This window comes from Balaenoptera musculus, chromosome 14 (genome assembly GCF_009873245.2).
Source record: "Balaenoptera musculus isolate JJ_BM4_2016_0621 chromosome 14, mBalMus1.pri.v3, whole genome shotgun sequence".
Classification (NCBI taxonomy): domain Eukaryota; kingdom Metazoa; phylum Chordata; class Mammalia; order Artiodactyla; family Balaenopteridae; genus Balaenoptera; species Balaenoptera musculus.
The window spans coordinates 26,408,622-26,530,517 of NC_045798.1; the positions used below are offsets into that span (position 1 = coordinate 26,408,622).

General features: G+C 51.6%; 3 protein-coding genes and 1 pseudogene across 7 annotated transcripts; 2 read left to right on the top strand and 2 right to left on the bottom strand.

The window, feature by feature from the left end:
- LOC118880311 overlaps positions 1-11,323 on the bottom strand; it is a 14,380-nt pseudogene extending 3,057 nt beyond the window's left edge.
- Positions 11,324-18,265: 6,942 nt separating this feature from the next.
- Positions 18,266-18,790, bottom strand: LOC118880312 (immunoglobulin iota chain-like). Its single transcript, XM_036823933.1, has 2 exons — positions 18,745-18,790; positions 18,266-18,660 (listed from the first exon to the last, which is right to left on the bottom strand). The coding sequence occupies exons 1-2, from the start codon at positions 18,788-18,790 to the stop codon at positions 18,266-18,268; spliced, it is 441 nt and encodes a 146-aa protein (XP_036679828.1).
- Positions 18,791-77,237: 58,447 nt separating this feature from the next.
- Positions 77,238-96,705, top strand: TOP3B (DNA topoisomerase III beta). Of its 5 annotated transcripts, none has more exons than XM_036823667.1 (18): positions 77,238-77,324; positions 81,330-81,507; positions 82,590-82,721; positions 83,772-83,878; positions 84,412-84,486; positions 85,615-85,811; positions 86,200-86,356; positions 87,088-87,201; positions 88,601-88,691; positions 89,395-89,549; positions 89,654-89,759; positions 90,430-90,576; positions 90,658-90,831; positions 92,260-92,388; positions 92,606-92,755; positions 93,105-93,205; positions 93,724-93,925; positions 94,567-96,703. In XM_036823667.1, exons 2-18 carry the CDS (start codon positions 81,438-81,440, stop codon positions 95,043-95,045), a joined length of 2,586 nt encoding a protein of 861 aa, XP_036679562.1. In that variant the 5' UTR covers positions 77,238-77,324; positions 81,330-81,437; the 3' UTR covers positions 95,046-96,703. The 5 variants fall into 5 exon arrangements, with proteins under 5 accessions (XP_036679562.1, XP_036679563.1, XP_036679564.1 ...); XM_036823668.1 differs by having other exon boundaries at positions 77,250-77,310; XM_036823669.1 differs by lacking the exon at positions 77,238-77,324 and adding an exon at positions 78,028-78,160.
- A 905-nt stretch (positions 96,706-97,610) lies between these two features.
- PPM1F (protein phosphatase, Mg2+/Mn2+ dependent 1F) lies at positions 97,611-121,207 on the top strand. Its single transcript, XM_036823735.1, has 8 exons — positions 97,611-97,689; positions 102,500-102,742; positions 107,719-107,840; positions 111,425-111,627; positions 112,151-112,339; positions 114,373-114,516; positions 116,464-116,557; positions 117,715-121,207. Exons 2-8 carry the CDS (start codon positions 102,501-102,503, stop codon positions 118,020-118,022), a joined length of 1,302 nt encoding a protein of 433 aa, XP_036679630.1. The 5' UTR covers positions 97,611-97,689; position 102,500; the 3' UTR covers positions 118,023-121,207.
- Positions 121,208-121,896: the final 689 nt, after the last annotated feature.

Here is a 121,896-nt window from a genome sequence, read left to right on the forward strand (position 1 = left end):
TTTGAAAGAAGACAATACTAACCAAAGTGATCTACAGATCCAATGCAGTCCCTATCAAAATCTCAGTGGGTGGTCATTGTTACAGAGATGGAAAAGCTGATCCTAAAATTCACATGGAATTGCAAAGGACTCCACTAGGCAAAACAATCTTGAAAAAGAACAGGGAATTCCCTGGTGGTCCAGTGGTTAGGGCTCCACGCTTCCACTGCAGGGGATACCCTGTTCAGGGAACTAAGATCCTGCAAGCCCTGCGATGTGGGAAAGAAAGAAAGAGAGAGAGAGAGAGAGAGAGAGAGAGAAAGAGAGAGGGAGGAAGGAAGGAAGAAAGGAAGAATCTCCTCAGCAAATGGTGTTGGGATAACTGGACATCCACATGCAAAAGAATGAAGTTGGACCCCGACCTCATACCATACACAAAAACTCAAAATTGATTGAAGACCTAAGTGTAAAAGCTAAAACTATCTCTTAGAATAAAACATAGGTGTAGATCTTCATGACCTTGGATTAGGCAGCAGATTCTTAGATATGACACTAAAAGTACAAGCAATAAATGAAAGAATAGATAAGTTGGACTTCATCAAAATTCAAAACTTTTGTGCCTCCAAATACCTTATCAAGAAAGTGAAAAGACAACTCACAGAATGGAAGAAATAATTTGAAAATCATATATCTGATAAGGCCCTAGTATCCAGAATATATAAAGAAATCTTATGACTCAACAAAGCAACAAAAAGACAACTGATTTAAAAGGTGGGCAAAGGACTTGAAGAGACATTTCCCTAAAGAAGATATAAAAATGACTGACAAGCACTTGAAAAGACCCTCAACATCATTAATAATTATAGAAATGCAAATCAAAACTACAATGAGATACCACTTCACAGCCAGTGGGATGGATATAAAAATAACAATAATAAAAAAAGGAAATAACAAGTGTTGGTGAGGATATGGAGAACTGTATCCCTTGTGCATTGCTGTTAGGATTGTAAAATGGTGCAGCCACTGTGGAAAACAGTTTGGCCAGCCTCAAAAGTTAAACGTAAAGCTACCATGTGACCCAGCAATTCCACTGTTAGGCACTTACCCAAAAGAATTGAAGACAGATACTCAGAAAAACACTTGACATGAATGTACATAACAGCACTATTTACAATAACCCAAAGGTGGAAATAACACATTAACTAATGAACAGATAAACAAAATGCGGTATATCCATAAAATGGAATATTGGGACTTCCCTGGTGGTGCAGTGGTTAAGAATCCGCCTGCCAATGCAGGGGACACGGATTCAAGCCCTGGTCCAGGAAGATCCCACATGCCTTGGAGCAACTAAGCCCATGCGCCACAACTACTGAGCCTGCGCTCCAGAGCCCGTGCTCTGCAACAAGAGAAGCCACCGCAATGAGAAGCCCGCGCAACCCAGTGAAGAGTAGCCCCCACTCCTTGCAACTAAAGAAAGCCGGCACGCAGCAACAAAGACCCAACGCAGCCAAAAATAAATAAATAAATAAATAAATAAATAAATAAACAAAAAAAGGAATATTATTTGGCCTTAAAAAGAATGACATACTGACTCCTGCTACAACATGGATGAACCTTGAAAACATGATGCTAGGTGAAATAAGCCAGACACTAGGGTCTTATATTGTATGATTTCATTTATATGAAATATCCAGAATAGGCAAATTCATAGAGACAGAAAGCAGATTACTGGTTGCCAGGGGCTGGTGAATTGGGGGAATGCAGAGGGACTGTTTTGGGGTTTCCTTTTGGCGTGATCAATAGACTCAGGAAAAAGATAGTGGTGATGGTCACAAAACATAGTGAACGCACTAAATGTCACCAAATTGTGTTTTAAAATAGTTAAAATAGTGAATTTTGGGAATTCCCTGGCGGTCAACTCATTAGGACTTGGTGTTTTCACTGCTGGGACCCGGGTTTGATCCCTGGTCGGGGAACTAAGGTCCCACATGCTACTCGGCCAAAAATAAAAAAAGTGAATTTTATGTTAAAAGAATTTTATCTCAATTTCTTAAAACACTGACAATACCGAGTGCTGGGGAGAATACAGAGCAACTGTAACTCATACACATTGCTTGTGGGAATGTAAAAAGTTTTAGCCACTCTGGAAAGCTGTTTGGTAGTTTTTTATAAATATACACTTACCCTCTGATCAATCAAATCCTACTCCTAAGTATTTAACCAAGGAATGAAAACTCATGTTCAAACAAAGACTTGTATGCAAATGTATATACTGGCTTTATTTATCATTGCCAAAAACTGGAAACAACCCAAATGTTCCTCAATTGGTGAATAGTTAATAAACTCTGATACGTTCATAGATGGAATCCTACTTAGCAATAGAAAGGAACAAACTATAGATAAAGGGGATAATTGGATAATTGCAAAGGTGTTATACTGAACTAAAGAAGCCAAACTCATACGGTTACGTACTTGGAATATATTGAGCAATAAAAAGGAACGAAGTATGTACAACCAACAGTCTGGATGAACAGCCAGAAAACTATGCTGAGTAAAGAAAGTCGCTTCCAGGGCATATATCCAGAGAAAACCATAATTCGAAAAGACACATGCACCCCAATGTTCATTGCAGCACTATTTACAGTAGCCAGGACATGGAAGCAACCTAAATGTCCATCACAGAGGAATGGATAAAGAAGATGTGGTACATACATACAATGGAACATTACTCAGCCATAAAAAAGAATGAAATAATGCCATTTGCAGCAACAGGGATGGACCTAGAGATTGTCATACTGAGTGAAATAAGTCAGAGAAAGACAAATACCATATGATATCGCTTATATGTGGAATCTAAAAAAATGGTACAAATGAACCTATTTACAAAATAGAAATAGAGTCACAGATGTAGAGAACAAACACGGTTACCAGGGGGCAAAGGGGGGGAGGGATAAATTGGGAGATTGGGATTGACATATACACACTACTAAATATAAAATAAATAACTAATAATAACTTACTGTATAGCACAGGGAACTCTCCTCAATACTCTGTAATGGTCTATAAGGGAAAAGAATCTAAAAAAGGGTGGACCTATGTGTATCTATAAGTCATTCACTTTGCTGTCCACCTGAAATTAACAACACTGTAAATCAATTATACTCCAATAAAAATTTTTTAAAAAAAGAAAAAGAAAGAAAGTCGGTCCCAAAAGGGTACATACAGTATGATTCCATTTATAGAACAATCTTGAAAGGACAAAATTAGAAAAGAAGACCAAATTAGTAGTTGCCAGAGTTAGCAGGGGCTTGGGAGGGAGAGAAGTGGGCGTGGCTAGAAAGGAATCTTTGTGGCGATGGAAATGTTCTGTACCTTGACTGTGTCCATGTCAATATCCTGGTTGTGATTTTTTATTTTACAAGACATTACTGTTGGGAGAAACTAGGTGAAGGGTAGATGGGATCCCTCTGTATTATGTCTTACAGCTGCATGTGAACCTACAATTATCCCAAAATAAAAAGTTTAATTTAAAAAAAGATTACATAGGGGCTTCCCTGGTGGCGCAGTGGTTGAGAATCTGCCTGCCGATGCAGGGGACACGGGTTCGAGCCCTGGTCTGGGAAGATCCCACATGCCACGGAGCAACTAGGCCCGTGAGCCACAACTACTGAGCCTGCGCGTCTGGAGCCTGTGCTCCTCAACAAGTGAGGCCACGATAGTGAGAGGCCCGCGCACCGTGATGAAGAGTGGCCCCCACTTGCCGCAATTAGAGAAAGCCCTCGCACAGAAACGAAGACCCAACACAGCCAAAAATAAATAACTAAATAAATAATAATAAAATTAAAAAAAAAAAAAGATTACATACTGCATGATGCTGTTTATATCTCGAAAAGGCAAAACTATAGGATCAGAAAGAGATCAGTGGTTTCCATGGTTGGGGCAGAAAAAGGGATTGACTACACAGAGGGCGCAGGGAAATTTTGGTGGGGGGTGGAAATGTTCTGTATCTTGATTGTTGTGAGGGTCACACAACTCTATAGTTTTATTAAAATTTCTACAACTGCTAATACAGAAAGGATGAATTTTACTCTGTAAATCGAAATAAAACAAAAGCAGTGTGCTAGTATGCCATATTGCAGCCTGTTATACAAATCTTTATTATGTCATTACAGTTGTCAAAAAAATCATATCAAATGACTGTGTAATACTCCCTACCATGAATGTACCATAGTTTATTTTACCTTCCCTTGTCATTGGACATTTAGGTTGTTTCTACTTCTTCCCCAGGAACACACTTATAGTATTTAGCTGAAGTTCTGATTATACCATCAAGATAAATTTCTAGAGGTGGAATTACTTGATTAAAAGGAATGTATGTTTTTATGAATCTTGGTATGTTATTCCAGAAATTGTTTGTTCCAGAAATTCAGCCTCCCACTGACAGTCCATGACTGTGCCCGTTCCTCCCCGTCAGCACTCTGATAACATCACTTTAAATTCACTTGGCAATTTCATAGGTGATCTTGGTACCTGGTTACTGTGGACCTCCTCTCCATCCCCAAGGCACAGACTTTGGCCAAAGCCCCTTCTCCATGTCCCTTCTCCATTCTCTAATCTGCCCTCACACTGGTCTCTGATCTGGAGCCATTTTTCCAAAACACAAACCTGACTCTGACAGTGCCCCACTTAAATCCCTTAATGACTCCTCATGGACCCCAGGATAAAGGACCGGGTTACAAGACCTCCATGGTCTGCACCCCGCTCTCCCTGGCTCTGGAAGCTCCCTGCGGGTCAGTGCACCTCAACTCTCCTCCTCAGCACCCCTTGCTCCCTTTGCCTGGAGCCCCCCCATCACAGGTCAGCGCCCTGGATCTGTAAGACCAGCTCGGGCATCCCCCCCGCCACATCTTACTTCTCCTAAAATAGTCCATGGGTCTGACCTATGCCTGGACATGACCCCCTTGGTTCAGGCCCACCCTGAGACCCTGAGTGGCCTGTCGGGTGAGTGGACGTCCTCGGGGGAGACCAACTTCTTGCAGACGATCCCTTCTCTTGGACCATTTTGTTAAAATACAGGACACAGCATTCTCTTAACCGTCCAGCAAAAAAGCCAAGCTCTCTGTCCACTCTGCCCATGACAACGCCCCCCTCCCTGAGGCCTCTCTAGTTCTGATTTCCCGCCCCCTCCCACCCACCCAACTCCAGTCACATTTCCTTGCAAACATCTCCCAGGACCCCCCAGATGAAGTCTATCCTCCAGGGACAGGTCCTCCACGTCTGGGCCTGGCCGCCCCTCTAGCCTCTTCTCAGACCCACGTGCCGCAGCCCTGTGGACCCCTGAGCGCTTCCTGAGGGTTCTGTGCCTGTGCTGCCTTGCCCAGGTGGACCCCTTGACCTGAACTCCAACCCCAGTGGGGCCCCCTCTGTCCTGAAGGCATCACGCTGCATGTGGTGGTTGTCGCCGGGCCTCTCTTCCCTGGACCTTGAGCTGGGGCCTGACCCGATGGAGGTCCGTCTCTCCTCGTGTTCTCCTGGATCCTGCCCTGGCTGTGCAGTCCCCATCGGATGCTGCAGTGCCGGCCCCGACCTGACACTCACAGACACCCACCCACCTCCACGGCTGTGCTGCTGGTGCCGCAGACTCCACTCCTCCCGTCCCAGACCTTCACCACCGCAGCCCCAGCATCACTGGGGCAGGTGTCAGGCTGCAAGGCCCTCCTCCAACTAGGACCCTTCACTTTGCAGAGGGGGAAACTGAGGCTCAGAGAGGCGGACTTGTCAGCCGGGTCTGTTTAGGGGATAGGGATGGGGACAGCTGGAGGCTTGGGCGTTGGAGTCAGAACCAGCTGTGTGACCTTGGGCAGTTGCCTCGCCTCTCTGGGCCTCTATCCCTGTAAATTGGGGGTGACAGTGGGACCTGCCTTGTGGGGCCACTGAGAGGGAGGTTCTGCCCCTAAATGGTCAGTGCCCATGATGAATGTGCTGCTGTGTCACTGATCATCACAAATGGTCCCAGATGCTCAGCAGTTTGTCCAGGGACCTCCCACCACAAGCAGAGAGGAGGGGGCCGGGGTCACACAGCAGCGGCAGGGGCAGACTGCAGCCCCCACGGACCCTCGCCCAGGCCTTTCTCATGGAGGCGCCTGCACCCTGGTGGGCTTGGGCTCCCAGGGACCAGTCACAGGAGGTGGTCCTTGGCTGGGGGACCCGGGGTCACCAGGAAAGGTCCCCTCACCACACAGCCTCAGCCAGAGCTTGCGCCCTGGTGCTCCAGAGTCTGCCCAGCCAGGGGAAGGGCGAGGAGGTGGCTCACCAGCTAAGAGGAGCCCCAGGGATCCCAGGATGACAGCAGCCACTGCCCCCTCCTGTCCCTGCCTCCCTGTTCCTGCTCTACCCCGAGGACCAGTGCGAGGTGGGTGAGGCACTAGTCTTGGGTACAAAATGTAAGGGGTGCCAAAAAACTCAGTAATTCAGATAAATATTTTAATACAATATAAAAAATAAAAATTAATGCAAACAAATCCACACTGGACAAAATGTCAACCCTTCAAATAAAACCACCGTCTGCCCAGGCCCCTCCTCTCCAGCTGATGCTCCCTTCTCGCCCCTCTCCCCTCACCCGCTCTCTGTCCCCACTCCCAGTTCTGCCTGCAGGGACCCTCATATCCCCCCATGATTCCCTCGGCCCCTTACCTGTGCCACAGGCTCCAAGGGCTGCTTCCTCCCGGGGTTTCCTTGTGGGGGGCCGTGCTCCGCGGTGTTGGCGTCGGGGGCAGCAGTCCATGGGCGCCCACGGCCAGGCCCAGCACTATTAGAAGCCAGTTGTGCCTGGGGACACAGCTCTGACCCCTGGGGGCCTCACAGCCCAACTGGCCTGTCCTGGGCCTCATGTGCCCTCAGGTCAAAGGCACCTCTGGCCGACCCGCTGGCGTGGGCTCCCTGGAGGGGTGTTGGCAGGTGCCCCCGGCTCCCCTCTCTGGCGGTAGCCGTCCCAGTGCGTCCTGGCCCACATGGCCCTGGCCTCTGCCTGGGTCTTCTCTGTCCCTGCCCCCAGCACCCGGCCCCCTCCAGGGCCCATGGCCGTTACTCCTGGGGGCCTCTCCCAAGAGGGGCACCCGCCAACTGCTCTGCTGTGGTCAGGATCCAGGGCTCAACCGCCTCACACTGCAGCCCCTGCCGGCCCCACCTCTGGGACCCTGGGTGGGACACATCTGCTCCTGCCCTAGTTCCCAAGGGCGCCTGTGTAGCATCTCCCTGGGGCCTGGAGGGGCCGAGGAAGGCGGCTGAGTGCCAGCGGAACAGGAACGGCCGAGGCCTGAGTTTAGCGGGGTGAGGCTGGGGCTTCTCTTCCGACCAGCCTTGGGCGGGGGTGGTGAGAGGGGAGGAAACAGGTGCAGGTTTAGCAAGAAGCCAGTTTCAAGTCAGGGAATTGTGATTTCATTATAAAATGGTGGGTTTAATGAGATGTGTTCAGCACCTCATGGTCTCACTCCCCCCGCCCCGTCGTGTCACACACACACACACACACACACGCTCATAGAGTTTATCCAGAGGTCACCACCACGAGCAGAGTGTCTGGTGCACAGCGGGGACTTCTGTGAGGCCCCCGTTTCCCTCTCCCCTCCAGGGGAGCCTGCCTGCTTCCCCAACATCTGGATGCATCATCGCCCAGGGACCCTGTGCTTTGGGGTGGGGTGGGCGGTGGGCAGAAAAGAGGCACTGAGCCCACCTTGGGTAGCGAGGGCCTGGCTCTGTGCTGGTGCTGCCAGCAGTGATGCCTCAGGAATGCTATACATAACATAAAATTTACCATTTTAGCCACTGTTAAGTGTACAATTCAGTGGCATTAAGTCCCTTCACATGGTTGTGCAACCATCACCACCATCCACATCCAGAACTTTCACATCTTCCCAAACTGACACTCTGTCCCCATTAAACATGATCTTCCCATCCGCCTCCCCAGCCGCAGGGAATCACCATTCTGCTTTTTTTTTTTTTTTGCCATCCTGCGCAGCCTGCGAGATCTTAGTTCCCCGACTGGGGATCGAACCCGAGCCCCCTGCAGTGGAAGCAGAGTCTTAACCACTGGACCGCCAGGGAATTCCCCACCACCATTCTGCTTTCTGTCTCTATGATTTTGACCCCTCTAGGGACTTCATATAAGTGGAATCAGACGGGATTTGTACTTTCAAAGTGCTTTTTAAACTGGGAAGTGCTCCACGCTCAACACAGATGGAGGATGACAGTAATCATGACATTTCTTATTATCATCACTGGGAGCTGGCCCATCTGGTGTGGCTTGGGAAAACCATCGGCCATCGAAAAACAAACGAATCCCTGATGCTATTCAACTGCCACTTTTCAAATTTTGCGTTGCAACTCCCAGAGGTTGTGGAACCAATTCAGTCAGATGCAGCCAGAGTCCCGCAACAGTGAGGTCATCCAGAGCAGACAGAGAACAGACAGCGTCCGCGTGGGAGGAGGGCAGCTGGTTCGTGGGGACCTGCCTCAGTTACCCGAAAACATAGATACACTCTGGATAGTGATGGGAAATGCATTTCTTACTGGGGCTTTTGATAGAAAAACCTTTGGAAAACGCAGTCCTGGTCCCGTTGTTTGTAGGAGATGGAGCTCCTTGTCAAATCTGCCCTTGCACGTCCAGTTTGTGTTTGAACTTGAGTTCAAGTTCAAACTGGATGGAGTTCGTGTTTGAAACCACTCTTTGCTTCAGGTCCTGATGGTTTGTCCATCTCTGTGAGGCTCTCCCCAGGGGCCCCCAGAGTGAATTTCATAGATGCCACGTGCCCTAGTGGAGTTGGGCCATCCCAGACATCCTGTTGGCATCTGTCCTACCGCGGTCATGGGATGCTGTAGCGGACAGACTGACTTCCTCATATCACAGGGAGTTCAAGAAGGCCACCGTGAGGTCAGACTCCGTGGACCGATGTGACTTTGCTTAGATCCTCATGTCCCACACACACTGACCGGGCATCCCCGAGGCCAGGTACTGCATCCCAAGACCTCATGGTCCTCGGGAAGATGGGCCAGCACTGAACGGTAACTGGGTGCAGGTGCCCTGACACGTGACGTGGGGTATAGGGGAGCCCCTGGGAGGCCCTGATCCAGTCCAGCTTCTCCCCATTGTGGTGCTTGGCCCACTCCAGCCTCATACCTGGGTTCCTTGTACCTTGGGGCCTGGGGTGGGGTTCCTGCCAGGGTCCAGGCTGAAGCTGTTCCCTCACAGCACCCCTATGTGGGTGTGACACTCACCCACTGCCCGGGGCCCAGAAGCTGTGGTTCCCCCGAGGACAGCCCCAGGTCTTGGGGAGAAGAAGGGGCTGTCCCTGAATTCAGTGACCCCAGCTACTCCCCATAACCTGCCCTGCACCTGCTGTTGCTACAGACCACATATTCCTGTGGTGGCCATGGTCGGAAATCCGGGTCTGGCTGGTCCCTGGAGACCCTCGGGGGATGGGCAGGGCCTTCCCAGCTGGTGCAGCTGCAGCTCTGGCCACCCGGGCCTGTCCCCACACCCTCCCTGGACCGAGAATGGCCGAGGGCTGGATTCAGGCTGAGCCAGAGACGTCTGGGTCCAGCTCTCCTGCTCAGCAGACCCCGTGCTCAGGGTCCCTGGCTCCTCTGTGCCCCGCCCCCACCCATCTCCGCTGGAGCGGAGGGGTGTGTCATGTCCCGTCACTTCTGCCCTGCTCCCGTGTCAGAGGGCGCCCCCTGCCTCCTGCTGGTCAGCCCCCTGCCCATTCTCCATCCCACAGGCCCCAGAGGCTCCTCCTGTGGCCACCAGGACTCCTCTCTCCCAAGTCGTCTCCAGAGCAGACACGTGGGTCCATCTTCTCCAAGTCCCAGGTGTGAACGTTCTAGAAAATTCCAGGTTCTTGGGATCACTAGATCTGCTGTATGACTCCCAAGCCCTTCTCTGGGGGTGGTCTCCACTATTGTGGAAGGTTAAAAACATTCTCCAAAGCCCAGAGGTCTGGAGGTTTCATTCGACGTGAGAGTGACGCTGTAGTCACCCTTGTTTATTTAAGGCCAGTGTGAGAGTTAATTTTATGTGTCAACTTGGCTGGGCCACAGTGCCCAGATATTTGGTCAAACATTATTCTGGATGTTTCTGTGAGGGTTTATTTGGATGAAATTGACATTGAAATCAGTGGATTAACATGCAATTGATGCTTTGAGTAAAGCAGATTACCCTCCCTAATATGGGTGGGCCTCATCCAATCAGCTGAAGGCCTGAGTAGAACAAAGACTGACCTCCCCAGAGCTAGAAGGAATTTTGCAGCAGACGGATTCACTGCCCCTTTTCCCTGGGTCTCCAGCCTGCCGGTCCATCCTGCAGATTTTGGACTCACACCTCCACAGCCACGTGAGCAATTCCTTAAAATAAATCTCTCTCTATTTATAGACACACACATCCTGCTGGTTCTGTTTCTCTAGAGAACCCTGGCTCACACAGCTCATCCCATGGATGGTCATTATGATTCCTGTTTCCCAGACGAGGACACTGAAAGTTAGGGCCTTGTTTAGGTGCAGTGACGTGACTTTGGGTTGAGAAGGAGTAGAGCCTTCTTGGTCCAGGGTGGAGGCGGCAGGGGAGGGGTGGGCGTGGACTAGGAGCACCAGGCTGGGGTGGGCAGTTTCGTGCCTTGAGTCCCCGTCTGTCACGTCACCATGAGTCACGGCTCCCACTGCCATGGTAGATGGCACTGTAATAGCCTCGTCCTCGGCCCAGGCCCCGCTGATGATCAGGATGGCTGTGTTCCCTGAATGGAGCCAGAGAATTGGTCAGGGATCCCTGAGGGCCGGTTGCTATTGTCATAGACGAACAGCACAGGGGCCTGGCCCGGCTTCTGCTGGTACCAAGATGCATGTTTATGCATGATGTTACCTCCTGAGCAGGTGATCCTGACCTTGTTCCGGGGGCTATTGACACTGAGGGCGGCTGGGTCAGTTCATAGGAGGCCGTGGAGCCTGTAAGAGAGGAGGAGAGGGGACTTCCCTGGTAGTCCAGCGGCTAAGACTCTGTGCTCCCAATGCAGGGGGCCCGAGTTTGATCCCTGGTCAGGGAACTAGATTTCACAGGCCGCAACTAAGGAGCCCACGTGCTGCAACTAAGACCCGGCGTGTCTTAGTTAAATAAATAAATAAATATTTTTTAAAAAGAGAGAGAGCGAGGAGGGGAGAGGGGACTTGAAGATGAAGGCCCATTCCCAGGGGCTCCTACCCTCAGGCTGATCCTGCAGTGGCTGCGGTTGGCGGGGGGGACGGTGCACAGCACCTGTGCAGAGAGTGAGGAGGGGAGCAGGAGAGGGGTCCAGGCCATGGTGGAGACGCCCTGAGCTCTGCCTTCTGCGCCTGGAGATGGGCAGGGCCTCCCAGACCCTCTCATTGTGGCTCATGCAAACCTGACCCCTCCTGTCTTTGCTGTGGGCTCCCTGTGCATCTGAGGCGCTGGTCCCAGTTAGGGGCGCGGCCATCTCGCTGGGCTCCCCACACCCCGCAGGGCTTCTCCCTCTGCCCTCCTGCCTCAGGGAAGGCTGGCTCTGCCTTTGGGTCTGAGATGTAGTCAGGGCCCCAGAACTGGCCCCATACGTGCCTCCTGCCGTGGGCGCCCCCTTCAGGCGGCTCAGAGCAGAAACAGGAGCAGAGCCCCCTCCTTCCGGTTGCTCTCCGATGCCGGCAGCACTGCAGCCCTGGTCACACCTCCCTGGGAACATTCATCCCTTTTATGGAGGGTCGTTTGCATTTCAGCCATCTCTCAGGCCTGGGTCTACACAGATTCACAAGAAACAAACCAGTCCCACTCGTCCAGTGGTCCTTGCGGCAGGCGGTTTTGACGGACGAAGAGGTGCTGCTGGCAGCGCCATATCCCTGTCTGTTTCCCTGGGCGGCAAAGCTCAGAGTGAGGGGTGGTCCGTGGAATTGAGGAAACCAAGGCCGCAGCAATAGCCCCTCCAGGGAGAGGCCTCCAGTTTCCGTCGGGTGAGGGCTGAGAAAGTGGAGCGTGAGGGGTGTGGTGCGGGGGCTCTTCCCAGGAGGGGAAAGTAGACGCGGGGGCGGGGGCTGCCAGGAGGGCAGCTGCAATCCGGGAGTCAGGGCTGCGAAGCCACAGCTGGAGGGTGGTCGAAATGCCCAAACATCCGGGTCTGAGTGGGAGGGAAGGGCCCGCGCTTCTGAGCCAGAAGGAGCCAGAGGTCAACCGTGGGAGGTGAGCGTGCTCTGTGCGTACAGGCACATCTGTTACGTTGCTTCTGGTTTCCAGGTGCTCCTGAGAAGCATCTCCAGAGCATCACCTGCTTGACCACATGGGTGGTTTGAGTGAGAGTGCCTTAGTGAGGTTGAACCAGATGACAAGGGCGCAGGAAGTGCTCTGAGACTTTCACGTGCGTGGAACCGCCAGGGATCTTGTGAAAATGCGGGTTCAGACTCAGCAGGTCTGGGGTGACCGGGACACGTGGCATTTTTTACAAGCTCCCAGGTGATGCTGCCGCTGCCAGCCTGTGGACCCACATGGCGTAACGGGGTGTAAAGGGCACTCTGCACTGCCCCCTGGTGGCCGTGGTACGCCGTGGTACGCGGTGTCTGCACTTGTCCAGTGGGTGATGGAGGCCATCGGTGGTCACCGCGGCCGGAGGGGCGATTCCCAGGGACAGCTCTGACGTCCGCTGAACTGAAGCTGAGGTTGAACTGGATTGTCGGAGGGTAGAACCTCGGGAAGCCGCGTTTCTGGGTCAAGGACGTACTGATGAGATGCAGGAAATGAGAGGAGGGTTCGGGTTTGAGGGGCTTTTGCAGACTCCCCAGGTGGACGGCAGTCACTGGGGAGGGAGGGAGAGGAGCGGTCGTGGTCGGCCTGTGAGGACGACCACCCTCCCAGCACCACCTCCCTCAGCTGCAGTCCAAATAGTCCCGCGGAGGAGAAGCCTGCTCACAACTACCGGCCTGCTGCACCATTATGCCTTGAGGGCATGGAACAGAGCTTTAAATTTTTTATTTTTATTTCTTTAATTTTGAGAGAGTGGTGTAAGGTGGGTACTGTTATCCTGAACTTATCCTTAATTTTTCTTCTTTTGGGTGAGTAAACTATTCGGGATCCTGGCTTAGTAACTACCAGTATCACATGGAGGATTTCAAAATTTTCACATTCTTGTGCTCTTTCTCCATTTAGGGTGTTATAATAATTGTCCTTTTAAGGAAGATGTGGTGTGTGTGTGTGTGTGTGTATATATACATATACACACAAGAGACTATTACTCAGCCATAAAAAAAGAATGAAATAATGCCATTTGCAGCAACATGGATGGACCAAGGCATCATCATACTAAGTGAAGTCAGACAGAGGAAGATAAATATCATATGATATCACTTACATGTGGAATCTAAAAAAAACCGATACAGGTGGGCTTGTATACAAAACAGAAACAGACTCAGGAGCAGAAACTTCAAGAGCAGACTTATGTTTATCAAGGGAGAAACGTTGGGGGGAGTGATAAATTGAGAGTTTGGTATTGACGTATACACACTGCTGTTTGTAAAATAGATGATCCACGGGAACCTACTGTATAGCACAGGGAAATCTACTCAGTATTCTCAGTAGCAATAACCTAAATGGGAAAAGAATCTGAAAAAGAATGGATATATGTATATGTATAACTGAATCATTTGGCTGTACACCTGAAACTGACACAACACTGTAAATCAATTATACTCCAATATAAAATAAAAATTAAATTAATAAAAAATGAATGGGAAAATTTTTTAAAAAGAAAACAACAACAACAATAATAAAGATCCACACGCCAAAAAAAAAAAAAAAAATCATCAGCCTTTAGAGAATTAGCTGGAGTGAAGGTATCTTGGCACAAATTTTTTAAAGACAAAAGTAAATGGACTGTTTTTGACACATTGTCATGTTCCTGGTTAGACACCAATTTGAATGGGCTTGTGCTACCCAAAGACAGAACAACTTACCATAATTGCAATGGATTTAAACACCTCAAATATCTTATACCCACCTCAAGTATCTTATACCCACGAACCTGGAAGATGCTGGCACACTGACTTGTGATTTCTATGACTGGTAAATAAAGGGGAAAAAGATCAGACATTTATCCTGCCTTTACTATGTGAACAGTCCCTTGGGTGCCTAAATCATTGAGGAGGGGACGTTTTCTTCGGAGTTTTGCTAGAATGAAAATATCCTCGTTTTACATCCCGTCGTGAATGAATGGATTTGGGCATTGGGCGTGCATCACAAAATTTTTGTGATGCAACTTAGAACAAGACGCAAGGGCCCTCCATGCCCTAAAGGGCCTCTCAGTGTTAATCCCACCCCCCTCTTTATGTGGGGCCACCTGCCCCAGCTCATCTTGCCAATCGCATCACAACCACACCGGCCTCTGTGTGCACGGAGAGCCCTTGCATTCTGACTCTGTCTGACTGGCACGTTCCATCCCCCAAGACCCCTGGGCCGTCCTCAGATCCTCTCCTCTGAGGATCTGGAGGTCTAACTCAGGTCAGAATGTTCGGGCCTCTGGTCTTCAGTACCACTGGTGACATGTCCAAGCCTGCTGGGTTCTGTGTTTCTGGGTCAGACTTGGGAGCAGCGTCCAGCATTTCTGTGCACAGACCACAGCTCTCAGCATCCCTGCGCCCCTGTTCTGTATCACAGTCAGGAGCCCTGTTGTGATACTTGGGGGTGGGGGAGCTCTTTGTGTACCAGGCAGCAAATCCCAACAATCTGGGAACCCCACCCTCTCCAACATCTCTAGCCTCCATTAACAATTCAGAAAGTTTCCCAAATGTTCCCTTCCCTGCATTGACCTTTTTCAATCTTTTCCTTCCACATCACTCCTGGTTACTGGATATAATCACCGGATTTGCAAGTTTTCCCTTCTTAGGGAATCACAGTGACCCCAGCTGTCTAATGGGGTCCCAGAATGGTGAGGTCTTTGGGACCCAAGAATTCATTCAGTCGTGCATTCGTTTATACATCCATTTACTCAACTCCATTATCAATGTATATCAGACCCAGAAAATGAGATGAAGAGGTCCTTCCCACTGAGAATTTATGGATTAGTAGAGGAGAGAGACTTGCAAACTAAATTCAGAGCTGCGCAGCAGGCGCTAAATATAGTTAGGAAAACACGATGTTTGCACATCACAGGAAGTTAATAACTGCATAAAGAGGTCACGGAAGTCTTGCCCAAGGAGTGACAGTGGAGATAACAGCAGACCCCAGAGTTGGTGCAGCCAGTTGGAGGACACGGCAAAGGGAGAGGAAGTCCACTGGCAAGTAGATGGCTTGGGCAGAGGTTTGGAGGCAACCGAGAGCATCAGCAGAAACAGATGGTGAGGGCGGCGCACAAGAAATGAGACTTGGGACAGAATCTGGGCCAGTCTCCAAAGGCTGTGTCACAACATGGAGTCTGAATTTTACCTCTTCAACCTGTACTGTCCTGTCGCAGCCAAGGCAGCTGTGGACCACTTGGAATGTGGCCGGTCCAAATTGAGATGAGCCCCGAGTATAAAATACACAGTGGGTTTTTTTTGTTTGTTTGTTTGTCTGTTTGTTTTTAATTCTTGGGTTGAAAAGCATTCACCTCAAGATAATTCTCTCTTATTTATTTATTTATTTATTTTTGGCTGCGTTGGATCTTCGTTGTTGCGCCCGGGCTTTCTCTAGTTGCGTTGAGTGGGGGCCACTCTTCGTTGCAGTGCGCGGGCTTCTCATTGCAGTGACTTCTCTTGTGAAGCACGGGCTCTAGGCGCGCGGGCTTCAGTTAGTTGTGGCACGCGGGCTCAGTAGTTGTGGCTTGCGGGCTCTAGAGCGCAGGCTCAGCAGTCGTGGCTCACGGGCTTAGCTTCTCCGTGGCATGTGGTATCTTCCCAGACAGGGCTCTAACCCGTGTCCCCTGCTTTGGCAGGAGGATTCTTAACCACTGCGCCACCAAGGAAGTCCCTACACACTGGGTTTTGAAGATTTAGTATGAAAAAAGAGTTAACCATCTCATAACCAATTGTACATTGATTGCATGTTTAAATGATAATATTTGAAATGCATTGGTTTAAATAAAATATGCTATTAAACATCATTTCATCTGTTTCTTTTTATCTTTTAAAAAAATATGTAGCCACCAGAAAATTGGAAACGGCAGATATGGCTTGCATCCATACCTTTGAGGGTGGGAGACAATCAAGGCTAGAGCGGAGGAGTGCAGGCAAGGATCTAGGAGTAATAAAAATGAGGAGTGGAGGGTCCAGGCTGCAGCAGGATGATGGGCAGGAGGCCAGATGATGGCCGGGTAAGAAATGACTCAGACTAAAGGAAAGGTTTAGACAAGGGGGAGGCCAGGCCTGGTGACTGATGAGGAAACGATACCACTACTTTGTTGAGCACGCGCTACAGTCAAGTGCAGGTTAAGCACTTTATAGAAATTAATTGGTGCTATTATTGTCCTCTTTACAAACAACACTGGAAATGTTGACCTAGAATCCAAATGACCCTTCCGAGGCTGACCAGAGCTAAGACTCACGCTCTGCCTGGCCCGAGACCCGGGTCCAAGGTCCCATCCTCCAGGAGTATGGTGGGGCAGTGTTGCTGGGATGATGGAGGAGCTGACCTGATTCCCTGCTCTCTGGGTTTTTTGTCGTGGCTTGGAATCCCAGAATCACAAAGGATGAAAGCAAGAGAAGAGCATGTTACAAGCGGGTGACAGAGTTCTTTGGGGACCACCTCGATGGCCTTTGGAAACCTGGGCCTGGAGGCCCCTGCCAGGAGGCAAAGGCTTCATGCAGGAAGAACTCAGTGCATTTCAGAGAGTGGAAGCCCAAAGGGTGCTGAGAACTGGCCGGAGCTGAGACCACTGTTTTACAGGCGACTCAGGCCACACATGGACGGGCTGATATTGACATGAATGTACACTTCGGGGTCTTTTCAGCCATGATAAATGGACATTCTCAGCCAAGTTTGGATCACAGGGGAGATGGTTTACCTGGCACCTCTCTGAGTGGGAGGCATGTCCACACGTGGTGTGGACGTGGGTGTACAGGGTCCCTCTCTGCAGGGCACACACTGACTCACAACCCAGGGGCTCAGGGTGCAGATGTGGGCCAGGGTAGCAGGAACCCACCGTTCCCTCTTTACCCAACAAGCTCATCGGCAAGGCCACACACACCCCTTGTATCTCTCCTGCCCCAGGTCTTCCAAGGGTCCAGAGGGTTAGTATCCTGGAGTCCTCAGGCAGGAGGAGTTGAGGGTGACCTTGATCACCCCACCGAGTGTGGTTTGGCTGAAACCTAGAAGCAGGAACTGGGTGTTTCTCTGGAGCAGAGGTCAGCAAAGTATGGCCTGAGTGCCACATCCAGCCCAGCTCTGTCTGTTTCTGTAAATAAAGTGTAATAGGAAACAGCCATGCCCGCGTGTTCACGTATTGTCTGTGGCTGCTTTTGCGCCATAAGGACAGAAATGAGTAGTTGCCACAAAGATCATATGGCCCAGAAAGCCAAAAATATTTACTACATGGCTCTTTACAGAAAATATTTGCCAGCCCTGCCGCTTTCCTGCACAGAAGAGGAAATGCATTTCTCTCTCCTAGACCAGTGTTTCTCAGGTGGGGTGGTTTTGCCACCTTGGGGGCCTTTGGTGATGCCTGGAGACATTTTTGGTTGTCATAACGAGGGGCAGGAGGGTGTTTGGTGGGTAGAGGCCAGGGATGCTGCTCGGCATCCTGCAGTGCACAGGACAGCCCCCCTACAACAAAGAGCCATCTGGCCCAGCGGAGGACCTAGATCACCCCTATCACTGGGCACGGCTCTCCTCCCCAGAGGCCCAATGAAGGCATTTTCTAAGCTGCTTACCCCGTGCACAATCAGGTGACAATAGGGGGTCCTGTTCCTGGCAGGGGCATCCCCCAAGATGCTATGGCAGCCCCCTGCCTCCCAGGACCCACAAGACCAGGGGCTCCGGCCAAGCAGACCGTGACTGGCCAGGTCTCCTGGGACCTTCACCCTGGTTGGGTCTTGGGTGCGCCCCACTCATTCTGACTGTTTGCAGAACATCTGGGGCCTCCCTGGAACAAATTCAGACCACCCAGCAAAACAACTTCCCAAGACACAAGCAGATTTAATTCCCGAATCCAGCCTCCAAAGGGGTTTCCAGGAGCTTCTCCTTGCCTGGGGCAGCCCAAGGCCCCACCCTCCTCGCCACACCACCCTCCCCTCGGGGATGTGTGCCCTTCTGCCTTTAGTTCAAGGTAAGTGTGTCCTAGGGTGCCTGGGAGACTGGAGCAGCAGGCTTCCTTTCTTCCCTCCTCTCTCTCTCCGTCTCCGGCTCCTGCTCCATGCCCTGGACCCCCACAGCGCAGAAATACACAGCCTCATCCTCCGGCTGAAGATCAGAGATGCTCAAATACCCCGTGTTCTTAGCCAGGTCTTTGGAGCCAGAGAAGCGAAGGGGGACCTTGGGGCCCTGGTTCTTGTCCGAGTGGGAGAAATATCTCAGCAGGAACCTTGGGGGGTGGCCGGACCTCTGCTGGTACCAGTAGATGCTGTGAACACCGACATCATGGTCGCTGCTCAGCGTGCAGGCCAGGCGGATCGTGGTTCCAAGGAACGAGGACACGGATGGTGGCTGATTCAGCACCGGCTGAGGGCCACAAGCTGGGGACACAGAAGCACATGGGCATCCAGGGCAAAGCAGGGTGAGGGAAGGGGCCGGGGGCCTTGAGCTCTGGGGGTTCTCACCTGTGCAGTGGGCCAGGAGTGCCAGCAGGACGTGGGTCCAGGACATGGTGCAGCCGAGCAGAGCTCTGCCTCCAGTGTGCACTGGGGCCCCGGGCCCTCGCGGGGCTGCACCAGCACCCGCCTCCGCCCTCCCAGGGGTGGAGCCGTTGCACGCCCAGTTCCCGGTGGCCATTCCAGACTTCTTGGGTTTGTGTTGTCGGTTAGGGGGACGGTCCCGTGGTGGCCTTTGCGGCTCCTGCCTTGGCCCCATGGAAGCGTTTAGGGAGGAAGCACCTGCTTGGAGCTCACGGGCCAGTGCCCAGGAGGCCAGGCTCAAGTCCCTGAGGGGGTGACCTCAACATCCCCCTGAAGAAGATGAGCCCCACAGAATAAGGTTCTTGTGCACATTTATGTGCCTGGTGAACCGGGAAGAGAGGACAGGTACTCAGGGTGGAAAACACCTGCTGGGCGCTGCAGAAAGTGTAAGGGGCCCTGGGGTGAGGGGGCCACTCTGTCCACTCCCATGTCCCTAGCACGCCCTCCACCCAAACCCAGCCTCTTTCCTCCTGGAGTAAAGCTGGAGTGACTAGCAGCTTCCTTGAAGGGAGCATCTAGGGGGCCCCCATCTGGGGTCCAGGGCAGGTGGGGGTGGAGGTAGAGTAGCCTTACCCACTTCAGCCCTGCCCTGGCCCTCTGCCCCCTCCTCCTCATGATGGTCTCCCCAGGGATCGGGGGAGGAGGCATAAGTGAGCTCAGTGGTCCTGGGGGCCCACCCCTTGGCCAGACCTGCACCTGCATCCTCAGGTCCATAAATAAGATGCTGTGTGGGGACCAGGGGTTTGTATAGAAAAGAACTGGCTGCTCTTTGTCCCTGGCTCCTGGAAGGGAGTCTCTCTAAATCCTTGGAATTTCCCGAGTGATAGGAGTGTCTTCGTTATTCATGGGGGCCCCTGAGTTTATGCTAATGGGTGATTCAGGATGGGGGCTGACCATGAAGAAAGCCCCACCATGTGATTCAAAGATTAGGGCTTTAGGCCATGGGATACGAGCACAACCCCCAGGGCGGGGAGGGGGGGCCCAAGGCTGAGTCCAAGCACAGAGCCAGTGGTCCCAGCAATCGTCCTGAGTAATGAAACCCCAGTGGAAACTGTGGGCACAGAGGTTCAGGGAAGCCTCCCAGGCTGGTGCATTGTGGGTGTGCAGGAGGGCAAGGCATCCTGAGGACACAGCAGCCCCACAACTGGGACTCCCACCGCCCCTCATGCATCTCTTCATTCGACTGCTCCTGGTTTGAAGCCTTTACAACAAAACTGGAATCATAAGGATGGAGCTTTCTTGAGTTCTGTGTTTCTACCAAGTCATTCATCCTGAGGGGGTTTGGGGACCCGCCCCAAATCTGTGGCCAATTGGTCAGAAATACAGGTGGCCTGGGACTATCTGAGCTTGCAATCTGAAATGAGCAGTGTTATTTTTTGGGGAGAGAGGGCTGTGCCCTTAACTTGTGACAGTTAACCTAACTCCATGTAGCTGATGTCAGAATTGCATTGCAAAGGGCACTCAGCATCGTCTGCTCCCCGTTCTCCAGCTCACTAAGCAGGCACTTTGGCCCAGTTATGGACTGGATTGTGTTCCCCCAAATCCATATGTTGAAGCCCTAACCCCCAATGTGACTCTATTTAAAAGTAGAGCCTTTAAGGGAGTAACTAAGGTTAAATGAAGTCATAAGGGTTGAGCCCTAATCCTATACGACTGGTGTCCTTATAAGAAGAGAAAGAGACACCAGAGCTCGCTCTGTCTATCTGTCTGTCTGTCTACCTATTATCTAGCTACCTAACTATCCATCTATCATCTATTAATCTATCTGTATCTCTCATCTATCTAATTTTTATTTTTATTTGTTATTTTTTAATCTTACTTTATTTTTTTTTAATATTTATTTATTTATTTGGCTGCCCCGGTTTTAGTTGCTGCATGTGGGATCCAGTTCCCTGATCAGGGATCAAACCAGGGCCCCCTGCATTGGGAGCGCGGATTCCTAACCACTGGACCACCAGGGAATTCCCATATCTATCCATCTATCTATCTATCTCTGCACATACACAAAAAGGCCACGTATGTGAGGACACAGCAAGAAGGCAGTCATCTGCCTTCAAGCCAGGAAGAGTGGTCTCACCAGAAACCCACCCTAAAGGCACCTTGATCTTGGACCTCTCGCCTCCAGACTGTGAGAAATAAATTTCTGTTGTGTTAAGCCCCCAGTCAGTGCCATTTTGTTACGGAAGCCCCAACAGGCTAACACAGGCCCAACATTCTTTCCTATAACTCCACTCCTATATTTCTCCAGAGGCACTTAGGAGGCATCCATATGCACCTGGAAACAGAGGAAGCCCACAAACAGAAACAAAGACATTGAGGGAAACAAGGTTTTCTCTGCATAAAGGGGCGTGAGCCCAAAATCCTGGGGGAAATCATTGTTTCCGCATCTGTTCAACAAATATCCACCCTGCTCCTGCCCTGCCAGGCACCGCAGATGCCATGGCAGATGTGAGGGCAAGATCCTTGTCCTCACAGGGCCTACACTCTCTTGGAGAGTCAGGCTGGTGGACCTGCTGGAGAGGCAACGGCCCTGAAGGTGGCACTGTACTGCAGTCCCCGAGCCTGGGCCCGCGATGTCCCCCCTCATCCTGTAAACCCCTGCCCTTCTCCGGCCGCCATCTTGGCAGACTGCTGACAGATGCTCCACGTCCCCCAGAATCCTAACTGTTGAGGGAGAAGGAGTTGATTTCTAGCGTTCCCCAGAGATAAGGATTGAAAGGAAATGTTAACTGGGCTCAAGGAAGAGGTGAGACTGCATCTTACTTCTCATCAGCCAGCGGATCAGCCAGCATCTTGCAGGAAACAGGACATATCTGTTGGAGGGTGTTAAGGGTTGAATTGTGTTCCCCCAAAATTCATGTAGAAGTTCTAACCCCCCCAGTACCCCAGAGTGTGACCTTCCTGTGAGATAGGATCTTCACTGAGGTAATTAAGTTAAAGTGAGGTCATTAGGGTGGGCCCTAATGCAACAAGACTGGAGTCCTTACAAGAAGGGGAAATTTGTGACTTCCCCAGCAGTCCAGTGGTTGGGACTCCGCGCTTTCACTGCCTAGGGCATGGGGGTTTTTTTGTTTTGGTTTGGTTTGGTTTTTATTTCATTTATTTATTTTTGGCTGCGTTGGGTCCTCGCCACTGTGCCTGGGCTCTCTCTAGTTGCAGTGAGCAGGGGCCACTCTTAGTTGTGGTGCGCGGGCTACTCATTGTGGTGTCTTCTCTTGTTGCGGAGCACGGGCTCTAGGCATGCAGGCTTCAGTAGCTGTGGCACGTGGGCTCAGTAGTTGTGGCACACGGGCTTAGTTGCTCCGAGGCACGTGGGATCTTTCTGGACCAGGGCTCGAACCTGTGTCCCCTGCATTGGCAGGTGGATTCTTAACCACTGTGCAACTAGGGAAGCCCAAGGGCCTGGGTTTGATCCCTGGCCGGGGAACTGAGATCCCACAAGTCGCACGGCTTGGCCAAAAACATAAATAAATAAAAAATAAAAAGAAGGGGAAACGTGGGCACAGAGACAGACACTCAGAGTGGGAGACCATCTGAAGTGACAGAGAGAGAAGACAGAGATCCCTTGAACAGATCCATGCCTCACGGCCCTCAGAAGGAACCAACCCTGCCCACACCTTGATCCTGGACTTCCAGCCTCCAGAGCTTTGAGACAATAAATTTCTATTGTTTAAGCCGCCTCGTCTGTGACAACTTGTTGCTGCAGCCCTAGCAAACGAATCCAGAGACTGTTCCAAGATGGCCCCACAAGGCCCCTTGTCACACGGGCTTGTCCTCTCACCAGAAGCTGGAGTCTATGTTTCCTCCCCTTGGCTCTGCACTGGCCTGTGACTATGGCTGAAGTGACCCATGCGAACTGGGTGGCCCTGAGCAGCTGGGTGCACACTGGGGCTCCTGTCTCACAAACACAGGATGGAGCAAACATGCCTCTGGCTCCCATGAGCCTCTGCATGGCCTCAAGCTGCCCCACGTCCAATCTCCTGGTCCTCTCAGAACTAGCCTCCTTCCTTTGGTGCTAATTTTAATGTCACCTCCTCTGTAGTCTTACCTGACTGCCCCAGATAAGCAGGCTCACCCCATCTTGCTCTCCTACACACTATTTTCATTTTTGTCAAAGCGTTTATCCAGGTTTATCTGTGTGCATCACTCTTCTCCTGACCACAATCTGTGCGAGGACAGGGACCGTTTCTCTGTATTCATCACTGAATGTACAACCCTTAGGTAATACAGTTCCCCTATAGATTCACTATTGTGTAACAACGTGAATGAATGAATGAATGAATGGTGCTTCTCTCGTGGGGGTGACGGCCCACACAGCAGCTGGTGGGCACACAGGGGGTGGGCAGCAAGTGGCGCCCATGAGCAGCCCATGCTCTTCAGCCTCTCGCTCTGGGTGACCAGCTGGAAATTCTAACACAGCCAATTGGGTTCCTGAGCCCCACTGAATGCATGTCGCCCACGTTGAGGCCCCAGTCCATTGAGAGGGGACCAGACTCACGACACCTGCCCTGCCTCTAACTAGAACCACTAAAAATCTACCTTCTGCCCCTGCTGAAATCACACAGGACTATACCATCAACCAAACAACATCAAACATCTTCCTAAGAGCAGAAGTGACCCACAGCTGAGCCCCAAGAGTCTCAGGGTGGAGGAAGTGGGGTTAGAAGGGCAGAGGGGTTCCCCCATCCGACATGGGGGGGCAGGGAAGGGACGGGAGGAATGTTCTCTTAATGTAAAATCATGGGGGGGCATGCTTTGTTTCACTTTTTTTTTGGAAAAAGTACCAACTACTGTGCAAAGACCAGGTTGAGAGGAAACAGCAGGGGAAGGATTTTACAGTAAATGGATCGACATTTGCATGGATCTACATTTGTAAGCAGTCATTTTCCATCGTAAAATAAATAAAATGAGGTAGTTTCTCATTTCAAATCAGTGAACAATGAATTATCAAAGTAAAAATAGGTCAGTGCTTCCTTTTTAAGATTTTTCCACTTTGCATTTTAAACAATCATCATCAGAGATATTTTTGTTTGTTGTATGTTCACACTGTAGATGAATAAACAAATTTCAGTAAGTTTCTGGTGGTTAGTTTAGTTTTGGGGCTTTTTTGGTATTTTGTTTCTGCATTGAGCCATATTTGCTCATTTACAGCTTCCCCTAACCTGTGTGGGCATTTGGGTGTGTGACTCTCAGCACAGGGTGACCTTATTTGCTTTTTAACATGGTCATTCCGATATTTTGATGGTACCAAGAAGAAAAACTTTTGAGTATTTATCTTTTTTAAAACAATTACTTTTCTTCTTGAATGAATGAAATAATCAATCCCTCAAACATTTGAACTAAGCCCCCAAATCCAATCAGGCTTAGCTGTGGGCAAAGAATATGAAAGTGCTGAAACTTTCTCTTCTTTTTAACAATTTACTTAATCAGATTAATCTAATTAGGGCATTTAACAGAGCTCTGGAAGGGAGAGATTCCCTCACTCCCTCAGGAGGGATGGAGGTCCAGACACACCAGAACTCCAGGCTTGTGTGATGCCTGACCAGCTGAAGGTGGGATACCCCAAGTTTACTTAACGTTCTGTTTTCCATAAGGAATTGAGTTGGCCAAATTCCTTGTGCCCAAGATGCCATTTTCCCAGTATTTAGTTACCAGTGGGGATTCAAGGATCTCCCTCTCTCTGAAGTCATTACTAAGAGTCAGATCAACTCTTCCTGTCTACCGACAATTGAGGGAGCAGAATTCTGAGCTGAGGAACAAATCTCAGAGGCTGGAGACTGAAGGAGCCTGTGGCCATCCTGAGGCGCTGGCTGGACCCCACCTCCACCCCTATTCATCCAGATGTTTGCCAATCATCAGGTCCTGGAAGCCGAGGAATGGGTGAGGGAGATTGGTAGATACTGGGGGATTTCTCTAACCCCTTTATAACATAGGATTTACAAACTCAGAAGACGCTTAGAGCATTCAGGTGAGTCTGGGGCAGAAATTCTGCTCTGCACACTGATGTGGTTGGGCCCCTGGGGCTCCGCAGCCTGGGGAAGGATCCATATTGTTGGCCCCCCTATCCTGGGAAGCCCAGGGCACAGTTACAGGGTGCAATGCCCCAGGGGCCAGAGGAGCGGGAGATAACAGAATCACTTGGTTGCACAGAGAGAGCGGGGAGCAGGTTTCTGCCCCACTTGCCCGCGGCCCTGGAGCTCTGTTGGTGCGCTGAGGCTGTGGTCACGTGTGCCACAGTAATAAGTAGCCTCGTCCTCGGGCTGGAGACTGGAGATGGTCAAGGAGGCCGTGCTGTTGGACCTGGAGCCTTAGAAGTGGAGATGGACTCCCGCGGGCCGACTGCTATCTGCGAAGACCACCAGCGTGGGGTCCCCGCCCAGCACCTGCTGGAGCCACCTGGCATAGTTCCTGCCAAGGTTGTTGCCCCCAGAGCACTGGATGGTGACCGTCTGTCCCAGAGCCCCCGAAACCGAGGCCGGCCGGGTCAGCACTGACTGCGACCAGGACCATGGAAGGAGAGAAACAGAAAGCAGTCACCCTGAGCTGAGAGCCGGCACTGAACCCAGGAGGAAGGCAGGAGAGGAGCCCAGGTGCCCTGCCAGGCTGTGACCTGAGACCCCATCAGCCGGTCACCTGGGAAAAGGGTGAGGAGGGTGAGGGGGAGCAGAGTGGTCCAGGCCATGGTGGAGGGGCCCACAGAACTCCAGTCCTCTGACCACAGCGGAGGCTGGGTTCCCGGGTCCCTCTAATACCTGCTGACACCTTCGTGGGGGCAGAGATGCAGGAGGATGCTGCTTTCTGATTGGCCCCCTGCCAGCCCGGGGCCCTGCTCTGGGCATTGACTGCACAGGGTTGGGGAGGGCTGGCCTCCTGGAGCCGCCTCTCTGGGGTGGAGGGGCACCTGGTCCCATCGGGACCCCAGGGGTCCTGGCAGAGCACGGCTGTGGTCAGTCACACCCGAGTGAAAGCCCTGTTGGCGCAACTACCTTAGAGTCCCCTTGGGGGTTCCCGGTTGGGAGGTCCCCACCAGCTGTCCCTTTCGGACAGCTCCATGGCGCCCCCTGCCGGCTGCAGATGCGCGAGCCCCAGCACAGGGCTGAACTTGGGGGCGATAAAATATATATCGTTATTACAACTGACCTCTAAAATTCATCAGTTCCTTCACTTGTGAATACAGGCAAAACACCTCCACAGTATTGGCCATACCTGTTTGTCACCAACAGAAATAGCAGCTCTTTTCAGATCACCAACCTCCAAATACAGTTTACACTTATCACTGCATCCAAATTCTGGTAGCTATTAGATCAAACCTGCTGCTACTCTATCATAGATTTGTTAATTCTACCATCATGATGAGTGTGCTTCAGGACAATTGGATTTGTTTGTAATGCTGTGCATTTGTCAGTGTTCTCCAGACAAAGACATCCAGGACACACCTGCAGGCAAGCGAGGGTGGATTTCTGGATTCACTGCACTGTGGGAGCCGTGGGGTGTCTCTGTAGGAGGGTGTTAGGAAAGAATTATTAGGGGATTTGGACTTGTGTTAGGGAATTTCCGGGAAGGTACAAGGAAGCGAGGCTTTGCTGGTGGTTGGATGCTGTCAGGAAGCCGGGTGATCCTATCACTGGGTACTGTCCTCATTCTAACCCCAGAGGCGGGAGCCCAGAGGCGGGCCGAAGCTGTAGCTGGGAGAAAAGTAGCACTCTCTCACAAGAGCCAGCATGAGGGGATGTTTGGTCATTTAGTGGTTTGAACAATGCTCATGTTTTCCTGTGTTCGTATACGACTGTGGAGTGGTCTTATTTTGTCTTGATCCAGCAGGGTCCCAGACTGGCCTTGTCTGAGGCTGGCTTTCTGTGAAATTATGCATGTTCAGAGGAGCTGTAGGGGCCAGGCCAGCTCCCGGCAACCCAAGACCTGGCTGCTAGGACCAGGCAGGCTCCCAGCTGTCAAACGCCATCTTCCCTCTCTCACATACATATCTTAAGAAAATGATAGTGGTTTTATGAGTTTTTTTTTTTAAACATGCATCAGTCTAATTGTTCTGCAGTGCCCAAACTATTCCTCACTTTCTTTTGCTTTACAGCATGTGTGGAGATCTCTGTGTTTACAACTGCATATTACTCCATCACCTGCATGGCACATTTTGCTTATTAATTCCTGACTGTCTTGGTTTCCAAACTTGGTTGCACATTAGAATCACCTGGATGCCTGGGTCTCCCCCATATCTATGAAACCATAACATCGGGGGCAGGGGGTCAGAGCCAGGAATCAGTGCTTTTTTAAAGATTCCAGGTGGTTCCAATATGCTGCCAAGTTTGGAAACCCCTGCTCTTTGCAATAGTTCTGGAAATCTTGCTGCTGGTTAGAATCCCCTGTGGGGCTCTTTCTGTTGTCCAAGAAGTGGAACATTGTTCTGTGCTCTATTTCTTTATCTGGGTGTTAGTCACGCAAGAGGGTTTGCCTTGTGAAAACTCATCAAGCTGTATGCTTGTGGTTTGTGCACTTCTCTGTACATTAAACCTTCTCTGTCCCCTCTGAAGATGTCAGCACAACACACGTTACACCTGAAGACTATTTTTTTTGAATTTTATTTTATTTATTTTTTTATATAGCAGGTTCTTATTAGTTACCATTTTATACATATTAGTGTATATATGTCAATCCCAATCTCCCAATTCATCACACCACCACCCCCACCCTCCCTTTCCCCCCTTGGTGTCCATACGTTTGTTCTCTACATCTGTGTCTCTATTTCTGCCCTGCAAACCCGTTCATCTGGACCATTTTTCTAGGTTCCACATATATACACCTGAAGACTTCTGACACTGGATTTTCTTCAGTATAGGGGAGGGGATTGGAGTTCTGGGCAAGAGCCATGGTCAGAGGAGGGTGCAGTTAGCCTCATGCTGCAAATTCGGAGGTCACCACAGGCTGCTTCCTGCAGCCCATGGAAGTTTCATCACTTCTGCAGAGACTAGGAGGATGGTACTCAGAAAGGGTCCCTCCGTATCTTCACCCAAGATGTTTCTTGCACCTTAAAGTTTAAACATTTACTATTTCTGTGGCCTGACATGCTACAGTTGGTGCTCTGTTGAGCTCAGTGGGAAAAGGGATGTTAACTTTGAAACAGAGTGATTCAGGATCTCTGAGGCCAGCAAGAAACCAGAATGAAACCCAGAGTTGCCTGGGCACATATCTGCAAAAGATAAAAACTCTAATTTCAAGAGACACATGCACCCCAATGTTCATAGAAGCACTATTTACAATATCCAAGACATGGAAGCAACCTAAATGTTCATCGACAGATGAAGGGATAAATAAGATGTGATATACACACACACACAAATATTACTCAGCCATAAAAAAGAATGAAACAGAGGCACAAGAGACAGGGGTCCCTGCCACAGCTGCCAGTGCAGGAGGGGGGGGCCTGGTCCTGAGACCCAGATCCGATGACTAGCCTGATCCTAGACCCTGAGAGGAGGGAGGAACATTCCTGAAACCTCACAGATGTGTGAATGGGGTGGCGGTACCCCACTACCTTTTCACCCTTGCTCAGGATAGGGGAGGGGTTTACATGTCAATGGGCTCCCTGATCCTTGACTGCAGTCCTGCCTCAGGCCCAGGCCTGGGAACCCTGGAACCCAAGGCCCACAGCCACCTTGATGCCTGCGCTGCTAAGGCCACCGCTGGGGGAGAGCGGGTAAAAGGAAAGCCCCGCCCACGTTCCCGTGGCGAGGCGCGCCCCGCCCTGCCGCCTACGTGATCTCCCCTGAGAGCAGCAGGCCCCGCCCATCTGCCGCGTGCGAGGCGAGAGGCTTCTCTCATCCACGTGAATCACTGAGCTCTTCGCGTCCCGCCTCCTACGGGAAGCATGGAGAGGCGTGCAGTCGCGCGGGCCTCAGGCCTTGGGCTGCTCCGGTATGGGCCTGTCCTCCTTCCCCGAGGTTTCTTCCCTCAGCTGCCTCGCCGGGTTTGGGGGCGTCCAGGCCTGAGGGCTGGCGCGGCCGACGCCTCAGAGCGTGGCCCCGGCTTCCCGTGCTCCCGGTCGGCTCTGACTGGGGCCCCGAGAGGTTCTGAAAGGAAAGCTGGAAGCGCGGCGTGGGGGAGTGAGGATTCCAGGGGGTGAGACCTCGTCGAGCTCAGGCACGGGCCGTCGTTACGCCCTCGCGCGCCCACCCTCCTCAGGCCGCGGACGGTGCTGGGGACGCCGACGGCGGGGCTGCAGCGAAGGCTGGAGGAGACGCAGGCAGGCTCTCCGGGGCAGCCGGGGAGCGCGGGCTGGGGCCGGAACCCCGAGCAGCAGGTCCGAATGCGATGGACTCCCCCCGCCCGCCCGGGCCCCGAATAATCTGAAATCCGCGTTCTCCGTCGGGCTCCTCCGAGGCGCCCTTCCTTGAACGCCCTGCCGAGGCTCCTCGCCTTCCTCGCGCTCCCCCAGTTTCCCTCCAGGCCTCTGACTGGACTCATCCCGGCAGCGCTGGCAGCGCGCGGTGGCTGTGCTCAGGGTGGGGGTGGGGTGGGGGAGGCTCAGTCTTGGCGCCCCGAAGATGCTGCCAGGCCTGGCCAGGGGGTGCCCATCCGGGGGGCGTGGGGGGCTGCGGTATGAGGGTGCTCCGTGAAGGGGCCCAGACACTGAGATTGGGGGATGAATTTGCTGATTTGGGGCATCCTTCAGAGGTAGAATGTTTAACATCCTGTCAGGGACCTAAACAAGTTTAAGTGAACTTGCTACAAGGATGGCTTCTGGAAGTGTGCAAAGAGCAACAGCCAGTGCTAAGTGAGGTGGAAACTCCAGGATTGTTGGGACAGGTGGCAGCGGAAGGGGAAGGGGCTCAGGGGAGGTGGCAGGCTGGCATAGATGCACTTTCTGCGAAACAGAAAATCCAACCAAATGGTTATGCTGCACGGGAAGCCCCAGCAAACACACCAGTTACCAAGGCCCTCGGAATATGCCGATGACGGGCAGCAGCCTCACTTGACAGCTCGGTGGTGGTGCTCCTCTGTAGGCCAGGGCTGACAGACGCAAAGAGCAGCTGTTACAGGATTAGACTCACTAATAAAAATGGGGATGATAGGACCCTGAAGCAGTTGGGGTCAGGTGATGGCATTTCACATCAGAAGCTGGGTGGACTCAATTACTGTAATGAGCCGTATGGTTGGAGTGGCAGCCAAGGCACCTGACCCACAAAGGGTTATGGACATGGTTTAAAGAACACAGCGTCCTGCGCATCAGAACGAAGAGTAGGCCCCACTCACGGCAACTAGAGAAAGCCCCCGCGCAGCAACGAAGACCCAACGCAGCCAAAAAAAAAAAAAAAAAAGAACAGTGTCCTTAAGTGCAAGATATCAATAGAAGGGTCGCCACCAAGGGTAATACTCTTACTATCAAAAGAAATCAAGGATGGATGATTGGGAGGCTGAGGGCAGTCAGCCCAACAAAAAGGCATACTCCCTTGCCAAGTTTCTAGATCTGAGTCAGTTTTCAGGCCTGAAACCCTTTGGTTGAAGAAGGGGACTCTAATAATTTCCTCAAAGGAATCTACATACATTTATTCAGCGTATTAGTTACCTGTTTCTGTACAACAAATTACCCCAAAACTCAGCAGTGTAATTTGCTATTATCTCGTACAGTTTCCGAAAGTCAAGAATTTGGTTGCAGCTTAGCTGGATGGTGCTGGCTCACAGTCTCTCATAAGGATGAAGTCAAGATGTCATCTGGGGCTGGAGTGTAGGCTTCCAAGGTAGCTTACCCTCATGCCTGGCAAGTTTTTGACAAGAAGCCTCAGTTGTTTGCCACATGGACCTTTCCGTAGGGCTGCTTGAGAGTCTCCATGACACCAAAGCAAATGATCCAAGAGAGAACAAAGTGGAAGTCACAGTATCTTTTATGACCTAACTTTGGAAGTCACACCCTGTAATTTCCACCATATCCTATTGGTTAGCACAGGCCTGCCTTATTCAGTGTGGCAGGGGACTTCACAAGAGCATGAATACCAGGAGGCAAGAGTCATTGCAGCCAATTTGGAGGCTGGCTACCAGACTCAGCTAAGTGTAAATAAGGGGAATTGGAATATACAAGCAATTTGAGGATTGGACCAGCGAAAGGGGAATATACAAACAATTTGAGTATTGCTGGACATAGTGTCAGAGTTGACGCTGATATCTGGAGATCCAAAACATCATTGTGGCCCACTGTTAGAATGGAGAGCCAGGTAATAAATAGAATCCTGGCCAAGATCAGCTCACAATGGGTATACTGTGTCATTACCCAGTTTGCAAATGTGTAATTGGAATAGAACATTTGGAAGTTGATGCTATACTCACATTGGGTCTTTCATCTGTGGGGTAAGAACTATTGTGATGGGGAAGGCCAAATGGAGGCCTCTGTAATTGTTCCCACTCCTGGTCAAGATAGTAAATAAAAAGCAGTACCACATCCTAAGAGGCATGATGGAAAATTGTGCCACTCTTAGGATGTAAAGGACTCATGGGTGGTGGTCCTTGTCATAGTTCCATATAATTCACCAATCTGTCCCTGCAGAAACCAGATTCATCCTGGAGGTTGGCTGAGACTTCTATAAACTTACCCAACTAGAAGCCCCAGTTGAGCTGCTGTGCCAGATGTGCTCCCTTTCCTTGAGCCGATTAGTGGCGCCTCAGGTATATGGGATGCAGACATTCATTGGTGAATGTGTTCTGTTCTATCCCTATCAGATACCATTTGCATTCACATGGAACAGACGACAGTATGCATTTAATTTTGCCCCAGGATTATACCCGTCCACGCTCTGTCATAGTCCAAAGACAGCTGGACCATCTGTCATCTGGGCATCCACAGAATGTGGCATTGATTCACTTTGATGACATGCTAATCGAGTTAGATTAGCAAGAAATGGCTGGCGTGTTGGAGGTCTTGGTAAGAAACATGCACTGCAGAGTAGGAGCTGATCCATATGAGGAGTCAAGCACCTGCCATATGAGAACAATTTTGAATGCCCCCAGGGGTTGAGGGCATGCTAGGTCATATCATCCAAAATGAAAGATGAACGATCACATCTTGCACCTCCTGTGGCGAAGAAGGAAGCATGATGCCTGATAGAACACTACAGGTTTTGGAGACTGCACATTCCACGTCTGAGAACACTCCTCTGGCCAATATATGGGGTGACACAAAAGACCACCACCTTTGAGTGCAACCCAGAGTAGGAAAGTTCTCTGCAGAGTAGCAGAGTCCAGACTGCCATGAATGCAGCCCTGCGCTTGAGCCATGAGACTCAGCAGAACATAGGAGATTGGAGGTGTCAGTGGTAGGAAAATGTGCCATGTAGAATCTGTGGCAAGCTCCAGCAGGAGAGTCACAGTGCCGGCTTCCAGGGGTCTGGGGCAAGGCTTTGTGGTCTGCAGTGGTGAATTATATGTGTTTTGTAAAACAACTCCTGCAGTGCTGCTGGGCCCTGGTGGAGGACCGTGGGACATGAGGTGACCGCATGTCCAGAACTGCCTGTCATGAGGTAAGCTTTGTCAAACCCACCAAGTCATAAAGTTGGTTAGGCCCGGCAACAGAAGAGTGCCAGCTGAATGCTTTATCCTCTTTGTGTCAGGCACCCAGTTGACAAGGAAAGGAGCCCCTGCATCATGAGGAGATAAGGCTGCTTTTAAACCAGGGGGTGGAGAGGAATATGTTTGACTCCCAAGTGATCCTTTTGGTGCCTCTATCAAGGCACCAGTATTCCCTTGCCCAGTTGTGACAGTCAAAAGACAAGTGCAGCCAGAGAAGGCATAGTGAAGAGGGGCTCAGACCCCTCAGACCACCTTGCAAGCTACCAAGGACGACAGAGGTGGCAGCTCATTGTGAGGAGAAACAAGACCAGCTGCAGCGGCCAAGACTTTAATTGATCTCACTAGCTTTCCTCCTCTGTCTCCCCCAGGATTAGAGGCCACTGGAATCCCAGGAGAGCCCCTTTCCAAACAGGTGATGTGCATTCAGCCGTGTACCTGGTGGGAGTAGGCCAACTGTAAATCCTGGTTTTCACGGACAAGAAAAGGAGCATCTGAGATCATTGGCTGCTCACAGGAACCAGAGGCCTCAGCTCCTTACATCCTGCTGGATGGAGATTCATGGTCCTTGGGCTGAAAATCCCAGTGGGGAGGAGAAGCTGCCTTGGAATCTAGGAGGAGGCCCTGAGGAAATCCGGGTGACAGGTGAAACATGGGCTACTTACAACACCCACCTCAACTAGAGTGGGATAGGTGAGGATGCCTCAGGTACTGAGCAGGGAGATGCTTCAGGCTTCAGTGGGAGAAGCTGGAGGTGTGAATGGCTCCTCATAAGAAAGGCATCTGGGGGGAAGGAGCTTGTCTAGGCCAACAGGCTTTGGGAGGGGAGGGGGAAGGATGTTGTCTCACGGGGAGTGTGCTGAGCGCTTACTGTACTCTGTCCTGGGAACCTCTTCTCTGGCCCCTATGATCCCTCATGGAGAGTTTGGTAGTTGAGTGATGGAGGCATGGCGCTCTGCCCTCAGAGGAGGGGCAAGGGCAGAGATGCCCCTGAGGGTCCCAGGCATGTGGCTTCCTGTGGGCTATTCCTTCAGAGAAATGGGACGTTTCAGAAGAAGCGCAGAGAGGAGGATTCAAACTTGTCATAGCCACCTCTTTGGCAAGGGCTCTAGCTGCTTCAGAGGATCTCTGCCTTCAGAACAATTGGTGGATTGTGACAGGGGCCTGGTGCTTCCCTCTCCTGCCCTGTCTGCTCCGCAGGCTGCCCCCAGGCCTGAGCCTCCCTCGGCAGGTGCCCCTTCTCAGGCATACAGACGTGGGAAATGCTCCAATAGAGAAGATTCCGTCGGCTCAGAACCTAGTGTTTTGGTTGTTAAAATGATCATTTGCCAAGCCTGCCCTAGCGCACCCCCTGTGTACCCCATGGAAGAGCAGCCTGCTATGGGGTGAGAGCTTAGGGCTGCTCCAGGGAGCAGCAGAGCAGAGTCAAGGCAGGAAGTGGAGGAAGGTTGGGCCCACGGTGTGACTTGCTGGCCGTGCTGGTGGCAGAAGTAAATGCATGTGCTGTAGAGACTCCCCGAGTGCCCCAGTGCTGGCCAGGTCTCTGGTTCCTGCCCAGGGCTGTACTTAGGTGTCTCACACCTGAGGCCTTTGCAGGTCTTGCACTTGATTTTTTACTGACTTCGCCACCCCTGTAGGCTTAGGTTTTGGCTTCTGTGGTCTGCGTACTAGTTCCTCTAATTCACCTTTTTCCAGAATGCAAAACTTTGCTTTTTCTGGAGGAGTGGGGATATCTAATTCATCCTCTGTTGGCTTCCTGGTTTTAGATCTTCCTTTACTTCGTTTGGGTTTTCAGGTGGCAGCTCAGAGCACGGATGCCCACTTGTCCAGTGTAATCAGAAGTTCACTGACAGGTGCTCTAACGTGCACTCTCCTTTCATTCCTGGAAGAAACCCTTTGTGATCCTGCTACTTTAAAAAACACTGTTCCACTTGGTAATATTTTACTCAGGACTTTTAAGAATCTATACTTACATATGGGATTGTACTATAATTTTCCTTTCTCTTGTCTTTTTCCGACATTTTGTGTCAAAATTTTACTAGCCCTGTAAGAAGAGTTTTATATCTTGTTGATGTTTTTGAAAGTTTTCTCATCTCTGAACTGCACTGAAGCCTGGTGGAATGTGAGTTAGCAATTCACTCCATATAATGGGACAGAGGAGAGGTGAGAACATGTGGAAAGCTGTGGTCACTATTTTAGAAGCCCTGCTTGCCAGAGAAGGCAGACAAAACTTCAGGATCTGACCTCTTACCACTGGCCTACAGTAAGAGACTGGGTGTTCAGTCGTGTTCCTTAAAGTCACCTTGGAGGTGGTGGTGATCCTGGGGAAAGCTCAAGAAATTAAGTTTGGAACAACTTATACTTTCTGAAGCCCAATGAGGGACAGAGATAAAACCCTAATTATTCTCATTTCAGCCAGCTGCTGTGAGGGCCAGGGAACCCTGGGCTGACACCAGCAGAGAAAGGGCTGGAGATTTATGACTAGAAATTGCAGGATGGAAGGAGGGGTCGGGGACAACCTGGGGTTCCTGCTGTGGTGGGTGATTGAGGCCTGGGTTGTTCTGGCCCAAAAGAAGGAGGCTCAGTGCTGTGAAAACCCATGCAGGGCCTTCCCTTCCCTGCTCCAGGTCCGTGGAGATGAGCAGACAGGACCCTCTCAGCCTCTTGGCTCTTGCATCACAGAGCCTGCTGAGTAACAGAGACTCGGCAGTACATGCCCTGGAGGAGCTTCCTGTGGGCCTCTTCCCAACACTGTCCACTGAAGCCTTTGATGGGGGCCACACGAAGACCGTGACAGCAATGGTGCAGGCCTGGCCCTTCCCCTGCCTCCGTCTGGGATCGTTAAGGGATCAGTCAGTAACTCAGGACCTGTTGGAAGCTGTCCTAGATGGGCTGGAACTGGGTCCTGCCAACATTGCTTGCCCCAGGTGACTGCACAGGTCGGGTGCTGGTAAGGGCACCATGAGTTGAGGAAGAGGGAGCTGGGATCAGTGATGTGGGGTCCAAGGATGTGCCAGAATCTCCTGCTGGTGCAGCATCAGTCACTGGGAGTCCTTGAGGCCATCATTCAGAGTACCTGGCGTGTTTCAGAGCTGATCATGCTGTGAGGTGGTTGAGAGTGTGGTTAGGTTCCTGGGTGTCTAAGAGGCGGGGACTGAGCAGGATCTGGGGGTGCATGAGGATGGTGGACCCACTTAGAAGGCATGGCTGACTGCTCCTGGCATGGAGGCCCCTTCCTCTGCCGCTGCCCATACCAGCCCTGCTGTGCTGTCTTGAAAGTCACAGTCTCAGCTCGCCGCCTCATTCCCCACAGGAGATTGAAGCTAAAGGTGCCGGATTTTACCCATGACTTTGAGCACTCCAACTGAGAGGAATGCTCGGAGACCTTGCCTGCGCCCTCTGTCATCACACAAATGCTGTAAGAGCCAGAGGCGGACCAGCTCACACCCAGCTCCAGACAACAGCCTGCGCGTGACTGAGACCCTGTGGAGATACACACAGACTTTTTCTTAGGTCGCATGTTTGGTTTCTTCCACCTGTCTGGGTTCCCCTCATACATACTGCAGAGAGTCAAGAAGAGCCATGGCTGTCTGCGCCTCTGCCGCCAGACACTTGTCATTAACCAGGTGCCATTCCACAGCCTCGTGGAGATCCTGGGGATGCTGGAGCTGGAGGCCATCCGAGAGGTGAGGCTCCATCACAGGAGCAGGTTCTGCCTCCAGTCAGACCTAATCCAGTTCTTCACCCAGATCGGGCAGATGAGCAACCTGGGCAACCTCATCATGAGCCCCATCCCCTGGGAGTTCCCTCCTTACTGCTTCTCCCTGCTCAGCCCGCTGGGCCACCTCCAGAAGCTCCACCTCATCTTTGGTTGTCTCTCAGACCAGCTACAGAAGATGCCCAGGTGAGTGTGTGGAGAGTCCCTGTGAAGGTACAAAGGTCATGGTGCCTGGACACTTACTCCTCTGAGTGTTTCTGTCAGAGCAGAGGCAAGCCTGGACTGCCCCTTCCACAAGTTCCTGCAGAGGCACCGAGGGACAGACCCCAAGGCCAGCGTCCTGGGCCAGCTAGTGGCTGTTGGCTGTTGTAGAAGAGAAAGATATATGTCTGCAATTGGCATCTCTCCACACATTCATTTGTTCATTCATTCATTCAAGCACTTGGTCCATGACATACATAGACCTAAGAATGGATATAAAACCCTGAGAAGAATCCCACTACTGGGCATATACCCTGAGAAAACCATAATTCAAAAAGAGTCATGTACCACAGTGTTCATTGCAGCTCTGTTTACAATAGCCAGGACATGGAAGCAACCTAAGTGTCTATCGACAGATGAATGGATAAAGAAGATGTGGTGCATATATACAATGGAATATTACTCAGCCATAAAAAGAAATGAAATTGAGTTATTTGTAGTGAGGTGGATGGACCTAGAGTCTGTCATACAGAGTGAAGTAAGTCAGAAAGAGAAAAATAAATACCGTATGATAACACATATATATGGAATCTAAAAAAAAAAATTGGTTCTGAAGAACCTAGGGGCAGGACAGGAATATAAACTATGAACTTTCTCATTTTTTATATGTTAATATTAACATATATACATGTATATGTATATATATATGAACTTTAAGTAGAATTGAATTGTGACTCAAGACAATTAATTCTTTTTTTTGTTGTTTGTTTGTTTGTTTTTTTATACTGCAGGTTCTTATTAGGCATCAATTTTATACACATCAGTGTATACATGTCAATCCCAATCGCCCAATTCAGCACACCACCATCCCCACCCCACCGCAGTTTTCCCCCCTTGGTGTCCATATGTCCATTCTCTACATCTGTGTCTCAACTTCTGCCCTGCAAACCGGCTCATCTGTACCATTTTTCTAGGTTCCACATACATGCGTTAATATACGATATTTGTTTTTCTCTTTCTGACTTACTTCACTCTGTATGACAGTCTCTAGATCCATCCACGTCTCAACAAATGACTCAATTTCGTTCCTTTTTATGGCTGAGTAATATTCCATTGTATATATGTACCACAACTTCTTTATCCATTCGTCTGTTGATGGGCATTTAGGTTGCTTCCATGACCTGGCTATTGTAAATAGTGCTGCAATGAACATTCGGGTGCATGTGTCTTTTTGAATTATGTTTTTCTCTGGGTATATGCCCAGTAGTGGGATTGCTGGGTCATATGGTAATTCTATTTTTAGTTTTGTAAGGAATCTCCATATTGTTCTCCATAGTGGCTATATCAATTTACATTCCCACCAACAGTGCAAGAGGGTTCCCTTTTCTCCACACCCTCTCCAGCATTTGTTGTTTGTAGATTTTCTGATGATGCCCATTCTAACTGGTGTGAGGTGATACCTCATTGTAGTTTTGATTTACATTTCTCTAATAATTAGTGATGCTGAGCATCTTTTCATGTGCTTCGTGGCCGTCTGTATGTCTTCTTTGGAGAAATGTCTATTTAGGTCTTCTGCCCATTTTTGGATTGAGGTGTTTGTTTCTTTAATATTGAGCTGAATGAGCTGTTTATATATTTTGGAGATTAATCCTTTGTCCGTTGATTCGTTTGCAAATATTTTCTCCCATTCTGAGGGTTGTCTTTTTGTCTTGTTTATGGTTTCCTTTGCTGTGCAAAAGCTTTGAAGTTTCATTAGGTCCCATTTGTTTATTTTTGTTTTTATTTCCATTACTCTAGGAGGTGGATCAAAAAAGATCTTGCTGTGATTTATGTCAAAGAGTGTTCTTCCTATGTTTTCCTGTAAGAGTTTTATAGTGTCCAGTCTTACATTTAGGTCTCTAATCCATTTTGAGTTTATTTTTGTGTATGGTGTTAGGGAGTATTCTAATTTCATTCTTTTACATGTAGGTGTCCAGTTTTCCCAGCACCACTTATTGAAGAGACTGTCTTTTCTCCATTGTATATCTTTGCCTCCTTTGTCATAGATTAGTTGACCATAGGTGTGTGGGTTTATCTCTGGGCTTTCTATCTTGTTCCATTGATCTATGTTTCTGTTTTTGTGCCAGTACCATATTGTCTTGATTACTGTAGTTTTGTAGTATAGTCTGAAGTCAGGGAGTCTGATTCCTCCAGCTCCGTTTTTTTCCCTCAAGACTGCTTTGGCTATTCGGGGTCTTTTGTGTCTCCATACAAATTTTAAGATGATTAGTTCTAGTTCCGTAAAAAATGCCATTGGTAATTTGATAGGGATTGCATTGAATCTGTAGATTGCTTTGGGTAGTATAGTCATTTTCACAATGTTGATTCTTCCAATCCAAGAACATGGTATATCTCTCCATCTGTTGGTATCATCTTTAATTTCTTTCATCAGTGTCTTATAGTTTTCTGCATACAGGTCTTTTGTCTCCCTAGGTAGGTTTAATTCCTAGGTATTTTATTCTTTTTGTTGCAATGGTAAATGGGAGTGTTTCCATAATTTCTCTTTCAGATTTTTCATCATTAGTGTATAGGAATGCAAGAGATTTCTGTGCATTAATTTTGTATCCTGCAACTTTACCATATTCATTAATTAGCTCTAGCAGTTTTCTGGTGGCAGTTTCAGGATTCTCTATGTATAGTATCATGTCATCCGCAAACAGTGACAGTTTTACTTCTTCTTTTCCAATTTGTATTCCTTTTATTTCTTTTTCTTCTCTGATTGCCGTGGCTAGGACTTCCAGAACTATGTTGAATAATAGTGGTGAGAGTGGACATCCTTGTCTTGTTCCTGATCTTAGAGGAAATGCTTTCAGTTTTTCACCATTGAGAATGATGTTTGCTGTGGGTTTGTCATATATGGCCTTTATTATGTTGAGGTAGGTTCCCTCTATGCCCACTTTTTGGAGAGTTTTTATCATAAATGGGTGTTGAATTTTGTCAAAAGCTTTTTCTGCATCTATGGAGATGATCATATGGTTTTTCTTCTTCAATTTGTTAATATGGTGTATCACATTGATTGATTTGCATATATTGAAGAATCCTTGCATCCCTGGGATAAATCCCACTTGATCGTGGTGTATGATCCTTTTAATGTGTTGTTGGATTCTGTTTGCTAGTATTTTGTTGAGGATTTTTGCATCTATATTCATCAGTGATATTGGTCTATAATTTTCTTTTTTTGTAGTGTCTTTGTCTGGTTTTGGTATCAGGGTGATGGTGGCCTCATAGAATGAGTTTGGGAGTGTTCCTTCCTCTGCAATTTTTTGGAAGAGTTTGAGAAGGATAAGTGTTAGCTCTTCTCTAAATGTTTGCTAGAATTCACCTGTGAAGCCATCTGGTCCTGGACTTTTGTTTGTTGGAAGATTTTTAATCACAGTTTCAATTTCATTACTTGTGATTGGTCTGTTCATATTTTCTGTTTCTCCCTGGTTCAGTCTTAGAAGGTTATACCTTTCTAAGAATTTGTCCATTTCTTCCAGGTTGTCCATTTTATTGGCATAAAGTTGCTTGTAGTAGTCTCTTAGGATGCTTTGTATTTCTGCAGTGTCTGTTGTAACTTCTCCTTTTTCATTTCTGATTTTATTGATTTGAGTCCTCTCCCTCTTTTTCTTGATGAGTCTGGCTAATGGCTTATCAATTTTGTTTATCTTCTCAAAGCACCAGCTTTTAGTTTTATTGATCTTTGCTATTGTTTTCTTTGTTTCTATTTCACTTATTTCTGCTCTGATCTTTATGATTTCTTTCCTTCTGCTAACTTTGGGTTTTGTTTGTTCTTCTTTCTCTAGTTTCTTTAGGTGTAAGGTTAGATTGTTTACTTGAGATTTTTCTTGTTTCTTTAGGTAGGCTTGTATAGCTATAAACTTCCCTCTTAGAACTGCTTTTGCTGCATCCCATAGGTTTTGGGTCGTCGTGTTTTCATTGTCATTTGTCTCTAGGTATTTTTTGATTTCCTCTTTGATTTCTTCAGTGATCTCTTGGTTATTTAGTAACATATTGTTCAGCCTCCATGTGTTTGTCTTTTTTACGTTTTTTTCCCTGTAATTAATTTCTAATCTCATAGCATTGTGGTCAGAAAAGATGCTTGATATGATTTCAATTTTCTTAAATTTACTGATGCTTGATTTGTGACCCAAGATGTGATCTATCCTGGAGAATGTTCCGTGTGCACTTGAGAAGAACGTGTAATCTGCTGTTTTTGGATGGAATGTCCTATAAATATCAATTAAATCTATCTGGTCTATTGTGTCATTTAAAGCTTCTGTTTCCTTATTTATTTTCATTTTGGATGATCTGTCCATTGGTGTAAGTGAGGTGTTAAAGTCCCCCACTATTATTGTGTTACTGTCAATTTCCTCTTTTACAGCTGTTAGCAGTTGCCTTATGTATTGAGGTGCTCCTGTGTTGGGTGCATATATATTTATAATTGTTATATCTTCTTCTTGGATTGATCCCTTGATCATTATGTAGTGTCCTTCTTTGTCTCTTGTAACATTCTTTTTTTTAAAGACTATTTTATCTGATATGAGTATAGCTATTCCAGCTTTCTTTTGATTTCCATTTGCATGGAATATCTTTTTCCATCCCCTCACTTTCAGTCTGTATGTGTCCCTAGGTCTAAAGTGGGTCTCTTGTAAACAGCATATATATGGGTCTTGTTTTTGTATCCATTCAGCAAGCCTGTGTCTTTTGGCTGGAGCATTTAATCCATTCACGTTGAAGGTAATTATCGATATGTATGTTCCTATGACCATTTTCTTAATTGTTTTGGGTTTGTTTTTGTAGGTCCTTTTCTTCTCTTGTGTTTCCCACTTAGAGAAGTTCCTTTAGCATTTGTTGTAGAGCTGGTTTGGTTGTGCTGAATTCTCTTAGCTTTTGCTTGTCTGTAAAGCTTTTGATTTCTCCATCAAATCTGAATGAGATCCTTGCCGGGTAGAGTAATCTTGGTTGTAGGTTCTTCCCTTTCATCACTTTAAGTATATCATGCCACTCCCTTCTGGCTTGTAGAGTTTCTGCTGAGAAATCAGCTGTTAACCTTATGGGAGTTCTCTTGTATGTTATTTGTCGTTTTTCCCTTGCTGCTTTCAATAATTTTTCTGTGTCTTTAATTTTTGCCACTTTGATTACTATGTGTCTCGGCGTGTTTCTCCTTGGGTTTATCCTGTATGGGACTCTCTGCGCTTCCTGGACTTGGGTGGCTATTTCCTTTCCCATGTTAGAGAAGTTTTTGACTATAATCTCTTCAAATATTTTCTCTGGTCCTTTCTCTCTCTCTTCTCCTTCTGGGACCCCTATAATGCGAATGTTGTTGCGTTTAATGTTGTCCCAGAGGTCTCTTAGGCTGTCTTCATTTCTTTTCATTCTTTTTTCTTTAGTCTGTTCCGCAGCAGTGAATTCCAGCATTCTGTCTTCCAGGTCACTTATCCGTTCTTCTGCCTCAGTTATTCTGCTATTGATTCCTTCTAGTGTAGTTTTCATTTCAGTTATTGTATTGGTCATCTCTGTTTGTTTGTTCTTTAATTCTTCTAGGTCTTTGTTAATCATTTCTTGCATCTTCTCAATCTTTGCCTCCATTCTTATTCCGAGGTCCTGGATCATCTTCACTATCATTATTCTGAATTCTTTTTCTGGAAGGTTGCCTATCTCCACTTCATTTAGTTGTTTTTCTGGGGTTTTTTCTTGTTCCTTCATCTGGTATATAGCCCTCTGCCTTTTCATCTTGTCTATCTTTCTGTAACTGTGGTTTTTGGTCCACAGGCTGCAGGATTGTAGTTTTTCTTGCTTCTGCTGTCTGTCCTCCGGTGGTTGAGGCTATCTAAGAGGCTTGATGGGAGGCTCTGGTGGTGGGTAGAGCTGACTGTTGCTGTGGCGGTCAGAGCTCCGTAAAACTTTAATCCACTTGACTGTTGATGGGTGGGGCTGGGTTCCCTCCCTGTTGGTTGTTTTGCCTGAGGCAACCCAACACTGGAGCCTACCTGGGCTCTTTGGTGGGGTTAATGGCAGACTCTGGGAGGGCTCACGCCAAGGAGCCCTTCCCAGAACCTCCGCTGCCAGTGTCCTTGTCCCCACGGTGAAACAGAGCCACCCCCTGCCTCTGCAGGAGACCCCCCAACACCAGCAGGTAGGTCTGGTTCAGTCTCCCCCAGGGTCACTGCTCCTTCCCCTGGGTCCCGATGCGCACACTACTTTGTGTGTGCCCTCCAAGAGTGGGGTCTCTGTTTCCCCCAGTCCTGTTGAAGTCCTGCAATCAATTCCCACTAGGCTTCAAAGTCTGATTCTCTAGGAATTCCTCCTCCCGTTGCCGGACCCCCAGGTTGGGAAGCCTGACGTGGGGCTCAGAAGCTTCACTCCAGTGGGTGGACTTCTGTGGTATAAGTGTTCGCCAGTCTGTGAGTCACCCACCCAGCAGTTATGGGATTTGATTTTACTCTGATTGCGCCCCTCCTACTGTCTCACTGTGGCTTCTCCTCTGTCCTTGGATGTGGGGTATCCTCCTTGGTGAAGTCCAGTGTCTTCCTGTCGATGATTGGCCAGCAGCCAGTTGTGATTCTGGTGCTCTCGCAAGAGGGAGTGAGAGCACGTCCTTCTACACCGCCATCTTGGTTAATCCCCAAGACAATTAATTCTTTAAGGCTTAAATCACCATTTTTGGGTCCAAAAATAAAACTAAACTTTTGTTTTGACTAGTCAAAAAAAAAACCCTGAGAAGAGTCACACAGGCGCTCATGTTCCAGGAGCTTATAGGAGCTTTCACAGAGAAGGGTGAATAAGGGTGTGAAGTTGTGTGGGTGGTATGTGAGGGAGGTAGGTGCCCCCACGCCATCTAAGCCCAGCTGATTTGGTCAGTGATGCCTCAGTTATGTCTCACAGACCTTTCTGTGGCATTCCCTGGAAGAGGGAGCTGTTCTGGGACCTGGTCTTTGCGTGAAAAGAAACGCGGGGAACCACCTTCCCAAACCTTACACCCAGAAAAAACCTAGCCCTTACCATGGAAGGAGCCATTTCTGAATTTCATTAATTCCTACAACAACTCATGCAGCATGAGTGATGCTTGTGTTTACACAGTTTGTTTGGAAGCCTGAGGCTAAGAGGTCAGTGTGCCTGACACCATGCTCTAAACATGGGAGAGGTCCTGATGGAAATGGGGAAATGGTTGTCTCTGAGCTCTGTTCTTCACCAGTGCAGAAGACTGGCACTCAACACTGGCATCTAGACTGAGGTAGGGGCAGTGCAGATTTCTCAGGCCAGGTTTCTGGAGAGAGCTGGGGCTCATTCATGAAATCAACAGGCACTGGTCAAAAATCTATACTGTGCAAGTGTTCTAATGCTGGGGATAAAAAGACAACCTCTCCCAGCACTAGTCCCTCTGGTCTGTTTACCAAATTTCCCTTTCATTTGCTTCACTGTTCCCACTTTGAACAACAAGCAATGGGGTGAGTTTCTTAAAATAGTCGTTTATAAAGTGGGATCATTGAAATGATAATCAAGGGCATAGAGAAGTAAGGTGCTCCACACAGAGTTTTCATTCGCTTGTTTGTTTAACAAATAGTGATGTCCTGCTTGGTACAAAAACTGGTCTCACTGGGGCATACAAAGGTAAACATTCATGATGTCTGCTTTCAAAGACTTAACTTTGAAAGAGGGATGGGGACCACGAAACAAGTTAACAAACCAATCAGAAAGCTGATTTCAAAGGACTCCATGAGAACAACAGAATACCAACATGATGGGAGTTACTGGAGTTGGAGGTGGTTGGCTGTGAGGTAATAGGAAATATATATAGTCATCCCTCAGTATCTGATGGGAATTGGTTCCAGGACCCCCCAGCTCAAATACCAAAATCCGTGGATGCTCAAGTCCTTTATGTAAAATGGCAGAGTATTTGCATATAACCTCTGCACATCCTCCTGTATACTTTAAATCATCTCTAGATTACTGTTAATAATGTAAATGCCATGTAAATAGTTGTTATACTGTATTTAGGGAATAACAGCAAGAAAAGTCTGTATATGTTCAGTATAGATGCAGCCATCCAATGGTTGCATTTGTCGGCAACAACATAACATTTTCTTTGTTTCAACACTTACAGATTGCTTTCATTTAATGACCTGAAAGAGAAATACATAGATTAAAACACAGAATATTTAAAATACAAGAACATATAGAAAATAAACAAGAAATGTAAATTCATTCTTTCTCTCACCCACGGTGTTAACACTCACCAAAACCCTGGTTCTTCTCTCTTGATATCCTTCATATGATGATGATGATGATGATGGTACGACTACCTGATGACTGTTATATGATGATGATCCTCAGATGATGATGATGATAATGACCCTCAGATGATGAGGAGGGAGGAGGAGGATGACAATGATGATGATTGCTATGTGGTGCCTACAGTGCCCATGTGGTGAGGCAATGAAATGTGTGGCACTGTAGGTAAGCAGTGAGGATGTCTCACCGCTAACTTGGACCTTTTCACAGGACATCAGAGGATCATCTGTGTCAGAAGAACCAGATTTCAATTGCAGACATTGATGCTCCGGTGGAGGTTCAATAATACTAATGTCAGGATCTGTGGAGTCTGAGGGCTGAGGATCTGCAAGCAAAGGTGGAGGCTTCACAGTTGCAGATGCTTTAGTTAGAAGCATTGTTATAGGAAGTTGTTTATTCTTTTTCTTTGCATCATCAAACAAATCTTACAGTGGTTATAGGCATGTTGCTATCCCTTGAAAGACACGGAGACTTCATTCCATCGAAGGACACTGCTCGAGGATCATATTCACTTGTGCCCGTTGGAAAAACTGCAGCAAAATTTTCAAGTGTCCAAGGTGATGGCTCTGCCTCCTCTAATCTTCTGCATCATCATCATCTATATGGGATTTTAGCAGATCTTCGTGTTCCTTGTTTGTAAGGGTTTCTCTGTGCTCTTCCACATGTTCCTCAACATTGTCCTTGATCATGTCAGAGAAGCCTCCCCTACCAACTTCCCTTGCACCATTCAAGATATGCTTGACTTCTGTATCAGTAATGGGGAATCCCCTGAGATGGTTGACTTACCTTTCTCCATCATGGATCGCAACATGCATTGGCTGTCTTGGCCTTCATGACATCTGCAGCCTCTGCAGTAAGCACAGTTGTGGAGCTCTTCCATAAATCCATGATGCTGCAGGACTTCCCTGGTGGTCCAGTGGGTAAGACTCTGCTCCCAATGCAGGGGCCTGGGTTCAATCCCTGGTCGGGGAACTAGATCCTGAATGCATGCTGCAGCTAAGAAGCCCGCATGCCACAAGGGAGATCCCGTGTGCCGCAACTAAGACCCGGCGCAGCCTAAATAAATAAATACTAAAAAAAAAAAAATCCATGGTACTGCAGTCTGAGTTTGCGTCAAGGGCAGCACAAATCCTGCCAGACATGAGGTGGGTGTAAGTCACCTTAATGCGCTTGATGAGGCCTTGATCAAGTGGCTGCAGCAGTGACACAGTGTTACTAGTTGGGAATGTCACTTCTGCATTCTCTTCGGTGAAGCAGAGAGATTAGGGATGACCAGGGGAGCATCGTCAATCACGAGGAAGACCTTGTAGGGCAGCCTCTTCTCTTCGAGGTATTTCTTCACTTCAGGAATGAAGCACTGGTGGAACCATTCCAAGAATAGGATGGCCATCACCCAAGCCTTCTTGTGTTGCCAGAACACGGGCAGGCAATTTTTGTTTTTGTTCTTAAGGGCCTGGGGATTGTTTGCTCAGTAGTGAGGTCTGGCTTGATCATGTGACCTGCTGCCTTGCCACACAGCACCAGAGTAAGGCAGTCTTTCCAGACCTTGAACCATGGGGCTGCTCGGCACTCTTATGGCTGTGGGTACGATTGGACATCTTCTTCCAGAACAAGCCCATTTCATCACAATTGAAGACTTGCTCTGGAAGGTAGCCTTTCTCTTCTACAAGTTTCTGGAGTTCTTCTGGGAAGGATGAGGCCGCCTCATGAGGCTGTAGCACTTTACACAGCCAGCTAGCCAGCCAGCCCGCCCTACTAGCTTCAGACTCCTTCCTCTCACTCTGCTCAGGCCCCTCACAGCAGCACTCAAGGAAGCTGAGTGCTTTTCCATGCATCGTTTTGCCATCAACAGGGACATGCTTCTGTGACATGGCTTCTAGCTATACACTAAATGCTTTCTCAGTCCTTGCAAGCACTTTATCACGAACCAGTGAGACTGTTTTTGCTATTGTAGAGGCAGCACTAACACTTCCACGGATTTCAGCTTCCTTCTGCTTTACCATGAGAACGCTCGGTTTGTTCTTATTGACCTCACAGCCCACTTTGACAAGCGCTTGACATGCCACTTCTCAAAAGATCTAAGATTTTCATTTTCTCATTGAGACATGGCACTTTACGCTCCCCCTTAACCTTTGAGGGACTGCTGTGGCCACTTAATTGCTTTTTAGAAGCCTTTTTTTTTTTTCCACAGAAACAAAGGGTGCACACAGCACAAGTAGTGAACAAATCAGACAATGAGGTGAACAACTCTCAGAAAAGGAGAGACTGAGGATCTGTGAAACAGTGGGAGGCTACAGCAGGCTGTGCCTAACGTCTCTTCATTTGTGTGGATTCAGCATAGTGCTCAGTGCACAAATTCAAGTTTGTCTTTTTGGAACTTTCTGGAATTTTTTCCCCGAATATTTTCAATCCAAGGTTGATTGAATCCACGAATGCAGAACCCACAGATACGGAGGGCCAACTTTATTGGTCTGTGCCCCCAGTTCCTGGCACAGAACTCCTAAAACCCTTGTAATTTCCTACGTGGTAAGAACCCAATGAACATCCTTTGTTCTAATGAGGCAGCTCTAGGTGACTCCTGGATGGAGGCTGGTCACCAGAAAGTCCAAGCCATGATTGGAAGCTTGGAATTTTCAGCCCCACCCTTCATCCTCCAGAGAGGGGAGAGGGGCTAGAAACAGAGTTAATAATTGATTATGCCAACATAAGGAAGCCTCCATAATATCCCAATAGTAGAGGGTTCGGAGAGCTTCCGGGTGAACACATCCACATACTGGGCGGGTGAGGCACCCCAACTCCACGGGGACAGAAGATCTCGAGCTCGGGACCCTCCCAGACCTCGCCCCGTGTATCTCTTCATCTGGCTGTTTATCTGTGTTCTTTATCATATCCTTCAGTGAACTGGTACAGTAAGAAAGTGTTTCCCTGAGTTCTGTAAGCTGCTTTAGCAAATAAATCAAACCTGAGGAGGGGGGTGTGGGAACCTCTGGTTTGTAGCCAAATGAGACAAGTTGTGGATAACCTGGACACCCACTACTTGCTATTGGCATTTGAAGTAGCATGGGGGTAGTCTCTTGAGGGACCGAGCCCCAACCTGTGGGATCTGACACTCCCCACGTAGACAGTGTTAGAATTGAATTAACTTGTATGTCACCCAGATGGTGTCAGAAACTTGCTTCTCCATGTGGGGAAAAATCCCCACACATCTGGTGACCAGAAGTGTCAAAAGTGAAGTGTTTTGCATGAGTAGTAAAGGAGACACAGGACAAAGACTAACAGTACTGTTTTTTTTCCTTTACAGTGGCTACTCTAGTCAAGGGGGAGAGGGGATGGTCAGGAAATCAAGGGTTCTCTGTGAATGTTACCAATGACTGACAGGTGAGTGTTGAGAAGCAGCCAGACATGAGAGGCCTCCCAGGCAGAGAAATGAGACATACAGTGAGAAGGAATGAGGGAGACGGAGGTGAAGGATGTGTCAAACCCTTCGGTGGTGAAAATGGAGAATCATTTTGCATGGAGTGGCCCTTTGCATAGAGTTACCTGGAGGAAAAGCACCTGGGATAGAACAAAGGTGATTAAGATGAAGGACAAGGTAATTAAGTAGAATTGTTCTAATTACTTTTTTATGTTGTTGTTGTTGTTGTTTTTTGGCTTCACCCTGTGGCTTGTGGGATCTTAGTTCCCCAACCAGGGATCAAACCCGTGCCCCCTGCAGTGGAAGCTCAGAGTCCTAACCACTGGACTGCCATGGAAATTCTGCTAATTACTATTTAAAATTGAAGTATAGTGGATTTACAATGTTGTATTAGTTTTGTTCTAATTATTTTTGCTTCATAATAAATTCTGATACTTAAATGCATGTCTCTTTCCCACCCTGCCTCCTATCCTGCACTACTTCCCGAGAACTACCTTTGCTGTTCTGGACCCATTACACTCACTTCCACTATATCTAATAATCTGTAGATACTCTTGTGTTTTCTCTATCATCTATAATAACAGCAGTTTTATTTACTCATTTCTAATCCTATGTCTCTTAATTTTCATTCCTTATCACCCAGGCTAGGATCTCTAGTACAGTGTTGACTAGAACAGGTAAGAATGGGTGTCCTTGTCTCGTTCCTGATCTTGTAAGATATGCCTCCAACATATGCCCATTTAGACTGATGCTTCTTTATTCAGGATGATGTTTCAGTTTGTACCACATCTACTGTTTTGTTTTGTTTTTTCCTAGATAGTCTCTAAATGTTTAGTAGAATTCCCCTATGAAACTATCTGGACTTAGTGCTTCCTGCAGGATAGCTCCTGATAACTTTCTCTATTCCTTCTATAGAAATTAATCTAAGTGTACATGCCAATTTTCAACTGCACAGAGGGTCTGTACACCTAACCCCCACGTTGTTCAACGGTTACCTGTATTAACCTACTGCTTTCTGGCCCAGTAAATAGTCAGCATTTGCTGCCCTATTGGTATATAATGCAGGACTAAGGAGGTCAGTTTCTTACATCAGGAGCCCATGGGCGGCTTATGGCCATCATAGGTGGTCCAGAAACTCCAGGAGGCATGAGAGGAGGTTGCCAAAGCCTCTACAGTGAAGGAGTCTCTGAAAGCTCTAATAGGATTGCCTGTTGATTTCAATTTAGAGGGTTCTAGAGCCTTTTATTGGAGGGGTCCCCATTCAGTGTAGGCTTATTGCAGGTAACAGCATCAGTCCCAAAAGGACTAAGAGATCTTGTACCTGTGTGAACATTGTGGATGCTAAGAAGGTCAACGGCTCTTTCTTGACAGTGTCAGGGATGGAGCAGCCCTCAGTTTACCAAATAATCTTCAGGATTTTAACTGAGGTGGTGCGGCTTTGCATTATGTGTGGGACAGTGGCCCATCCTCCTTCTGTGAGCCCTTTTGTGTCATATCTCCTTAATGAGTGTGTCAAATGAATCTCCCTAGAGGAGGATATCATCAATATAGTGTCATATCTGTGCTTCTGGAGAAAGTTCTGCCAGAACATCCTGTAGCCAATGACCCAGAAGCCATGGCTCAGGATGCAGGCGAGTGTGGCTAGTTGTTGGCAGGGATGTGGAGAGGGAGGGTAGACATGGTCACTGGGCTCGGCCAGGCTGCACCTGCTCTAGGATCTGAGCTGGAGGGGCTCACTCATGCTAGGGTGCAGCTGCCAGGTCTCTGAGGACTGTCCCTACCCACACGGTGAGAGAGAAGCAAAGGAAGCCGAGCAGGCTGTGGGGCTGGGCTACCCAGGGCCTTTCTTCCCCTTCACTGACCCACGCAGGAGGGGCTGCTCCTATAAACTTGTCCCCACCCAGCGCCTTCTCCAGCCCCTCCCTGAGCACTGCTTCAGGCCTGAGCTGAGGGCCTGTGGGGAGGGCTGTGTATGCCATTAATTATTTAAGAAAAATTTTAAGAGCACAAATAAATGACCACTTATGACACCACTACCAAAGGAAATTCTGTGCTTCAGTGGATTTTCGTCCACTAATTTTCCTGAACCCATTATGTACCACTGATTGTAAATTATTTCTCGAACATAAAAATAACATGGTCTCCTATAGGGCAAAGAAATGGGTGAAGACCAGAGGAGACCCTATCAGCTCCAGTTAGCTAAGGGGGTGGGGGTGGGTGAAAACACCAGAAAAACCACCGTCAGTTACTCCCCATTCCAATAAACAGTTATCCGGGTCTGATGGTCACCTTTCGCTTCTCAGGAGAAGTAACATTATGGGGAGACTCTCAGATGTAACTACGCGGCTGTGTGGGTTGGGAGGTAGAAGGATAGGAAAGCAGCTTCCCCAAGATCAGCCTCCACATTCTCAGCTCAGCACAAGCCAGGCTGAAGGCAACTGCCCTGTTCTATACCCGAATACACCTGGTTCAGAGTGTGGATTGGGCATAGTTTGTCTGAAGGCAATGAAACTCCAGCAGTTCCCTACCTCTTCTGTCCTCTAACGGGCAAGCTAGTGACAATGTTGAACTTTAACTGAGTCTGTGCTCCCAGAAAACAGCCATGGTTAGGAAATCCTTTTGTTTTCTGAAAACCTGTGTTCTAGGAAACAGCTTACCTCAAAGAATTACCCTTCTCCATATGACTATGATAAGACTCACTGTGCACTCTCTCATGACTCCCTTGTTTACTGTTCCGAGGCCCTAATCCAATATGACTAGTGTCTTTATAAGAAGAGGAGATTAGGACACAGAGGAAACCCATGTGAGGACACAGTAAGAAGTTGGCCACCTAAAGCCAAAAGAGACGTCTCAGAAGTAACCAACCCTGATCTTAGACTTCTAGCCTCCAGAATCGTGAGAAAACAAATTTCTGTTTTTTGAGCCACCTAGTCTGTGGTATTTTGTATTATGTATGGCAGCCCTAGAAAACTAATGCAAACGCCTTCCAAAAAATGAATGAATTAACTAGATAATTTAAATTCATGCCAGGCAAGTTTTACTAAGTACAGCTTTCTGATTCTCCAATACTCACTTTAGGAAAGTTGTAAAATTCAAATGATCACATGCTTACAAAAATGTGAAAGATGAAAAGACGCAAAATACGAATAATCATAATGACTAGGACTTACTGTGGTCTTACTCCACACCAGGCATTAAGGTAGAGCTCTCCGTGAAATTTTTGTTTACTCCTCCTAACAACTTCATGATCAACGTACTACTGCACCCATTTTATAAATGAGAGTAGGTAATTTAGTCAGATAACTTAGGGAGTGAGGTTTCAACCCAGGCCACCTGACTCCATGCAGAATCCCCACTCATAGCCACTGTGTTTCTCTGTCATTCTTGGGAAATCTCAGGTGTTTAGCTCGCGCTGCCAGTACCTGAAGCAAGACAAGGGAAAGTTTCCCTCACGAAGCAAGAGCATATATCCCTTTCCCTCTTTCTCCAGTGCAGCATTAGGAATTTAAGTTCTCAAAACCACTGCTGAATGAGGCTGAATTGGCAATAAACAACTTTAGGATGTGTTGTGATCTGAACACGGGTTGGAAAAGAATTTCCAGACACAAGGCAGAATGTAAGGAAGATAGGATTTATTAGAGGGAAGGGTCACTGCCAGAACAGCAGGCCTACTTCCTAGTAGTCTGGGAGAGTCGAGCCTGAACATGTGCTATTGATCAGTTTTTATAGCCAGAAAACAAAGGAATGTTCCGAGGTGAAAATTTCGTTTACTGATTGGTTGAGGCACATATACCTTCCTTCTATAGGGTGGGAGTGGGACAGGGCAGATACCTTTCCTTATTTGGGACAGGTCCTGTTGCCCAGGTGGGCATCGCCCAGATAGGCTCAGGAATTTCATAACCATCACAACATGGTGGGGAGGGCAATTGATTAAGAGTCCGGTAGGGGGTGTAACACTGAAACTTTTTCAGGCAGGGTCGTCCTTTGCCCTTGAAGCACCACTGTCCTTGGAGCACCACAGGATGGTCTTTTATCCAGGTGCCACCAGGCTCCTCCCTAGGGGAACTCCCTAAAGCTCAATCAACCACTTAAAGTAGAGCATGCGTTCGTGCCACATCTCCTATGGAAAGCTGGCCTCTGTTACCATATGGGGTAGCTGTCGTTTGCCAATTCCATATTGTCCATATCCTAAGGTTATTAATCTAACTCATACATTATCAGTACATGATCAGGAAGGGTAATTTAAACTCTTTAACAGGACTTTACAGGGCTATACAAGATCTGGTCCTGCTTTCCTCTTTACTCCATTCCATTCCCTCAACAGCATCTCAGTTCAAACGAGGCTAACTTCAGTTCCCCGCACCTGCCCTGTGCCAGCTTGTAGCTGAGCCTTCTCACATTCTGTTCCACTTGCCTGAAATGTTCATTTTCTCTCACTTTCCTCCCATTGTCTCTTCTTCCGGGAATCCTTTCATGAACCTAAAGGCCCTAAATTATGGTGACAATCCACCTTTCAGTGTTCTTTTGCCCTTTTTAAGGCATTGTGAGTCACCTTATTTATACTTTCCTAAAATAGTTTTCAAAATGTCGTGACTCAAAAAAAAAAAAAAAAAAATGTTGTGACTCTTTGTTTTGGCCTAGCTTGGTTGCTAAGAGGGTTCCGTAGGCCAAGGACAAGATGAAGCAAAGTAGGAAGAGTTTTCATTAATTCACATAATGTTAAATGAGCATGTATAAATCCAGCACTTACTGTGCACAAGGCTCAGTGCTGTGTGATGTATATATTTTCTCCCAATAACTCTAAAACAAGTACAATTATTTTCCGCAGAGATTAAAAAGAAGAAGTTTAGAGAACTTACATAACTTAACAAAATCACACAGGAAACGAGACATAACCAGGATTTAAACACAGATCTGTGTGACTTTATTTTTTTTATTTTTTAAAATTTATCTGTTTTATTTATTCATTTTTGGCTGCGTTGGGTCTTCGTTGCTGCTCATGGGCTTTCTCTAGTTGCGGAGAGCAGCGGCTACTCTTCGTTGCGGTGCACGGGCTTCTCATTGCAGTGACTTCTCTTGTTGTGGAACATGGGCTCTAGGCGCACAGCTTTAGTAGTTGTGGCTCTTAGGCTCTAGAGCGCAGGCTCAGTAGTTGTGGCTCACGGGCTTAGTTGCTCCACGGCATGTGGGGTCTTCCCAGACCAGGGCTCAAACCTGTGTCCCCTGCATTGACAGGCAGATTCTTAACCACTGCGTCACCAGGGAAGCCCCGATCTGTGTGACTTTAGATCGCAGCTCACACTGCTATAACTCCTAAGCAGTGAGAAAACCTCATGGGGAAAGACTGAGGCCAAGGCCTGGCCCCAAAGACCCCTCTGAGCTTTTTAAAAACCTTTTCCTTGCGGCTTCCCTGGTGGCACAGTGGTTAAGAATCCACCTGCCAATGCAGGGGACACGGGTTTGAGCCCTGGTCCATGAAGAACCCACATGCCATGGAGCAACCAAGCCCGTGCGCCACAGCTACTGAGCCTGCGCTCTAGAGCCTAAGAGCCACAACTACTGAGCCCGCACGCCTAGAGTCCGTACTCCACAACAAGAGAAGCCACCGCAATGAGAAGCCCATGCACCACAACGAAGAGTAGCCTTCCCTCACTGCAACTAGAGAAAGCCCATGCGCAGCAACGAAGACCCAATGTAGCCAAAAATAAATAAATTTGTTTTTAAAAAACCCAAAAAACCTTTTCCTTTATCTTTAACTATGACTCCAGTTAGTAAAGGGCTTTATGCCAACTCTTTACCTCCAGTCTGAGGAGGAGGAAGAGGCTCGTCTCACCGGCTGCACCCCCATTGTGTCACTCCCTCGTCCCCGGCCTTCTGGACTTTTGAGGACCAGCCCAGCCTTCCCTGTAGAGATCATTCAAGGAGATCCAGTGTTACCAAATCCAAGCTCAGTCTGCTTGCCGTATGACAGGCCAATAACTGGGAGATGAGGTGTGCAGGCAAGGAATAGTGACTTTATTCAGAAAGCCAGGCATCCGAGAAGAGGGCGGGCTAGTGCCCTAGAGTACCATCTTATCAGGGTCTGGATGCCAGTTTCTTTTATAGAACAGAGAGGGGGTGGAGGTGAGGAAGTAAAGTAAAAAGGCCATAAATCTTGCAAAGTATCTGCTGGCTTGGCCAGCATCAGGGAGGGGATGTGTTAATTTCTTCTTTTCTACAACCATTCACGGGTAGGCAGGGTCAGAATGTCTCCCTGTGATCTGAACAAAGGCACTTCAGTTTAACATTCAGGCAGAGGGGCAGGGTTCCCTGAGGCCGGCCACTATGTATGCTTACAGCTATAGGCAGCATCCTTTTCATGATTATAATAACAAAAGCAATGAAAAGCAAAGGTTAAAGTAAGAGAAACAGATCCAACATGGAGTCAGATTTTTGCTCTTCCCTTTTACACCAGTACAAGGCTCAGTACCTGTGAAATAGCGGCCTCCTCAGCCCGAACCCAAAGCGTGATAGGCCCTTCCCTCCTCCCTCCCTGGCGCCAGCCCATATGCGGTTAATGTCACTCTGCCACTGCTCTCCATGTGCGGCTGTGCTTAGCCCACCAGACTGGCCCTGTACCCACTGCCCACCCACTGCACAAGTGGGCAGGCGGGAGCTCCACACCGGGGACACCCGCTCCTGGGCCACCTCATTAGTCACGAACTGACTGGTGAAGCCAGCAGTGGGCTGAGCCCACAGCACCCAGCCCTCAGACAGTGATCCTGGTAACGGGTGCGTCACCCACCTCCATGTGGCCACCGGGTCTCCACAGCTTGTGCACCTCGCTCCACGGAGAGCTGGAGGACGACGTTGCTGGAGTAGCCCAGTACTTGTTCAGCCCCAGCTGCTCGCTGGTGTCACACCTTTCTACTCAAGGTGTAATAGTGGTGAGGCAGGTGCGAGCTATAGCAGCCCTGCTCAGCCATTGGTTGGTGCCACAGTGGGCCCCTCCCTCACCCCTGTATATAAAAGGAGGCTGACTTCAGACTGAGGTAAAATGGTTTTTTGAGACACTAGTCTGCCATCTTCTCGGTCTGCTAGCTTTCCGATTAAAGTCGTTATTCCTTGATTCAACAACTCATCTCCCAATTTATTGGCCTGTCATGCGGTGAGCGGAACGAGCTTGGGCTCAGTGACACCGGGGCCTTAAGAGCCTCAGCCTCATTCAATCGCTAGGAACTAAGGAACAACACTCCGCCAGCAGCCCGTGGAGTGGGACCAGGGACAGACTTCCGGCTCAGCTGGATGTGCCCAGGGCCACAGCGTGCAACGGCCGCCTGCCATTTTTGACTCCTCCTGCTGAGTCCCTGGAGCGCTCTTCTGTCACCTTCCGTAGCCAACTGTGGCTAGAAGTGGATCCAACTGGCCCCTACGTGAGGCTCTTCGTGGGGGCTCCAAGAATCCCTTTGCTGATGTAATGTTCCTGGAGTCGCTTCAGGGTCTCATCCTTTTCTGGAATCTTAGGTCAGCTCAGACAGGTCACTCCAGCAGCGCTTCCTTCCCACATTCTCTGAGAAAACGGTTTCTCCCTTTGAATGGTTCTTTATAGTCTTAGTGATAACCCATTGCCTTCTTAAAACACCCCTGGGGGACTTCCCTGGTGGTGCAGTGGTTAGGGATCCACTTGCCAATGCAGGGGACATGGGTTCAAGCCCTGGTCCGGGAAGATCCCACATGCCGCGGAGCAACTAAGCCCATGTGCCACAACTACTGAAGCCCGCACGCCTAGAGCCCGTGCTCTGCAACAAGATAAGCCACCGCAATGAGAAGCCCGTGCGCCGCAATGAAGAGTAGCCCCCGCTCGCCACAATTAGAGAAAGCCCACGTGCAGCATTGAAGACCCAACACAGCCAAAAAAAAAAACTTAAAAAAGCTTAAAATAAAAAAAACAACACCCCTGCGATTGTAATAGAGCGGGGCAGTGTGCAGCCCTTAGCACGCGGCGGTTGCTGGGCGCGTTCCTGACAACCCATTACCATTAACGCAGGACGGTTAGAGAAGCAGTTAGAGGTCCTGCTCAGCCATTGGTTGGCGCCGCAGTGGGCCCCTCCCCCAAGCGAACAACTGTCAATGAGCAACCTTAGTGGTCCCAGTCAGCCAACGGTTGGTGGAGCTGTGGTCGTCAGGAAGAGAATGAGGTGAGAGGCGGATCCTAGCCTACTCCCCAGGCAGCTTGCCTGGCCTCAGGGTGAGCTGGGGGGCCCAGGGAACAGGCTGGAGGCTGTGTCCTGCAGGGCTCCAGAGCCCTTGCCCAGGCCGCCCACTAGCAGGACCCAGGCCCTGAGGTGGCGGTGAACCTCTCCCCCATCCCTGTCTCTGCGATCTAATGGCAGCGGCAGTCTGCATGGGACTCAGTCTGTGGGACCTGGCCCCTGCCATTCGGGTGACCTGAGGAGCCTGAGGGCCAGTTGGGTCCAGGGCACCTGGCTCTGTCAGCTATGACAGCTGGGCAGGGTCTGGGGACCTGGCCCTGAGGGAGTCGCCAACTGAGATCTGCTTCCTCTTAGCCAGGACCTGGACCTCGGAGGGTGTAAGTTGTGCCTTGGGACCTTGCCCTTTCTTGTCAGAACAGAGAATAACACTTGTTTGGTGGAGGTTTACAGGAACATCGTGACCTGACCATGACCTGACCTCAAGAACAAAGGATCTGACACCAAGAAGTTTGCAACAACTAACCACGCCCCTCCCTCACCTTTCCTATAAAAGGGCTTTGCTGAAAGCTTTCGGGGGGTTTGGGGTTTTTTAAGGCATGAGCCACCCATCTCATTGCACGGCCCTGCAATAAACATTTCTTTGTTCCAAACTCCAACGTTTTGGTATTGTTTGGCCTCACTGTGCGTTGAGCCTGAATCCAGAGAAGTTAGTTGACCTGAAAGTCATCGCTGAGTTAGAAAGGTAGGAGTTCTCATCCTGAGGGCCTTAATAATAATAAAAGTAGGCAAGACTTTGTCCTAAAAACCCTCATGAGGTAGGTTCTATTAACATACTCATTTTATTGTTGAAGAAACTGAAGTTTAGCTTAAGGGAAATGTCTGCTGTTACTCAGCTGCTTACTGTGGAAGAGCCAAAATTCCAGCACCAAACTGTTTATTCCAAAACCTCGTCCATTTAACCAGAATTGTACACAAAACATAAAACATCTGGGCTGATCTGCTTTACTTCTTTTTTTTTTTAATATGTATTTATTTATTTATTTTTGTTTTTGGCTGCATCTGGTCTTAGTTGCAGCACGTGGGCTCATCGTTGCAGCACATGGGCTTCTCTAGTTGTGGCCCATGTGCTCAGTAGTTGTGGCGTGTGGTCTTAGTTGCCCCACAGCACGTGGGATCTTAGTTCCCCGACCAGGGATCGAACCCACGTCCCCTGCGTTGAAAGGTGGATTCTTAACCACTGGACCACCAGGGAAGTCCCAATTAACCACAATTAACTAAGATTCATCTTTGTTGCCATTTCTAGTCTTTAAAATGTATTTTCCCCGTGGTAATGAGCTTATGAGCTTTCTCCTTTGAGCCATTAATGTGGTAAATTATTTATAAATTTCTAATATTGAACTATTTTTGCATTTGTGGAACAAAATTCACTTGCTGGTGATAGGTTATTCTTCTAATAGGCTAATAGGCTTCTGTTTGTTCTGTGTTTATGATTGCTAATGAGAGGGCTTTTCCCTCTTCTCCTCTTTGTGTGTTAGAAAACAGTGAAGGCCGGTGAGCCCACTGCCTGACCTGAGAAAGGGAACACTGACAATAGTTCACATCTTCCTCTGTGCCCACCCCTATTCCAGCCCCCTACCCAACCCACTAGCATGAACCACTCTTCAGAATTTTATGATAATCACTCTCTATCACAAATACATGTCTTAGTCCATTTGCGCTGCTATAACAAAATACCACACTGGGTAGCTTATAACAACAGAAATGTATTGCTCACAGTTCTCGAGGCCAGAAGTCCGAGATCCAGGCACCAGCATGGTGGATTTTGGTGAGGGCCCTCTTCCGGGTTCATAGCTGGTGCCTTCTCTTTGCATCCCCACATGGTGGAAGGGACTGGGGAGCTCTCTGGAGCCTCTTTTATAAGGGCACTAGTCCCACCCATGAGGGCTCCACCTCATGACCCAAGAATCTCCCAAAGGCCCCACCACCTAATACCATCACCTCTGGGGGTTAGGATTGCAACACATGAATTTTGCGAGGACACTAACATTCAGATCATAGCAATGCATTTGCCTAAATGGCATAATTTATTGTTTAGTTCTAATTGTGTTTGAACTTTACAATAAAAAGTATCAGGCTATATTTATGCTCTTGGAGTGTGTTACTAAGATTCACCTCTGTTCTTGCTTGTACGTCATTCATTTTCACTTCAATGTAACATTCTATCATGGGAATTGTGCCACGGTACATTCATTCATTCCTGTCTATGTGCACTTGTGCTGTTTCCAGGTTTTGGCTGATACAAACTGCTTTTCTGAACATACTGGTACATGTCTCTTGGTATATGTACAAAGAGTTTGTCCTAGATTGATATGCAGAAGTAGAACTGGTCCCCTGGTGCTGTACTGGGGAGGGCAGCAAGATAGGGCATCCCCCCCTCTGGGTTCTGTGCAGGAGCACCCCTGGAGCCCTGAGGCCCCAGTCTCTGTGGCGGGGGGGGGGGTGGCGGGGGGAAGGGAGGCTCTGGAGGGGGAGGGGCAGGGGAAGGGGGTAAGTAGGAGGATTGGGCAAGTGACTCAGCATCTGGAGAGGACGGGTGGTTGCATTCCTGTACGTGAGACCTGAGAAGGCTGTGGGTGTATCTTTTTTTTTTTTTGGCTGCATTGGGTCTTCATTGCTGCGTGCGGGCTTTCTCTAGTTGCGGTGAGCAGGGGCTACTCTTGGTTGCAGTGCGCAGGCTTCTCATGACGGTGGCTTCTCTTGTTGCTGAGCACAGGCTCTAGGCGCGTGGGCTTCAGTAGTTGTGGCACGTGGGCTCAGTAGTTGTGGCTCGCGGGCTCTAGGGCGCAGGCTCAGTAGTTGTGGCACGCGGGCTTAGTTGCTCCGCGGCATGTGGGATCTTCCTGATAGGGACAGAGTAAAGGAACAAAGTAGGTGGTTAAATCCCACTAGTGATTGTAAGTAGAAGAAATATGGAAGACCCCTGTAAGTTAATGATTACTCAAGGAAGCAGGTTTACTTAACGAAGGTTTACAAAACAAAGCAGGCTTGCCTAGCAAAAAAACCATGCGACAGAAGCACAAGACATGTCCCCAAACAATAAAACAATGGTGGCATGAGACCCACATCCTGCCTAGTGAGCTCAATAAGTCATTGATCCATAGGCATGCTCTCCACACATAAAAAACAATAATTTATGGAAATGTGCTCATTGTACAGAGCTCTGAAATAATTTTTACAGTCCTGGCTTGACCATGTAGGGACAAAAAAACTCCCCTGCCGAACCTGGAGGAGGAGCTGATGATGGAAGCATGACATCTTCTCAAGAATGAAGAAGAAAGTGGTCGTTCAGCCCCCACAGTTTTCCTTTGATTATAAAGCCATAACCCTCCAAGTTCTTGGGGTACGGCACCCTCTCACCCGCCCACTTGTAAACCTCACAAGCATCCTATTCTAGTAAACCACTTCTTATCTATCACTTTGCGTCTTGCTGAATTCTTTCTGCCCTGAGACATAAAGGACTGGGCTCTTCGGAGCCCCCCGAAACCACACCTATCTGTTTCATTCCCGGACCAGGGATCAAACCCGTGTCCCCTGCACTGACAGGCGGATTCTTAACCACTGCACCACCAGGGAAATCCTGTGGGTGTATCTTGTACAAATACAAAGACAGAAATATAAATCTTGAGCTGTGGAGGAAAGCCTGGGCCGGGTAAGTTTCTTGGAAATCCTCAGGTCATGGAAGGTCATGGAAGCTGTTTCTGCCTTTCTGGGTGCTGCAGCTGTGCTTTGATTTTTCCTTTGTTTCTTTTTTTTCTTTTTATCATTCACTTTTTTAAAAAAATAGATCTTTATTAGAGTATAATTGCTTCACAATACCATGTTAGTTTCTGTTGCACAACAGAGCAAATCAGCCATATGCATACACGTGTCCCCATATCGCCTCCCTCTTGAGCCTCCCTCCCATCCTCCCTCTCCCATCCCTCTAAGTCCTCGCAAAGCACTGAGCTGATCTCCCTGTGCTATGCTGCTACTTCCCACCAGCCAACTGTTTTACATTCGGTAGTGTATATATGTCGATGCTACTCTCACTTCGCCCCAACTTTGCCCTCCCACTCCACGTCATCAAGTCCATTCTTTATGTCTACCTCTTGATTCTTGTCCTGCAACTCGGTTCATCAGTACCTTTTTTTTTTTTTAGATTCCATAGATATGCATTAGCATACGGTATTTGTTTTTCTCTTTCTGACTTGCTTCACTCTATGACAGACTCTATGTCCATCCACCTCACTACAAATAACTGAATTTTGTTTCTTTTTATGGCTGAGTAATATTCCATTGTATATATGCACCACATCTTCTTTATCCATTCATCTGTCGATGGACATTTAGGTTGGTTCCATGTCCTGGCTATTGTAAATTGTGCTGCAGTGAACATTGTGGTGCATGTCTCTTTTTGAATTATGGTTTTCTCAGGCCCAGTAGTGGGATTGGTGGGTGATATGGTAGTTCTATTTTTAGTTTTTTAAAGAGCCTCCATACTGTTTTCCATAGTGGTTGTATCAATTTACATTCCCACCAAGAGTGCAGGAGGGTTCCCTTTTCACCACACCCTTTCCAGCATTTATTGTTTCTAGCTTTTTTGATAATGGCCATTCTGACCGGCGTGAGGTGATACATCATTGTAGTTTTGATTTGCATTTCTCTAATAATTAGTGATGTTGAGTATCATTTCATGTGCCTCTTGGCCATCTGTATGTCTTTCTTGGTGAAATGTCTATTTAAGTCTTCTGCCCATTTTTTAACTGGATTGTTTGTTTGTTTGGTTTTTATTTATTTATTTATGCTTTAAACATCTTTATTGGAGTATAATTGCTTTACAATGGTGTGTTAGTTTCTGCTTTATAACAAAGTGAATCAGTTATACATATACATATGTCCCCATACCTCTTCCCTCTTGCATCTCCCTCCCTCCCACCCTCCCTATCCCACCCCTCTAGGTGGTCACAAATCACCGAGCTGATCTCCCTGTGCTATGCGGCTGCTTTCCACTAGCTATCTATTTTACGTTTGGTAGTGTACATATGTCCATGCCACTCTCTCACTTTGTCCCAGCTTACCCTTCCCCCTCCCCGTATCCTCAAGTCCATTCTCTAGTAAGTCTGCATCTTTATTCCCATCTTGCCCCTAGGTTCTTCATGACCTTTTTTTTTTTTTAGATTCCATATATATGTGTTAGCATACGGTATTTATTTTTCTCTTTCTGACTTACTTCACTCTGTATGACAGTCTCTAGGTCCATCCACCTCACTACAAATAACTCAGTTTCATTCCTTTTTATGGCTGAGTAATATTCCATTGTATATGTGTGCCACATCTTCTTTATCCATTCATCTGTTGATGGACACTTTGGTTGCTTCCATGTCCTGGCTATTGTAAATAGAGCTTCAGTGAACATTTTGGTACATGACTCATTTTGAATTATGGTTTTCTCAGGGTATATGCCCAGTAGTGGGATTGCTGGGTCATATGGTAGTTCTATTTTTAGTTTTTTAAGGAACGTCCATACTGTTCTCCATAGTGGCGGTATCAGTTTACATTCCCACCAGAAGTGCAAGAGGGTTCTCTTTTCTCCACACCCTCTCCAGCATTTATTGTTTGTAGATTTTTTAATGATGGCCATTCTGACTGGTGTGAGATGATATCTCATTGTAGTTTTGATTTGCATTTCTCTAATGATTAATGATGTTGAGCATTCTTTCATGTGTCTGTTGGCAATCTGTATATCTTCTTTGGAGAAATGTCTATTTAGGTCTTCTGCCCATTTTTGGATTGGGTTGTTTGTTTTTTTAATGTTGAGTTGCATGAGCTGCTTGTAAATTTTGGAGATTAATCCTTTGTCAGTTGCTTCATTTGCAAATATTTTCTCCCATTCTGAGGGTTGTCTTTTGGTCTTGTTTATGGTTTCCTTTGCTGTGCAAAAGCTTTTAAGTTTCATTAGGTCCCATTTGTTTATTTTTGTTTTTATTTCCATTTCTCTAGGAGGTGGGTCAAAAAGGATCTTGCTGTGATGTATGTCATAGAGTGTTCTGCCTATGTTTTCCTCTAAGAGTTTGATGGTGTCTGGCCTTACATTTAGGTCTTTAATCCATTTTGAGTTTATTTTTGTGTATGGTGTTAGGGAGTGTTCTAATTTCATTCTTTTACATGTAGCTGTCCAGTTTTCCCAGCACCACTTATTGAAGAGGCTGTCTTTTCTCCACTGTATATTCTTGCCTCCTTTATCAAAGATAAGGTGACCATATGTGCATGGGTTTATCTCTGGGCTTTCGATCCTGTTCCATTGATCTGTATTTCTGTTTCTGTGCCAGTACCATACTGTCTTGATTACTGTAGCTTTCTAGTATAGTCTGAAGTCAGGGAGTCTGATTCCTCCAGCTCCGTTTTTCTTTCTCAAGATTGCTATGGCTATTCGGGGTCTTTTGTGTTTCCATACAAGTTGTGAAATTTTTTGTTCTAGTTCTGTGAAAAATGCCAGTGGTAGTTTGATAGGGATTGCATTGAATCTGTAGACTGCTTTGGGTAGTAGAGTCATTTTCACAATGTTGATTCTTCCAATCCAAGAACATGGTATATCTCTCCATCTATTTGTATCATCTTTAATTTCTTTCATCAGTGTCTTATAATTTTCTGCATACAGGTCTTTTGTCTCCTTAGGTAGGTTTATTCCTAGATATTTTATTCTTTTTGTTGCAATGGTAAATGGGAGTGTTTTCTTAATTTCACTTTCAGATTTTCATCATTAGTGTATAGGAATGCAAGAGATTTCTGTGCATTAATTTTGTATCCTGCTACTTTACCAAATTAATTGATTAGCTCTAGTAGTTTTCTGGTAGCATCTTTAGTATTCTCTATGTATAGTATCATGTCATCTGCAAACAGTGACAGCTTTACTTCTTGTTTTCCAATTTGGATTCCTTTTATTTCTTTGTCTTCTCTGATTGCTGTGGCTAAAACTTCCAAAACTATGTTGAATAATAGCAGTGAGAGTGGGCAACCTTGTCTTGTTCCTGATCTTAGTGGAAATGGTTTCAGTTTTTCACCATTGAGGACGACATTGGCTGTGGGTTTGTCATATATGGCCTTTATTATGTTGAGGAAAGTTCCCTCTATGCCTACTTTCTGGAGGGTTTTTATCATAAATGGGTGTTGAATTTTGTCAAAAGCTTTCTCTGCATCTATTGAGATGATCATATAGTTTTTCTACTTCAATTTGTTAATATGGTGCATCACATTGATTGATTTGCGTATATTGAAGAATCCTTGCATTCCTGGGATAAGCCCCACTTGATCATAGTGTATGATCCTTTTAATGTGCTGTTGGACTCTGTTTGCTAGTATTTTGTTGAGGACTTTTGCATCTATGTTCATCAGTGATATTGGCCTGTAGTTTTCTTTCTTTGTGACATCTTTGTCTGGTTTTGGTATCAGGGTGATGGTGGCCTTGTAGAATGAGTTTGGGAGTGTTCCTCCCTCTGCTATATTTTGGAAGAGTTTGAGAAGGATAGGTGTTAGCCCTTCTCTAAATGTTTGATAGAATCCGCCTGTGAAGCCATCTGGTCCTGGGGTTTTGTTTGTTGGAAGATTTTTAATCACAGTTTCAATTTCAGTGGTTGAGATTGGTCTGTTCATAGTTCTGTTTCTTCCTGGTTCAGTCTCGGAAGGTTGTGCATTTCTACGAATTTGTCCATTTCTTCCAGGTTGTCCATTTTATTGGCATACAGTTGCTTGTAGTAATCTCTCATGATCTTTTGTATTTCTGCAGTATCAGTTGTTACTTCTGCTTTTTCATTTCTAATTCTATTGATTTGAGTATTCTCCCTTTTCTTCTTGATAAGTCTGGCTAATGGTTTATCAATTTTGTTTATCTTCTCAAAGAACCAGCTATTAGTTTTATTGATCTTTGCTATCATTTCCTTCATTTCTTTTTCATTTATTTCTGATCTGATCTTTATGATTTCTTTCCTTCTGCTAACTTTGGGATTTTTTTTGTTCTTCTTTCTCTAATTGCTTTAGGTGTAAAGTTAGGTTGTTTATTTGAGATGTTTCTTGTTTCTTAAGGTAGGATTGTATTGCTATAAACTTCCCTCTTAGAACTGCTTTTGCTGCATCCCATAGGTTTTGGGTCATCGTGTTTTCACGATTGTCATTTGTTTCTAGGTATTTTTTGATTTCCTCTTTGATTTCTTCAGTGATATCTTGGTTATTAAGTAGTGTGTTGTTTAGCCTCCATGTGTTTGTATTTCTTACAGATTTTTTCCTGTAATTGATATCTAGTCTCATAGCACTGTGGCTGGAAAAGATACTTGAAATGATTTCAATTTTTTTTAATTTACCAAGGCTTGATTTGTGACCCAAGATATGATCTATCCTGGAGAATGTTCCATGAGCACTTGAGAAGAATGTGTATTCTGTTGTTTTTGGATGGAATGTCCTATAAATACCAATTAAGTCCATCTTGTTTAATGTATCATTTAAAGCTTGTGTTTCTTTATTTATTTTCATTTTGGATGATCTGTCCATTGGTGAAAGTGGGGTGTTAAAGTCTCCTACTATGATTGTGTTACTGTCGATTTCCCCTTTTATGGCTGTTAGTGTTTGCCTTATATATTGAGGTGCTCCTATGTTGGGAGCATAAATACTTACAATTGTTATATCTTCTTCTTGGATTGATCCCTTGATCATTATGTAGTGTCCTTCTTTGTCTCTTGTAATAGTCTTTATTTTAAAGTCTATTTTGTCTGATATGAGAATTGCTACTCCAGCTTTCTTTTGATTTCCATTTGCATGGAATATCTTTTTCCATCCCCTCACTTTCAGTCTGTATGTGTCCCTAGGTCTGAAGTGGGTCTCGTAGACAGCATATATACGGGTCTTGTTTTTGTATCCATTCAGCCAATCTATGTCTTTTGGTTGGAGCATTTAATCCATTTACATTTAAGGTAATTATCGATAGGTATGTTCCTATTACCGTTTTCTTAATTGTTTTGGGTTTATTATTGTAGGTCTTTTCCTTCTCTTGTGTTTCCTGCCTAGGGAAGTTCCTTTAGCATTTGTTGTAAGGCTGGTTTGGTGGTGCTGAATTCTCTTAGCTTTTGCTTGTCTGTAAAGGTTTTAATTTCTCCGTCAAATCTGAATGAGATCCTTGCTGGGTAGAATAATCATTGTTGTAGGTTTTTCTCCTTCATCACTTTAAATAAGTCCTGCCACTCCCTTCTGGCTTGCAGAGTTTCTGCTGAAAGATCAGCTGTTAACCTTATGGGGATTCCCTTATGTGTTATTGGTTGTTTTTCCCTTGCTGCTTTTAATATTTGTTCTTTGTATGTAATTTTTGATAGCTTGATTAATATATGTCTTGGCGTGTTTCTCCTTGGATTTATCCTGTATGGGACTCTCTATGCTTCCTGGACTTAATTAACTATTTCTTTTCCCATATTAGAGAAGTTTTCAACTATAATCTCTTCAAATATTTTCTCAGTCCCTTTCTTTTTCTCTTCTTCTTCTGGGACCCCTATAATTCGAATGTTGGTGCGTTTAATGTTGTCCCAGAGGTCTCTGAGACTGTCCTCAATTCTCTTCATTCTTTTTTCTTTATTCTGCTCTGCAGTAGTTATTTCCACTATTTTATCTTCCAGGTCACTTATCCGTTCTTCTGCCTCAGTTATTCTGCTATTGATCCCTTCTTGAGAATTTTTAATTTCATTTATTGTGTTGTTCATCACTGTTTGTTTGCTCTTTAGCTCTTCTAGGTCCTTGTTAAACGTTTCTTGTATTTTCTCCATTCTATTTCCAAGATTTTGGATCATCTTTACTATCATCATTCTGAATTCTTTTTGAGGTAGACTGCCTATTTCCTCTTCATTTGTTAGGTCTGGTGGGTTTTTGCCTTGCTTCTTCATCTGCTGTGAACTTACTGTGTTTGGGGTCTCCTTTTCGCAGGCTGCATATTCATAGTTCCCATTGTTTTTGGTGTCTGTCTCCAGTGGCTAAGGTTGGTTCAGTGGGTTCTGTAGGCTTCCTGGTAGAGGGGACTAGTGCCTGTGTTCTGGTGGATGAGGCTGGATCTTGTCTTTCTGGTGGGCAGGTCCACATCTGGTGGTGTGTTTTGGGGTGTCTGTGGCCTTATTATGATTTTAGGCAGCCTCTGTGCTAATGGATGGGGTTGTGTTCCTGTCTTGCTAGTTGTTTGGCATAGGGTGTCCAGCACTGTAGCTTGCTGGTCGTTGAGTGGAGCTGGGTCTTGGCGTTGAGACTGAGATCTCTGGGAGATTTTCGCCGTTTGATATTACGTGGAGCTGGGAGGTTTCTTGTGGACCAGTGTCCTCAACTTGGTTCTCCCACCTCAGTGGCACAGCCCTGACGCCTGGCTGGAGCAACAAGAGCCTGTCCTCCACACGGCTCAGAATAAAAGGGAGGAAAAAAAGAAAGAAAGAAAGAAGATAAAATAAAATAAAATATAATATAATAAAGTAAAATAAAGTTATTAAAATAAAAAATAAAAAATAATTATTAAGAAAAAAAATTTAAGTAAAAAAAAAAAAACAAACGGACAGACAGAACCCTAGGACAAATGGTAAAAGCAAAGCTATACAGACAAAATCACACACAGAAGCATACACATACACACTCACAAAAAGAGAAAAAGGGAAAAATATATATATATCTTTGCTCCCAAAGTCCACCTCCTCAATTTGGGATGATTCATTGTCTATTCAGGTATTCCACAGATGCAGGGTACATCAAGTTGATTGTGGAGATTTAATCCGCTGCTCCTGAGGCTGCTGGGAGAGATTTCCCTTTCTCTTCTTTGTTCGCAGAGCTCCCGGGGTTCAGCTTTGGATTTGGACCCGGCTCTGCATGTAGGTCACCTGAGGGCGTCTGTTCTTCACTCAGACAGGACGGGGTTAAAGGAGCAGCTGATTCGGGGGCTCTGGCTTGCTCAGGCCGTGGGGGAGGGAGGGAGGGGTCGGGATGCGGGCGAGACTGCGGCGGCAGAGGCTGGCATGGTGTTGCACCAGGCTGAGGCATGCCGTGCGTTCTGCTGGGGAAGTTGTCCCTGGATCACGGGACTCTGGCAGTGGCAGGCTGCACAGGCTCCTGGGAGGGGAGGTGTGGATCGTGACCTGTGCTCGCACACAGGCTTCTTGGTGGCTGCAGCAGCAGCCTTAGCGTCTCATGCCCGTCTCTGGGGTCCGCACTGATAGCCGCGGCTCGCTCCCATCTCTGGAGCTCCGTTAAGCGGTGCTCTGAATCCCCTCTCCTCGCATACCAGGAAACAAAGAGGCAAGAAAAAGTCTCCTGCCTCTTTGGCAGCTCCAGACTTTTTCCCAGACTCCCTCCCAGCTAGTTGTGGCGCACTAGCCCCCTTCAGGCTGTGTTCACGCAGCCAACCTCAGTCCTCTCCCTGGGATCCGACCTCCGAAGCCCGAGCCTCAGCTCCCAGCCCCCGCCCGCCCCGGCGGGTGAGCGGACAAGCCTCTCGGGCTGGTGAGTGCTGGTAGGCACCGATCCTCTGTGCGGGAATCTCTCTGCTTTGCCCTCCGCACCCCTGTGGCTGTGCTCTCCTCCATGGCTCTGAAGCTTCCCCCCTCCGCCACCCACAGTCTCCGCCTGCGAAGGGGCTTCCTAGTGTGTGGAAACCTTTCCTCCTTCACAGCTCCCTCCCACTGGTGCAGGTCCCGTCCCTATTCTTTTGTCTCTGTTTTTTCTTTTTTCTTTTGCCCTACCGAGGTACGTGGGGAGTTTCTTGCCTTTTGGGAGGTCTGAGGTCTTCTGCCAGCATTCAGTAGGTGTTCTGTAGGAGTTGTTCCACATGTAGATGTATTTCTGATGCATTTGTGGGGAGGAGGGTGATCTCTGCGTCTTACTCTTCTGCCATCTTGAAGCTCTCTGTTTGTTTTTTTTTGATATTGAGCTCCATGAGCTGTTTATATATTTTGGAGATTAATCCTTTGTCTATTGTTTCACTTGCAAATATTTTCTCCCATTCTGAAGGCTGTCTTTTTGTCTTGTTTATGGTTTCCTTTGCAAAAGCTTTTAAGTTTAATTAAGTCCCATTTGTTTATTTTTGCTTTTATTTCTCTTAGTCTAGGAGGTGGGTCAAAAAAAAATCTTGCTGCAGTTCATGTCAAAGAGTGTTTTATGGGCTTCCCTGGTGGCGCAGTGGTTGAGAATCTGCCTGCCAATGCAGGGGACACGGGTTCGAGTCCTGGTCTGGGAGGATCCCACATGCCGCAGAGCGACTAGGCCCATGAGCCACAATTACTGAGCCTGCGCGTCTGGAGCCTGTGCTCTGCAACAAGAGAGGCCACGATAGTGAGAGGCCCGCGCACCGCGATGAAGAGTGGCCCCCACTTGCCGCAACTGGAGAAAGCCCTCGCACAGAAACGAGGACCCAACACAGCCATAAATAAATGAATAAATAAAGTTAAAAAAAAAAAGATGGTAGCTGGAGATGGAAATAAAGATATAAAAAAATAACTATAAAAATGACTATAAATAATATTTGAAAAGTATGTTTAAAAAAAAAAAGAGTGTTTTTCCTATGTTTTCCTCTAAAAGTTTTATAGTGTCTGGTCTTACATTTAAGTCTTTAATCCATTTGGAGCTTATTTTTGTGTTTGGTGTTATGTAGTGTTCGAATTTCATTCTTTTACATGTAGCTTTTTGTTTTCCCAGCACCACTTATTGAAGAGGCTGTCTTTTCTCCATTGTATGTTCTTGCCTCCTTTGTCGTAAATTAGGTGCCCATATGTGAGTGGGTTTATCTCTGGGCATTCTATGCTGTATCATTGATCTATATTTCTGTTTTTGTGCCAGTACCATACTGTCTTGATTGCTGTAGCTTTGTGGTATACTTTGAAGTCGGGGAGCCTGATTCCTCTGACTCCATTTTTCTTTCTCAAGATTGCTTTGGCTATTCGGGGTCTTTTGTGTTTCCATACAAAGTGTAAGATTTTTTGTTCTAATTCTGTGAAGAATGCCATTGGTAGTTTGATAGGGATTGCATTGAATCTGTAGATTGCTTTGGGTAGTATAGTCATTTTCACAATATTGATTCTTCCAATCCAAGAACATGGTATATTTCTCCATCTGTTTATGTCATCTTTGATTTCTTTCATCAGTGTTTTTTTTTTTAAAGATTTATTGATTGATTGATTGATTGATTGCTATGTTGGGTCTTCATTTCTGTGCTAGGGCTTTCTCCAGTTGCGGCAAGCAGGGGCCACTCTTCATCACGGTGTGCGGGCCTCTCACTATCGTGGCCTCTCTTGTTGCGGAGCACAGGCTCCAGATGCACAGGCTCAGTAGTTGTGGCTCACGGGCCCAGTTGCTCCGCGGCATGTGGGATCTTCCCAGACCAGGGCTCGAACCCGTGTCCCCTGCATTAGCAGGCAGGCTCTCAACCACTGCGCCACCAGGGAAGCCCTCATCAGTGTTTTATAGTTTTGTGAGTACAAGTCTTTCGCCTCCTTATGCAGGTTTATTCCTAGGTATTTTATTCTTTTTGTTGTAATGGTAAATGGGAGTGTTTCCTTAATTTCTCTTTCTGATCTTTCGTTGTTAGTGTATAGGAATGCAAGAGATTTCTGTGCATTAATTTTGTATCCTGCAACTTTACCAAATTCATTGATTAGCTCTAGTAGTTTTCTGGTGGCATCTTTAGGATTTTCTATTTATAGTGTCATGTCATCGGCAAACATTTACTTCCTTCCAATTTGTATTCCTTTTATTTCTTTTTCTTCTCTGATTGCTGTGGCTAGGACTTCCAAAACTATGTTGAATCAGAGTGGTGAGAGTGGGCATCCTTGTCTTCTTCCTGATCTTAGTGGAAATGCTTTCAGTTTTTCACCATTGAGTATGATGCTTGCTGTGGGTTTGTCATATATGGCCTTTATTATGTTGAGGTAGGTTCCCTCCATGCCCATTTTCTGGAGAGTTTTTATCATAAGTGGGTATTGAATTTTGTTAAAAGCTTTTTCTGCATCTATTGAGATGATCATATGGTTTTTATTCCTTAATTGTTAATGTGGTGTATCACATTGATTGATTTGCATATATTGAAGAATCCTTGCATCCCTGGGATAAATCCCAATTGATCATGGTGTATGATCCTTTTAATGTGCTGTTGGATTCTGTTTGCTAGTATTTTGTTCAGGATTTTTGCATCTATGTTCATCAGTGATATTGGTCTATAATTTTCTTTTTTTGTGATATCTTTTTCTGGTTTTGGTATCAGGGTGATGGTGGCTTCATAGAATGAATTTGGGAGTGTTTCTCCCTCTGCAATTTTTTGGAAGAATTTGAGAAGATCAGTGTTAGCTCTTCTCTAAATGTTTAGTAGAATTCGCCTGTGATGCCATCTGGTCCTGGACTTTTGTTTGTTGGAAGATTTTTAATTACGGTTTCAGTTTCATTACTTGTGATAGGTCTGTTTATATTTTTTAATTCTTCCTGGTTCAGTCTTGGAAAATTGTACCTTTCCAAGAATTCATCCCTTTCTTCATGGTTGTCCATTTTATTGGCATACAGTTGTTTGTAGTAGTCTCTTATAATCCTTTGTATTTCTGCAGTGTCAGTTGTGATTTCTTCTTTTTAATTTCTAATTGTATTGATTTGCGTCCTCTCCCTTTTTTCCTTGTTGAGTCTGGCTAAGTATTTATCAATTTTGTTTATCTTCTCAAAGAACCAGCTTTTAGTTTTATTGATCTTTGCTATTGTTTTCTTTGTTTCTATTTCATTTACTTCTGCTCTGATCTTTATGATTTCTTTCCTTCTACTGACTTTGGGTTTTCTTTGTTCTTCTTTCTCTAGTTGTTTTAAGTGTAGGGTTAGATTGTTTATTTGAGATTTTTCTTGTTTCTTGAGGTGAGATTGAATTGCTATAAACTTCCCTCTTAGAACTACTTTTGCTGCATCCCATAGTTTTTGGGTCATCATGTTTTCATTGTCATTTGTTTCTATGTAGTTTTTAATTTCTTCTTTGATTTCTTCAGTGATCTCTTGGTTATTTAGTAGCACACTGTTTAGCCTTCATTTATTTGTGTTCTTTACAGTTTTTTCCCTGTAATTGATTTCCAGTCTCATAGCGTTGTGTTCAGAAAAGAAGCTTGATATGATTTCAATTTTCTTAAATTTTCCAAGGCTTGATTTGTGACCCAAGATGTGATCTATCCTGGAGAATGTTCTGTGTGCGCTTGAGAAGAAAGTGTATTCTGCCATTTTTGGGTGGAATGTTCTACAAATATCCATTAGATCTATCTGGTCTATTGTGTCATTTAAAGCTTGTGTTTCTTTATTTATTTTCTGTTTGGATGATCTGTTCATTGGTGTAAGTGGGGTGTTAAAGTCCCCTACTATTGTTGTGTTACTGCCGATTTCTCCTTTCATGGTTGTTAGCATTTGCCTTATGTATTGGGGTGTTCCTATGTTGTGTGCATAAACATTTATAATTGTTATATCTTCTTCTTGGATTGATCCTTTGATCATTATGTAGTGTCCCTCATCTCTCTTAACAGTCTTTATTTTAAAGTCTATTTTATCTGATATGAGTATTGCTACTCCAGCTTTCTTTTGATTTCCATTTGCATGTAATATCTTTTTCCGTCCCTTCACTTTCAGTCTGTATGTGTCCCTAGGTCTGAAGTGGGTCTCTTGTAGACAGCATACATATGGGTCTTGTTTTTGTATCCATTCAGCCAGTCTATTTCTTTTGGCTGGGGCATTTAATCCATTTACATTCAAGGTTATTATCAATATGTCTGTTCCTATTACCATTTTCTTTATTGTTTTGGGTTTGTTTTTGTGGGTCTTCTTCTTCTCTTGTGTTTACTGCTTAGAGAAGTTCCTTTAGCATTTGTTGTAAAGCTGGTTTGGTGGTGCTGAACTCTCTTAGCTTTTGTTTGTCTGAAAAGCTTTTGATTTCTCCATTGAATGTGAATGAGATCCTTGCTGGGTAGAGTAATCTTGGTTGTAGATTTTTCTCTTTCATCACTTTAAGTATATCCTTCCACTCCCTTCTGGCCTGCAGAGTTTCCACTGAAAAATCAGCTGATAACCTTATGGGGATTCCTTTGTACATTATTTTTTGTTTTTCCCTTGCTGCTTTTAATATTTTTTCTTTGAATTTAATTTTTGTTAGTTTGATTAATATGTGTCTAGGTGTGTTTTTCCTAGGGTTTATCCTGTATGGGACTCTCTGTGCTTCCTAGACTTGGGTGACTATTTCCTTTCCCATGTTAGGGAAGTTTTCAACTGTAATCTCTTCAAATATTTTCTCAGACTGTTTCTTTTTCTCTTCTTCTTCTGGGACCCCTATAATTCGAATGTTGGTGCGTTTAGTGTTGTCCCAGAGGTCTCTGAGATTGTCTTCAATTCTTTTCATTCTTTTTTCTTTATTCTGCTCCTCAGCAGTCATTTCCACCATTTTGTTTTCCAGCTCACTTATTTGTTCTTCTGCCTCAGTTATTCTGTTATTGATTCCTTCTAGTGTATTTTTCAGTTCAGTTATTGTGTTGTTCATCTTTGTTTGTTTGTTCTTTAGTTCTTCTAGATCTTTGTTAAACATTTCGTGTATTTTCTCAATCTGTGCTTCCATTCTATTTCCGAGTTTCTGGATCATCTTTACTATCATTACTCTGACTTCTTTTTCAGGTAGATTGCCTATTTCCTCTTCATTTGTTTGGTCTTGTAGGTTTTTACCTTGCTCCTTCATCTGTGACATATTTTTTTGCCATCTCATTTTTTTTTTTTTTATGAGTGGGATTGTGTTCCTGCTTTACTGGTTGTTTGGCCTGAGGCTTCCAACACTGGAGTTTGTAGGCTATTGGGTAGAGCTGGGTCTTGGTGCTGAGAGGAGGACCTCCATGAGACCTCACTCCAATGAATAGTCCCTGGGGTCCGAGGTTCTCTGTTAGTCCAGTGGTTTGGACTCGGGGCTCCCACCGCAGGAGCTTTGGCCCGACCCCAGCCTCAGGAACCAAGATCCCAAAAGCCGCATGGGGTGGCAAAAAAACAAAACAAAACAAAACAAAGTAAAAAATAAAATAAGACTGGAAAACTAACAGATATGTTAAAAAGAACATAAAAATAAAAATAGAGGTGAATCAACAACCAGAAGGTACATCAGTACCACAATAGTAAAAAAGAGGAGGAGGGAAAAGGAAAAAAAAAAAAGAAAGGGGGGGAAAGGCCTTGGCTGTGGAGGGCGGGGCCTAAGCAAGGGCGAGGTTTGGGCGGTTGGCAGGGCCAATACTCAGGACCCACAGGGCTGAAAAAGGCCCTGGGGGCTGTGGGGGTTGGGGCTTAGGCTCAAGGAACAGAAGGGGCCCAGGGGTGCCCCCCAACCGTGGTCTCAGAGGGCAGGGGACCTCACCTGGGAGCCCAGCAGGCTTCCTGGACTCGAGTGTGTGGGACAAACGCCCTCCTCTACTCTCCTGCTCCTCTGGTCTGGGGTCTGGGAGGGCCCCTCCTGCCTGCCTTTCCTGATCTCCCCGGCCTCAGGGGCGCTGATCCTGCCTGGCCTTCACTTCTCCTCCCCCATCAGCCCCCCTACGTCCTACTGGTTCACTCTGGGGTTCTTCCCGTCTCCTTGGGCATCAGAGTCCCCCACCAGCAGCCAGCAGGTGCCCTAGTTGTGGGGAGATGCTAACTCTGTGTCTTCCCACACTGCCATCTTGACTCTGCCTTCCCTTTATTTCTGATAAAATAATTTGTCTCTCTGTTCTTTTGGGTGTGGAATCCGTGTCCTCACCTCCCCCACCCCCTGCATCACCAGGGAGCCTGAGATATTGGCAGACAGGAAACCTGGGGGCTGGTTGATCAGGCCCCAGGGACAGCCCCACCAGGCCCCTGCTGCCCCAGGACATGGGCCTGGACTCTGCCACTGCTCTGCCCCAGGCCCATGCCACCCCATAGAATAACACCCAGTGACATCCTCAGACGGAAATGGACAGTTGGGTTGGAAATGGGAAAAGATGGAGAACAACCCAGTCCAGGGGAGGGTGAGACTTAAAGGAATAACATTAATAAATTTACGCCTATAAAATTGACCACAAAGATGAAATAGACAAATTCCTTGGAAATCAGTTTCCCAAAAGAAACAGAAGAATACATAGTAAATCTAAAATGTCCTATATCTGCTAAAGAAACAGAATCTCTGGGACTTTCCTGGTGGCGCAGCTAGAATCTGCCTGCCAATGCAGGGGACATGGGTTTCAGCCCTGGTCTGGGAAGATCCCATATGCTGAGGCACAACTAAGCTCATGGTCCACAACTACTGAGCCTGCGCTCTAGAGCCTGCTAGCCACAACTACTGAGCCCGTGTACCACAACTACTGAAGCCCGTGCACCTAGAGCCTGTGCTCCACAACAAGGGAAGTCACTGCAATGAGAAGCCCATGCATCACAACAAAGATTAGCCCCCGCCCGCCGCAACTAGGGAAAGCACGCGTGCAGCAACGAAGACCCAATGCAGCCAAAAATAAGTAAGTAAATAAATAAATAAACGAAAAAATATTTTTTTAAAAAAGAAATAGAATCTCTAAATTTTTCAGTTTTCCCCCCAAGAAAGCCCCATGTCTAGATGGCTTCCCTATGAATTTCCGTAAGCATTTAAAGCCCTAACACTAGCCCTACTGAGGCCCCACTGCTAGAGGTGAGCAGCCCGGCTCACCTGCCCCCCCAGTGAAGAGAGGAGGTCCTCTCTGTGCAGATCAGCTCCCCTCCTTAGCGCCGGGCCCGCCCTCCCTGCGTTCTGTCAAGATGGCCCCGCGAAGGGTGCCCTGGGCAGGCACTGGAAGGCAGCGCTGGGCCCCTGGGGCACTGAGCACCGGGAGGCAGGAGTTGGTGCCCCTGTGCAACGGCCTCCGCATCTCTCAGGGACGTGCCCACAGCGCCCCCTGATGCTTACGAAAGGGTATTACAGGCACTGCTTGCTGACTCCAGCCTTCCCTGGCCCTGAATCCACACACACACACACACGCACACACACGGCAAATTCAACCCTTAACAGGAGCGTTTAGGAGAGAGTACCTATTAGAAATGTTCCTTGTCGGAGGGATAAATTAGGAGTTTGGGATTAACATATATACACTACTATATATAAAATAGATAAATGAGAAAGACCTACTGCATAGCACAGGGAACTATATTCAGTATCTTGTAATAACCTATAATGGAAAAGAATCTGAAAAAGAATATATATAGGTCCAGCCAAACTGACTTCCAAGTGTAAAAGTCACAGTGGTTTATGGTCTATCAGTATACCATAGTTAGCCACGAAGGCAGACATGCATGTGGAGCTGACATAAGTAAGATGTGAGCACAAGAAACAGGAAAATGCCTCTGGGATTCAGCTGCCTAGTTTTGAAACTTGGCTCTGTCATTTACACCTGTGTGACTTGTTTCCTCATAAAATCAAGATAATAACAATATCTAGTCCCTAATGTTGCAACGAGAATCAAATGCATTAAAAATAGAGATGTGCCTAGAACAGAGTAAGCATGGGGTGGTGTTGACTTTTTTTTTTTGACCGCGCTGCGATCCTAGTTCCCCCACCAGGGATCGAACCTGCACCGCCCACATTGGAAGCACAGAGTCTTAACCACTGGACTGCCATGGAAGTCCTGGTGTAGACTATTAACAGAACTATGAAGACCGTGGTCCAGCCTGTGCCCAATCAGAGAGCAGAGAGACCTAGGAACTCTCAGCCATATCATCCACCACACCCAGCACCCATGCATAAGTAAGGAGGGTCTAAGGGTCCCTCTGACTCTGAGTCATTTGTCCACGTAAAGGTCACCAGGACAGCCTGACGGCAGCTCCCTGGGAGGTCTGTGGGGAGGACTCAGCTGCAGGGCTGCCCAGGCACAGAGCACAGGCCAAATGCAGTTTCTCAGCGCTGATGGAGACCCCCAGGCTTCCAGAGCAGACCACTCAGCGCCCCCTGGGTGTCCAGGCCTCAAGTCCTTCCCCCTGCTCTGCAGAATGAACCCCTGAGCTGGGTTAAATGATGGAGGAGCTCTGGTTTTTCCTCTCTGCCAACTGGTGGCACCCGGGATCCAACATTAGCCCTGGACTCCTTAAGTGGGGGCTGTGTGGAGACAGATGGATCAGGATGGTGGCAGCCAAGGCAGGGATGATTGATAGGATCTCAGATATATTTTGAACATAGTGATAGATAACGGGTGAGAAAAAGAGAGGAATCCAGAATGCCTGCAGGCACTGGGCTTGAGCAACCAGGACGATGGAGTTGCCATTTTGGAGATGGAGAACCTGCCAAGGAATGGGTTTGCACCAGGAGTTCTGTTTTGAAAGTGAAATCTCAGTGTGACTCAATTTTGGGGCATTTCTCAATCTTAATTTGACCGTAGAATTTTTCTTTTTCCAGACTATAAGGGCTAGTCTTCCAATAAAGGCAAGTTGGGGGAAATGTCTAAGGTAGCAAAGGCATTGTGTGCACGCTATTATTTAAAAGATATTAAAATAAAGCCACGAAAATTATTTTAAACCTTCCATAAACCTATTGCTATAACACAAAAAATTACTTTTATTTTCCAATTCATCTTCAGATATGTTTTACATAGTTCATTCACTCATTCCACAAATGTTTATAGCATTGAAAGAAGCTGCTATACACGCATCTGTAGTTTTTAGTTTTTAGTTTAATTATTAGCAGTATATATGTTTTCATGCTTAACATCCAGTTTTCATCTTTGTAGATAATTATTATTGCCTCCCCGCGGCGAGGAAGAACCGGGTGGAGGGCTTGGGGACCCTGGCCAGGGTGGGGTTTGGGGACCTCTGCGGACCCAGGCGGGGAGGGGTCGGGTGGGGTTTGGGGACCCGTGTGGCCCCCGCGTGCTAGGGCCCACTGGAGGACGTGCCCTGGAACGCGCGAGCCTCGGAACCTGTGGACACGGGCGTGCGGCGCCGGAGGGCAGAGGGGGACGCCGTCCGCAGACGGACGCGGAAGCAGGTCGCCTCCGGCTGCCGGGAGCGGGAGGCGGAGCGGAGCGGGACCCGGGACGCGGGTGAGCGGCGAACGGTGAGCAGTGGGCGGCGGGCGGCTCGGGGTGTGGGCCGAGCCCCGCAGCTGGGAGCCGGTCCCGGCCGGGCTCTGCATTCTCGGCGCCTCCTCCCGGGCCAGTGGGTACGGGGAGTGACCGGAGGGAGCAGGCGCTGCGGCTGGAGCCTCTCCGCGCCGAGTTCCCCGCAGCCCCCCAAGGCGGGGTCCGCGTCGCAGGCGGGGACAGAGGCCGCGCCGCGTCGGGCAGGGTCGGAGTCCAGGCGTCGCCCGCCGTCCCCGGCCCGGTCCGGTCTGGAGGGCGCCGGGGTGTGCTTCTCTGAGTAGTTGGTGTAGACGCGGGGGGTGGGGTGCCGAGGGCACTTTTGTGGACAAATTAGCTGGAATCCTGGGAAGTATTTTCTCACAGTGGCCTCGTCTTCCTTTTTTGTCGCTCAGCCTGTGAGAACAGGACGTGAGAAAGTCACCCCAACGCGGGTTTGGTGGCCAGCGAGCCATGGAGTCCCTAGAGACTTGCCAAAGATCACTGACACTAGTCTGTATTGTTCTGAACCTCAGTCTACTCATAGTTTAAAAAGTTACAGCACAGGCTTCGTAGGGTTGCTAGCAAGATTAAACAAAGTAGCGTTTACAGCTGTAGCGTGCCTGCAAAGGAGGAGCTTAAGAAAGGGTTCTTTCCCTGACTCCATAGGTGTTTGCTAAAGTCACTAAGGTGGGAAATCCTAGGCCTGTAAATGCCGTGCGGACCACTGCTAGGCCTCCACTCCCAAGATGAATCCACCTGTGCATAAGACACTGACATGGAAGGACTTTATCCACCGTGTCTCCCAAGGAAACGTACCATTGTGGTATCGCTGGTGAGTTGACAGGCTAAGAACAGGCTAACCTCTACTTTCCTTGACTTTCAGCCCTCTTAATTACAGCCCTAATTTGGGGTGTTTGCTGTCAACATCCTCTTAGCACTTGCTAATCTCCCTTTTTGAAATAAGGCGACAAACTTCAGGCTCGGAGCTTTGGCAGGCAACAAGATCAAACTTGACAGGCCATGTAGGTTACTGGAAAGAATGTAGTTCTGGTTATTGATTACAGGCTTTCAGCTCCTAAGAGGCTATGAAATTTCCCTTTTTTATGTATTTAAGCTTTTTCTTCAAGGCAGAAACTTAAGTGAATAATAATGTTCATAAGGCAGAGGTATTAAGATGGTGTATAAATGAAGTTTGCAAGCCACTGCTCTCAGCTTCTGTTCTCATTGGCTTCCATTTTGAAATTGGAGATGTGCCTTAATGGAAAAATAGGGAGGCCCCAAGATTATCACAGGCAATTAATCAGTTAAGACTGCCAAAATCTTTTAAAAGGTGGAACCTGGTGCATTTTAAAAAGAAAAAAGAAAAAAAAAAAGTACCTGGCTGGAAGTAAGGAAGCATGAGTTTCAGCCCCAACTTGGTAAATTTCCCAGCTTACCTTTGGAAAATCGCTTTCTCTGGGTCTTAGTTTGTTCTCTCTTGAGATGGTTGTACTGGATCATCACCAAGACTCCTTCCCCCAGGATTCCATGATTCCATATCCTTAAAGAAAGTGATTTTTTTCCCCTAATAAAGCAGTGGTACTCAGGAGGTTACAAACTACTCACGCAGTAGTGGAGTATAAACTGTTAAACCAGAACCCCTGTTTCTTTAGAGCCAGAGCTGCTGGAGACAGGCCACATATCAACTGTGGAATAGCAGCTACACAGTGACAGGTGGACAGGTGCTCTGAAATTGGGACTGATGCTGATGTGACTTTTGTGACTGTCCAATTGTATCCCTTGTCCTGGATAAATGAGGTAATCCCTTTGAAGATGCTAGGGCAAAATGTTTGTCTCTAAAGGGATCTTTACAGAAGAATATGTTAATTATTTACTGGAAGAGTATTTAGGATCCTTAGGTATGAAGGGGAGTAGTGGAGATGTAAAACTTCCAGAAACACCATGGAAAATAGAACACTGAGGGGCTTCCCTGGTGGCGCAGTGGTTAGGAATCCACCTGCCAATGCAGGGGACACAGGTTCGAGCCCTGGTCCAGGAAGATCCCACATGCTGCAGAGCAACTAAGCCCAAGTGCTGCAACTACTGAGCCTGCGCTCTAGAGCCCACGAGCCACAACTACTGAGCCTGCGTGCCACAACTACTGAAGCCCGCGTGCCTAGAGTCCGTGCTCCATGACAGAAGCCACCGCAGTGAGAAGCCCGCGCACCGCAACGAAGAGTAGCCCCCGCTCGCTGCAACTAGAGAAAGCCTGCACACAGCAACGAAGACCCAACACAGCCAAAAATAATTTTTTTAAAAAAAGAAAAAAGAGCATTGAGTAGGTGAAATGTTTGCAATACTCTTACAGATTTAAAGTCAGTTTTTCAATTTTAGACATCAAAGAAAGTATTTTTATTATTCACTTTGCAGGTAAAATTGCTCTTTTATTTATTCAGTCAGTATTTGCTCATCGTCTGTTACTTGTCATTAGAGTAACAACCCTGTCCTCTTGGAGTTTACAGACGTTCTAGGAACTGTGAGACAAAAAAATAAATACGTAGCTGGAGAGGCTCTCGGGTATAGTGGTCAGTGCTGTAGGGAAGCAAAGCAGGGCTGCCGCTCCACCCAGGATGCTCACGGAGGCTGGACAGGATGAGGGCTGCGCATGTGTGTTTAGGTCCTGCCACTTGATCTCTGGTTTTCCCGACCCTGCTGCCCCACCGAGGACACTGGCAGGACAATTACACCATAACTGCTGGCTGCTCTTGTGACGCAGAAGTGAGAAAACCTAAGGGAACATTTTAGGATAAGTCCTTCCTACTTTGGAAGGGATGGGAAACTCCCTTTGCTGCCAGTTTCCCCTTCTGGCCTCTGGCTTCTGTGGGTGAGGGAAGGGGAGTCCCTGGGCCGCCTTGAAACTCTGCCCCCGGACACTGCACAGCTCATGCCTGCCCTGTGCCGCCCCTGCTCTGCTCTGCCCCTCATGGCACAGGGCGACACACTGAGCGTGCAGTGGGTGCTCTGTAAATCATGTGGGATCCCTGAGCTCATCCCTGGATGTGGGGCTGCTACGGCCACATGCTCGTAGTTTTGAGAGACGTCATCAAGTCGCTCCGGTCAAATTCCACCAGCCACGTCCGGGTCTGCCTGTCCCCCAGCTCCACCACCTGCAACCCTTGCTGGTGACATAAGTACAGGCCCGTTCCAGCTGTACTTTGCTTGGGGGAATGTTTTGGACATCAGGTCATACCGTAAAGGGCTAATTTCCTCATTATCTAAATGACTCCTAAATAAGACAGCAACCCTCTTGGAAAAAATGGGTGCAAATATGAATAAACAGCTCACAGAAAAGGATCCATCCTGTCTTTCCCTAAAAGAGGGAGAACCCTTTGAAGAAGAGTTAGTGCCTGAGCCGGGCCTTTGACAGTAGAGCTGCCTTCCCCAGGATCCGTGGAACATTCCAAGCAAACAGATGTATTTTTTTCTTTAGACGACAATGTCCAATTTAACCAGCCAGAACCTGGCCTGCAAAGTGAGAGGTGGGGCAGGGCAAGTGGGGAGGTAGGTCAGAGCCTTTTGCAAAGGGTCTCTCGAGCTCTGCTGGGGGCTGGATCTCCTGGCCAGTGGGTCTCAGCCCAGTCGGGAGTCAGGAGGACATGGGTGCCCAGCCTGGGCATCTGCATTGGGTAAAGTGCCCAGGGCATCCTCATGCTCAGCCAAGGTGAGGATGCCGTCTCAGCCCTGGGGGTAAACGACGGCTCCACGGGAGGGGGGCCAGGCCCAAAGGCCCCCAGGGCTTCCTAGCATGGATTTGGGGACAAAATCAGCCTGGGGTCATGGGGCCACCTCAGCTTTTCAAACAAAGCCGTGGTCCCGATCCGGTTCAGTTGCCCTAGGCAGTTGTCTGTCAGGTGCCTTCACGTTTCCCCGAGTTTCTTTTTCTTGCCTCGGGTTTGTTTTGTTGTTTAAAGGGAGAGGTTCCACTGGAAGCATCGTTGTTTTCTGCGTGTCTTTTCTCTTAGGAGTTGGCATGGCAGCAGCGTGACGCTGCCCTAGGGCAGTGTGTGAGCTGTTTCACTGCCATTTCCCTGAGAGCAGAGTGAGTCAGGGTGCTGGCAGCCTGAGACGAGATGAAGACGGTGCTCATGGTGGCTGAGAAGCCGTCCTTGGCCCAGTCCATCGCCAGAATCCTCTCTCGAGGTAGGAGGGCAGCCCCAGCGCTCTCAACGGCTTTGATCTGTGAGCGTGGGCGTTCCTGCTCTGCAGGTCAATCCTTTCTTCTTCCTAAGCAGCCCCAGCCCGCTGGAGTCAAGTCTGTTCAGGACAGCAGGCGTGGATGAAGCCCTCGGTCACTTAGTCACTTAGTCCCTGTGGGGTGCGATTACTGCCACGCTGAGCGTGAGCCGGGGCTCCCACAAGGTGCAGGCGCAGCTGGCAGCACGTGGCAGGCAGGCCACTGGATGAGTGCTGTGCCGGGCAGGCCACTGGATGAGTGCTGTGCCGGGCAGGGTGGTCGGTCACGAGCAGCAGAAATGAGCCCTGCTAACTTGCGCAGAAAGAGTCCACTGGGAGGACCCCACCCGGCCTAGTCTGCTGAGGCCATGCCATGGGCATCGGCACCATCGCCCTGTGGACACCCCGCTGCAGCTGCACCCATGCCCCTCACGCCACTTGATGGTGCCACGAGGCTGAGCCGTGCCCCTGAGACCCCAGGGCACTGGGAAAGAGAACACCTGCCCTTGCCTCACCCTGGCCCCTGGGTGGTTGGTGGGTGCTGGGGACCCAGAGATGGCAGGCGTCCACGTTGACCTCCCCTCAGTCCAGTGGCTGAAGGAAGAGGAGACCCCAGGGCAGCAGGCTGAGAAGTCATCTGAAGGAGAAGGGAGACCCCGGAAGTGCCCAGTCCCCAGAGGCCGAGAAAGTTCAGGGAAGAGGCCATTGGTTGGGAGTGGAGAGGTCACCCTGGAGTTCGATAGTTAGGGGGTCTCTGGGGAACCTCTGAGTAGGGTTTGAAAGGGGCAGAAATCAGATTCAGGAGTGAACACAGAAATGCAGAGAACGACCCGAGAGTGTCTGCTCTTGAGCGTCCAGAGGGGGCGCTCCCGGCCCCCACACACACCCAGCTCTGCGTGTTTCCCCTGAGAGCCGCTAGATCTCTCAGCACCCGGTGACTGCTGCGGCCTGAGGAATGTTGTCACTGACCACTGTGGGGAGGGGACCCCGGCCCTCCAAGAGGCAGCGTCAGGGCCCCGGGTCCCCGCATGGCTGTGCTTCTCCTGCAGGGAGCATGTCCTCACGCAAAGGGCTGAACGGGACGTGCTCAGTGCACGAGTACACCGGGACCTTCACTGGCCAGCTGGTCCGCTTCAAGATGACGTCCGTCTGTGGTCATGTGATGACCCTGGACTTCCTGGGTGAGCCTCTGCCCCCCTGCCCACCCTCCATTGCACTGAGGAGCCCTGCCTGGTGCTGCCCAGGGTCCAGCTGGAGCCCAGGGCAGGCTCCGGGCAGAGAGGTTTGTCCAGAACCCGTGAGTCCTGAGGCCAGCAGACTGTGGAGAGCTGACCTGGGGTCCCTGTCCCAGTGGTGCCCCTTGGTCACTGTCTGCCCTGCACCTTCCTGTGCAGAGTGGAGGCAGTGGTCCCCACCTGGGCAGGGGCCTGGCTCGTGCAGGCATTCCACAGAGGGCTGCTGCCCCTCCGAGTATGACTTTTGTCCCGCAATCAGTCAGTGGTGATTGGAAGGCCAGCATCAGTGACCCAGTGGGGCTGGGTGCAGGGTCGCAGTTGATGTGGGTCCGACCTGGGCTCTGACCCTCGCTGCACCGGAGCTGGGCCTCCGTGCATTTCTGCTTCTCGTGTGTGAAGGGTCTGAGATCAGTGCCATCGCCTCCCAGGACTGTTTGAGGCCCCAGTGGGGCGGGAGGTGCAGCACTGAGCACGGGCCGCTCACAGCAAAGCCTCGGCAGTTCTTGCTCCCCTTGCGGCAGGGCATTCGGACCCTGAAGTCAGGGAGCTGGGGCTTGAACTTTGCTGTGTCTGACCAGCGAGGCCTAGAAGGAAGCCTACAGGCTGGGCACATGAGGCCCGAATGCCAAGTAGAGAAGTGGGGGGGGATGCGCTGGACGGGGGGCCTGAGGACACTGAGGGCCCCCGGGATCCGCTGAGCACCTGTCGAGGGCCGGCCAAGTGCTGGGCGGGGAGAGGGTACAGAAACCAGCTGGAGGAGGAGACAGGGCATGAGTGGCAGTGAGACCGCCAGGAGCGGTGCCCCCAGCCACGGGGAACATCCGGGAGCAGCTCCCACGCGTGGCTCAAGTGTGTTGTCGGCTCACAGCTCAGGCGAAGGGAGGTCCTGCTCTGGGCAAAGGGTTCTCCGAGCCTCGCCCTCCCCACCCTCCTCCTGGGGTCCAAGTCCCGGGAAGCGTGAAGTGTGATTCTGACGTCCAGTGCCTGTGTTTGTAGGAAAGTACAACAAGTGGGACAAGGTGGACCCCGCCGAGCTGTTCAGCCAGGCCCCAACGGAGAAGAAGGAGGCCAACCCCAAGCTGAACATGGTGAAGTTCCTGCAGGTGCGTCCTGAGCGTGAGGGAGCACCCCCTGCCCGCCCCCACAGGTGCCCTTAGGCCCACTCCTCCCCCACAGTCAGCCTGGGCTCCCCGGCACCCGGGGCAACATCCTGCTTTTAAAATAGTTTGGTGGTAGTGATTTCCTAATTTTAAAACAAATGCATACATGTGATGAAAATTAGAAAATACAAGTAAGTAAAAAGAAGAAAAATTAATTATAATTTCGCTATCCGAGACAACTACTGTTAATACTTAGTTATTTCATTTTAGCTTTTTTTTAAATGCGGTTTTGGAGGTTACGATCACGTGGCATTTATAACTTTTTTGTCCAAAAAACAGCAGTTCTGAACTAAATTCTTTGCTGAGAGGTTAAGCCAGCCTGACTGTAGCCAGCTCCTTGGCTCAGCCTAGGCCCTGCCCTGGGCTCCAGGGCTCAGGGTGATCGGGGGCCGGGCTCTGCTCCGCCAGCCGGGCAGGGGTGCCATGGGCAGGCACTGGGGGCCGAGGCAGGTGTGATCCCCATGTGCTGTGCTCAGGTGGAGGGCAAAGGCTGTGACTACATCGTACTGTGGCTGGACTGCGACAAGGAGGGAGAGAACATCTGCTTCGAGGTGAGGGGGCTGGGGGTCCATACATCGGCCTTCCTGCCACTGTCATGCCCCTCCTGGGGCTGATGCTGCCAGGGGAACCACGGCACCGGCTTCAATTCTGGTGATTCTGTAGATATTTTAAGATGCACGGGCTCTGCCCAGGGGAGGGAGTGTCCCTTTGCCTGAAGGGCACATTGTGAGGAAGGGCAGGATTTCCTAGATGGAGGACTGCCTGGAGGAGAGGGTGGGTTCTGAGCATCGCACCCTCCACCCTCCCGGCGCCACGCAGGGACCTTCAGCCAGTGCTGCTTGACACCCTTTCACATACCTCCTCCTTCTCCCCCCGCCCCCCAAGCTGTACCCTCCCGCCTCCCGTCTCCGCCAGCCCCCAGGCGCTCCCCCCCTCAGGCTGGAAGCAGGTGGCAGCTCCCAGGCCTGCCTCCCGCAGGAGCCCCTCAGGCTGGAACACCCCAGCTCTCACCTGGGACCTGGCACCTCAGGAAACTGTTCCCAGACACCCCTCTCCCGACCCCTCCCCTGCAGGGCTGCTCCTCCCCAGGGACCTTTGTGTCTGGGGTGGAGAATGTTGGCAGCTCACGGGCTTTCTCCCCTCAGAAACGGAGCCACTCCCTCCCCATAAGGAAGCTGCATGGCCAGGCTCCAGCGGCGACTCCCCTCCCGCTGCATGGCCTTCACTAACTCTTAGTGAGTCTGGGCTCCAGGCCCCCCAGGTCCCCCACCCTGCTCTAGCCCGGAGATGCACCGGCCCCCACTCCTATCCACTGTGTTTTCTTCTTCTTTTCCCTTCTCTGTCTTTCTTCCAGTCTCTGGAAAGTCTCCCAAATCCCCTCGGCCCTCCCAGCACTCCCTCCTCTAGAAGGCGGGAAAGTGGGTGGAGCGGGGTGGACTTGGAGCCTGGGGTCCCTTGTGTCCCCGGCAGTAGCGCCTCCTGGTTCAGGGGTGGAAACCACTGTAGGAAGAGAGGGGGCGGCAGTAGGAAGGGGCTTTGAACACAGCGGTGAACAGAAGGAAAGGAAGCGCATGGCAGGAGGCCCGTGGAGACTGAGGCTCCAGGAGGAGAGGGCAGTGGAGGGGGCCTGGCACCCAGGTGAGGTGAGGTGTGGGTATTACAGCCGGCCGCCTCCCCAGGTCCTGGACGCGGTGCTGCCTGTCATGAATCAGGCCCACAGCAGCGAGAAGACAGTGTTCCGGGCCCGGTTCAGCTCCATCACAGACACAGACATCTGCACTGCCATGGTCCGCCTGGGCGAGCCCGACCACAACGAGGCACTCTCAGTGGACGCACGGCAGGAGCTGGACCTGCGCATCGGCTGCGCCTTCACCAGGTGCCGCCGGCCCCCTGGCCAGGCCACTGCCTCGCCTGGCTCCCGGCCTCCCCCCAGGCCTGGTCGGCGACAGGAGATTGTCAGCATTTTTAAATCCCCAAGAAAACTGTCTCTTTAGCTGACGCAGACCACAGAGGTCCCCGCTCGACAAGCAGGGTGGGCAGGTCTTGAGGGGGTGGAGGGGCACGGAATAAAACAGGGCTTCCGGCCAGGGTGAACAGAGCCTCCGCTCTTCCCTCTCCATCTTTTGAGCAGGGAGCAGTTACCTTGGCCTCCTCCCACACCCGCCAGCCAGCCTCCTGCCCGACTCCCACGAGCAGCTAACGATGATGTATTTGAGTGAATGTTTGATCGAAATGTCCTCCTCTCCCCCCACCCCCCTTTATAGGTTTCAGACTAAATACTTCCAGGGGAAATACGGCAACCTAGACAGCTCGCTTATCTCCTTCGGGCCATGCCAGACCCCCACGCTGGGCTTCTGTGTGGAGAGACATGATAAAATCCAGTCCTTCAAACCGGAGACCTACTGGGTGCTGCAGGCCAAGGTTCACTTCCTTTTCCTGTTCATGCTGGGTCTTTCCGGGTTTGGGTATGGATTCTGAGAGCCTCCATCATCATTGTCATAGTCCCCAGGCCAAGGGCACAGCTGTAGGTGGCTGTCCCATCAGGAAGTGGTTGTGGGTGCCCAGGGAAAGGCCCCCAGCCTTCGTGGAGGCTGTAGGACAAGGCCAGGCCTGGACGCTCTGGCAGCTCAGGGTGAGGTCACCCTCCAGGCCCACGGTTGGGGTGGTCAGGTCCAAGGACTGGACTGAGGGCCACGGGCTGCTGACTTTCGAGCTTCTAAGAAGTCTTGGAACCCCTGCTCCAAGTAAAAAGGAAGGTTTTTGTAAGATTTAGAGCATAATACAGAGCTACTTCAGTCAACACAGGGCTGGGGTCTCCTAGGTGGGACCACATCTAGTGCCAGCGGGGCTTAGGGGATGAGAGGTGGGGGCTCCGACGCTCCCTAAGGACACCTCAGCCTCGGCTTGAGGCTCCCCTCCTGAGGCCATCTGGCTGATCTCAGCAAGGAGGCCTCGTGTCAGAGCAGCCTCCACTTGGGGAGGGGCTGGGCCTCAACTTGCACATCTGCGGCTGCGTACCTGAACAGGTACAGCCGAGACACTTTAGAGGCAGGGCCCAGGCGAGGACCAGCTCTGTCTGCCCCGATTCTCCCTGCTGGCGCTGGCTCACCTGGATGCTTTCTCTCCCGGGCTCTCCTGTTCCCCTCCTGCAGGTGGATGCCGATAAGGACCGATCCCTCCTTTTGGACTGGGACCGAGTGCGCGTGTTCGACCGGGAGATCGCACAGATGTTCCTGAATACGACCAAGCTGGAGAAGGAGGCCCAGGTGGGCTGCTCCACCCACGTCAGTCCCACCTGCCTTGGGGGGGGCCTCGGAAGACTCTGCTGACCTAGGCTCATATCTTTCTCTGCCTTTCTGGAACACAGACACTTTTTAGACAGAAGAATGGTTACTCACGACACGCTCCCCCTAAGAAATTCCTGCCCAGGCCGTAGCTGCCGTGCACCACGTGCCTGCTCTGAGCCCTCCACGTGCCCTGTGGGCATTACCTCCTTTGAGGGGATTCCACCCAGATGTCCCTTTTCTGTGACACCTCAGGCTAACAACTAGAGGCCCCTATGCACATCAAGAACCCGCCCAGGTCCCACAGCCAGCACGGGCGTCTCTGGGTCATCAGCTTTCGTGGCCTTCATGTGCTACGTTTCTTACTCAGGTTTTCACAAATTGGAAAGCATGGGCTGCGTGGCTGTTAGGAAGAGGTTGATGCCACCTGGCAACTGGCTGGCCGCATGGGTGGGGGCATGTCCGTGGCCGTGACAGCTTATGCCTTGCAGTTGTGACGGCCCCCGTGGTCACTGAGGCTCGCCCGGCCTCCTTCAGCCGCCTTCTCTCCTCCTTCCTGAACCTTCCTGGGCGTCCCCTTGCCCAGGGCAGTTGACTCAGGCTCCAGAACTTCCCCTAAAGCTGCCCCGTGCTTCTACCTGCAATGGCCACCCCGTCTGAGTGCCCCCTCCCCTCCGCCCGTGATCCAAGCTGCCCCTGCTGCACAGACACCACTTGGCCTCAGTGTTAGCCCCACATCTGTCCGGAATTCAGGGGGCACGGCCCTGGCCAGGTCCACGTGAGGTTGGCAGGGGCGAGGGGTGGCGGTTGAGAGGTTTGGATTGTTCTTGCCACAGACAAAACGGTCATCTCTTCTGACAGCTGCTCAGCCCAGAGGCTGACGGTGGTTACTCACCACCATTTTCCTTAAAGTGCATGGTATTTACCAAGTTCCAAAGTGGTTACCCACTTTTAGAAGTTAGGAGATTTCACATAAAAAAATCCCAATTTCCAGCTTCTCCTGACAAATTGGCAGGTGTAGCAACACTAGTGGGCGTAGTGAGGGGTAAGCAGCTGCCCCTGCAACAAGCCCTCACCCCATGGCCCCCTGCGCCCCCCGCCAGCCCCGTGGCCTGGCAGACGCTGGCTCCTGTTGGGTTTCAAATATGCAGCCCTTTCTCCTGACTCTTCCCCTTTTCTCCAGGTTTTCTGTTTCCCTGGAAAAGAATTTTCTTTCATTTTCCCTTCCTGGGCCTGAGCAAATGTTCATTCAAGTCCTGAGTCCAATGTGAAGAGAACTGGAGAAGCTGGGAGGGTAAAAGAGTCTAGACCCTTGGCCACATGTCCTGAGCCTGTCATGGTGTCTCCCTGCACCCATGTGTGAATCTGTTCTGTCCCCCAGGTGGAGGCCACGAGCAGGAAGGAGAAGGCCAAGCAGAGGCCACTGGCCCTGAACACTGTGGAGATGCTGCGTGTGGCCAGCTCTTCCCTGGGTGAGTGTGGACATTGCCTCAAAGCCCCCAGGAGACTTCTTGGGGCAGGCACGTGGCGTCTTGACAATAGCGATTGTGACGATGGCTGCTACCTGAGGGGGACAGCTGCAGTGGCGTCCCTGGTGCAGGGAGAGGCCAGGTGTGGGCGGAGCACTCGACAGGTGTGACAGCTGTGACGTGGCCCTGAGCCTCGTTTCCAGCATAGCGAGAAGGCTGTGCTGGAAGGATGGTCTGGAGCTGGCAGCCTCCAGGCATTGGTGGCCCTTCTGCAGTCTCAGGAAACCGTGGGCACCATCCTCTCAGGGCAGCACCTCCAGGGATGCTCGAGGGGCAGCGATGACATGGAGTGACCGCTCGCTGAGGCCAGCTTCTGCAGGTTGGGGAGGATCAGGAGCACGAACCCCCATCAGTGCCCTGCAGCGCTGTGAGCGCGGACGCACCCGGGGGCTCAGGACAGAGGGCGCGTGTGGACCATAGGGTGTGGGTGTGACCCCAGGCCGAGTAGGACACAGGCGCTCTGAAGGCCACGTTCAGCAGTACGGCTACCAGCATCTCGAGGGTGACCCTGGGGTGTCCCCGCCCTGGTGGGGGAGCTTGGCCTTGGATCAGGCCGTGTGGCCCCCACCTCCCAGGAGCCTGGGAACCTGGCCCGGGGGTGCCTGCTCTCCTGGTGTCCGGGCTGCTGAGCCTGCATGTCCGGCAGGGATGGGCCCACAGCACGCCATGCAGACCGCAGAGCGGCTCTACACGCAGGGCTACATCAGCTACCCGCGCACCGAGACCACCCACTACCCCGAGAGCTTCGACCTGAAGGGCCCTCTGCGGCAACAGGCCAACCACCCCTACTGGGCCGACACGGTGAGGCCAGGACCCCACGGGCCAGGCCAGGATGGGCAGCCACTCCTCCCATGTGGGTTGGCAGCCATGCTCGGCTCATGCCTTGCTCCGGGCTTTCCCCTCAGGTGAAGCAGCTGTTAGCGGAAGGTATCAACCGCCCACGGAAAGGCCACGACGCTGGCGACCATCCCCCCATCACCCCCATGAAGTCTGCCACGGAGGCTGAATTAGGTATGGGGGTTCCCCCCAGAAGTTTGCGCATGTGCAAACACGCACACACGCACGCGCACGCGCGCTTCAAGCTTCCCAGGAGGGCCGGGTGAGGAGCTTTGGCTACATGGCACCTTTGGACGGGGTCAGGCTCCATCAGCAGTGTGGGCCCCCACCGGCCCCGGCTGCAGTGAAGGGGCCACCTGAAGGTTGTGCTCTGTCGCCATGGACGGGACAGGAGTGAAGTGGTGGTGGCAGGTGTGTGATGTGCGGGCAGGCGCTGGAGCAGGCCAGGCAGGAGACCACAGATGGAGTGGGATGAGACCGGGGCAGGGTGACAGGCTCAACCATGGGGTGCCCTTACTTCCCACTCTCGAGGCCCTGCTGGTGGCCTGCGTGCTGGGAGAAGGCAGGAGAGGGAGACAGGAGCCCCTGTGCACAGCCCCAATCTGAAGCGATGGTGGCAGGTCACTTATGGGGTAGGTCGGGCCCTGAAGCGCAGTCCCACCCAGAAGCAGGGCCTGAAAAAGCCACCAAGGCCTGGAGATGCTTGCGATCCTTCCTGTATGTCCCCTCCCCCTTCGAGGGCTTAGAGCAGGCCAGCCCTGGCGCCCAGGCCCTGCTGCTGGAGCACGAGTGCCGGGGCTGCTTGGAGCCAGAGCCCAGCACTGAACAGCCGCGCCTGTTGCAGGCGGCGAGGCCTGGCGGCTGTACGAGTACATCACCAGGCACTTCATCGCCACGATCAGCCACGACTGCAAGTACCTGCAGAGCACCATCTCCTTCCGGATCGGGCCTGAGCGCTTCACCTGCACGGGCAAGACCGTCATCTCCCCAGGTAGGTGGAGCCAGGCGGGCGCCTCTCCCACCTCCGCAGACATGACCACCAGCCCTGAGTGTTGGCGCCCGGTCTCCGCAGGTTTCACGGAGATCATGCCTTGGCAGAGTGTGCCCCTGGAGGAGAGCCTGCCCACCTGCCAGAGGGGCGACACCTTCGCCGTGGCTGAGGTCAAGATGCTGGAGAAGCAGACGAGCCCCCCTGACTACCTGACGGAGGCCGAGCTCATCACGCTCATGGAGAAGCATGGCATTGGTGGGTCCACAGTGCCTGGGATCGGTGGGTCCTAGGGCTGGGGCCCAGTGTGGCCAGCTGAGCCTGCAGGGTGGCCGCGGGCAGGCCCTCGCCGAGGCCTCCACCTCAGGACCTGGCCTTGCCTGTAAAGGCCAACACACACCCTCACAGGCACTAACTGCCACCCCCAGAGCTGAGTGTTGGCCCAGGTTGCCAGTGACTCACCCACAGGGAGGACACAAAACTCAGAACAAATCCACAAGGTGACAGGAAAGCCAAGTTCCCACAGCACTGCTTCCCTGCGCGGGGAGTGGACGTGCCCCACCCGGGGAGCTTGTGAGCTCAAAAGTGGGGTCGCTGAAGCACACGTCTCACGGGCGAGGGTCTCTCCTAGTCCCCAGGCCCAGGGGCTGTGACCCGAGGCCTCACACCCCAGGGGATGGCCTTGTGCCGGTGCCGCCTCCCCAGGTGGTGCTTGCTCCGAGGGGCGCTGCCTGTTCCCTGATGGGCTCTCCCAGCTCACCGGGCCCCTCACAGTTGACAGGCTCTGGAGGGCTGTGGGACAACCAGGCCACGGTATCTGGACTTTGCTCCATCACTAACAGTCCCGCGGGTGCCTTGCCAGGGAGCCTCTTACCTGTGCCCGGGGTCCTGGTGACAGTGGTGGCCTTACCAGGAGAGCTGGGCTGCTGCTTCCAGGGGCCTGGGTGCCTGCAGTGGGTCCTGGTGGTCCTCAGCCTGCTGCGGGTGTGGGCGCCGCTCACACAGCACCCTCTGCCCCTTCTCGTTGACGGGACGTCCGTGGCTTCTTGTGGCCACACACTAGACAGTGTCACGGACCACCCGACAGCAGTCAAGGGCGGTCCTGTTGACCGGGGACCCCGGGGCTGTGGCCCGAGTGCAGGAGATGCCGCGGGAGTGTGCGGTGCAACACTGCAGAGCTGCCTGGGGCTCAGAGCCTGGCCCACCTCATCCCACCAGCCATGGACCTCGAGGAACAGTAAAGGCAGCATCTGGCAGTGCCAGACGACCTTGATGTCTTTGGGGCAGGTGCACCCCGCAGCTGGGAGCCTGCCCTGGGGGCTGATCACCGGGGACCGGGAGCCAGCAAGCGGGCAAACCCGGGCAGGTTTTGGAGGACAATTTGTCAGGGAGGCTCCTCTGCATCTGGGGGGCTGGGGCCTTGGTTCTGGAAAGGTGTGGGTGCCGCAGGGTCAAGACAGGGAGAGGCCAAGGAGGGCACATTTCCAGATGTGAGGGGCAGGCGGCCGAGCTCTGTGACTTTGGTGGAGTTCCTTAGTCTCTCTGAGCTGGGAACATCGATGCTGGGTTCACAGGACAGCCCAGAAAAGGCCTGTGGTGCCCAGGGGCAGGGCTGAGAACCAGGGGCCACGAGGCAGGCGGGGGTGAAGGGGCAGCCAAGTCTGACAGGGCCCTGCTGTGTCTCAGGGACGGATGCCAGCATCCCCGTACACATCAACAACATCTGCCAGCGTAACTACGTGGTCGTGGAGAGTGGGCGCCGGCTCAAGCCCACCAACCTTGGTATTGTACTGGTGCACGGCTACTACAAGATTGGTGAGTGCAGGTCGGGGTGTGAGTCCCGCCCTGCTGACAAAGGGGGGACGTGGGCTCTTCCCTGCAGACTGGGCCCTGGGGTCCAGCCTCGTCCTGTGACACTGTCCTGGAGATGGGGTGTCCTGGCCACTCCACACGGGGTGCCGGGGGAGATCACAGGTGGGGGCAGCCCTGGCCCCGTGGCACGAGGGCTCACAGTGCGTCCCCTACTCCGCAGATGCGGAGCTGGTGCTCCCCACCATTCGCAGTGCAGTGGAGAAGCAGCTGAACCTGATCGCCCAGGGTAAAGCCGACTACCGCCAAGTCCTGGGCCACACCCTGGACGTCTTCAAGAGGAAGTTCCACTACTTCGTGGACTCCATCGCGGGTGAGGCCTGCCTCTTCCCTGCTCCTCGGCCAGAGGACCCTGGTCAGGGCTGCCGCCTCCGGCAGTGATACCAGCTCCCAGATCCAGGCTCTGGGCTCCAGGCCATTGTCGGGATTACAGAGCGAGTGTAGTGACAGCACGTGCAGCACACGCGGATCGTGTGACAAACAGGGCTGCCGCTTGCCGTTCAGTTACTGACGCAAAGACCCCCCACCCTCAGGGGTGGCCGTATTTACCCTCAGACTCTTGGCCGCGTGCGGTAGCTCCCTCCAGCCTGCCCAGTATACCGGCTGTCGTGGAGGTGGGCACCCCGGGGTCGGGGTGTGAGTCCCGCCCTGCTCACTTTCAGGCATGGATGAGCTGATGGAGGTGTCCTTCTCACCCCTGGCGGCCACCGGCAAGCCCCTTTCCCGCTGTGGGAAGTGCCACCGGTTCATGAAGTACATCCAGGTAGGGGGGAGGGGCCGGGAGGCACGGGGCAGGTGTGCACAGATGGGCGGTCTTGCCACCCCGTGGGCCATGCTCCAGCTGCCTTCACACGGAGTGACGGGGGGTTCCTGGGCAGCTTTGCCAACAAACCCCCGCCGCTGCCTCCAGACCCCAGCAGCACGTAAGCCATTAGGCCACTGAAACACGCACTGTCCATGTTCTCTTGACAACATGTTCCTTGCTGTCACGGATACTAATGTACGTGCAGAGATTTTAGCACTGCCTTTGTGTACGTGTGGAGCAAGTGTTCTGAGATTCAGTGATCAGGGATCCTTGCCTGAGAGGTCCTGGTGATATTCCACACTATGTGCTACCTACACGTGTTATGCATTAGCATCATGCATTATGTGTTACGTGTTATAGGTGTTACACGTTATGTCTTACGTGTTATGTATCCTATGTCTCGGGGAGAATGAGGGCGGGCAGGAGGGTCGGCAGCCCCAGCAAACCTGTGACCACCCCCCCCGACTTTGCCACAGGCCAAGCCAAGCCGCCTGCACTGCTCCCACTGTGATGAGACCTACACCCTCCCCCAGAACGGCACCATCAAGCTCTACAAGGAGCTCCGGTGCCCGCTGGACGACTTCGAGCTGGTTCTGTGGTCATCAGGCTCGCGGGGCAAGAGCTACCCGCTGTGCCCATATTGCTCCAACCACCCACCTTTCCGAGACATGAAGAAAGGTGAGCCGTTCCCTCCCTAGCTAGCTCGCCTGTACCCCGGGCACCTGTGGTCCCTCCTCAGCACCAGCCCTGCTCATGCCACGCTGGACTCTGAGGGGACCCCGCGCCTACCACTCCTGAGCTCCCTGCACAGGGCCCCAAGGACCCAGGTGTGCTCGGGCACTGCTCAGGGCCCAGCCGGCCAGTCTGCCGCTCTCTGCCTAGTCGCGATTGGATGGTTGACCGTCGTCAGATCACTTGTGATCTGGGCAGTGGGCATGCTCCTGGGCTCGGGATAGTGAGAGGATGCAGTGGGAGAGGGCCGCCCCCGGCAAGGGGTGAGCCCTCAGTCACCACCTTTCTCAGAGAGACACATCCCTGCCCTCTAGCAGCTTACAGGGCAGCAGATGGCCCCACCTGGGCCACGGGAAGCAAAGTAAAGGGGGGGTGGACTTGGCTGGAGGCCGTCCGGAAGCCGTCTGGAAACCTCAGAGTGGGGGGACGTCAAAGGTCAAGGAGGTCTCAGAGAAGAAGAGCCCAGGGCCGGCATGCACGGGGCGAGAGGAGCGCAATCTGCTGGGATGAGGGTTGGGGTGGAGGTCCTGAGGGTGGGTGGGCGGGCAGGTGGGTGTGCATAATGTTACCCCCCGCACTCCCCCCAGGCACAGGCTGCAACGAGTGCACACACCCCACCTGCCAGCACTCGCTAAGCATGCTGGGCATTGGCCAGTGCGTGGAGTGCGAGAGCGGTGTGCTGGTGCTCGACCCCACCTCAGGCCCCAAGTGGCGGGTGGCCTGCAACAGGTGCAATGTGGTGGCGCACTGCTTCGAGAATGCCCACCGCGTGCGTGTGTCTGCCGACACCTGCGGCACCTGCGAGGCCGCCCTGCTGGACGTCGACTTCAACAAGGCCAGGTCCCCACTGCCGGGCGACGGCACGCAGCACACGGGCTGCGTCTTCTGCGACCCCATCTTCCAGGAGCTGGTGGAGCTGAAGCACGCAGCCTCCTGCCACCCCATGCACCGCGGGCCTGGGAGGAGGCAGGGCCGGGGCCGGGGCCGGGGCCGGAGGCCAGCGGGGAAGCCAGGCACCAGGAGGCCCAAGGACAAGATGTCGGCCCTGGCCGCCTACTTCGTGTGACGGCCCTGCCCAGGCTCTGCATGGCGTCCTCTGGGTCACAGAAATCATTAAACACATTGTCTTCTCCGGAACGAGCAGCTCGCGGGACCTTGCCTGCTGTTAGAGGGTTGTGCCCGTCCCCCATTGGCCCTCCGGCCCCGTCCGCTCGCCTCTCCCTCGTCCTGCACACGCCCCCTGAGTGCCCGCTCCGCCCACGTCCTGCAGGGAGGCCACCACACACGGAACGGGGAGCAGACCCAGTCAGAGGCTCCTGTCACGTTCTAGCGCATGTGAGACACGGCACAATGACTGTGTGCATGCCTCGGGGGTAGCCCAGGCGCCTGGAAGGCAGGAAGCCACCAGCTGCCCACCACCAGCTGTCCCAGGTGGGAGGAGGCGGCTGGGAGAAGCCTCCCTGGATGTTGGCCCTCACTCCCACCCACTGCCCCGGGCCAGACCCCCGCTCCCCACTTGGCGTCTGGGAGCGGGTCTGAGCGTGGGGCCTGCACCCTTAGGGCCCATTCCCATTTCAGTTCTCAAACACCTGTCCTCTCAGACAGAGGCAGGCAGCAGTTTACATGAGGGAATCGCCCGCGTGCCAGGTGGAGAAAGTACCCCACAAGCCACACCACCCTGCAGGCCGCCTGCCACCTGCCCCCTTCCCAAGCCTGCTCTACCCAAGGGGCACTCACAGCAGGCCTCCACACTTTGGGATTTCACCCCCTGCCCAGGCTCCACCGCAAGAAGAGGCTCCATGAAACGCCTCTCAGAGCCTGTGCAAGGGGCAGTCAGAACCATGCTGCCCACACACGGACCACTACCTCAGTTGTAGATTCACCCCAGAGGCTGGAACTCAGGGGCCGGGTGGGCTGGGTGACGTGGGGAGGCTCCTTTCCCAAGGGCAGGAGCGGAGCTGGGAGCTGAGGTGGAATGGAATGTAGCGGGGAGGGATTGACGGAAGCCACAGGGCATGAATCGGCTAGCCGGCATGTCCTTGGCCCAGCACCCGCCAGTAGGAGGCAAGCTCCTGGCCAAGCGGTGGTGTCTCGCTTCCCCGTCATCTCCCAGCACCAGCCTTGAATGGAATCAGTGCTCCGAGGAGTCTAGTGTGGGCCCTGCTGAGGAAGCCCATGGGTATGTCAGCGTTCATGGGCTTTGCGATGTGGAGTCCTGTCCCAGGACTGCCTCACCCACACTGTGGTTCTCAAAGTTCACCCTTTACTCATTCTGATGCAAGTGGTCCTGGGCACACTGAGAGACACTGAGGCGGGGTTGCACAACAGCCCTAGGAGATAGATTGGCTGCTATTGTCCCCGCTTTTCTGGTAAAGAAACTGGGCACAGGGCAGCTAAGGAACATGTTCAAGGTCACAGGTCCTAAGAAGTAGCCGCGGGCCTTGCTGGGGTCACCATGGTGATGGACAGGTTACAGGATGTAGGAAGGCGTGAGGAGGAGAATGGGATGAGCAGCACCCGCTCCACCCTGCTTCCTCTGCCCAGGCACCCCCTGCCTTCCACACCCACCCCCTCCACAGACGGTGTCCTTTCAAATCTGACAACTGCTTGTTCTCCAGACCCTCCTGTTAGTGAACCTTAGTTCCTGGGATGGACAAAAGCCATGTGTGGGCCTGGAGGTCAGGTGGGCAGGGCCCCAGTGGGGCTTCTGAAAGCTCTTCCTCCATAAAAAGTTTAAATTATGCTTTACAAATGCATTGATATAAAGATGAATATATTAATATATACTAAGACATTTTCTTTGACCTAAAAGTTCATTTATCTTTTCTGGCGTTAAGACATTTTCTGGGAATTCCCTAGCGGTCCAGTGGTTAGGACTCTGTGCCTCCAATGCAGGGGGCATGGGTTTGATCCCTGATTGGGGAACTAAGATACCACAAGCCGCGTGGTGCAGCCAAAAAATACATATTTTTTTCCTGGGCTTCTAAGGTGGCAGAAAAATGACCCCCAAAGATGTCCAGGTCCTTGTCCCTGGAACTGTGCTGTTAGGTGACGTGGTGGAGGGGAATCAGGGCTGCAGGTGGGATTAAGGTTGCTCATCTGACTTTAAAACATTATCCTGGGTCATCTGGGTGGCCCAAGGTCATCACAAGGGTCTTTTCAGTCCTGGCTTTGAAGGTGGGAGGGGCCATGAGCCAAGGGGCGGGGCAGTTAGAAGCTGAAAAAGGAGGGAGAACGTTCTCCCCTAGAGCCCCCAGAAAGGAAGGCACCCTGATGACCCTTGAACTAGCCCATTGAGACCTTATGGGCTTCTGATCTCCAGACCTGTAGATGTTAAATGTGTGTGAGTTTGTGGCCATTGGAAGCTAACCGTCCCTAAAAGTGTCGTGGGCCCTGGGCAGTGTGGGCTCGCATCCCTGTTCTGCTGCTAACCGTCTGTTGACTGCGCAAGTTGCCTAATTTCTGGGCACCGCACCATCTACACAGCCACCACAGGTAGAGACCTGCCGCAATGGCCGGGATGCAGGCCGCAGGTGCACTCGCCCGGCGAGTGGGGCCGCCGGCGCGCGCAGCGGGCCGCCAGGGGGCAGCAGAAGCCGACCCCGCCTGCCTGGGCCCGACTGCGCCTGCGCGGCGCCCGCGGCGGCCGGACGGGAAGTGGGCGGGGCCGGCTAGGAGCTGCTAGAGGGCGCCGGGCGGCCGAGTGGCAGGTGAGGACCGTGGGGACCCGGGGTGCCGCGGGGCGCGGGTGGTGGGCTGACGGCGCCGGGGGAGGCTCCGACGGCGGCGCCAGGGGTGCAGGGGCGGGTTGGGGAGCTGGGGAGGCCGAGATGGGGAGCCGCGAGGGGCTGGGAGCCGAGTGGGGGCTGCAGAGCGGGGGCGGCAGCCGGGACCCGGGGAGCCCGGGGCGGGCCTGGGGGCTGCGTGCCCAGGGTGCAGCGGTGGGGTTTGGGCCCGCGGGGGTGTGGTCGAGCCGGGGGGCCGAGGGCCGTGAAGCAGGATGGGGTGCTGAGGGTTGACGCGCCCCCATTGCTTGGAGTTCCTCCTTCCCTTCCGCCCCAACGGGAGCATCTGGTCGGGCCCCTGCCCAGACCCTTACCCCAGAAGTCCCCGCACCTTTGCCGGACTGCAGCTCTGCCCCAGCGCCATCACCCCTGGCCTGCCCCCACCCGGCCCTCCCCCAAGCGTATTTAAGGTGTTTTAGTTAAAGCCAGTGCTTGGGCTACAGCAGCTTTAGCGAGACGCGTATGAGATTGAACCTCCGGTAGGGAGGCCATGGCTCCAGCAGTGCAGCTGTGTGACTTCAGGCAAGCCCCTTAGCCTCTCTGTGCAACAGGGAGATATGGCAGCTGATTGTAGGGATTTTAGTGCAGGGCTTAACATAGTGGGGCCTAGTCAGTGGTGATGGACTCCTCCCCGCAGCCTTCCACTCAGCTGGACACATGTCTTGAGTGACACGTCCTGAGTGACACATCCTAATGACATTCCCTGGCGCGAGTTCTGTGGGTGAGTTGTGCTCCCACCATGGGAGATAGAACATGAAGCTCACTGCTGGCTTTTGTGCCATATCCGGCCTATTGTCACAGCTCACTCTTCCTCCTGCAACTGAGCTCTAAGTGACAAAGGCGTGGGAAGACCCCACCTGATTCCGGCTTTGCCATTTCCTGCCTGTGTGGCCTCAGGTTGCTGACCTTCCCTGAGTCTGTTTCTTTACTGCAACCTGGCTGAGTCCAACAGCGTGTACTCAGCATAGTTGTGAGAGGTAAACAGGATGCAGACCACTCTGCAAACCTCCACACGTTCATTCCTAGAATTCCTTTGCGATATGGCCTGAAGCCAGCCCTGTCCTTAGGACCTGTTTGCTGCCCACCACCTTTAGCAGACTGTCTTAGCTTCCTCTTTCAAGGGGCCAGGCCTCAGGCTGCACCTCCCAGCCCACACCATCCACAGGGGGGTGTTGGGAGGAGGCCAACATCTTCCCTCTGCCCACACGTGCCAGCAGCTGTGCACAAAGGGGCCTTGCACGGAGGGCCGTGGTACAGCCGAGAGACCGGGTGTGGGAGTACAGCTTATAATATTGTGAGAAGTCAAGCCTGTAAAAAGTGGCATTTGCACGACAATGTGAACGTGCTTAATGCAGCAGAACTGTACACTTAAAAGGGTAGAATGATAAATTGTATGTTATGTATAGTTTACCATAAGTGTTTTAAAAAGAAAAAAAATACATATGTGGGAAAAGATCTGGAAGGGTTTCTGCCATACTCTTCCCAGTGTTTGTTTATGAATGAAAGAATAAGGCTCTCTACTTGCAGAAAAACGTTTAACTGTGAATAGATGTTTTTGTAACAGTGATGCAGTTTCCCTTCCTAAAGATTGCTGTTTCTCTCTTCACTCCTGTTCTGAAATCAAACAGGACTTGACAAGTATCTTGTCCATACCGCCGAGAAAAACACAGTTGTACAAACACACATTGGTTGAGCTTCGAAGTCAAAACGGTTAAACTGGAGGATAATAAATATTTTAAATGGAAAAAAAAAATGGGCTTTTACAAGTCAGATGCGAGCAGAAGTACTATAGAGCCGTGAAGACGGCTGTGCCCCAGGTGTGGGGATTTCAGCAGAGGCAGGGCCGGAGCTCTCAGGGCTGCACCTGGGCGATGGGCACAGAAATGAAAGAGGGGCCTGGGAGCGGCCAGCCCCAGGGTCGGCGGCCCATGAGGGGTGGGCAGGGTTCCGTCCAGTTAGCAGCCAGGCTCCGCAGTCCCACCTTGGCCTGACTGGGACCCTGGCTGGGTAACTTGGCCCTTTCGCTGACGCCCTGCCTGAAAGGTGAGGGTAATAACACGGGGTATTGGGGGTGGTGGTGTAAGAAGAGGTGGCAAGGGAAGTGCGCTCAGAGGGTGGTGGCCCTGCAGTCCCCTGGCGGGTATTAGCTGCAGCACCGTTATTCCTGCTGATGAGCAGTGCAGAGGGGCGTCGTTCCAGGAGCTGGAGGACCTGGCCTCGGGCCACATTTGGCCAGACCGGTGGAGCAGGTGGCAGTGGGGGCTGGCGGCCCAGTGTCCCTCCCACGGCCCCCCCCAAGGTCCTCATGCAGGAGTCTCCCCCGCATCCCCGCCGCAGCCTCTCACCAGCTCCCTGGTCAGGACCCCCACACCAGGCCCAGCTCCGCCGCATCCCCCCATCCCACTACCTGCCTGCTGGCCTCCGTCCTTCCTGACCAGCTCCTCAGTTGGTCCTTGGAGAGCTCAGGGCTATGGTCCTGCCCTTGCCCCTCCTAACCCTCCCAGAGCTGCCTCTGGGCCCCTTTGGGCAGAAATTTCTCCCTCCCGCCGTCATCTCGGGCCCCAGGCTCATATCAGCTGGGGTAGGTCACAGATCCAGGAGCTGGTTGAGAAGAAGATGGCAAGTAAGGAAGTTACTCTTGTCCCTTACCTCAGCTGGCCCCAGAGAAGGAAAGCCATGTCCCGGCTCCTTTCCTGGCCCTTTGTTCTGCCAGGCTATGCGAAAACAAGCCTGGTAGGTCCTGGTGATGCCCACCTGTCCAGCAAAGGCGGGGCTGGGCCAGGCCATGAGAGTAGCAGCCCGCACCCCTCAGGTGCAGTCATGCCTGGGCATGGGGCAGTGGGCACAGGGGCACAGCGGAGACCAGGCCTTGATGCTGCAGAGGGGAGGGGTTCCCAACCCCCAGAGAAACAGACTCACAGGACTGGGGTCCAGGCCCAAGGAACAGCATCCCAAGGCTGGGAGGCAAGAAGGAGGCCCCTGCATCCCAAAAAAACCCCACCACCATCAGCGAGGTCGAAGGTGAAGGGCCTGAAGGGCCTGAATTCGGTGCTTTACTTTCGGCTGTGGGCCCTCCCATGCGCCCTGGGAGGTCAGTGAGCACCATTTGACCCCAATCACGTATCTAATGAGCGTGCTTTGGGCCACCAGTGATATCAGGGCCTCGAGTATTTGTTTGGACTCAATTGCAGGGGAGCTGGGGCCAGTGTTGCCTGGGGCAGCTCTGCATCACTCACATTTCTCTCCTCTATGCAACAGGCCAGAGCATTTCACAGGCAGAAGAGGCAGCTTGGCCTCTTTCCCTGCCCAAGGGTGTCCGAGCTTCCTGGGAAGTTCACGCCACCTTCCTGTTGTTTATCGTTGGCTCAGGCCGGCCTGGCTGCCTCCTCCCCGCCCTTACCACCCCCACGGCGCCCGGCCCGGCCCCCCATCTCACAGTCTCAAACCCTCGTGTTTATAACGCGGTGTCTGGCTTGCTCTCACGTGATTGTTCTTTATCTTATGTCCTTCATTTGTTTCCCTGTTTGTTTTTTGCGGCCTGGAGCTGTGTTGTGGCACTCACTTGTGAGCAGACAGGAGGGATGGCCATGAGTGGGAGCCTGTCCCCAGAACCTTCCATCACAAGCGCCCCAGTTTCTGTGTTATTCATGTGTGTCTACTTCAAGAAATTAACTTCCAATTCTCCTCTCTGACAGATGAGAGAGGTTTTGTGTTTCTTTCTTTGGCCGTGCCACATGGCTTGTGGGATCTTAGTTCCCCAACCAGGGATCGAACCCAGGCCCCAGCAGTGAAAGCGCCGACTCCTAACCACTGGACCTCCAGGGAATTCCCTCTTTCTTAATTTACCTCCCTTTACGCTTCACTCTTTGCCCTCCAGACCCTCCACTGATGACACATCTTGCTTCCCCTTCCCCTTCGCCCCCGTGCCTGCTTGTCTGCTGTGTCCTGTCTCTGTTCTTCCAGGAGACTTGTGCTGAGTTAGGAGCTCTGATCCTTAGTGGGCAGTGAGCCCCCTGTATCCCCCATCCTCCAGCCCATTTGAAGCCCAGGACAGTCGGGGCGTTTGTGGACGTGGACAAACCTTTTAAGCCTCAGGAGGCCTGGGACTCCTCCTGAGAGGACTTATAAGGCTTGACCATGTCCCAAAGGCCCTGACTCTCCTGGGTTAACCCTCTGCTTCCCTCCTGCCCACACGCCCTCTGTACGATGACCCTGCCACTGTGCCGTCAGGTAGCCCTGCCCCCCTCTGGGCATGACTTCCAGGCTCCCAGGCCCAGTGGCATCACCTCCTCACCTCCCTGCTGCCCAGGTCCGGGGTCAGGTGGAACCCCTGCTCTGGCTGTATCCACCTGCCTCCATGGCCTGGCCCTGGGTCCCTCTCCTGCCTGCCTCTGGCCACACCGGCCGTCCTCTGACAGGAACATGCCTTCCTCCTCCTTCAGGACATCCCTCTGCCCCGGGCTCTGTCTCCTGAAGCCACTTCTCTGGGCTCCCCCGCACCCACCAGTCCCCTCTCAGGGTTGTCCCTCCCACGTGGGCCCTGGAACTGTGTGTGAGGCCCAGTGGCCCCGCTCTTCTGCCTGGAGCCCCGGGCTTGGTGCTGCCCCTGCCCCTCAATGCTTCAAGGGGAAGCAGAGAAAGTGAGGCACTCAGCGCTGTAGGGCGAGGGTGCGCTTACCCACAGCTCAGGGCGCCGATCGACTGTATTCTTGCCAACCCTCACGTCTCTCCCCAGAATGAAGACCAACGACCCAGCAGCAGCCCCCCGGGATGCTCTGGGCATGGCCTCGGAAACCCCACAGCACAATAGCCAGAAGGCAGAGGAGAACCCCAGCTTCCTGGACGTGCTCCTCCGCGACTTCCCAGCCCCGCTGGGCCCGGAGAGCCCTTTGCCGTGGAAGGTCCCAGGGACGATGCTGAGCCAGGAGGAGGTGGAAGGCGAGCTGGCTGAGCTGGCCATGGGCTTCCTGAGCAGCAGGTGAGCGGTGTGGGTGCCGGGACAGGGGCCCAGGATGGAAGGGGGAGGGGAGCACAGGGCACAACCCTGACCCTGGCTGCCTTCACCCCCTGCCTTCCGCTCCTGCTGACTTCGGTCTGCGCAGAACTCCCCTGCCAGCCCCGTGGGTTTCCCAGGGCTGCCACCGCCAAGCGCCACAGACCAGGCAGCTTAGAGCAATAGAAGTGCCCCATCTCATTTTGTCCTGGGGGCCGGAAGTCAGGGCCGCTCCAGGCCTTCCTCTTAGCTTCTGGTGTCGCCTGGTCCTGAGTGTGCCCTGGCCTGTAGACACATCACCCCAGACTGGCTGTTGTTGTCACCAGGCGTCCTCCTTGTCTGTCTGTGTTTCTCGTCTTCTTGTAAGGACACTAGTCCTTTTGGATTAGGGGCCCTGCTCCTGTGTGACCTCATCTTATACCTGCCAAGACCCTAATCCCAAACAAGGTCACGTCCTGAGCCACTGGGTTAGGACTTCAGCGGACCTTTCTGGGGGACACAGTTCAACCCCTGATGGGTGCTAGCGGTAGGTCCCATTTCTATCCTGTCTCGCAGTCAGGGAGGCAGAGGCTAAGAGACTGGCCTGAGGCCTGGCAGTCCCCTGGCCACCAAGACCTGAGAGGTGGTGGCACTGTCCCCGTTTCACAGGCCGTGAAGACAAGGTTCAGAGAGGGACATGACCAGCTTGGCAGGTGTCGGGGGAGCCGTGCGCCACCAGCAGCCACAAGGGAGGCTCATGGGTGAGGGCTGGTGGGTCACTCGGCCCCTGTGAACCTCGTCCCTCCCCAGGGGCCGCACCCACCAGCCCTAGTCACTGGGTTACCCCTTGTGCTGGGACACGCCCCGGCCTCTGCGGTGGTGTTCCGTGTCCCCAAGTGCTCTTTCTTCGTGGCAGGTCAGCCCCACCCTCTCGCACCCCCGGGGCACCTGCTTGGTGGGACCCGAGGCCCCGTAACAGTCAGCAATGGGAACGTAAAGGCTGCGGGCCCACTCCAGGGCCGCGTCCGTGGAGCTCGGGGGAAATGCCGGTGACCTGTCCCTCGGTGTGGTGTGTGCAGAGGGCGATGCGGGCTGCTTTGTTTTGCTTTGGGAAAATATTTCAGAGGCAGGTGGCATAAAGCAGATCAGTGGAGCCGAGCGGGCCTGGGGCCTGACGAGGCCACGTTGGCGGTCTGGGTGCTGGATATGGGAGAGACGAGGGGCTGGGAGCGCAGAGGAGGGAGGGCCTGGCGCCCACCAGGCACCACAGTGGCACTTGGGGGACAGAAGGAACATTGAGGGGCCCTGAATCCCCAGCAGCCACTGGGCAGGGCTGGTGCCCCTGCCAGGCATGAGGAGGGCGAGAGGACCTTCTTGCAGGCAGGGCCTTGGGGGGTGAGTTTAGTTATGGGGAAGGGCGAGTGCCTCAAGTTTCCCCCTCAAGTAGGGGGAAACTCAAGGTAGAGCGAGGCCCCTCAAGGCTGAGCAGCGGGCGAGGCTGGGGGGTGGGGAGAGCGCCAGGCCCTGAGCACAGGGGGTGACTGAGCTCCCGTTAATTAGCAGATAACATAGCAGGCCTGAGACCATCGGTGATCGGCAAGAGGCCAGGGTTCACAGCCCCAGAGCCTGAGGCTGACAGGGGTGGTGCAGGTGGGCTCCCATGGCCCCTGTAGGCCCCCCATGAATCCACCTTGAAGGATTTTTTTTTTTCTTCTGGTTCCACCGCACGGCTTGCGGGATCTTAGTTCCCTGACCAGGAATCGAACCTGGGCCCTCGACAGTGCAAGCACAGTCTTAACCAGCCAGGGAATTCCCAACCTTGAAGGATGTTAAAACGTGGTATTTTAAAGTCTCATATTTTCCAGCCATTTTAATGGATTTATTTTTGTCACAGTATTTCTTTACTGTGTAGACACATGTCACACGTGTCACACGTCTACACACGTCTGGCGGTCAGGGCCCCTACCCGCATGTCCCAGCAGCTCGTGTGCAGGCTCTTGGCTATCCAGGCCCAAATGTGTTGGTCCGCGGGGTTTTTCGGGTTGTAAATGGAATCCTGCGTGAGACTGTCCAGAAGTCAGATCACGAGGTTGGGGCTGCGGTGATTTACCTCCAATCCTCCCCTTGTGGTCAGCGGTCACCTCTCAGGTCCCTAAGTGGTGCGTCCCTGACACTGTAGCCACTGATGTGCATTTTCATTTCTGCTTCTAGACTGGAGGCTCCTTGGAAACCCCAAAGTGGCCAAATAAGAGCGGTTCTTATTTCTTGGGTACCTAGTCCTGGTCTCCGAGGCATCGCTGGCATCTTTAGGGGCCTCGGGGCGCCGGGCATCACCCCTGGATGAGACGGGAGGGCGGCCAGGAAGCCAGGCTGGGGCCCACATCCAGGCATTGTCCGCTGCCCATGGCCGGAAGCCACCTCCCTGCCCCCAGCGCCCGGCGCAGAGGTGCACTTCTCCCCGCCCTGAAAAAGGAAATCCCAGAGGCTGGCAGGAAATCCCCACACGGCAGAGGAACGCACTTCTCATGACTTGGCTGGTTGTTTTTCTTTTTTTTTTTAATTAATTAATTAATTTTTATTTTTGGCTGTTTTGGGTCTTTGTTGCTGCGCGCGGGCTTTCTCTAGTTCCGGCAAGCAGGGGCTACTCTTCATTGCGGTGCTGGGGCTTCTCATTGTGGTTGCTTCTCTTGTTGTGGAGCATGGGCTCTAGGCGCGTGGGCTTCAGTAGTTGTGGCACGTGGGCTCAGTAGTTGTGGCTCATGGGCTTAGTTGCTCTGTGGCATGTGGGATCTTCCCGGACTAGGGCTCGAACCCGTGTCCCCTGCATTGGCAGGTGGATTCTTAACCACTGCACCACCAGGGAAGTCCATGGCTGGTTGTTTTTTAAAGGCAGGTCCAGAGGCTGCTCCCCTGAGTCACTATCTCATTTTAAAAAATGACAGATTCATCCCAGTAGATCCCTAAGGCCATCTGTAGACACACACCAGGGACGCCCAGAGGGATGTGCCCACCCACCCGGCCCAGCCTTCAGGGACAGGCCAGGATGCAGGATGAGTCCTAGAGGCTGCAGGGACAGCTGGGGGATGGAGCCACCCCTTATACTCGGGGAGCCAGGGGCCTTCGTGGCTGGAGCGGGCCCCCGAGGCTGGGGGCTAGGCGGGCAGGCCCTGGAGCCTGTGGAAAGAATTTCCTATAATGCTTCCCACTGGCCTCGGTGTCTCCACCCCCCGACCTCCCGGAGCTGCCTAGTGTCCCTCTTGTCCCGTACTGGAGGCTTCCCATCCCCCTTGTTTGCTTTCCCACTCCTGCCTGCGCTGACCCTCAGCTCTGCTCTGCACAGCCTGTCTGACCTTGGAAGCAGCCATCGAGGTCTTGCTTCCCAGACTCGGCCCCAGGTGGCACCCCTGGGGTCACCCCACTTCTCCAGCTGTTCCGGCCGCTCTCTGCCCCACCCCTTTCATCCACCCAGACCACGTGCCCGCTGGCCACAGGCCTCTTGACCTCAGTGGAACCTGAGACCCACTGCGGACCCGCCCGGTCCCCTGCCCAATGCCTGCTCTGTCCCCTCCCATCCACTGCCAGGCCCACCCTCCAAGATGAGGCCAGGAGGTCTAAAAAAGCCCAATTGCAAGACGGGAATAAAGATGCAGACTTACTAGCGAATGGAGTTGAGGACACAGGGAGGGGGAAGGGTAAGCTGGGACGAAGTGAGAGAGTGACATGGACATATATACACTACCAAATGTAAAATAGATAGCTAGTGGGAAGCAGCCGCATAGCACAGGGAGATCAGCTCGGTGCTCTGTGACCACCTAGAGGGGTGGGATTGGGAGGGTGGGAGGGAGGGAGACACAAGAGGGAAGAGATATGGGGATATATGTATATGTATAGCTGATTCGCTTTGTTATAAAGCAGAAGCTGACACACCATTGTAAAGCAATTATACTCCAATAAAGATGTTAAAAAAAATGCAGTGTATGCAAAGTGCAGTAAAGCAAAGCACAATAATCAAAGTGCAAAAAAAATAAAATAAAATAAAAAAATAAAATAAAAATTAAAAAGCCCAATTGGATCATATCATGTCTCTCTTCAAGCCACACCAAGGTCATGCTGCCTCCCCAGGTTCCCCTTCACCAGCTGTCCCAACAGCCTGCCTTGCCCAGGGACCCCCTGGGCTGCACACAGCCTGATCTTCCAGACACTGCCCATGGGTCCCACGCTCCCTGGATTCCTTTCCTGGGACGTACGTGACAAAGCACCACTGGGCTGGGCAGCTTAAACAACAGAACCGTATTGTCTTAGGATTCTGGAGGCTGGAGGTCCCAGAGCAGGATGTCGGCTGGGCTGGTCCCTCTGGCGGTTGCTGGAGGTCCTAGGCTATAGGCTCAGTCTTCACCTTCACAGGGCATCTCCCTGTGGGTCTCTGTCTGAATTTCCCCTTTCGATAAGGACACCAGCATTATTGCATTAGGGGCCCAGCCTACTCCAGTGGGACCTCATTTTAACTCATTGTATCTGCAGCGACCCCGTTTCCAAGTAAGGTCACATTCTGAAGCACTGGGGGTTAGAACTGTAACATACACATTTTGGGAGACACAGTTCAGCTTATAGGACTCCCCAACCCCCAAGGGTCCCCAGCTGGTATTGGGGACCAGGAGCTGGTATAAGGCTGGACGTCGGGCAGTTTGGCCTGGCCACTGAGGCCAACAGAGGCAGCTCGCACGTCTGTGACTCCCCCTCCCCACCAGCCCCAGTGAGGCCCCCATAAATGGTACTGCGTGGATGGCCGTCCAGCTGCACGAGGACCAGAGGCCGAGCTGCCTGTCGTGGGTGCACGTGGAGTGTGAGCGGTCACCGCTACCTCTGGAAGGGCCTCCGGGAGCAGAAAGGGGCTGGGGGTCTCTGCCTGGAGTGTGGGGCAGGCTCTGGGGTGCTGGATCCTGCTGAGGAGCCAGCCCCTCACTCCGGGTTCGTGCCCCCAGGAGCGCTCCGCCGCCACTTGCTGCCTGCCTGGCCCACGAGGCAGTTTCCCAGCTGCTGCAGACGGACCTTTCTGAGTTCAGGAAGTTGCCGGAGCAGGAGGAGGAGGAGGCCCCTGTGACCCGTGAGTTCTCCCTCTTGGGGCCCTGGGCTTATTGGGCAACACTCTCCAGCCAGATGGGGGCCAGGCTGCAGGGGAGCATCAGGGCTCACCTGGCCCCCCTTTCCTTTCCCGTTTTGCTGGCAGACAGGGAGGTTGTGGGCAGCGCTGGGCTCATGTGCTCACGACAGGGTGGCAGAGCCCAGACGCGGGGAGAGACCTCCCCAGCGTGGAGCCAGCGGCGTGAGCGCCGCAGCCCGGGAGACAAACAGCCCTGTCCTGGGTCACACAGGAGGAGCCCGAGGTGCCAACGGGCCTCACCCACACGCTCTTCCACTTCAGCGGGTGACAAGTGGGTGGTGATGCGGGAGCCGGTCCTGGGGTCCAGTGGTAGAAAACCCAGAGCTTGGGCCGTGTCTCAGCTGATCCAGGTTGGGACCCTTGTCAGGTGGAGACTCCAGGGTCCCTGAGAGCCTGGGGAGGCGCCACAGAGGCCTGTGTCCTGCTCCTGGAACAGCGGTCAGCGGCCAGAGGAGCCCAGGATGGGAATGAGCCTCGAATCAGGCAGGGCCCTTGTTTTGCAGGCCTTTCTGTCCCTTTCCTAGTAGTTCCTTCCAACTGTATTCCATCCAAAAGTCGGTTCACGTTGGACCAGAACTGCAGAGAGTGAGGGCCTGTGGGCCAGGCCCTGGCAGAGTGTTGGGTGAGCCCCGCCTGAGCAGGGTCTCAGTTCCTCCACACTGCTGGAGAAGGTGCAGGGCTGTGGGCCTGTCGGGATGCAGAGAAGCAGGGTGGGTCCTGGGGTCCAGCCCTGGGTGGGGGGTGGCGGGGGCAGCCGGAGCCTCAGCAGATTTCCCCTCCTTTGCCATTTCCTATTGGACTGTGTTGCTTTATTATTGTTTGTTTTTTAATTGAGACATAACTGACTTGTAACTGTGTAATTTAAGTGCACAATGTGTCCAGTCGGTCCATTTATGCATTGCAGATGGTTACCTGACACCTCCACCACTCACGTAATTACTATCCAGTTATGTCCCTTTAAACTCAGCATTAATGCCACATGGAGGGCAGAGCCAGGAGGGGGGGACACACGTGGCCTCGCCCCCCACCCTGTTCTTTGGCTCCCCGCCCGGCTGCATTCCAGCCCAGCCCAGCCCAGCTCCGAATTCCTGCCCTGAGGCTGTGCGGGTGACAGACCGCCTTTGTCCTCTGCAGAGCCTGCTGCCCGCGCGGCCCACAAAGGGGCGCCCCGCCAGCCCCGCCCACGTCCAGCGGGAAGTCAGCGCCACCTGCTGGCGGGAAGGAACTGCGCGGCTGACACCCTAGAGCCAGGCCTGGGGGCTCTGCGGGCTGGGGAAGGGGAAGGACATCTCGGCCGGCCCTGCCCTCCAAGCAGGCCTGGGCCCGCCGCCCTCAACGGTTCACCCCTGTCATGGGAGTAGAACACAGTCACATCAGTCTCTCGAAGCCATTCTTGCAAAACTGGCATCACTCGGGTGTTATAATAATCACTGCCCTGGGACTTCCCTGGTGGTCCAGTGGTAAAGAATCTGCCTTCCAATGTAGGGGACACAGGTTCGATCCCTGGTCGGGGAACTAAGATCCCACATGCCGCGGGGCAACTAAGCCCGAGCGCCACAACTACTGAGCTCATGCGCCTCAGTGAGAGAACCCACACGCCCTGGAGCCCACGCACCACAACTGGAGAGAAAACCTACACGCCACAACTAGAGAGAAGCCTGCGCACCGCAACAAAAGATCCCGCATGCCGCAACTAAGACCCAACACAGATAAAAATTAATTAATTTTTTTAAAAAAAGAATCAACTCCTGAGGGCGGAGGTGTGACTGAGACCTCTGTGTGGCCGGGCAGGTGGAGCCTCCAACAACCCCGCCCTGCCCCAGCGAGCAGTTCCCTTGAGCGGCCTGGGGAGTCTGTGGGCCGAGGTCCTCCTTCCTGCCCTCAAGGGGAGGGGATTAGGCCCCATTCTCGAAGGGAGAAGTAGCAAAGCATTTATGGACGAATTTTAAAACCAGCTCCTGGTTGTAGTGGAATATGGGAAAAGCACAAGAAAGTGTCCTTAAGGAAAAGCCTCAGCCACAGACCCAGCCCTGCAGATGCCCACTGCTGACCTTATGGGGTTTATGCCTTTCCCGCCTCTTCTGGGCCCAAGCGGGTCGAAGGCTTTTCACGTTCTCATGATCAAACCATATGTGTAATTTCCTCTCTTTCTTTTTTTTTTCACATTTTTTCTTTAAACTTTTTTTTTTTTTAATAAATTTATTTATTTATGTATTTATTTATTTATTTTTGGCTGTCTTGGGTCTTCGTTTCTGTGCAAGGGCTTTCTCCAGTTGCAGCAAGCGGGGGCCACTCTTCGTCGTGGTGCGCGGGCCTCTCACTGTCGCGGCCTCTCCCGTTGCGGAGCACAGGCTCCAGACGCGCAGGCTCAGTAGTTGTGGCTCACGGGCCTAGCCGCTCTGCGGCATGTGGGATCTTCCCGGACCGGGGCACAAACCCGTGTCCCCTGCATTGGCAGGCGGATTCCTAACCACTGCGCCACCAGGGAAGCCCCACATTTTTTCTTAATATCAATTTTTTTTAATGTTGTGACATGAGCATCTCATATGCTTGCAAAGTCTATTTCTGTTTCACCCTTTAACTTTTTAAAATTAAACTCAGGTAAACGTAGCCTCGCGTGCGGTTGTGAGAAATAACAGTGAGGGACCCCCTGCATCTTTATCCTGTTTCCCCCAATGGTAACATCTCGAAAACTAGTGAAATATCACGACTAGGATCATGACGTAATCTCATCCCACAAGGATGTCATGTTACCTTTATGGCTACCCTAATACCCCCTCCCCACCCTAACCCCTGACAGCCACCCATCTCTGTAATCTGTTTCAAGGATGCGTATAAATGGAATCACACGGGATTGGCTTTTTTCACTGAGCATGGTTCCCTGAGATTCGCCCAGGTCTCTGTGTGTCAGTAGCTCTTTCCTTCCTTCCTGTGAGCACTGTTCGGGGTGCGATGTTTGGGAGTTTATCGTTCATCTGTTAAAGGATGTCTGGGCTGATTCCATCTTTTGGCTGTTGCAGATAACGCTTCTGGGACCACCGGGCGCATGTCTCACATGAACTAGTCTCCATTTCTCTGGGATTTGAGCCCCAGGGTGCAATTGCTGGGCCAAATGGCAGTTACGTGTTTAGTTGTGAAAAATAGCAGCTTAATTCATCGCCGGGAGAACAAACCATAATTTACTCTGTTGTTAGACGTATATTATTTCTAATTAATACACAATTATAAATGCTTCTGTACTTGTTTTTAAATTATCTTTGCATATCCGGCTCTTTCCTTGGGGTGGGCTCCCGTGAGGGGCGTGGCCTCGCCATGTTGGGGGGGGGAGGTGTTCCTTGTGTGTGTTGCCAAACCAGACACTTCTCATGCTGATGACACAGGCTGTCCGCGCGGTTTCTTAGGCTGCTGTGCTCAGGAGGCCCTGGGCAGCAACGGGCTACAGGGGCCACGGGAAGGGCGTGGAGAGTGGGGAGCCCCCAAGGGCCTGCGGTGGCGCTTCCCTAACAGCCCCCTGTCCTGCCCCTCAGTGCTGGACGCTGTGGGCCTGGCGCGGAGCCTCTTTGACCGGCTCTGGGAAGTGTGCAGCCGGTGGCAGAAGCAGGTGCCCGTGGCTGCCCGGGTCCCACAGCGGCAGTGGCTGGTCTCCGTGCACGCCATCCGCAACGCCCGCCGCAGGATGGAGGACCGGCACGTGTGCCTCCCTGCCTTCAACCTGCTCTTTGGCCTATCGGTGAGTGCTCTGCCTGGGCAGGGAGGGCCGGGCGGGAAGGGGGAGGTTGCAAGGTCGGGGGAGGACCCTGGGTGCCGAGCGGGGCTGCCGGCTGGAGCCGAGACAGGAGGGATGACCACGGCTGCCGTCAGGGGGCCAGGTCCCAGCGCTCCTGGGCCTGGGCAGCCCCCAGCCCCTGGCTTTCCCGGCTGAGGGGCTAAGGAACGGGAGGCCCCAGCACCACATGCACCTGGACCCCTGCTTGCTGAGCCTGCTCTCCCCACCCACTGGGAGCCACCTGGCACCTCTCCCCTCATCCCATGCTCCCCCCAGCTGGGCCCAGAGCATAAGTTGAGGCTCCCGAGGGTCATCCTCTCCCAGACCCCCCGACGTAGCCTGTCCAGTGGTGGAAAGCGTGCTGTCCTGCCACACCCTGTCCCAGAAGTGCCCATCTCCACCCCCAGACCAGAGTCTCTGGCTAGGTTGCGGCCTCAGTCAGGCCCAGGGCCGGCAGAACTGTGACCCCCACCACGCTCCCCCCCAGGACTCTGTGGACCGTGCCTACTTTGCCGTGTTCGATGGGCACGGAGGGGTGGATGCTGTGAGGTACGCATCTGTGCACGTGCACGCTGTCGCTGCCCACCGACCGGAGCTGCCCACTGACCCCACGGGGGCCCTGCGAGCAGCCTTCCGCTGCACCGATGAGATGTTCCTTTGGAAAGCCAGGCGAGAGGTGAGAACCGCAGTGGGGCCAGAGGGGCCAGGCCTCGCAGAGGGAAGGAAGCCTAAGTGGCTGGTGCTGGCAGAAGGCCCTCGCTCAGCCCTGCTGGCAGTCGTGTCCTTTCACTCGTGCCTGGAAGGGGGCTTGAATAGAAGCAGTGTGAGGCTGCCCCCGCTCCAGCAGAGGGTGTGAGGGCCTTACGGGGAAGGGCAGCTTGTCTTAAAATGCACCCAGGATTTCCTCCTAATCAGGTACATTGGGATGACAGATGCAGAGGCATCTGCCTTGTGGTTCCCAAGAGGAGACGCCACCCCACGCAGGGCCACACAGGGAGCACCAGGGTCAGCCAGGAGGCCGAGAGAGAGGAAAGCGTGGCCCCAAGGCTTCAACGTGACCTCCGTAGGCAGGCACGTCACAAGCTGAGGACCAGATGGTTTGAATAAGCCTGACAGGCTCTGGGCTACGGGGTGGTCCCCAGCCATCCAGGCCAGGGAGATGTTGGCCTGGCAAGGGACCAAGGAGGTGGCTGAGGACATGGGCTCAGACCACCTGGCTTGTGCAGAAAAGGCACACTCCCTGGCGAGACATTTGCTCTCTTTAAGAATTAGCCCTGGGAGGAGTACTTTCTTCAGGATTCAGAAGGCCCTTGATTTGTCTAAACATCGTAAAGTACAGAAAACAAAACACAGCACCGATACAGGCAGACCTCTGAGATCTTGCGGGTTTGGTTCCAGACCACCTTTGTAACGTGCATATTGGGATAAAGCGAGTCACATGAATGTTTTGGTTTCCCAGTGCAGATAAAAGCTATGTTTACATTGTACCCTCATCTGTAAGCGTGCAGCAGAATTACATCTAAAACAACACACGTACTGTAAAAAACACCTTATTGCTAAAAAATGTTAGCCATCATCTGAGCCTTCGAGTCATGATCTTTTTGCAGTAGGAACATCAAAGATGACTGATCACAGATCACCATGAAAGAGAATAATAATAATGAAAAAGTTTGAAATATCGCAGGAGTTACCAAAATGTGGCACAGAGACAGGAAGTGAGCAAATGCTGTTGGAAAAATGGTGACGATAAACTTGCTCGAGGCAGGGTTGCCTCAAACCTTCAATTTGTGAAAAATGCACCATCGTCGAAGGGCAATAATGGGAAGCAGCAACACGTGGTCCACCTGATGCTCCCCACCCCCCAAACACCACCCCCCGGGCAGGTCTCTCTAGGCTGCTGGTGTCGGCAGTTACCGCGATGAGGTGTTTGTTTCTGAAAGAAGAAAGGACGCATCCGGTCCCTCTGTGACCTTACTGCCCACTGAACCTCACCTCGGAACCTCGGGGGTGCTCCTAGCAGGGTGGATACTAAGATCGTGTCCCTTTCTGAGATGGAGAAACAGGCCCAGAGAGCTCAGGCCTGGCCCCATCGACAAGGCTCAGGAGGAGACATGGTGGGGGCAGGAGGCACTGTCATCAGATGCTCTGAACACAGACCTCACCAGAATCAACAAGGCTGGATTTGAATCTAAACAGAAAACCTTCCAGGTCTAAGACTGAGGTGGGAGCCCAGCCACCCGGGAGCTCAGGGCCGCTGCTCATAGTCAAGAAAGGAGTCTCTGAAGCAGAGGTGTTTAGCTTAGGCTGTATTATTAAAAACACCTTTGCCGACACGTAATTAACATATAAGAGACTCCACTTGTCCAAAGAGTACCGTCTGGTAGGTTTTGGCATGTGTCTATGCCCGTGTGCCCCTCACCATGGTAACATGTATTTATCACCCCCAAAGTTTCTTCTGTCTTTGGTCATCCCCGCCCCCGCCCCACTGCTCCCCGGACACCCACCTGTCTGCTTTCTGACACCGTGAAACAGCAGAGTCTGCTCTGCTGACTTGATGTAAATGCCCCTTTCCTGCTGCGTGGTCCCTGCGTGCATCGGTCTGTTCCTGTTTCCCTCTGAGCGCTGTTCCGGGGTCGGTGTCTGGCCAGCGTGGGGCGTGTGCCTGTGGCAGCCTCGCCATCCTCACCCATGTGTGCCCTCTCCCTGCAGCGGCTGCAGAGCGGCACTACAGGGGTGTGCGCGCTCATCGCCGGGAACACCCTGCACGTGGCCTGGCTCGGGGACTCCCAGGTGGTCCTGGTGCAGCAGGGGCAGGTGGTGAAGCTGATGGAGCCACACAGACCTGAGCGGCAGGTAAGGGGCCACCGGGCAGGCAGACGGTCAGGGGCACTAGGACGTAAAGGAGCCCTGGACCATCTTCCCAGGAAACTCCTGGTGCTCCTCCAGGGGAGGGCTCCCTGCCTGACTCGAGTGGCTGGGGGTCCCATAACGCTTGGGGCTTTAGCTGGCAGGAATCCCGCGTGAGCCCTTCCTGTCACAGCAACATGGAGCCCAGAGCTACGGGGGAGAGCTGGGCCCTCTGCCCAGCAGGCGGCGCAGTAAGTGGAGTTAACGGGCAGGGTCCTCTCCTGCACACAGGTGGGGAGTGGTCAGCCACCTGGGCTGTGGGGGAGGAGGTGACGCTGAGTCGGAGCTGGAAGGGACCAGACTTGGGGCTGAGAGCTGCAGGGCATGGACAAGCTGCTGGGAGATGCGGAAATGAGAGGGAAGGAGGCAGAGCTGGATCCCAAGGCAGGTGTGGGCCCGGCAGGCCAGGCCTGGAGTCCAGGAGAGAGCAGGTTAAGCCAGGACCGGCCACTGAGGCACTCACGGCCACTGCTCCTGGGGCAGGAGGCACTTTGTAAGGAATCTGATGGCTTCTGGAATGATCGGACCAGCGGAGGGCAAGCTGAGGCCTGGGTCACAAAGACGCCACTGTAGTCGCTGGCCAGCTGTGGGGAGGACCTGCCTGTCAAGTCAGGAGGGACAGAGAAGAGGGAGGCCAGGCTTTGGGATGGGGAGCCAGAGAGGCCTTGGGCCTCTAAGAGGGTGGTGATGCCTTTGGTCTGAGGGCCGGGGAGCTCGGGGAGCTTTGGGTCTGAGGGCTGGGATGTTCCCTGGGAGTGCGGGGGCTGGCGGGACACCCCGTGAAGACTGGAGGGGCTGGGGATATGGGCCCGGGGGCCACGCGTGGAGCTGCAGGGTCTGCAGTGGGGAGGGTGTGGCAGGAGACTGGGCGAGTCCCATCAGAGGTAGGGGGGAAGCAGGAGAGCGCAGCCCTGTGGCAGGGAGCATAGGAGGAACGGCCACCTGCCTGGGCAGCGCACAGGTGAGCCACTCAGCCCCTCAGCCCTGGGCGAGTGGGCAGGAGGTGGGGCTGGTGAGAGGAAGCAGTGGGCAGGGAGCCTTGCTGAGCCAAGCCGCTGGGAACCCACCCACCGGCCACCAGCTCTGGGCTTGCCCTTGGGGAAGCTGTTTCGGGCAGGTGGGAAGGATGAGGTGAGAGGGCAGCCGAGGCGGTAGGTGTCCCAGGAGACAGGAGGTGAAGATAGGGGTGCCCCGAGCCCCAGGATGCCCCAGCCTTGTACAGGTGAGGTAACAGAGGTGGGAGCCACAGGGGAGGGCACGGGGCAATGGGGTTTTGCTCCAGCACAGACGCTGTGTTACCGCCCTTCAGGCAGCAGGCTCACGTCTGGGAAACCTCTCCTTCGGGGGAGTTTATAGGACCGAACGGTTTTTAGGACTCATGGCTAGACCAGGCCTCTGTGCTGTCCTCTTAGGCCTGGAGCACCGTCATCCTTTGTGGAGCTGGACAGCGCCTGGATGGGGGTAGGGGTGGGGTGAGAAGGACAAGAACGCAGGGGCACAGGGCTCATCCAGGGCCTGGTTCAGGTTTCATCTAGCCCTGCAGAGTGGCTGCAGGTACACATGCTTGGTCCATTGAGGGAGGCACAGCATCCCCACCTGGACCCCAGGGCTCTGGCTCTTTCTGCTGCCGTGAGCATTTCCTGGACCCCGAAAGGCTGCTCGGGGACTGGCCGTCCGTCTTCGTTGGCACCATCACCTGCTTAGCCATTCCTGCATCTTTGGGATGATTTAGGTTGTTCATCATTTCTCACTGCCTCACTAAGGCTTCCCTTGGGCGTTGATCAAAGCCGCGGCTCCCAGTGCTGCCGTGGAACCAGCTGGTCTCCCCTTGGGCAGCGCGGGCACCCCATCGGCACACGCGGCCTACCCAGCCCACCCTGGCTGTCTCCGCAGGACGAGAAGGACCGCATCGAGGCACTGGGTGGCTTCGTGTCCCACATGGACTGCTGGAGGGTCAACGGGACCCTGGCTGTCTCCAGAGCCATCGGTAAGGAGGTGAGGGGGGTGGGAGGGGGCCCCAGGGCCCGGGACTGTGCTCACCAGGCGGTCTGGGAATGCAGCCTCACCTGCTCATCAGTCAGATTGCAAAAGGGCTCTGGTGAATCCAGAGCACAGGTGTAGCCACCTTGGAAACTTGCATCCTGCACAGATAATTGCAGCTTAAGTTATATTCACTAAAACAGTTTCTGAGAAAGATCTAAGAGGAAACCCTTGGCAGTTACTGTATGTGCTAAAGGTAATTTTTAATAGACAGTCTATAAATGAGGCTCACCCTCCCCTACCCACCTTTCACACTGATGATTCTTTTTTCTATCTTAAAAAAAAAGTGAGAAAAACGGCACCCCCTCCCCCACCCTGTCTTCTCCTGTGGCTGCCGGGCCTTGGTCTGGGGCTCAGACCTCCCTCCAGGGCTGAGAAATCGCTCCCTTCCTGCTCCCCCACCACACGCTGAGATGTGGCCCCGGCCCCTCCAAGCCTCCTGAAATGTTCTGTGCTTCTTGACACACATGGTGCCTTCCTTACAGCTGGACCCCGGGAGGTGGCCCACGTGGAGGCCAGGAAGGGTCAGACTCCTTCCAAGGGGACCGGGACTGGAGAGGGGACCACTGGGCAGCTCCGTGTCAGGGAGCAACATGTCTGGCTCGTGCCCTGGGGAGAAGTGGGCCACAGCGGGGGAGGAGGACCAGCGGGAAGCCCTCAGGGGAGGCCTGAGCAGGAGAGAAGCCCAGGGCAGGATCGGGCGAGGCTGTGCCCTGTTCTCTCCTGCGATAGGGGGTTGGGAGAGGGTGCATGGGAGGCAGAGCCAGCATCCCGACTCGGCTGAGGCGCCCGTTGGGTGCGCAGGGAGCGCAGGGACTGGGGAGGGCCAGGGCCACACCCGGACAGCATCCTTAGCCTGTGTCCCCTCTGAAGTGAGACAGCTCTTGTAGGGGGCTGCCCTTGGCCCTGCTGGGTTCTGACTCTGCCCGCGGGGACACAGGGCAAATCTGTCGCATCGCCCTGCTCTGTTCCTTTGGAGCACTTGGCACCCTGCGAAGCTACCTTTTCACCCTGTGTTGGAGGCAGGGTGGCCACAGGCAGGCCAGGGCCTGGGGAAGGGACAGCAGCAGGGGCGTGGCCCTCACGATTCTCTCCCGCGCCCAGGGGACGTCTTCCAGAAGCCCTATGTATCTGGGGAGGCGGACACGGCCTCGCGGGAGCTGACGGGCTCCGAGGACTACCTGCTGCTGGCCTGCGATGGCTTCTTCGACGTGGTCCCCCACCAGGAGGTGGCCGGCCTCGTGCGGAGCCACCTGGTCGGGCAGCAGGGCAGCGGGCTGCACGTGGCTGAGGAGCTGGTGGCTGCCGCCCGGGAGCGGGGCTCCCACGACAACATCACGGTCATGGTGGTCTTCCTCCGGGACCCCCGAGACCTGCTGGAGCCAGAGACTGACGCTGTGCCGAGAAGCTAGGAGGTCCGGGCCCCCCCCACCCCCATGATCCTCCCCCGCGGATGCCTTAGGACACGGCAGGAGGTGGGCAGGCGACACCACCCACGGCCTCTGGCCCTGCTTGCGTCACCCCATCCTGGTGGCTGCCAGGGGCATCGCCTGCTCACAGCAGATGGGGTGACAGTGGGATGGCGGGATGTCCAAAGGAAGCCCAAGAAGGAGACCTCACGGAGGAGAAGGGGCCCAGGAAGTGGACAGGCTCTGGGCCCCATCGGGCAGGGGTGGGACCAGAGGCTACAGGCAGCGGCCACAGCCAAACCAAAGACACTGGGCATGCTCGCAGGGTAGCAGGACTCTGTGTGTGGGACCTTTGGGCAGAACCAGGAGCCGCAGACATTTTCCAGTGCCCTGGGTGTCCAGCAAAGTTTTCCCATCCGCCCCTCACTGCCCGTTACTGGGAGGGCTTGTATGGACTGATGTTCCTGGCTGGTCTTGGTGCCCAGCAGGTCCTGGCCAAGCCAAGTGGCTTCCCAAGTAGGGAGGGTGGCCTCATGGGGAAGGGGGCCGGCGCCAGGGGTCTGATCTGCGGTGCCCACCAGTGACTTCCCTGGTTCCCGCTCACCCCTCGTGCACCAGGGAGGGAACGCTCAGACAAAGACACGTGTGTCTTGTTTGTGGTTTTTTTTTTCCGGGGAAAAGTCTAATTCAGAAGCAGTATTTCAGGTTTTGTTCTTGTTCTGTCAGTGCCAATAGGACCCGTTGTGTCATATAACTTAAGCAGAGCTCAGCACTTATTTTATTCCTTAGAAAACTTAAGAATTGCTTTTTTTTTTTTTTTTTTGAGAAACTTCTTTTGCAGTATTACTGGATTTTTTCCCCTAAATCAGGATTGAAACACACACTTTTCCAGGTGGTGTAAATAAGCCATTCAAGTGCCTTAAACAGCTAGCTTTAGGCAAGGCTGGAACTGCCGGGCCTGTGACTGGTTCCGATAGCACGTTTCAGTTTTTTCAAAAGCAGGATTTGTTTTGTCAGAATGGTATAATTTTGGCCAGAATTCTTCCCGGAAGAGTTTTCTGCCTTTGTGATGCGCCGATGAGAATGTGGGCTGGGCCTCGGGGCTCCAGAGTCGGGGTGACTGTGGCCCTGCCTCTCACGTCTCTGACTGGACCCCAGGCTGAGGGACTGAGCTCTGCCAGTGGGCGGGTCCTTGCTGCTGTTTGGAATGTTCCAGAAGGTCATGTGTGTTGGTAGTTGAACTGGTTTCGACAGGAAACACACCTAAAGGGCTCTGCAAGGCCGAGGCAGCCTGAGGGTCTCCGGCTGTGTTTGGTGGCAGGGGGGATGCCACTGGGAGTCTGTCCTTCTCTGCCTGTGGGTGGCGGCCTCTGCTGCCTTGCTTTGCCTGCAGCCCACCTGCCTGCTGGCTCCCATTGAGTGGGTATAGGGTTGAAAGCGCAGGGCCGGGCAAGGGCTCCAGGCAGAGGTCAGGGCCCAGGGAGAGGGGTACCTGGTGGGAGGACCTGGGCTTCCTGTGGTGGGCAGGCTGCCACAGGCAGAGGCTGGCAGGTCTGGGAAGGTCAGTGGGTGGCTTAGCTGAGGCTTTAGAGGATGTCACTGAGGGGGCATGGCGCCGGGTCCCTGAGGCTGCAGGGTCCCATGGAGGCAGTCAGAGTCCACCTGCAGTAGCAGGGCCCAGGACAGGCTGTGCAGGGCGCGCCCTGATCCCGGCTGCACTGAGGGAGCCTCTGCCCCCCTCACCCAGGGAAGGGAGGGCGGTGAGAGCCCCTCCTAAGGCCAGTCCCCAGGAAGCAGGGGGATGCCACCTGCAGGCTCAGCGTTTCCCCCCCACCCCGTCCCAGCAGGGATGAAGCGGCTGAGACCACATGCTCAGGGGCTCCTGGTAGAAAGCATCTTTAGCATGGTCACAATTCAGAGAGCAGCTTTGGTGGCCCAGTGACCAGGTGTTGCTCTGGCTAACCTGAATGCCCCGCCTTCTGGGAGCCAGAGGCCCCCTCGTCGGCCCCTCCCAGGACAGGGATCAGCCAGCCCTCAGGTTGGGGTGGGGGCCTGAGGGAGCCCTGCCTCGTGCACCGCCTGGGCACAGAGCCATCCTCCCCTCTGGACTGGACACCTTCAGCCTCTGCGAGTCCTGGCCCACTTCCTCTTCGGGTCATAGTCCCAAGAGGGCCACTAGCCGGGGACACTGGTCTGGAAACCTTGGTCGCCTCCTCAAGCCCCAGCTTTGTCACTCGGTCATTATCTTTGTGCGTCCCTGGGCCTCAGTGTCCCCTCTGTACTGAGTCTGTTGCACTGAGTCTGTGCAGCCGCCACTGGAATTCCGGAGGTGCTGGGCAAACCGGGGCATCTTGGGGCGATGCTGCCAGGACTAAGGGCCCCTCCCCCCACCCCAGCAGGGAGGGGTGATTAAGTATTATTAGTATCTATTCTTAACAGTAAGTGGGCTGGGGAAGAATCAAGCTACTGATGCCAGCGCCTTCCTTATATGGAAAACAAAAGCCAGAGCTATTGAGCCCTGCTTTCACAGGTGGGGCTGCTCCCAGGCAGCAGGGGTGGGGGAGGCCCAGGAGAGGGGCCAGCGCCAGTGCCGAAATCCCAGGGGGAAACGCGGCCTCCCTGACCCAGCCCATCCTCAGCATCCAGGACTAGGAACTGGTGTGTTTCAGGGGGAAGAGCGACGGGGGGCAGGCCTCACAGGAGAAGCACAGGCTGTCTGTCTGGGGTCCTGGGTCACCTAGCGACCCCTGTCCTCCTTGGGCCATCATGTGGCCCCCCCCATTGCCCCTTCCCCTGCAGCTAGAGTTCCACCGTGGACTCAGGTGTCCTGGCCACGTCTGCAGTATTCAGAGGGTGGGGGTACAGCTGCGCTGCTCCTGGGCCTGGCCCCGACCCGAGCCAAATGGAGACCAAGTGGGCCTTTGCAGAATGAGCTATTGGGTTTGATTCTGGCTGCAGCCCCAAGTGGGCAGCCCCGGAGGCCTGCGCTCTTCCCCGAGGCTCCACAGCTTTGCCAAATGCACCTGCGGCCTTGCAGGGTTTATCCGTGCACATCTTGGTGCACTTCCTGGAAGTGGTGTTCTGTGCGAGGAGGTCTTGTTCCCAGACAGGGTGGCTGTTTCCCCATCCAAGGGACAAGTCCCAGGGGCCTCTGTGCTCGCGTCAATAAACCATAAGCTCTGAACCCCACCCCCGAGTCCCGAGTCTTGCCTTCTTCTCTGGCCTCCTCGCTCCTGGTCCCTGGCGACCAGGGTGTGTTTGGAAGCTGTTGGGGGATCATCTACCAATCTTGCAAAGCGAGCAGATGATTCGGGAGAGCGCTGCCGGCCTGCAGCCCCTCTGGCCCACCAGCCAGCCTGGTTCCCGTCCCTGGGAGCCCACCAGCACTAGCAGCAGGAAAGCTGTTCACTGCGAGCCTCTTCCAGGGGTGACAAGAGGGGGGTCAGGGGACTTCCCTGGTGGTCCAGTGGTTAAGAATCCGCCTTCCAACGCAGGGGACGTGGGTTCAATCCCTGGTTGGGAAAATAAGACCCCACATGCCGTGGGGCAACTAAGCCCACGCACTCTAGAGCCCGCGTACCACAACTAGAGAGAAGCCCGCGTGCTGCAACTAAGACCCGACGCAGCCAAAAATAAATACTTTTTTTAGAAAAGTGGGGAGGGTCAGGCCCCTGGGGAGCCTGCAGGAGTCCTCAGTGGCCCAGGGACTCTGAGGATGGAGACCCTCCCCCATCACACTCAGACAGGAGGTCCCCTGTGCTCTGGCCGAGCTCAGATCTCAAGGGAACGTGGGAAACATCAAAAATGCCTGTACGCGGGGACTGCTGAGCCACGGCGCCGAAATGCTGCCTGAACTCCCCAAGACAGGGGCAGGAGG

What these genes read in the sequence shown, in the direction of transcription:
- LOC118880312 (XM_036823933.1), bottom strand. Translation starts at nt 18,790, where the DNA reads ATGTCCTGGACCCACGTCCTGCTGGCACTCCTGGCCCACTGCACAG. An exon ending in ACTCCTGGCCCACTGCACAG is followed by an intron (nt 18,661 to 18,744) that starts GTGAGAACCCCC and finishes CTGTGTCCCCAG; the next exon opens with CTTGTGGCCCTCAGCCGGTG.
- TOP3B (XM_036823667.1), top strand. Translation starts at nt 81,438, where the DNA reads ATGAAGACGGTGCTCATGGTGGCTGAGAAGCCGTCCTTGGCCCAGTCC. An exon ending in CAAGACCGTCATCTCCCCAG is followed by an intron (nt 90,577 to 90,657) that starts GTAGGTGGAGCC and finishes CGGTCTCCGCAG; the next exon opens with GTTTCACGGAGATCATGCCT. An exon ending in CTTCGTGGACTCCATCGCGG is followed by an intron (nt 92,756 to 93,104) that starts GTGAGGCCTGCC and finishes GCTCACTTTCAG; the next exon opens with GCATGGATGAGCTGATGGAG.
- PPM1F (XM_036823735.1), top strand. Translation starts at nt 102,501, where the DNA reads ATGAAGACCAACGACCCAGCAGCAGCCCCCCGGGATGCTCTGGGCATG. An exon ending in ACCTGCTCTTTGGCCTATCG is followed by an intron (nt 111,628 to 112,150) that starts GTGAGTGCTCTG and finishes GCTCCCCCCCAG; the next exon opens with GACTCTGTGGACCGTGCCTA. An exon ending in GGCTGTCTCCAGAGCCATCG is followed by an intron (nt 116,558 to 117,714) that starts GTAAGGAGGTGA and finishes TCCCGCGCCCAG; the next exon opens with GGGACGTCTTCCAGAAGCCC.